At 39.2% G+C, this 134,766-nt stretch overlaps 2 protein-coding genes across 7 annotated transcripts, besides 4 other annotated features; one reads left to right on the forward strand and one right to left on the reverse strand.

Annotated features, from left to right (window-relative positions):
- Positions 5,244-58,717, forward strand: PDE6C (phosphodiesterase 6C). The gene is made up of 22 exons (NM_006204.4): positions 5,244-5,912; positions 13,339-13,491; positions 13,598-13,687; positions 14,639-14,779; positions 18,282-18,356; positions 19,347-19,411; positions 19,512-19,578; positions 21,965-22,012; positions 27,465-27,614; positions 28,204-28,347; positions 29,702-29,770; positions 32,777-32,923; positions 33,157-33,264; positions 33,627-33,736; positions 38,667-38,754; positions 48,467-48,567; positions 51,608-51,715; positions 51,811-51,874; positions 54,766-54,840; positions 55,267-55,350; positions 55,735-55,885; positions 58,067-58,717. The coding sequence occupies exons 1-22, from the start codon at positions 5,433-5,435 to the stop codon at positions 58,123-58,125; spliced, it is 2,577 nt and encodes an 858-aa protein (NP_006195.3). The 5' UTR covers positions 5,244-5,432; the 3' UTR covers positions 58,126-58,717.
- FRA10AC1 (FRA10A associated CGG repeat 1) lies at positions 60,590-95,666 on the reverse strand. 6 transcript variants are annotated; one of them, NM_001347715.2, is made up of 15 exons: positions 95,082-95,299; positions 94,426-94,502; positions 92,737-92,813; positions 91,008-91,103; positions 90,843-90,888; positions 87,568-87,644; positions 85,353-85,436; positions 84,716-84,800; positions 80,111-80,156; positions 77,953-78,066; positions 76,763-76,805; positions 74,187-74,305; positions 69,360-69,398; positions 63,477-63,555; positions 60,590-62,575 (listed from the first exon to the last, which is right to left on the reverse strand). In NM_001347715.2, exons 3-15 carry the CDS (start codon positions 92,811-92,813, stop codon positions 62,533-62,535), a joined length of 948 nt encoding a protein of 315 aa, NP_001334644.1. In that variant the 5' UTR covers positions 94,426-94,502; positions 95,082-95,299; the 3' UTR covers positions 60,590-62,532. The 6 variants fall into 6 exon arrangements, 5 of the variants coding, with proteins under 5 accessions (NP_001334644.1, NP_001334642.1, NP_001334643.1 ...); NM_001347713.2 differs by having other exon boundaries at positions 94,383-94,502; NM_001347714.2 differs by lacking the exons at positions 94,426-94,502; positions 95,082-95,299 and adding an exon at positions 95,356-95,666.
- Positions 95,230-95,253: a repeat instability region, noted in NCBI's record as "repeat instability region; expansion of the (CGG)n trinucleotide repeat (CCG relative to the plus strand of the reference genome) is associated with fragility at FRA10A". NCBI's record gives the evidence for it as "EXISTENCE:polymerase chain reaction evidence [ECO:0000082][PMID:15203205]".
- Positions 95,230-95,255: a tandem repeat, named in NCBI's record as "fragile site, folic acid type, rare, fra(10)(q23.3) or fra(10)(q24.2)".
- Positions 95,288-95,587: an enhancer, noted in NCBI's record as "active region_3786". NCBI's record gives its function as "activates an Ori minimal core promoter by ATAC-STARR-seq in GM12878 lymphoblastoid cells {active_cell/tissue: GM12878}" and the evidence as "EXISTENCE:reporter gene assay evidence [ECO:0000049][PMID:35858748]".
- Positions 107,192-107,344: a silencer, noted in NCBI's record as "fragment chr10:95474242-95474394 (GRCh37/hg19 assembly coordinates)". NCBI's record gives its function as "represses an EF-1alpha promoter that drives an FKBP-Casp9 reporter gene in an ReSE screen in K562 erythroleukemia cells {active_cell/tissue: K562}" and the evidence as "EXISTENCE:reporter gene assay evidence [ECO:0000049][PMID:32094911]".

Genomic DNA, 134,766 nt, shown 5'->3' on the forward strand with positions numbered 1-134,766 from the left:
AAATTGATTTTGTTTTTTTCAGTGCCTAGTAGCAGACAGCCAATAAGAGACACAAAGATCTTGCTAACACTGGCAAGAAGCTCTGCAAAGAACTATCCCAAGAGGAAGAGCTATGGAAATCACAGGACTTCATCAAGAACAAGAAAGAAAGAAAAGGCTATTGGTGTGTGTGCTAAAAGGAGGCTTCTAATATTACCCATTTAAAAATCTTTGATAAAATGTCATTTGTCTTAGTTCAGGTGGCTATAACAAAGTGTCATAGAAGGAGTGGCTCATAGTTCTGGAAGCTGGAGGTCTGAGGTCAGGGTGCCAGCATGGTCAGGTTCAGTGATGGCCATCTTCCTCTTCCAGGTCACAGACAGCCATCTTCTCCTGGTATCCTCACATGGAAGAAAGAGGGCTGGAGAGCTCTCTGGGGGCCCTTTAATAAGGGCACTAATACCACTTGTGAGGGTTCCATCCTCATGACCTAGTCACATCCTGAAGGCCATACCGTCTAATACCATCACATTAGAGGTTAGGATTTCAACAGATGAGTTTTAGGGGAATACAAACGTTCAGTCCATAACTTCGCTCAACACTCAAAGTAGTTAACAGTGACCCCTTCTCTTGTGTGCTTTTTCTAACTAATCAATTGCCTCGTCCTGTCAATTGTCATGACACATTTGCTGGATTGTGTCTCACATTTGTCCTTTTCTTTTTCATTCCCAAGCAACTTCACCCATAGACTGCAGAGATAACCTCAAAATCTTTGTTTATGAATGACTTAATTTCTTTATTACATAAAGTATATATGTTCATTGTAGATGCTTTACAAAAATCAGGTAAGCAAAAAAGAAGAAAAAAATTAATGTCTTGAATCCCACCACTTTGAAATAACTTTTTTTTTCTGAGATAGGTTCTTGTTCAGTCGCCCAGGTTGGAGTGCGGTGGTGCGATCACAGCTCCCTGCAGCCTCTACCTCCTGATCTCAAGCCATCCCCCCATCTCAGTCCCAGTCTCAGCTGAGACTACAGGCATGTGCCACCAAGCCCAGCTAATTTTTGTAATTTTTTGTAGGGCGGGGTTTCACCATGTTGCCTAGGCTGCTGTCAGACTCCTGAGTTCAAGTAATTTGCCTGTCTCGGCCTCCCAAAGTGCTGGGATTATAGGCATGAGCCACTGTGTCCTGCCTTGAAATAATTTCACTTAATATTTTGGTATATATACCTCTGTCTGTGCATATTAATGGAATTATGCTGCAATACTGTTTGTAATTAACTGCATATCATAAATATTTTTTCATGTCAATAGACTTTAACAATATTATTAGGTTGGTACAAAAGTAATTGCGGTTTTTGCCACTAAAAGTAATGGGGAAAATCGCTATTATTTTTGTACCAACCTAATAGCTGCGTAGCTTTCTATTTTACAGATCTAATACCATTTATTTACTCAACCTCCTACTATTAAGTGTCTAGGCTATTTCTGATCTTTTACTTTTATACCCACACTCATGGTAAGCACCCTTGCAACTATATTAATCACATACATTCTTAATTATTTCTCTAAGATGAATTCATAAAAGCAGAATTGTGGGGTCAAAGCCTATACACATTTTTAGGTTGTTTGATAATAAGCCAAATGCAATAAAGTATCTTAATCTGTATCCCAATGTCCAGTATTCTGTTTTCCTCCAACTTATCTTCCTCCTTAAGTTTGTAAAGAAGAACACTAATAATGTTGCCTCCCACTTCAAAAATTGTCCAGGATTCAAAATCCTCAGTCTAGGCTTTGAAGCCCTTCTAATCTGGGCCCGGCCCACCTTTTCAGGGTCACCTCTCACTGTCCTCCCTGTATTACCCTACACCCCATGCTATTGCTTCTGAACACTCTTGATTTCTACCCTGTCTTCAGCCACACTAGATATGATCCCTTTCGTGAACTCCGATAGCCATGTACATGTGCCTCACTTCCAGCATTAATTGTATTCTGTTCTATGTCTCATGGGCTTTTTACGCACTAGTCTTACCTCCCTTCCCACACCACAAGTGCTTGTAATGCTGGGACCACCCCCTGAGTCCCCGACAGTAGAAGTGTAACTGTCAGAATTGTCTTGGTGATGCTGCAGTAACAACAACCCTCAGGTCTCCGAGGCTGAAAACAAGACAAGTTTATTTCTCATCATGCTACATGTCCATCTCGGGTCATCCAGGGGCCTCTGTTACATGACATCCTCACTCTGGGATTCAGGGGCCCTTTCATCTGAAACTGATGTGGCAGCAGAGGGAACAGAGACCTGGAGAGCCTCCCGTTGGCAATTAATTGTTCCTGTCTGAAAGTGATATTTCTGCCCACAAACCATTTGTTAAAATCAGTCACATGGCTGTACCAGAGGGAGGAAGAGTAATCTTCCCATGTAACTGGGAGAAGGAAACAATCATATAATATAAGGGGAACTTGAAGTCTCTATCACAATAGCTAGAATGGTGCCTTGCTTGTAACAGACAATCAATAGACAAATGTTGAAAGAATGAACAAATGAGGCCAGGTGAAGTGGCTCACACCTGTAATCCCAGCACTTTGGGAGGCCAAGGAGGGCAGATTACCTAAAGAGTTCGAGACCAGCCTGGCCAACATGGTGAAACCTTGTCTCTACTAAAAATACAAAAAAATTAGCCAGGTATGGTGGCATGCACCTGTAATCCCAGCTACTCCGGAGGCTGAGGCAAGAGATTCGCTTGAACCCGGGAGGCGGAGGTTGCAGTAAGCCAAGATCGCGCCTGGGCAATAGAGGGAGACTCCATCTCAAAAAAACAAAAAAGAAAGAAAGAATGAACAAATGAATGAATCTCTAACTAGTTATAAAAACAAAAGAATGCTGACTATAATAGGATGTTTCTTTTTCAAATTAATATTCACTTTTATAAGATTATGAAAGATGGGCCGGGCACGGTGGCTCATACCTGTAATCCCAGCACTTTGGGAGGCCGAGGCGGGTGGATCACGAGGTCAGGAGATCAAGATCATCCTGGCTAACACAGTGAAACCCCGTCTCTACTAAAAATACAAAAAATTAGCCGGGCATGGTGGCAGGAGCCTGTAGTCCCAGCTACTCGGGAGGCTGAGGCAGGAGAATGGCATGAACCCAGGAGGCAGAGGTTGCAGTGAGCCGAGATCGCACCACTGCACTCTAGCCTGGGCAATAGAGCAAGACTCTGTCTCAAAAAAAAAAAAAAAAAGATTATGAAAGTTGAACATATATGGGCATTTTGTTTTTTCTTTTTCTATTAAGTATAAGTCTGTATATGAAATGCAAATATGTGTTTTTCCCTCTCTGTTTCAAGAGGGAAGGATGAAACCAGGAAATCGTGAGCACACCACATACTTACAGGAGAAGTAGGAACTGTACCATGAGTCACACAAAATAACTAGGTAAAAAAGAGTGTCCAAAATTGTTAGATAAGGAAGATGGTCCCATAGGAGGGGTGACTCAGTTGACTCAACTCTCTCCTGGGAAATACACTTCTGCATTATCCTATTTATAATAACAGGGTGTTATGAAGTAAATAGTCACCCAAAGAGGAACCTCCTGAGAGTAGAGTTGAGTGTGACATAGGACAGTCCAAGAAAATATGTGCACCTGACAAGGTGCTTTGAGGTAGCAGGTGAAGCTCAATCACAAGAAGTGGCATAACTCAACAAATGACTCTTTCTGTACCCCTGGGAAAACCATGTTTCCCACCAAGAATCTCTCAATTCATGACAGGGAATGTGCAACCTCAACGGATCTCTCTTTCTTTTGTGACTATTAAGATTACTATCTCTCAGGCTGACACAGGTGGATCACCTGAGGTTGGGAGTTCAAGACTAGCCTGGCCAACATGGTGAAACCCCATCTCTACCAAAAATACAAAAATTAGCTGGGCGTGGTGGCACCCACCTGTAGTCCCAGCTACTCGGGAGGCTGAGGCAGGAGAATCACTTGAACCTAGGAGACGGAGGTTGCAGTGAGCTGAGATCGCACCACTGCACTCCAGCCTGGCAATAGAGCGAGACTCAGTCTCAAAAAAAAAAAAAAAAAAAAAGAAAAAGATTACTATCTAGAGAGGTAAATCTTAGAGAACTCAATGAAACTCATAGGGTTTCTATTTTTGAAGCAAACTTAAATGTGGGTGTAACAATAATTTTTAGAGTCACTGTAACATGTGTGTGTTTTCCACTTAAGAGAATTTGTCATATTAGGTTTGTAGCTTTATTGAAGTGTTTAAAACACCTTGACTAAGTTTGAAACCAACATTTAAGTATCGAAGGCAATTGGTTCATGAATTAATAGTTTGAATTATTAGTTGCATAATAGTGTTTAAATATTTGAGGAAATGTGTTTAATAGATGTAAAAGCTTAGTAAAGTGAACATTAAACAAAACTAAGTAGTGGTAAGTGTTCTTTCTATGCCAGTAGCCCCTGAGACGTTAAGGATCCTAGCAACAGACAAGATATCTATCATCTAGTAGATTTAGTAGACTGTATGTTGTAGCAAAATCGCATGACCTCTGGCTATTACTATTGAAAACAAAATCCTAACTAAGATACTTAGCAGAAAAACCCAGCCAGCAACTATGTAGGTTACCTTTTGTAATTACAGTCTCTCGACAAGGGTTATTATTCAATTCATGACTTGATTAGGTTTGGATCATTGGCAAATATTTTGCTATGTTCACCTCTTTAGTAATAAGCTTGAGGTTTACTCCTTTAAAACACTTCTGAGGTCAAGCTTTCTGAAGTGACAGGGATTGAGAGGTGAAGGTTCTAGAGAAAGAGGAGGCCAAGCAACCTTGGTGATCAAAAGACTTTTAAGAAAAGGAAAGATTAATATTCACCTTTATGTTGCAGTGATGCAAACTGTTCCATATCTCCCAGATGTTCATTACAGTTGCTATATAAACAAAAAAAATCCAAGCACTTCCGAGGTCTAAATAGTTTTACTTCCTATAGCTATCATACAAGAACGATTCAAAGTGCCAATTGTTGCCAATGTCGTGTCATTCATGGATATGTCAGTGATTCTTCCTTGCTGTGGACAGCAGCCGACATTCAGTTATTTTTCTGGAATAGACACCTCAGCTTGCTACTTGCTGGGCTGATCTAAGATACTCTGAAGATTCGCTAGGGACTTATGAGCTACTAATGCTCAGGGATTTAGTGTCCTGAAGAACTCTTTAATCCTGTGCTTCCTGAATCCCACCCTAAGCCAGGGCCTTCTGTCACATCCCAAGAGTTACAGGCAGTTTGAAAGCTCTGCTTTCTGCTTGACCTTTGGAAGTCCTATGAGGGACCATTTACGGTTTCCTCAGTAATTTCCACCAGGATGAATTTCCTTCTCATCACTCTGCCTCAGGTAGTGCTCTGAAGGTCGTCCTTTCTGAACAAACGCAGCAAAGCAAGCCACACCATGGGTGAGATCAACCAAGTTGCCGTGGAGAAATACCTGGAGGAGAACCCTCAGTTTGCCAAGGAGTACTTTGACAGGAAGTTGCGGGTGGAGGTGCTGGGAGAAATCTTCAAGAACAGCCAGGTGCCAGTCCAGTCCAGCATGTCCTTCTCTGAGCTGACCCAGGTGGAGGAGTCAGCCCTGTGCTTGGAGCTGCTGTGGACCGTGCAGGAGGAGGGGGGCACCCCAGAGCAGGGGGTTCACAGGGCCCTGCAGAGGCTGGCCCACCTGCTCCAGGCTGACCGCTGCAGCATGTTCCTGTGCCGGTCCCGGAACGGCATACCTGAGGTGGCCTCTAGGTTGCTGGATGTCACCCCCACCTCCAAGTTTGAGGACAACCTGGTGGGCCCTGACAAAGAAGTTGTGTTTCCATTGGACATTGGGATAGTGGGTTGGGCTGCTCACACGAAGAAAACTCATAATGTCCCAGATGTGAAAAAGGTAGGTGGCCTTATGACAGTGGGGCAGAGGTCTTGGCAGGGTCAGGGAGGAACAAATGGGAAAGAGAGATAGTGCTATCCTTGTGGCATTAGTTTGGCAATAACCGGGGGAATGTGGGTGGCAGGGAAGAGGATCACCCAGGCCTAGTGTTGCCAAATTTAGCAAATGAAATTTCAAGTTGCCCAGTTGAACTTGAATTTCAGATAAACAATGAATTATTATTTTCTGAAGTATAAGTATGTCCCATGTAAAGTTTGGCATTTTATCAGGTGATCCTACCTGGCCCTGGTGCATTCCACACACCCTCCCTTACGCCTCCTCCAGTGCTCTGGGGGACTTTCCTTCTCAGCAACACCAGCAAAACAAACTACCCCACTAGGGAGATGGGCCAACGTGCCCAGATGCCAAGACTTGTGAACTGCTCCCCATGCCTCTCATTCACAGTCCTTCGAAAACATTCAGGTTTTTTGGATGGATTTGCTAGTAAATCAATTCTTTCATCTATCGACCAAATGTGCAAAGAGAAAAAATGATGCCATTTGAAAGTTCAGATGTTCAAATTTGGAATTCATTACATATGTGAATTTAGGTGATGGTTAAGTGCAATTGACCACTCCCACTGCTCCATAACCCAGATCTTTCAAGAATGAATTCCAATCAAGTAAGTGGGACATTTGGACCCTCTTGAAGACCAACAGCATACTGCACAAATACAAGGCATTGAGATGCCCCTTATAGAAATAGAAAAACTTTATTCTTACCATTAGAGTACATGTTCATTTTTAAACAATTATAAGATACAAATAAACCAGAGGAGGAAATGCTAATCACCCATCATCCCTCCCCTCAGCAATAATCAAGGGTACCAGCTTGGAGATTCTCCTGGCAGCTCCTTCTCTACACATGTGGTCCATTATTACAGTTTACCATTAACAAAAAGGGAAAAGTGGATTATGATGGAACAGAGTTGAATGGGAACAACTTGTGAAATGCTTTCTGTGCAGGGGTGTATAGGGCAGCTGGAGAGGCAGGAGGATAATCTCCTAAATGCCTCCTGAAGCTGATTATAGGGGGAGGGTCACACGGACCCAAGAGGTGTGGAAGTCATCAAACACGAGTGACTCTCTGCAAACAACCACAGAACACCGCTCAGGTGCAAGGGTTACCATGGGGCCTGGTAGGGCTTCAGTCCTGAATAATTCCTCCTTTCAGTAAGTTTAAGCTGGGTTAAGTTTGCTTTTGAGCCTGACTGCAGCTGCTTCAAGTGTCTAAATGGATGCTCATCCTTAGGGCAAAGTTCTCTAGACAACCAACTGGAAGGCAATGTCTGCACATCCTGAGGTTTTTCTCATGGGAATACGCTCCTTGAGGGTCCCCAACTGAGCCCATCCCTGCTAGCACATCAAACTTGAAAAAGTGACATTCAGCAATTTTTTGAAAGGCTTTTAAAGAAGAGATGGGTAAAATGATTTCTGCTGTTATACTTTGATTAGCCCAGTTCTCTGTGGTGAGAAGGAAATAAGAGCATGGAGCTGCTTGGAGGTGGTTTTGGTCTGCGGCTGTCCATGGTGAGCATCACGGCATGGACGGAGCACTTCATCTGGGAGTGGGGAGTCTCTCCTCTCTTCTCTGGAGGACTCCTGGCTGTTCTGGGTGGGACACAGAGAAATGTGTGTTGAAGACAGATACGGTTCTGTGCTCACGAGAAAGAGACCTCATTGGTTCTTCATTTCAACTGCTTCTTCACATTTTTTTCTCTCTAGAGTGGGGATTCCAACTCTGGCTGTACATTAAAACCATATTAAGCTGTGTGCAGTGGCTCACGCCTGTAATCCCAGCATTTTGGGAGGCCACGGCGGGTGGATGGCTTAAGCCCAGGAGTTCGAGACCAGGCTGGCCAACATGGGAAACCCCCGTCTCTACCAAAAATACAAAAATAAGCCAGGCATGGTGGTGTGTGCCTGGAGTCCCAGCTACTTGGAAGGTTGAGATGGGAGGATGGCCTGAGTCTGGGAGGCCAAGGCTGCAGTGAGCTGTGTTCACACACTGCACTCCAGCCTGGGTGACAGAATGAAACCCTGTCTCAAAAAATAAACACAATCCACAAAACCATATTGGTGGCTTTATTGTTACAGCGGACTCTCAAAGATTAGAATTCAGGCATTAGTATTTTTATTTTATTATTTATTTATTTTTGAGACAGTCTTGCTCCATCACCCAGGCTGGAGTGCGATGGCGCTATCTTGGCTCACTGCAACCTCTGCCTCCCGGGTTCAAGCAATTATCCTGCCTCAGCATCCTGAGTAGCTGGGACTACAGAGGTGCGCCACTATGCCTGGCTAATTTTTGTATTTTTAGTAGAAACGGGGTTTCACCATGTTGGCCAGGCTGGTACTGAACTCCTGACCTCAGGTGATCCACCTGTCTCGGACTTTCAAAGTGCTGGGATTACAGGCGTGAGCCACTGCGCCCGGCCCAGGCATTGGTATTTTTAAAAAGCTCCCCCAGCTACTTCTAATATGCAGCCAATGTTGAAAACCACTGGTCTCTTGGGTAAGCAGATACAGGAGGAGGAAGTGAATTTCAAATCAGCTGTGGAATATTAGAGATGGAAGGGGCTTATGAAGTCTTTAGCCCAACTCTGTCCTATGGAGGACAGGAAGTTGAGGCCATAGGAGTTGTATATCCCCCGGGTCCATGGTGTGTGTCTGTGGATGAGGAGGGTTGGAACGGAGGTGGCTGAGTATGTGTCCAGTGCTGTTTGCCTACCTTACACCCCTGCAGTTTCACTTGCTTTAGCCGCTGCAGTAAGATTTGCAACGGGAAAGGAAGTAGAAACCAATGTTTCAAATGAAATATCTGATTAATTCTTCCTCTTTTCATTGCACTTGACAATTTAAACAACATTCTCTGACAAGGGTCATATTTTTATTTCCAGCCTGTGTAGTAGGAATCGTTCAAAGTTAGGTAGACAGGAAGTGGCAGATCTGGGGCAATAACTCAGGTCTTGGAGGCCTCCCTCTTTCTACCATATCCCTGACCACACACAACTTTCCTCTGGCTAGCAGTGTGGGCGCAGGTGAGGGAAAGACTTCTCACACCTAGACAAAGGTACAGAACTACATACTCCCAACCTTGGAGGGTCCATGAAGGTAACAGGGAAGCCACTAGTATAGGGAGAGGGCTGTGGCATCAGACAGACCTGGGTGAAGATCCATGTCTGTGACGTAGTAACTGTGTGATGGAGTTTCTACCCCTAAGAAATGGAGATAAGCAAATGTACAGATTAAATGTATATAAAGGACCTGACTCATAGTAGATGCTCAATAAATGATAGCTGTGATAATATTGTCATTATGCCAGTAGGCGTTTAGGAGCTGGATATGGTTGGCCAAAAAATGGTCAATGATTATTGCCTGTTTTAAAACAAGTTGAAGGCAGGAAGACTTTTTTTTTTTTTTTTTTTTGAGACGGAGTCTCGCTCTGTCACAAGGCTGGAGTGCAATGGCTTGATCTCGGCTCACTGCAACCTCTGCCTCCCAAGTTAGAGCCATTCTCCTGCCTCAGCCTCCCCAGTAGCTGGGATTACAGGCATGCACCACCATGCCCAGCTAATTTTTGTATTTTTAGTAGAGACAGGGTTTCACCATGTTGGCCAGGCTCGTCTTGAACTTCTGACCTCGTGATCTGCCCACATAGGCCTCCCAAAGTGCTGAGAGGAAGACTTTTAAGAACAGGAAACTGAGAGATATCCTCTTTAAGTTGTTTTTTTCTCTATTCGGAAAGCTGTCCATAAACTATGGGTGATCCTGATTCTGACTGTGGTTTAAAAGTCCTCCTTCCTCTCTCTTCCTTTCCTCCTCTACTTCTGCTTTGGATCTCAGGGGTTAAGGGTGTTTAATCAGGATTTAGCAATACTGACATCTGATGAGGGATCAGGCCTCCTGTTGCTCTAAACAATGTTCTCCAGCTGCCTTCAAGGGCTTCTCTGAAGAACCATCAAGGGACACACGCAGGATTTATGCAAAGAAACTTCGCTAAGGATTTTTTGAGCTAGTGAAAATAAAACACAAAAACCCCTCCCCCATCCCCATCCTGTAACTTAATGGCTGGTTTATCTAGGGCTTTCAGATGCAATAATAAGCAAGTATCAAATTTTGAAACTTACAAGCCATTTTCTCAAAACAGTCCATTGAACTTAACATTTCCTTGTGTTTAGAATCTGGAATAAAATGGCATTAAGTTTGAAGCTGCAGAGTGAAATGTGTTTGCAAAGAAGTGCTGCCAGCTAAGCATGGTGGCTTACACCTGTAATCTCAGCACTTTGGGAAGCTGAGGTGGGCAGATCACCTGAGGTCAGGAGTTTGTGACCAGCCTGGCCAACACAGTGAAAACCTGTCCCTACTAAAAATACAAAAATTAGCCAGGTGTGGTGGCAGGTGTCTGTAATCCCAGCTACTTAGGAGGCTGAGGCAGGAGAATCACTTGAACCTGAAAGGTGAAGCCTGCAGTGATCAGAGATCACGCCATTGCACTCTAGCCTGGGCAACGAGAGCAAAACTCTGTCTCAAAAAAAAGAAAGAAAGAAGTCCTGGCTAACTTCACCCCATGGTGCACATTTCTGGTATTTCGATGATTCCTTTAGTGCCCAGGCTGTGTAAATGAAGGTGATGTGATCTGCATGGATAACAGGGTGGAAGGGAAACAATGGGAGCTGGCCTAGACAAGCAGTGGATTAAGAGAAAGAATCTAACAAAAACTGCAGACACTTTGGTCTGAGGGTGAAGATGCTATGGGGAACCAGAGAGAGGTAACAGATAAAATGGATAGAAAAGAAATGTGGTTCTTGGTGGCATGAGTGAGGGAGTGTGCTGGCCTTCTGGAGGAAGGGTGCTCCGCGGTATGGGAGGCCTACATCCAGCTATGGGCATCTGATTTCTTCAGTGATTTGAATTGGCTAGAAAAATTAAAACTAGAAGCAAAATGGTAATTGCAAAAGAACTACTTCTCATTCAGGAAAGCCTAGAAAAGTACTAAGTTTCTCTTCCTAGTACTTACTGAATACTATGTGCCAGACACTCTTTTTTTTTCTAAGTGCTCAGCCTATACTATGTTATTCTATCTTCACATCAGGAATTCTAGGCAGTAGATGGAAGCATTACCCCTATTTTCAGATTACAAAACGAGGACACAGAAGGTAAGTAACACGCCCAGGACCATACAGCTAGTACACTGGGGCCCAGTTTCAGCCAAGAAAGTCTGACTCCAATACCTTCCTTGCCTTTATGCAATGCTGATGCCTCAAGAGTTGGTTTGTGTGTTTCCACTTTGGGAAAGGTATAGAAGAGATCTGGAGTGAGGGGCTGCCTTTATCCCCTTTACATCACATATTTCCTCTGAGAGCGGTACCATTTCTGGTGATCCTCTGCAGGAGTGATTCCCCATTGGGTTGAGCCTAAGAATTACCTGGGCCACGTAAAAGTGCAGGTTCCACTGTAGGAGATTAGGATTCAGTGCATCTGCTGCATTAATCTGCAGGTGATTCTGAGGCATATCTCAGGACTGCTAATCTCATTTGAGCTCTGTGAGTTCTATTGGCCAACCAGCCCTTGTTCCCTGGTGGAAACTCTGGCCTGGAAATGACACACCCAGAAAATTCTCACATTTTTTTCTACGGGAAACCAGACAGAATCCAGTCTGCAAGGTTTGTGCTGCTTTTAGAAGCACTGCCAACACAGGGAAATGAAAATAATACAACTGTGGAAGGAATACCGCACTAATTTTGGCCAACGAGTCTCAGAGTTAAGGCTGAAGTTCAGTTCTAATTGAAGAAGTCCTAGGTTCAAAGGGAAGAATGTCATGACCCAAGGAAGGCTGGGTCTAAACCCACCGTGAGTGGCTATTCTCTGAAATGATAACTAATAAGATAATTGCCTTCCTTGACCTTTTTCTCAAGCCCTTCCATTTGTGCGCTTCTCCAGACTCATTACTCAGCCTCTGCTATGGCCAGTGGATTAGAATTATCTCTCGAATCTACTCTATGAGGTCTGAATCTGGGAAGATCCACTTTCCTCTCTCCCAGAGAAAGAAAAAAAAATAGGAATGGAAGACATAAGCCTGGTAGAACATTAAAAACCTGATAAGCATCTGATGCTGGCAAGAGGGTAGTCCTTGGTCCTTTCACACAGGGTCAGTGGAAGTTAGAATGTGAACCTTTCTTTTTCTTTTTCTTTTTTTTGAGATAGAGTTTTGCTCTTGTTGCCCAGGCTGGAGTACAATGGCGCGATCTTGGCTTACTGCAACCTCTGTCTCCCGGGTTCAAGCGACTCCCCTGCCTCAGCCTCCTGAGTAGCGGAGATTACAGGGGCGTGCCACCACGCTTGGCTAGTTTTTGTATTTTAGTAGAGACAGGGTTTCATCATGTTGGCCAGGCTGGTCTCGAACTCCTAACCTCAGGTGATCCGCCTGCCTTGGCCTCCCAAAGTGCTGGGATTACAGGCATGAACCACCCCGCCCAGCCTCAGAATGTGAACCTTTCATCAAAGTAATCTATGTAAAGAAAAACTGTATGTTCCTGTGGATCCAGCAAAAGGGATTTCCTTTTTTGGGAATCTGTCACATAAAAATAAAAGCAAGAAGGATTAGTGCAGTATTGTTGGTAGTGGGGAAAACTATACACAGGCAAAATCAGTAAAGGACAGTTGAGTGGATCATAAAGCACCCAGGGTGGAGTAGTGTGCACAAATCTAAGAGGTGAGTTCACATCCATATGCATTGGTCTTCAGGGAAGTCCCTAAGACATTGTTAAGTGATGAAACTATTATAAGCAATTAGAAAAGGAAATTTTAGAAAAAATAGAAAACTCTTTGTTCAAGCATGGAGAAAGGCATAGGAGACACACCAGCAGTTAGCACGGATTTCTTCTAGTAGGCTAGATTGGAAGGAACTGGGGGCAATGATAATTTTTGCTTTATGTTATGACATATGGGTTGATGATTTCAAGTGCATGTTTTCCCTTTGTAATGAGAGAGAAGCGCTCTATGAACTGTGTCTGTATTCCTAGCTGTGCTCTCCTTCCCTGCATGTACTTGCTGTCTATTGTAACCTTGTGCCTTCCCCTCTCTTCCTCTTAGCACCTCACTTTCCACTTGGCTGTCTGATCACCTCTTTTCTTCTGGCCCAACCTCAGCCTAACCTAAATAGGCCATAGCTCAGGTTGGCAGCGCTTATTCTGAAATGGGCAATTCCATTCTATGCAGTCATAGGATGGCAGGTGGAGTGGGATTGTTTACTGGGGACCACTGTACTGGAGCCCTGGTTATCTGTTGGTAGCATTTAAATGAGAGAGAATGATCTGTCATCATCCCTAGATCTACCACTCTATGATTTTGTGCCACTTTGACAAATATGTGACTGTCTCTTTCAGAACAGCCATTTTTCTGACTTCATGGACAAGCAAACTGGGTATGTCACTAAGAACCTGCTGGCAACCCCGATCGTGGTGGGCAAGGAGGTTCTTGCTGTGATCATGGCAGTTAACAAAGTAAATGCATCTGAATTTTCCAAACAGGATGAAGAGGTAATGCTAACCCTGGGCATCTGGTTGGAGGCTCAGGAAATTTATTTGTTGTATAACCAAAGAAAAGATGTCACAACCATAACTTGTTATTCTCTGCCGTCTGTAGGTCTTTTCCAAATACCTCAACTTTGTGTCTATCATCCTAAGGCTTCATCACACCAGCTACATGTACAATATTGAATCCCGAAGAAGCCAGGTAAAAGGAAGGCAGCATTAGTCATTCCATGCTGACCTATTCTGACAAAGCCGCCCAGAGACAACAAATTCAGACCCCTCCTATTCCTCCTGGGGGTGTAAGCCACGTGGAACAGATCCCCAAACTTCAGTCCCACGTGTCCTCTCATGATCTTCCCGCCACTCTCCCCACACACACTCCCCTGCACCCCAAGCTCTCCAATTGTGTACACAACTGGCTTGGCTTTCTTCAGTCTAGATCCCGAGTGGACTTGGCATTTCTGTCTATGAGATGGTGATGACAATAATGGTACCTACTTCAGATGGTTGTTGTGACTATTAGCGATTAGCTCTCAAATAAAGTTTGTAGAAATTCCTGGGTCATAGTAAACCTATTAATTTGAGGAGCATATTATTCCTAACTCCATGAGACAGAGGGATAAAGGGCACTATTAGTACCTAAGATACCTAGGTCTGGCCCACTCTCTGGACCTCAGTTTCCTCACCAGTACAATGCACGAGTAGAGGTTGAGAGGGAGGTCCCTTCCCGTTTGAACTCTCCAGGTAAGGTTACCTCTGACTATCTCAGGATGCATGGAAGGAGGTATGTGGCTCTCTCCACATCAGGGCCAGCAGGAGCCAGTGGGCCACCGATACTGGATTCTCCGTCCAGGGACCATCCCTGCATCCCATTTCAGGGCACTTCCCCTTTGGAGCCAAAACATCTAGACACAGGAACCAATCATAGCTTCTCTCTCTCCATAGACCCGCAGCCTTGCAAAAGTCTACTCATCATCTCACCTAGAGGATCTGAGTAGTTTGTTGGATGTACACATGTTCAAAATCAGAATTGCACTTTCCAATGATATGCATTTATTTTATTTGATGCACCTCATGTTTTCTTGTGGTGAATGCTCTATCTCTCCATAGCATACTTTATTCTAACTGTTTTCTTTTTGATACCTACTTTCAGATCCTTATGTGGTCAGCCAATAAAGTATTTGAAGAACTCACAGATGTTGAGCGACAGTTTCACAAAGCGCTCTACACGGTTAGATCATATCTGAACTGTGAACGATACTCCATTGGACTGCTGGACATGACCAAGGAGAAGGTTCTTATTATTCTACACATTTTGTCTCATCTCACATCGCCTATATAACACACACCACAGGAAATGTGATCCTTAAAAAACAGATACACTATGTAAATAATTAGTCATGATTGATGACAAGAACAGAGGTAAAAGTGTGTGTCTTGGAGCAAAAAAGATGTAGGCTTGAATCTTGGTTTTTCCACTTCCTAGTAATATGGGTTTTCAGCAAGTCTGTTTTTTTTTTACATTAATTAATAGACTATTTTTAGAGTAGTATTGACAGAAAAATTGATTATAAAGTACGGAGTTTCCTCTTCCCTCCCAATCTCCTCTCCCAGTTTCCCTGTTATTAATATCTTGCATTAGTGTGGTGTGATGAATCAATATTGATATATTATTATTAACTAAAGTCCATAGTTTACATGAGGGTTCATCCTTTGTGCAGTTCTCTGGGTTTTGACAAATGTGTAATGTCATATATCTGCTACTACAGTATCAGACAGACTACTTTCAGTGCCTCAAAGCCCTCTGTGCTTCACATATTCAACCTTTCCTCACCCCTTCCAAACTCCTGGTAGCCACAGGTTTTTTTTTTGTTTTTTTTTTTGTTGTTTTTTTTTTTTTGCTGTTTCTATAGTTTTTGCCTTTTCCAGAATGCCATATAGTTGGAATCATACAGTATGTAGCTTTTCAGACTGGCTTTTCACTTTGAAATATGCATTTAAGTTTCCTCCATGTCTTTTCATGACTCAATAGCTAATTTCTTTTTATCACTGAATAATATTCCACTGTATGGCAGGTTTGTGTATCCATTCACCTGTTGAAGGGTATCTTGGTTGCTTCTAATATTTAGTGATTGTGAATAAAGCTGCTATAACCATTGTAGGTAGGTTTATGTGTGTCTACATGTTTTCAACTCAATTGGGTAAATACCGAATAGGGCAATTGCTGGATTATACTGTAAGACAAATTGATCTTTGTAAGAAACTGGCAGACTGTCTTCCAAAGTGACTTTACTGTTTTGCATGTCTACCAGATGCACTTTCTCACCAGCAGTTGTTAATGTCAGTATTTTGGGTATTAGCAGTTGCTGATGTTAGTATTTGGGGTATCAGTTGTGGTATCTCATTGTTGTTTTAATTTTCAGTTCCCCAATGACATATGATGTTGAGCATCTTCTCATATGTTTACTTGCCATCTGTATATCTTCTTAGAGAGATAGCTGCTCAGATTTTTTGCCCACATTTTTTTATGTTGTTTTCTTATCATTCAATTGTAAGAGTTATTTGTATATTATGGGTCCAAGTCCTTTACCAAATATGTGATTTGCAAATACTTTCTCCCAGTCTGTGGCTTATCTTTTCATTCTCTTAACAGTGTCTGCTGCAGAGCAGAAGGTTTTAATTTTAATGAAGTCCAATTTTTCTATATTTTTTCTTTCATGGATTGTGCTTTTGGTGCTGTATCTATGAAGCCTCATCAAACCCAAGTTCACCTAGATCTTCTATGTCATCTCCTAGAATTTTTATACTTTTGTGTTTTACATTTAGGTGTATAATCCATTTTGAGTTATTTTTTGTGAAAGGTACAAGTTCTGTTTCTAGATTCACTTTTTTTACATGTAGATGTTCAGTTGTTCCAACAAAATTTGTTGAAAAGACTATCCTTTGTTCATTGCCTTTGCGCCTTTGTCCAAGTTAACTATATTTGTAAGGGTCTATTTCTGGGTTCTCTATTTTGTTTCATTGATTCATTTGTCCATTCTTTCACTAATACCACACTGTCTTGATTATTGCAGCTTCATGGCAAATCTTAAGTCAGGTAGTGTCAGCTTTTTGATTTTGTTCTTCTTGTCAGCAAGTCTTTTAACCTACCTGATTCTTGGCTTCTTCATCTGTAAAATGAGGACATCTCTCTTATCAATTGTGAGAATTAGAGATTTTATATATTTTTTTATATATATAAACACTATATGTACATAGTGTCTAGAATTTACACAGTAGGTGGATAATCAATATTATCTTTACCAACTTTAGGTTTTTGTATTCTAAAAAAATTTAATTAAAGTAGAAATATTGAAACATGTAATATTATTCACAATATAATGCCCTTGTGTCATCTTCTTTAATTCTGTTGCTACCCTTCTAGTTCAAAATAACTAACGATACCATATTATTTATATATTTTTTCTTTTGTTTTCTTTCCTTTTTTTGAGACTCTGTCTTGGTCTGTCACCAGGCTGGAGTGCAGTGGCATGATCTTGGCTCACTGCAACCTCAGCCTCCCAGGTTCAAGCGATTCTCATGCCTCAGTAGCTGGGATTATAGGCCTGTACCACCACGTCCACTGATTTTCGGTATTTTAGTAGAGACAGGATTTCGCCACGTTGGCCAGACTGGTCTCGAACTCCTGTCCTCAAGTGATCCGCTCGCCTTGGCCTCTCAAAGTGCTGGGATTACAGGCATGAGCCACCGCACCTGGCCTTATTTATATTTCTTCATATTCATGTGATTGGAAGTTATTTTTTCAGAGTAATTGTTCTAAGTGGATAAACATAGGATGAAGCACTAGGAGAGCTGGGTTCTGATCTTGGTTCTGGGACTTTGTAGCTGAGTATGTTGGTTAGGATTCTTTTGGCTATAAGAAACATCAGACACAGCTAAAAGCATCTCTAACAATATGATATTTATTCTCCTACTTAACAAGGTAGGGCAGCGCTAGTACTGGTTGATTCAGAGATCAGTGCAGTCATTAAAGTCCAGGTGCTTTCTCTTTCTTCCTGGCAAGGTCTCTGCTACCTGCAGCGTGCTGGTGAGGCCTCCTCTTATGGTGGAAAGATGGCTGTTGCAGCTCAAATCATTGGCACATAGGCATGACACAACTGGGAGGCATTTTCTCCAAATGTCACTCTCATCAGCTTTTATCTGAGGAATACCTTTTGCCAGTAGTCCCTCAGCAGACTTCTCCCCCTTCTTCAATGTCCAGATCTGGGCCACATACCTGCCCTTAAACTGATCTAGGCACCTCATGTAGACCACTCATGGGCTGTGGTCTGATGGAAAATTACCACCTGATACTCAAATCGCATCAGGTTATGCTAGCAAGGAAAAGACAGAGAATGAATGTTGGGTAAAGCAACCAACATTTTGCCACTCTGTGTGACCTTGGCCAAGCCTTTTACCAGATTTAGCTTAATTGTCTATGAAAGAATTGCTATACATTGAGTATTTTGAACTATGTGCCAGGGTAGATGTTACATATGTATTATTCATTTAATCCTCACAACAATTCTTTAGTACAAATTCTATTGTTATCCCTATTTTACAGATGTAAAAGGTTAAGTAACATGTTAACAGTCAAAAATTCCTAACCAGTATTGCTGGGAATTGTAGATCTTTCAGCACTAAAATTCCAGAATTACGTAGATTAACATAAAATATACAAACACATAAAATTCATATAAGATATGGTAGGTCATGGAACAGTGTGTTTAATGATACTTAAATCTGATTGCCTCCAGGAATTCTACGATGAATGGCCAATCAAGCTTGGAGAAGTAGAGCCTTATAAAGGTCCAAAGACACCTGATGGCAGGGTACGTGCAAATGTCTTCCTTGATGCCATCTGTGCATGGTGTCAGGTGCTAAAATTAAGAGGCCACAGTGCATAGAGCACTGGCCTGGGAAGACCTGGAGTAGTAGAAACAGCACTAGACAAGGAGTTTGAGGTTCTAGTCCCAGCTATGCCCCAAGCTAGAGCTGATTGGCCCCTGCCTTAACTCCTTGTTGAACCTCTCCGTTTCCTTTTCTATAAAGCCAGGGCTTGGTAGACCAGTGGTTCTCAACTGGAAGGGATGCATCAGAGCCACCTGCACAACATTTTAAAGAAGTACCTGGGCCCTTCTTCAGATATGTGGGATTAGAATCTCTAAGGAAGGGTTGGGTTAGGTTTACTTTCCCCCTTGACTGCAAGCTTCATGAAGGCAGAAACCCCTGTGTCCATAGCACACAGGAAAGAGAAGGGGATGGATTGTGTCCAGGCCTCAGATTCATCATCTGCCCCATGAAACAGAGAGAATAATTCTCTAGTCCCTTTCAGCTTTGGCAGTGAAACCTCCTGTTTCTGAGGCACCTGTTCAGATAAGTCACTGATGAAAGGAGGGTACGGGTCACTATATATAATGTAAAACTGACTACAGTTAAGAAATTACATGATTTGTTCTAGTGAAGTTATTAATGTCAGGTATTTCTGGACAACAAAAGGGATCACTTGAAAATAAAAACAGACTCTCTGATGATTTGGTAGCCAAAGATCCCCCCCACCCCAAAAGCTGTTTGGGGGCAATTCAACTTTTTAAAAACAAAATTTATTTTAGCCTGTGCATGTAGATAAACAGCCAATAATATTTCTGGTTTTATTATAAGTTTGTAGTCAGGATATAAGTAGTTTGATAATTTATGTTATAATATAATGTGGTTGGGAAATAAGGTTCTATTTGTAAGAGTTTTAAAGTACAAGTTCCCCAATGAAAAATGATTTCTTTGGGAAATAACATTATTCCCATAATATCCTCTTTCTTTCTTAGGAAGTCAACTTTTATAAAATCATTGATTACATTTTACATGGAAAAGAAGAGATCAAAGTGATTCCGTGAGTATTGGCAGGAAGTTGCTGCCGCAGTTGCCGTTGTATTTTTGCACATATTGCATTTCTCTATATTGCAATGATTTTTTTTCTTCTCTTCCCCAAGGACGCCTCCTGCAGACCACTGGACACTCATTAGTGGGTTGCCAACATATGTTGCTGAAAATGGATTTGTAAGTTATTGAACAAATTCAAATTTTAAATAATATTGCAAGAAACTCTTATTAGCTAAGAGATAGATACAATTGTGAAAGCAAGAATGCATCCAATAAAAGCTAGATGGGCCGGGCGCGGTGGCTCATGCCTGTAATCCCAGCACTTTGGGAGGCTGAGGCGGGCGAATCATCTGAGGTCAGGAGTTCGAGACCAGCCTGACCAACATGGTGAAACCCCGTCTCTACTAAAAATACAAAATTAGCTGGGCGTGGTGGCACATGCCTGTAATGCCAGCTACTTGGGAGGCTGAGGCAAAAGAATTGCTTGAACCCAGGAGGTGGAGATTGCAGTGAGCCAAGATCGCGCCATTGCACTCCAGCCTGGGCAACAAAGTGAAACTCCACAAAAAAAAAAAAAAAAAAAAAAAAGCTAGATGATCACTTCCTTTGGCATAGGACAAAGGAGAGAAGAATCTTGACAGTCAAATGTAGGTTAACTGGAGACTTCTGAACTCTACACAGAAATATTTAGTCAGCATGAGAAAGGTTCCTCCATCCCTCAATTTCTTATTCTGCAGCCACACACATTTCAGATATCCTTTGGAATCCAATGACTATGATTTAATGACTGGGTTTAATTCTATCTCAAGTACATCAGTCAATTTTTTAAAGCATAAATATGGGGGATGGGGTGGGGATGGTGTGGGATGTGGAACTTTTCAATATTGAGTTAAAAGCTTGGGCCTCTAAGGTCTTGACCCACCTGTAAATGTTCTTATAACATTTAGAACATAATGTTCTTCAAAGAAAGGACTAAAACAGATAATTGCTGATGAAAAGTTTAAAAAAGAATAGGCTGCTTTTTGCCTCTTCAAAAACACAGTTGAAGGGTGCTCAGCCCATCAAATGATGTAATTTATTCAAGTTAGATCATGAAATTAATGCATGGCATGAAAGATTCCTTAAATTCTTAGGCTATATATGCTTATAAAAACTTTGAAAGATTCTCGCATTTTCTGTGTAAGAGTACTACAAAAATAGTAGACATGGTTCATTCAATTATTCTCAGAAAGCACTTACCTTGGGGCCGAGAGGCAGGCAGAGTTTGGTGAGGTGGGGATTTAAGGAGGGAGCCCACTTAGATCTTGTTAGATTGTTAGTTTTTTAGGACTTTTGTGAGCAAGTTGTTAAACTGTTGGCAGCTTGAAATCTCCCATGGCAAGAGAATTGGGACCATGGAAATTGGCAACTGATACAAGCCAAGGATTTCCCCAATTCCCAGCCAGGAGAGCTGATTTCCCCAGCACCCATTCTGGAGCTCACAGTTCTAGTTCCATCCCATAGATTTAAACAAATCACTTAACCTCTTTAGGCTTCCATTTGTTCATTTTTTTTTTTTAAGTATGAACTTAATTGCTAAGATCCCTTCTGGCTTTAAAATGCTATGATAGCTGGGTGTGGTGGCTCACGCCTGTAATCGTAGCACTTTGGGAGGCCAAGGCAGGTGGATTGCCTGAGGTCAAGAGTTCGAGACCAGCCTGGCCAACATGGTGAAACCTTGTCTTTACTAAAAATACAAAAATTAGTTGGGCTTGGTGGTGGGTGCCTGTAATCCCAGCTACTTGGGAGGCTGAGGCAGGAGAATTGTTTGAACCCAGGAGGTGGAGGTTGCAGAGAGCTGAGATCGCGCCATTGCACTCCAGCCTGGGAAACAGAACAAAAACTCCATCTCATAAAATATAAAAAATAAAATCAAATAAAATGCTATGATTTTAATTATCTCTTGGAAAGACATGGTCTTTTATTAAGATCCATTTGTGATTATGACCCAAGGTACAGAAAACTTAAAATGACCCAAAGTTGAGTGATTTCTTGTCCTTATAGATGTGAGCAATAGTCTGTGAATTCCACTAAGTAAAGTGATATCTCTCACTGAATCCTTACTTTGGTGTAACTAAAAACTTATCTGGCTGTTTCCTCCTGCCTCTTAACCATCATCTTCTAACCCAAATCTCACTTTAGGAAGAAGAAGAAGAAGAAAAAAAGCAATCCTAGCTCTGCTGCTCATACTGGCTGTAGCAGAGCTAGAATTTCTCAGCTTTCTCCTCCCCTTGGCCTGAGCAGCCTGTTGCTTTGAATTTGAAGGGGATTCCCTGGAGTCTGGGGGAGTGGGAAGGGGCAGAGACGGTACCACATATCCTCCAGTGATTTAATTAGCAGCAGGGAAGCCATCTTGAATGAGTTGTTAGCAGCTGTGGCCTAGTTGAGGTCCATTTGCCCGCAAGCAGTCAAGAGCCGTGTAGAAAATCCTCACTCCCAATGCGTTCTTTCTTATTCTGCTTTGTGGATCAAGAGGGCTCCACTACACAATATTTCAGACCATTTGTCTCCTCTTGCCTTCCAGATCTGTAACATGATGAATGCCCCTGCGGATGAATACTTCACATTTCAGGTAACTGCACTCTGGGTCAGACCTCACCTCTTGGGGCTGGGGTAGAGGAGTGGATGCTCTCGCCTCTCCTCCACCCCCAGAGTCCGCCTGATGCTCAGGTGTGGCCACAGGCACACACGGGTCCATCTCCCACTCACCCTGGCTGGGCCAGCAAGTAGCAGATTCTTCAGTGAAGGAAGAAAAGAAGGTTAAGACAGAAGGCCAGGGAGGGGACCTGCCACTCCTCCATTTGCTCACACTCCTGGTCATTTACGGCAGTGGTCCCCAACCTTTTTGGCACCAGGGACCGGTTTTGTGGAAGACAATTTTTCCACAGAATGAGGGTGGGGTGGGAGATGGTTTTGGGATGAAACTTCCACCTCAGATCATCAGGCATTAGTTAGATTCTCATAAGGACGGCACAACCCAGATCTCTCACATGCGCAGTTCACAAGAGGGTTCACACTCCTATGAGAATCTGATGCTGCTGATGATCTGACAGGAGGTGGAGCTCAGACGGTAATGTGAGCAATGGGGAGTGACTGTAAATACAGATGAAGTTTCACCCGAGTACCCACTGCTCTCCTCCTGCTGTACAACCTGCTGGTTCCTAACAGGCCATGGGCCAGTACTGGTTTATAGTCCAGGGATTGGGGACCCCTGATCTAAGGGCTCAACAGTTCCTGACACAGCATTCATGCTCAATAAACGTTCTCTGCATGCATGAATGGCTGGCTACCTCCTACATCCTGAATCCTGCTCTCCTGGTGGTTTTCTCAGCAGCCCTTCCCTGCAGCTTATTGCAACTGTTCTCAGGAAAATCAACAATTCTGACTGAGTCTTCAGAGCTTCTCCTGCTGTTAGACTCGGTTGTATCCTTCCTTCTCCACTGTGCAGAGACCCACTGCCTGGGGAATCTGCCTCCACTCACCGCCAGATGCTCCCAGGAATCAGCTTCTGTATGTGCTACTCTACCTGACCCACTTCTCCCCATCAGGGCTTCCTGCTGGAACCTGGCTGCAGACCCGAGTTGATCCCTCCCCGCCCCCCGAGTTCATCCAGCCCACCAGAAGGGCCAGCCTGTCATCTTCACCACCCCCTCCCCAACTGTCACCCCCCACCTGTCATCTCTGCCACTCCCTTCTCTACCTGCCCATCCCTCCTCACCTGTCATCTCTGCCACCCACTCCCCACCTGTCACCTCCTCCCAACCTGACTGTTAGAGATAAACTGGCATTTGGCTCCACAGCCTCTTATTTTCTGCCTCTGGGCACTTGTTATTCTCTGTCCTGTATTTAAAAAAACATCCCCTTAGAGCCCTGATCTCAGTCACAAATAGAGACTGCCCTCCCCGGTGGGTACCGTTGGGGTCTGTTTTTCTGTCTCTCTCACATACAGAGCCCCATCTCTGCCTTTTAGGAAAAGCCAGCCTTCCCCAGGCTGCAGCGTGCCTCCTTAGCGGCAGAACCACACCACACCTTGGGGAAAGCTGTACACACTTGCTTCGTTACGTGCATCTGCCTGCTCCTCCCTTTGCCGATTGACATGGAAAACATGTAAACACCATATGGCTGCTCTAGCTCCTTCCTCCTTGCAATTGAAGCTTATTTGTGACCATGCTGTGCCCAGGCCTGACCCCTATATTTATGGCACGTGGATGTCAGAATAGGATGCATGTCAGCAAAAGGGCGACAATGATTTTCTAGAGTCTGAACCTTAAGCAGTCATTGTCTAAACAGGGAGTGGGAATGGAGCTGGCCCAGGAGAATGCAGGCTGCTCTGAAATGTGAGGCCCTTTGCTTTCTCTCATGCTCCACTGCAGCTACTGCTCTGATGTGCTCTCATGGCCTGGGCAGAGAGGAGGCCTGGGGCCTCCCCGGGGCCTTGGGGAGTCCCCAGTGTGGGATAAACCTCCAGGCCACAGGGATTTCCCAGTTCTCTGGGAAACATCATTGTGGTGCCCATGAAAATGTGCTTCTCAGATCTCCACCTGTGGGAAGTGTAGCCGTGCAATGGCTGCTGGCCTGAAATCCATGGTCACATCTGTGCTGAGGCCACACGCTCCACAGGCCACTCCCAATTGGTAACTAAGTGTGGCAGGGACAGTAAAGCAGGCCTGCTCCTGGAAGACAGCCAGATACCCTGCCAGGCAGCTTGGGCCCTAGGAATGCCTAACAGCTCTGCAAACAGTTTCAGAACAGCACGGTGGTCTAAGGGGCTCCCCTCAACCTTCCATCCTTCCGTTTCTCCTTTGCAAAGGGTCGGGACTGCATCTCTGTCTGATGTCTCTCTCAGCACCCCCAGCCTCCCTCCCCGCCGCTCTTCAACGGCATCACCTGTGCATCATTCCGCACAGCGGACTAGGACGGGTGACCGCCCTCCCCAAACCACCACCCTCCTTTTGTGCTCCGTCTTCTGATTCTGTCTCTCCCTGCTCAGGCCCCACCCTGATTCTTACGATTCCTTTTTGCACCTGAGAAGTTTGATAGACAAGCCAATGATATAAAAAGAACTGCCATCAGAGCAAACCTGCAAAGGCAGTGGTTCTCACACTATGTTTCTTGGGGGCATAATGGATTCATTTCCTATTGCTGCTGTCACGAATTGCCACTGAGTGGTTTAAAACCACACGAAATGTATTATCTCACAGTTCTGGAGGTCAGAATTCCAAAATGAGTCTTCTTGGGCTAAAATCACGGTGCTGGTGGGACTCTTGCTTTCTGGAGGCTCTGGGGATAATTCATCTCCTTGCCTTTTCCAGCTTCTCAGGGCCTCCCGCCTTCCTTGCCTGGTGACCCTTCCCCTGGCAGAGCCAGCAGCACCATCACTCTGACCTTGCTTTTGTCATCATAGCTCCTTCTCCCATTCTGATTCTAACCTCTCTTCTACTTTTAAGGATCCTTGTAATTACATTGGGTCCACCTGGAACATCCAGGCTAATTTCCCCATCTTAAGGCCAGCTAATTAGCAACCATCATTCTATCTGCAACCTTAGTTCCCCTGTGTTGTGTAAGATAACATATTCACAGGTTCCAGAGATTAGGATATAGACATCTTTGGGGGCCATTGTTCTGCCTGCCATAGGGTTCCTCGAAGTGGACTAAGGGGTCTTCCTTTAACGTCAATTAAAGTGGTCCTAATTCACAGGAGGAAAAGTGTATAGAATTTCCTCAGTTTTTTGTCCTACTAATTTTTCTTAAACCTTGGGTTCCTTCTGTAACTTGTCTGTCAGTAAGGTCTAACTAATGGCAAAGCACAAGAATATGAACTGGTAGCAAATGAATATTTCCTGAAACACTGAGAAGCAGTCAGCAAAGCTTATTTTGGAAGCTTTAACAAATACGCATGAAGTTCTTTCACACGCATGTGATATATTCTCTATTACTGATTTTGTCCTTGGTTCGTATGATGGTGTAAGTACATAAATATTTCTTATTGTTTTCCAAAGATGCAGGCTTTGCAAGCACTATGCACTGCATCTTTTTTCTAAAGCTTTGACCATCAGGAGACGGATGTTGAGGTTTGGTTCCTCTGCTTTTCATTGCATGTATAATGACTACATAGAGTAGTAACAAATTACTTAGATTGAGCACTTATTACATGCTCAGTCTAAATGTTAAATTGTGGTTCAGGCTATAAGTGCAGTTGGAATTCCAAAACAGAAAAGTTCTTTATGAGTTAGAAAAATTAGAAAGGCTTCATGGGAGAGCCAAGACTTAACAGGGGCCTGTAAGGATGACTAAGTAAGCCAAGGGAAGTCTTCAAGAACAAATAATGTGGTGTGTTGAGTGCTTGTCTATCTTTGCCTTAGCTACATACTGTGCAAATGCTACATCATGGTTCTCAAACTTCAGAGGGCATCAGAATTACCTGGGAAGCTTATTGAAGATGCATGCCCAGGCCAGGCATAGTGACTCACGCCTGTAATCCCAGCAGTTTGGGAGGCTGAGGCGGGCGGATCACTTGAGGTCAGGAGTTCAAGATCAGCCTGGCCAACATGGTAAAACCTCATCTTTACTAAAAATACAAAAATTAGCCAGGCTTGGTGGGGCATGCTTGTAATCCCAGCTACTCGTGAGGCTGAGGCAGGAGAATCACTTGAACCTGGGAGGCAGAGGTTGCAGTGAGCCAAGATTGTGCCGTTGTACTCCAGCCTGGGTGACACAGTGAGACCCTGTCTCAAAAAAAAAAAAAAATAAAAAAAAATAAACAAGCTAAAACAAATCTGTTACACATGGTCCTTGGACCACACTTTGAGAAACACTCCTAAACTTTTGTGCCTGCATCCCTCGACTAGACCCTAAGCATCTTGAGGGCAAGACCTGTGATTTATTCTTTGTACCTTCAGCAACTGCCCCAGTTCCTGGCATACCACAGAGGCTTGACAAATGTTTACTCAACTCAACACACCACAGAATGAAAGACTATCTTCATGGATCAGTCAGAAAAACAAAAACCACACTAGTATTTTAACGGGAGAATTTTATTTAAGGAATTAGCTAAACAGGTGTTAGAAGATAGAAAAAGTGTAAAGGGAACAGTGAGGTAACATAGTGGTAAGAAGCACTTCCCATCACTCAGGCTTGGGAAAGAAAGGGAAAAGGTTAGAATTGTCAGAAAACAGACACTTGGTTCTAGTTCACTCTATTGGATGTGCTAGAGTACATATAATGGCTGTATGGTCCTAGCCATGTTCTGACACAAAGTAGGAATTGCACATCTAACACCAAAAGATTACTCTTTCTTTTTTTTTTTTGAGATGGAATTTCACTCTGCTGCCCAGGCTGGAGTGCAGTGGCACGATCTTGGCTCACTGCAGCCTCTGCCTCCTGGGTTCAAGCAATTCTCCTGCCTCAGCCTCCCAAGTAGCTGGGATTACAGGTGCCCACCATCACGCCTGGCTAATTTTTGTATTTTTAGTAGAGATGGGGTTTCACCATGTTGACCAGGCTGGTCTCGAGCTCCTGACCTCAGGTGATCTGCCTCCCAAAGTGCTGGGATTACAGGCTCCAGCCACTGTGCCCAGCCTTTTTCTTTAAATTAAAAATAAACTAAGTGACAGGTGGTTGGGTGGTAGCTAGAAGGGAGGAGTACAGGACAGTCTTGTAGTGATGGAATAGTGTTGTATCTTGATTCTAATGGTGGTTGAAAAGCTACACAAGGGATAAATTTGCATAAAACTATATGTACACACACACATATATGTGCAAAAGTAACTGCATACAAATCTTGGTAAAATCCAAATCAGCTCTGGATCGTACAATGTCTGTTTTCTGGTTTCGATATTGTACTATAGTTACACAAGATGGTAGAAAATGTACTGTAGTTGTCTAACCATCATTACCATTGTGTGAAACTGGGTGAAGGGTACCTGAAATCTCTCTGTACATTTCTTTTGTAATATCCTGTGAATTTATGATTATTTCAAACTAAAAAGGCAAAAAAATAACTTGAGGTCCCTTCTCGTTTGTAGAAAGGACCTGTAGACGAAACTGGTTGGGTCATTAAGAATGTTTTGTCCCTGCCTATTGTCAACAAGAAAGAAGATATTGTGGGAGTGGCTACATTTTACAACAGGAAGGATGGAAAACCTTTCGATGAGCATGATGAATACATTACCGAGGCAAGTGCAATAATAAGATAATGGAAGTCAATGCAATTCACAAAATAAGAGAGGGCACGTAATTATTTGTTATTCTGGAATGATATTTTGAAGGGCCATTAAGACATGAGTCACACATAGCTGTAACCAATATGTTGTTATTTTGTCGTTTCTATTTCCTGACTTCTATAAACTGCAACATTTTCTACCAAAGTATAAAATTTTAGCTTAACCAAAATTTGTAATAATACTCGGAAAACAGGAAAGAGGATTTTCTTCTTCTTTCTCCCACTCCTCCTTCCTGTTCCCTCTCATTCTTATTCTTATTCTTACGCCCAGCCCCCTGCCTAATTTTTAGGTCCTGCTTGACTATACTGGTGTTGGTAACACCTCTCTCTTCTATTCATGGTGCATGGTACACTTTAAAAAGCAATAATTCAGCCAGTTTTATTGTCTGAAGCTGATTATTAGTATGTTTTTCTTAAATTAAAAGAAGGAATGGGGTGGTTGATGATGGAAGGGAGATGGATAGAAAAGCGTGCAGATTGTTGCCTCCAAACCAATTTTTCTTTCACTGAAGAGAATTAGAATCACCTTTTATCCATTTCAGACTCTCACACAATTTCTTGGATGGTCTCTTTTAAATACTGACACCTACGATAAGATGAATAAGCTAGAAAACAGAAAGGACATTGCTCAGGAAATGCTCATGAACCAAACCAAAGCCACTCCTGAAGAAATTAAGTCCATTTTGGTAAGTGGGAAATTCAGTCCTGTGGACATAAGATGTTACCTAACCACATATTCTAGAAGTCATCTAATTACCCAGGGGTCTGACAAATGCAAATGGTTTACTCCTGGGCTGAGAGAGAGAGACAGGGAAGGAGGGGTTGGAAGAAGACATGGATGGCCCAGTGTACAGAGACCCTTACTGGAAGTACAGCTGCTTGGCTGGAATAGCACTTTGTTCAAAACAGCCCTGGGGCTATGGGAGCTATAGCAAGAAAAAAATATATATATTTTAGGAAGGGAAATGTATCAGTCAGCTATTGTCATATAATGCTGCATAACAACAACCCTAACGCCTCAGTGTCATGCAGTAATGAACCTCTATCTCTCACTCACATTTGTGGGTTGACCAGGCTTTGATTGACAGTGGCTGGACTTGGCTCCAAGCTATGAATTTGGTTTGCTCTATGTGTCTCTCATCCTTCTTGGACCAGGAGCTACCTGATAGATGTCCTTCTCACAAAGATGACAGAAGTGCAAGAGAGCAAACCTAACTGTGCAGGCATACTTCAGGTTTTTGCTCACATCACATTCACCAAAATGCTCATTGGCCAAAGAAAGCCACATCACGAAGACCAACCTTATAGATGATGGGGGAGCAAGTGGATATTTGCTAACCATGTTCTAATCACCACAAAATGAAGGGAAAATATCATGTGCCCACCATCTCTATTTCTTTTATTTCCCTGGCTTTGTGTGTGTGTGTGTGTGTGTGTGTGTGTGTGTGTGTGTAGTTTTGCTGGAGTGGGTTGGTTTTGGTGAGCATGTTGGTTTTTGGTTTTGCCGAGTGGTTTGAGTGTAATTCAGTTTGATAGTTTGAGATGTTAAAGATGAGAAGATCTGGGGGTAATAAAAGGAACTGTGATAAGCTAATACAAAAATAAATGTAAGCCACTCATTTTTTCTTTCCTACATGCAAACAACCCACACCTCTTTAAAAAAACCAGCTACTGTAATCATTTTGGGGGAATTTTAAAAATCAAATATATTAGATTATTTCTTGAAAAAAGTCTTCATAATCAGGTGCTATAGGTCTTTGTATCCATGACAAAGAATGCATCTTTGCCATGGAACTCATTGTAGTATATTTTATTTATTTACTTATTTTTAGAGATGGGGTCTCACTCTCTCACCTAGGCTGGATTACAGTGGTGCCATCATAGCTCACTGCATCTTCCAACTCCTGGGCTCCAGGGATCTTCCCGCCTCTTCCTCCCACATATTTTAAATATATCTTAACTAAGATTGTAATAGTAGAGGAATCAGATGGAAATCTTCTCCTTTAGGAATTTCACACCTCAATTGCTTTTACATTTTAGAAATTTCAAGAGAAGTTAAATGTTGATGTAATTGACGACTGTGAAGAAAAACAACTTGTTGCAATTTTGGTAAGTGTTTTCTTTCTAACCTTAATGCCTGTTAAATAGAGGCATTATAAATCAATAATATATTAGGACATGCTTTCTTGTTTTTCAAGTAAATGTTGAGTTTTCTCTTTCCTGATATTTCTCAAGGCTAAAAAGAAAGAATTCTTCTAAAGATTGATCTTTTGATTCCCTGCTTTTCTTCATCTTTGTCGCCTCTGGTCCAATTCATACAGATAATTTACAATTGTAGGTAGCCTAGACTACTGCTTAGGGGACTTCAGGCACAGAATCTAGGGATATCAAGGCACAGTTTATTTTAATAGCTTTGGATGACACCATGGCCACCACAGAGAACATGACAGAGTTAGCGTGGAGCATGGATCTTTCTAGGCACTGGCACCGCCTGCCATTTCTAGCTTCTCTTCTGGAGTCTGAAGGCTCCATTCTTTCGTGTTGTTGCCAGTAGGCCATCCCTATTATTTTTCTTTGAAATTAACTTTCCCACTTCACTAATTCTGTCTTTTGTTGTGCCCGATCAACTGTTAAACTCGCTCAATAAGTTCGTAATTTCAGAGATTTTTTTCAGTTCTAGAAGGTACATTTAATTCTTTTGTTAAGATTCTAACTCTGTGTTAAAACTTTTCATCATTTGATCTATTTTGACTATTTTCCCCTGTATTTTCATAAATGTATTGATGTGTATTATTTTAAGGTACCCATCTTAATACCAGAATCACCTGTAGATCTGATTCTACTGTTTATTTTTACACCTGGGTTCTAGTCATTTGATCCTGTTTTAAAGCATGCCTTATGCTTTTAAAATAAAAAATCAGATATTGTAGATAAAAACGTGTAGGGGCTCTGAGTGATATTATCCTTCTGCAAAGAGCATTAGAGTTTCTTCTGGCAGGTGAGAGAATTGTTTTAGATTTCATTTGGAATGATCTTTTTTGGCTTTATTCCTACTATTAGGGTGGAGCCCTTGTTTCTAGAAAGTGGCTCCTCTGGAATCCATGAAATCCTGGGATATTTACGAAGACCCCAAGACCTTGAATTTCAGAGGATTGAATTCCTTCTGATTGAAATGGAAATATCACACTTAATTTCCTTACTAACTGCTATAACCTGTTTTCCACCATCTCTTTCCGATCTGTGATGTGAGCATTCTTTCTAAACTAAGACACATCGACTATCTCACCTTCTCCCTTTCCATCTTTTGTGGGCTCTGTCCTCCCACCCAGGGCCTTTGCTCTGCTACCATAAGACTGTTGGTCTTTGACCCTTTTTTGGGGCTTACTTCCCACCCCCGTGTTTTCATGTCATCTGAGGTTCCCTTTTCTCCCATTTTGCTTGGCTCCACCTTTGGCACCATCCTCTCAGCCTGGCCCAGAAGACCACCCTTTCTTCTCCCCACCTGCCCTCAACAATAGGCATCTTCTTGGAAAACAAAACTTTTATTGACATCCGTGTCACCAGAAATTCTCTAATTTCTTATTTAAAGGAAGAAGGATCTTATGTTGTAGAAGCAATAAAGTGGACAAAGAACCAGTAGACTTCCTAAAAAACCAGCCTATTTTGAATGTAAAATCTACTCAGGGCAAATCCCAAATCATTGTTGCATAAAATTGAGGAACGTAACAAATATTTCAGAGGAGTTCTCCAAAATTATCCTGGCATCATTTCCCAGCTACGTAATTATTTGTCCATCTTCACGTACCTGAGTCTCTCTCCAGGCCTGCACTTTCATGTTACCTCCAGGGAAGGCTCAGCTGATTTTCTGGGTGTAGCAACAGTTCTGTGCAAGAGTGTGAGGGGTCAGCCCAGGCTCAGGGGCTGGGGGAACCAGAAACCGTAATTTTGTTTTAAATAGCTATATACCATTCGGTGTTGAAATCTGTGTAAATAGAGCATGGCTGTCCCCTGAAAAACATTAAACTTACTAAGGGGAGTGACCTCCCTTTCCCTATGTTTGTGTCCTCCTCAGTGCACTAGTAAGGACATACTACACATTCAAATAAATACCCATTGAACTGAATCTCTCCTGCAGATCTGTCTGGTAGGCCCACATAGTTGTTGCTCATTTCTGCCTCTTAGCACTTTCTCACCCACATGGAATCGTCTCTCCGCTTCCTTCTGCCAGCTCAGCTGCATGCATGTCCCTCCAGCATCTCTCCTCCTTTAATTTCCCCACCTGTCCAAGGACATTCAGTTTCTCCCTCGGCATGGAGCACTGGCCATACTCTCTGATTATTCTAAGTGCTTACTTTTCACTCGTATATATTTTATAGCCACTTTAATAAGTTAAGTTCCTTAAGGGCAAGATACATATTTTTATTTCTCAAGTCGCACCAATGCCATGTGTCTACTTGGCTATTTTTTCACATAATCCGAAATCCTAACCAGATGTGAGTTAAATGAAATGTCTGCAAGTATACCTATGTACTGCAGGGCAATCATTGGTTTATCCATCCACTCATTCATTCAACAGGCATTTCCTGAGCACCTTCATGGGACAGGACCTGCAGATTTGGGATATGGCAGCAAATAAGCAGATGATCCCCACCCTCGGGGAGCTCACATTCTAGTGGGAAACTGTCACTGAGCACATAAAGAAAATTCAAGAGAATTGAATTAAGCAGTCGTTTACTGTTTACTGAATATTTCTTGAACAGAAAAAAAGTTGAGTATCAAAAATGAGTAAGGCTTTTGTAACTAAACATTTTATTTTGCATCATTGAAAGAAAAGAGCTACTGGAGTTGGATTTAGAATGGTAACCCATCACTTAGAAAGTCTTTAATATGGCCAAGTCTCAGTTTCATCACCTGTAAAATGGAGATAATCGTGTAGGCCTGCCGTTAGCATAATCTGTGCAAACTGCATCATCCAGTGCCTGGCACATGGTGGTTCAGTGAATCACACATTGTGTTCTTTTATTGTAATTTTGGTTTACACCCAATGTTGGCTATGGGAGTGGAAAGGGAAAACAGATGAATGTAATCTGAAACAACCCATCCTTATTTCAACAGAAAGAGGACTTGCCAGACCCACGCTCAGCAGAACTGTACGAATTCCGCTTCAGTGACTTCCCCCTTACAGAGCACGGATTGATTAAATGTGGAATACGACTGTTTTTTGAAATAAATGTGGTGGAGAAATTCAAAGTACCTGTAGAGGTCAGAGGGTATTTAATTTAAAATACTGTGTGATTCTGTGGCTCTGCTTCACTGATGTTTTCTGTGGTTCAAAAGATGGACTCAGTTTGAATTTTAAATTATTATTAACTTTCTAAATACATCAGCTTAACCCCTATCTACAAGACCAACACATCTTTTTAGATAAGATTGCCACAGACCTTCTAACCTTTAGAATTCTATTCCAAAGTCTGAATGGTGTCATCTTCTTTTAGGTTCTTACCAGATGGATGTACACTGTGAGGAAAGGGTACCGAGCTGTCACTTACCACAATTGGCGGCATGGGTTCAACGTGGGGCAGACCATGTTTACTTTGCTGATGGTAGGTACAGAGGGCTGTAAATCCTTGTAAACCTGCAGATTTCCCATTTGAGCATGATGAGAAATAGGTATGGTCCATCATTTTAGATCAGTAATTTAAAAATTCAGGGCACAAACCCCTCTCCGCTGCAGATGAGTCCCAGTATCCTTGAGCACCGGTGGGATGATCATTCAGACATTCACACACTTACCTTCTTAAAGGAAGGTTCAGTCTTCACCCACAGTACTACAATACTCACAACAAATAAAGTGAACTTGCTCCAGAAACCTAGTGGGCCTATTCTCTATTGCAGGCTGCACTTGGTATAGAGGTATATTAATTCAAATAAATTATAGATATGCATATATATGTTATTTTTTTAGACAGGAAGATTAAAGAAGTACTACACAGATCTCGAAGCCTTTGCCATGCTTGCTGCTGCTTTCTGCCATGATATTGACCACAGAGGCACCAATAATTTGTACCAGATGAAGTAAGTGAACACATGTCCAATGTTGACACGTATTGGTGGACATTGGAAAGTACTTAGGGTGAGAAAAACGCTTCTCCCTATTCCTTGGCCCAGTCAATGCCTCTTTGCCATGTTGGAAATTCCAGGGCTGGATTCTATTCCCTCCCAAGCTTCCGCCTTCACGATAACGTTGCTCTTTCTCCCTAGGTTCTTGCGTCCCCCTTTCCTTTCTGTTTTCATTTCCAGATGTGCCTCTGCCTTCTTCCTATAGGCCTTCAGGCTTTCTTCTCTCAACTTTGTTTAATCAGAGTATTGAATTCCTATATTAAAGTGCATGAATCTGGCTGGGCACAGTGGCTCGCACCTGAAATCCCAGCACTTTGGGAGAGTGAGGCGGGCGGATCAAGTGAGGTCAGTTCAAGACCAACCTGGCCAACATGGTGAAACCCTGTCTCTACTAAAAGTACAAAAATTAGTCGGATGTGGCACACCTGGGATTATAGGCACATGTCTATAGGAGGTAGACGTGTGCCTCTGAGGTAGGAGAAACACTTGAACCCAGGAGGCAGAGGTTGTAGTGAGCCAAGATTGCACTACTGCACTCCAGCTGGAGCGACAAAGAGAGACTCTGTCTCGAAAAAAATTAAAAATAAAAAACAAGTACATAAGGTACATGAATGTTAGGCTTACACTTGTACACTCCTATGGAGCACTCCCCAGCTCAGGCTAGAGAATACTACCCCTGGGCTCACTACCCTTCACCTCCCTGGTCTTTTTGCTTCTGCCAAACTCTCCTTCAGCTGGTCTTCCATCTTAACATCGATGCCATCTTTCTCTCTTGCCCCAAGAAAGGAAGTACAATAAGAAGGGTGCAAGCTCTGGGCTCAGGCAGATTTGGATTCACTGGGTCACAAATTATTTAAACTTTCTAAGCCTCAATTTCCTCATCTGGGAAGTAAGAATTATAGTAATGGTACCCAGCACATAAGGTTGTTGTAAAGATTAAATATGATCATGCATATAAAGCCCTCAACTCATGGTAGGATCTTGGCAGTTAATAAATATTAGGTATGATTGCTGGGTGCGGTGGCTCACGCCTATAATCCCAGCACTTTGGGAGGCTGAGGAGGGCAGATCACGAGGTCAGGAGTTGGACACCAGCCTTGCCAACATGGTGAAACCCCATCTTTACTAGAAATACAAAAATTAGCCGGACATTGTGGCGTGCACCTGCAGTCTCAGCTACTTGAGAGGGTGAGGCAGGATAATTGTTTGAACCCAGGAGGCAGAGGTTGAAGTGAGCTGAGGTCACGCCACTGCACTCCAGCCTGGGTGACAGAGCAAGACTCAGTCTCGGAAAATAAATAAATAAATAAACTTCAGGTATTATTATGGTTACTATTATTGTTGTGATGTCATTGGACTATTCATTCACCAGTATTGCTCATGGCCAGCCCAGTTCCTTGATAATGGGTTTTAAGATGGTCTATCTGCCTTAGCCACACTTCATTCTCATTTCTGACACATGAACTACCCCTCTCCAGAAGTAGTGAAGTGTTGTAGACAGACTGAATGGGCTTTGGAGTCTTGGGTTTGTGGGGACCAACTACTTCTTGGTTGGGGGATCTTGGACAAGTCATTTAATCTATTTGAGATTCAGTTTCTTAGCCATGAGATGTATAAAGTGTTGACCTCTCAAAGATTGTTGTGAGAATCCAGTGAAATTACATATGTGAAACCTACTTGAGAAAGTGCCTGCTAGGCAGGTTTCACATATATAATTTCATTGAGCGAAAAGCACTTTGTAAGCAGTGACTCCTCATCTTCAGCAATTCTACCTATTATTAGGCTTTGTCTTGAAAAGATGATCTCCATCCAGACTTGAGGCAAGAGACATCTTCATCTCAAAGGTTCCAGCCTACACTGGCCGCTCGCTCCTCCAGAATGCAAGTCCCCTGACAGTCACTGAAGTCCTCGTCCTCCTTCTTGATCAGTAGTATACTAGCCAATTCAGTTCCAGAGAAACAAATTGAGCATCTATTGTGTGCTAGTAAGGACTTGATACCTACTGCCTCATTTAACCTTCACAGCACAGTGAAGGGAGGTGCCATATAGGAGGTACTAGTATCCCCCACTTTAACTGATGAGCTCAAAAGATGAAGTTAAACCTTCCCTAGGTTATAGGAAGTAGCAGGATTGAAGTTGCCATCTTGCCTCCAGGTTTGCAGGAAAGATGCATGCAGCCACACCCTGCCCTCTGCATTGGCCTGGTTTTCTTTCATCATTCCTCCTCTGTAAACTCAACTGTATGGGCATGTGGTGATGGAAGGGCTTCCTGACTGCAGACTGTCAGTGTGTGTGAATGTCTGTGTGTGTATATAAATAATATATATATTTTTTGGAGACAGGGTCTTACCCTGTCACCCAGGGACTGCAGTGGCATGATCACAGCTCACTGCAGCCTTGACCTCTGGGGCCCAAGCAATCCTCTCACCTCAGCCTCCCAAGTAGCTGGGACTACAGGTGTATGCTACCATGCCTGGCTAACTTTTAAATTGTTTTTGTAGAGACAGGGCCTCCCTATGTTGCCCAGGCTGGTGTTGAACTCCTGGGCTCAAGCAATCCTCCTGCCTCAGCCTCCCAAGGTGCTGGGATTACAGGCCTGAGCTACTGTATGTGGCCAACTAATTCTTTTTTTTTTTTTTCACTAAATCATTTGTGAGTCAGCTGCAATACTAGATTTCATTCCTAAATATTGCAGCATATATTTATTAAGAATTAGGAGGACATTCACCTACATAAACACAATACAATGATCACCCTCAGTATTGGTACAATAATATTACCTAATATAAAGTGTTTTTTAAAAATTTTCCAATTACCACAATAATGTCCTTTATAGCTATTTTTTCCTTCTAATTCAAGATCTAATCAAGGAGCACACTTTGCATTTAGTTGTCAAATATCTTTAATCTCCTTTAATCTGGAGTAGTTGCTCAACCTTTTTGTGTGTTTCAGGATGTTGATGTTTTTGAAGAGTCTAGGCCAACTATTTTGCAGAATATCTTTCAATTTGGATTTAACCACTTGTTTCCTGATTAATAAATTCAGACTAAACATTTTTTTGGCAGGAATACTACATAGATGATGCTGTGTCCTTCTCAATGCATTGTGTCAAGAAGCCCATGATATCAATTTTATTTATGGGCGATGTCCAGAAGATCTCTTTATGTAAAGGAACATTTTCTCCTTTGCAATTAATAAGTAATACGTGAAACGTTAGTTTGAGATCAGATTAATATCTAGCTTCCCAATAACATTTTTTAACTAATGTTTTTAAACCTAAAGGAATTAAAGATACCACTCCTTTCTGACTAGAATTGAGCTTTTTCATTTTTAAAAATATACATTTTAAATTGCTACATAATAGATATACATACTTTTGGGGTACATGATATTTTGATACATTCATATGATGTGCAATAGTCAAATCAGGATAATTGAGATATCCATCACCTTGAACATTTATGATTTCTTTATGCTGGGAATATTCAAATTATTCTTTACTAGCTATTTTGAAATAACAATGGATTGTTGTTTGCTATAGTTACTCTGTTAATTTATTGAACAGTAGGTCTTATTTCTTCTACCTACCTGTATATTTGTACCCATTAATCAACCTGTCTTCATCCTTCCCACCTCCCTACCCTTCCTGGCCTCTGATAACCACCAAACTACTCTCTATCTTCAAATAAAGAAAATGTGGTGCGTGTATATATATATATATAGTATATATATAGTATGTATATAGTACTATATATATACTATATATAGTACATATATATAGTGTATATATATAGTACATATACAGTATATTTATATAGTATATATAGTATATATACACTATATCGATATAGTATATATATAATGGAATATTATTCAGCCACCAAAATAATGAAATCTTGTCATTTGCAGCAATATGGATGGAACTGGAGATTATTTTGTTAAGTGAAATAAGCCAGGCACAGAGAGTCAAATATCACATGTTCTCACTCATATATGGAGGCTTCAAAAGTGGATCTCAGAAGATAGAAAGCAGTTTGGTGGTTATAGAAACTGGGATTTACTCATTTTTTTAAAAATCTCTAATGCCAACACAGAGTAGTTGTTTAAATATGTGTTAAAATTATGATCGATTGTAATATTGATCAGATATGGCCTAATTATTCCCCAACTAAAGTATTTGCTTTCCCTGACCTGCCAGTAACCTGGCAATGACCTCTCCCAGCCTAAAGTTTTGTTCTCCATGAAATAAATAAAGCTTCTCTACTAAGGCTACCAGCCATGTTTTTTATTTCTTCTTTCTTTAAAATTATTTATTCTATATTTTCATGAGAGTCTTCACATAATCTCTAGACCTTTGACATCAGCCTCTTTTACCCTGAAGGCATTGAAGAAAAACAGGGTACAAAAGACTGGGGCCCCTACTTATATAAAGCTGTGATCTAATTGTTAATAAATGGGAAGGAACAGGGAGATACATTTATCTCACTGTCTTGGGGGAGGAGAGAAATGTTACCTTATAGTGCTTTTCATCTTGGTTCTATGCAGATAACCTATGGGCCTCCACATGTTTGCTATATGTTTTATAAGTCATAGTCCACCGCCATAAGCCCCAGGGAACTTAAAGAATTTAGATACAAGGAGCTGAACTCCTTAGTTTAAACAATTAAATCATTTATGCATTCAACAAATTAAGGTTTTTTTTTTCCAAAAGAGCATATTCTCATCTTCTAAATCTAGAAAATCTTTTCCAATATGTTATTTTTGACCACTTCACAGATAATTGAGTGAGGAGGGAGAAGAGAGACATTAAGAAAAATCCTGAATTGTATGAACCTATGTGTAATTTTTAAACAGCTAGAATCATGGCATGTTGTTTTCCTTCTAGATCCACGTCTCCATTAGCAAGACTTCATGGTTCTTCTATTTTGGAGAGGCACCACCTGGAGTACAGTAAGACTCTGTTGCAGGATGAGGTACGTAAACCTCTCTTTAGGACAGCTAAACACAAATTCTGGATCAAAGCACTAACCCACAGAAAATGCTTGGAAAAAGGGTGGCCTTGAGTTACAGCAGTTGATAGTGTATACCCTTGTTGAAGTCAATTGATAGAAATTGCTATATTGAACTAGTTTTTGAACAGCCAAGTTGGAAGTAGCTGAGACAGGTGAAGAGAGCCATGGAAAGTCACAGAATCTCTGTGGGTCTGTAGGGAAAGAAGAAAAAGCTTATGGTGGATGCAAAAGGGCTCCGTGCACCCCAAGCATATGTAAATGTAAAGAGGAAAGGAGGCTACATGGTCACTGATTTGCTTATTCATTCATGGGGCATATGCTTTAGAGCATGGTCTATGCCTTTAAGAAAGTCAAGCTTTCATAGTGGAGTGTATTCACACATTCTTGCATTGCTATAAAGAAATACCTGAGACTGGGTAATTATAAAGAAAATAGGTTTAATTCACTCCCGGTTCTGCAGGCTGTACAGGAAGCACGGCAGCATCAACCTCTGGGCAGGCCTCAAGGAGCCTACAATCATGGTGGAAGCTGAAGGGGGAGCGAGCACTTCATATGGCCAGAGCAGAAGGAAGAGAGATGCGGGGGAGGTACCACACACTTTTAAATAACCAGATCTCATGAGAATTCACTCAGTATCATGACCAAGGAGGATGGGGCTAAACCATTCATAAGAAACACTGCTCGCAAAATCCAATCACCTCCCACCAGGACCCACTTCCAACATTGGGGATTACAACTGAACATGGGGTTTGGGTGGAGACACAGATCCAAACTATATCATGGAGGTAGGCATGACGTAGCCACCATCAGAGAGGCACTGAGCCATGCTCTGAGAGTTCCAAAGGGAGAAACCACATTTGTGTGAAGACAGTGGCAGCGGAAAGGGGCAAAGAGGGTGGGATCAGAGATGGCTTTCTGCAGGAGCGGCTCAGCCCCTTGAATTCATTGTGAATTGCACATATTACGTACTACTAATCTTCCAGAGAGGGTAGTCATTCTTCTTCCCTTGATCAATTTTATTGAAGGGATATATGGGCCTGTGGAAAGTTGTGGATGTTGTCTAATTATACTTTCTTAAGAACGTTCCAAACCAAAAATGATTAAGGTGAGTCATTAGATTGAGGGGAGCACTGTTTTGTCGCAGGCAGTGAACTTGTTCAGAATCACATGCTTCATTAGGATACATGAGCCCTCTGGAGAGTGGGCTTTTCTCACTTTCAATAATAATCTTTTATTAAAAGCTCAGGGAGAATATACAGAAAGATATCCAAGTTTAGAGAGAATACTAAATTCTTCTAGGTAATGAAAATCCAAGATGGTCCTCATAAGCCAAGCAGGAAAATCTCATAAGGCAGAGCAACTGGGCAGAAAAATGGAAAAAGAAGAAAACTGCTTGCGTTGTTTTAACAGTCTGTGATTGACACAGCACCCAACACCATTGCCATCCCAGACCTGCTGTGGCATTTCTAATTCCGCTATGCTCTTGGCAAAGCACTAACCTCATATAAGTCCAGATGGTGGTTCTCAGACATGGGTACCTGGACCAACTCTTTCAGACTCATTAATTTAACAGGGCGGGGGCAGACAGGCTGTTAAGGCACAGATCCTGGGCCCCATTCTCCACTTACTGACCAGACTCTCTGGAGTTTGGGCCTGGGAATCTGTATTTTGAACCAGAACCCTTTTAATTCTGATATGCAGACAGAATCTCTCCCTGCAGCAGAATTCACAGCATAGGTAACACCTGTTCTATGAGAATTAAAAGAAGGAGCGGAACTGAAAATAACTCAGGAATGTAAGAGTAAATTGTTATTACCTAATTTGTTATAAGTCTTTATTTTGCTGGTTGAGACAATCTTTGGTTTCTGAGTAAGAATTTTCTGTAAATCCCACTGTTTATATGATACCACAGTGAGGTAGCATCAAATGTCATGTATCGCATAATCATACAGTCACCTACTAAAACAAAATACTGTTTTAAAACAGCTGCCAAATATCTACATGCTTAACACTGGAAGGCTCCTAGTTTCTTAAATGTTTTTCCTTCTGGGATTTGGCAGTTTAGAGTTACAGTTTTCCATCTGAATTTTTTTTAATGTTATTTACTTTGCAGTCTGAACTGGCTTTGATGGCTATATAAAGACTTATTATTCTTTCTAAAAAGGAATATTGCATCTCAGTAATCTATACCATCTTTTCAAGGACCTCTCTGTAATACCATTCAACCTGCTAATTGCAGACTTTTAAAGCCTTGTCAATAGAGTCGCTAGGCAATGCAGTCACACAGAGCCTGTTTATGAGCAGTCAAATTGGACACACACACAAAAAGATTGTTACCTATCAGATATTCTTTTTACATTTTGGGGAGACAATGTAGTTCTTGTATTTTTTTCATTCTCTAAAGAAAATACACACATTAAAAATTTTAATTTTTTTAAATAAGGGAAATCCTTGGGATTTATCCAGTAATTTCAGCATCTGTGGGCATTACTCAGACATTTTGTTTTGCATATTATAAGGCTTTGAACGGCAATGTCCTTCTATCCTAGCAGAGATGGATTCACTGCTTTGAGGAATAGAACTGCCTGTACTCTAAACCAGACAGAAATCAATGCTTTAACCCAAATGAATGAGTGGAAAACTTGTTAGCCAAATTTGCACAAGTATAAATTTTAATACTAGAATATACTGTAGAAATGACAAAACATATTGCTCAGCATAAATAACAAAATCTTGTTATTATTCAGAACATCTCTTTCCAAAGCGTATGATAATTTTATTTATGCTTTTTCATATCAACCGCATCAGCCTGCCCCATTTTACACATAGAAATGTGAAGGAGAAATCAAATACCTTGTGTACTGGCACTAGCAAGGCAAGAACATGTTGGCAATATTCTCTTGCGGGCGTCATAGGCACCATGCTGAAGACTAGAACGGCCTGTACTTTCCCTGGCCTCAGCTAGCTCGAGAGCCACGATCTGAATGAATTAAAGCCATTTCTACCTGTTTGGGGTGTGCTATGCAGAATTCATAGTTCTATCGCCATTTTAATAGTCAGGGAAAATAAAAAAGATTCTTTCCGTGAGCAAATGAAAGCAGCTGAGCAAGTCAGGGCCCGTGGCCAGAGGCTGGGAAGTAGGTCTCCTTTCTTGTCTAGTGCACCTGTCTCCACAAAATGTCTTCAACACAATGCTCGAAAACAAATGGAATATTACATATTTATACATGTATTCAATGTTCATTAATAGTTGCAAAAGTTACATAAGCCCACTATAAAAATTCAAACGATAGGAAAACATCAAAGACAAATATTTCTTAAATTGCTTCAAATCCTACCATCCAGAAACCGATATTTCATTAACGTCTAATGAACCTCATTGCAGTCACCCTGTGGATATACACAGGAAGCATGGAGAGAAAGGACTCCATGTGTTCCCACTACCCAAGCTATTTTTTTAAGCCAGAGTTGGTTTTTAATCAACTTCATTGAAGTATATATACAATAAACTGCATCTCTTATTTTATTTTATTTTTGAGACGGAGTCTCATCCTGTTGCCCAGGCTGGAGTACAGTGGCGTGATCTCAACTCACTGCAACCTCCGCCTCCTGGGTTCAAGAGATTCTCACACCTCAGCCTCCCAAGTAGCTAGGATTATAGGCATGCACCACCACTCCCGGTTAATTTTTGTATTTTTAGTAGAGGCAGGGTTTCACCATGTTGGCCAGGCTGGTCTCGAACCCCCAACCTCAGGTGATCCACCCACCTTGGCCTCCCAAAGTGCTGGGATTACAGGTGTGAGCCACCATGCCTAGCCTAAACTGCATCTCTAGAGTGCCCAATTCCATGAGTTTTGACTATTTTATATACCTGGGAAACCAGCACCACAATCAAGATGCAGAACACTTCTATCATCCAAGTAATTGCTCATATCATGACCCTTCACAGCACATCCCACTGTCCACTCCCAGCCCTAGGCGGCAACCTTTGAAATGTTTTCAGTTGCTATGGATTAGTTTACATTTTCTAGATTTTATATAAGTGCAATCACACAATTAGCACAATAATAGAATAATCATGCAATCAATCACACTCTTTTGCATTGGTTTCTTTCACGCAAAATAATAATTTTTAGATTACTCATGTTGTGTATATCCATGATTCATTCCTTTTTTTAGAGATGGGGTCTTGCTCTGTTGCCAAGACTGGAGTGCTGTGGCACTGTTATAGCTGTCTGCAGCCTCAACCTCCTGGGCTCAAGCAAACCTCCTACCTCTGCCTCCCAAGTAGCTGGGACTACAGACATGAGTCTCTATACCTGGCTAATGTTTTGTATTTTTTGTAGAAATGCATTCTTGCTGTGTTGCTTAGGCTGGTCTTGAACTCCTGAGCTGAAGCAATCCTCTCTCCTTGGCTTTCCAAAGCACTGGGATTACAGGTGTGAGTCACTGTGCCCAGTCAATTCATTTTTTTTCATTGCTAAGTAGAATCCCTTTATCTTAAATAAAAGGTATTGCATTTGACTTTATTTGAATTTAACAGAAGAAATGTTTTTGAAATGGAAAGAATTGCAGAACTTCACATGATGGTGTCCTTATCACAAGAAATGTTAGCTCTTAAAGAGCCCTCTAAAATGAATAACAAATGACTATGAAAAATTATGAAAAGTTGTAGCTGAGCATTTAGATGTTTGACATTTTTAAGCTATATGTGTTAACTTTACAGTATCTACTAACTCCCTTCTATGAAATATGAAGGAATTGGTATACTTTTTCCCACATGTCTGTTTTATATGATATATTTTTTTACCATTATCAATATTTATAAAATTACATTTTGCTCTGTAATTTCCACTATTGTTTATTTTAATTCAACTTTTAATTGAGTCCAGTACTTATTGACTCTACATTTTCATATAAATTTTATAATTGATTTGTCAATTTACAAACACACATACACAAACTTGTTGGTATTTTGGTTGGAATTCTACTCGCTCTATGGATTATTTTATGTTCTTGTGGTCATTATATGCATAGGTTTTGCACTTGTTCCCCTCTGAAAATTACTCATCCCTGAGTGGAGCCAACTATCTGCCTAGTACCATGGAAGAAGGGCAGGAATGAGCTGGGGAAATCCTCAGCTTCCAATTTGTTGACTCAAACATTCTCTCACCAATTCTAAGGAGCACACCTGTATTAGTCTGTTTTCACACTGCTGTAAAGCTACTACCTGAGACTGGGTAATTATAAAGAAAAGAGGTTTAATTGACTCACAGTTCTGCACTGCTGGGGAGGCCTCAGGAAACTTACAATCATGGCTGAAGGAGAAGGGGAAGCAAGGCATGTCTTACATGGTGGCAGGCAAGAGTGTGTGAGAAAGAGTGAGGAAGTGGCACACTTAAAACCATCAACTCTTGTGAGAACTCCCTCACTATCATGAGAACAGCGTGGGAGAACTGCCCCCATGATTGAATCACCTCCTTCCAGGTTCCTCCCTCAACACCTGGGGATTACAATTCGAGATGAGATTTGGGTGGGGACACAGAGCCATATCAACACCTCTTTGATTTTGTTTTCCGGAAGTTGGTAAAGCTCACACTGAGCAAAGCCCATGAAGCTCCAGGCCTTCTATTTGGGATCTGGCCATTGCTGTCTGCCTTCCCTCCTTCACTTCTTGTTACCTATGACAATGTCTTTGGTCTAGGAGATTGAATATCAGAAGTCAATACAAATGTACATCAGCATAACTTCTCCATCAACTCCTCTTTTGCTGTTGTTTTGTGTTGTCAAAGTAGGTCTTGAAAGGAATTCCTTGCTTCTCCTGTGCGCTGGGCACATCTTGAGACCTCTTGCTCTAATTAAAGAATCACTGAGTCTGTGTTTACTTACTAAACAAACAAAAAACCCAACTTGTGTGCAAGTGTGTGTGTGCATGTGTGTGTGTGTGTGCCTGTGTGTGTGTATGTCCCACTTTGTTCCAAAGAGGATTTGATGGAGCTTCGAAGAATACATACAACACTAAAGAAAAAGAAAATGAGGACTAATGGAAAAATAAGAAAAACGAGGTGAGCATAGTAAAGGCCATACATACCCAAAATGTATATCAGAGATGGGCCACAAATTTGGCCAAAACGTTTATCAGACACAGGCCACAAATTTGGCCAAGTGCTTTCTAGCAACTAATACAAAAACTGGAATGGGATCTTTTATATGAATCTATATCCACAACTTAATAAGTCAATTAGAAGCTCTTCTTTCAAGAACCTCAGGTGTGAAAGGGAGAACAGAGAAAATCTAAAAGAATGTAGAATTAAGAAAGAGTTTTTCAATTAGGAGGCTTGTACATGTTTTTAGATAAAAATGAAAATGAGTGAGAAGAAAAAGGTATGAATGAAATGCAGATATGTAGTGCTATATGCAAAAGAAGCAGTACTGAAATGGTGACTATAAACCCTTTTTCTTCATTATATCAATTTTTAAAAATCCAGTATTGACTCATTTTGAAAAGTAAGATAGTTTTTGATAATCTATCAACTTTAATACAGTTGTTTTATTATTTTGGATTGGAAAAAGGTATAAGAGTAAACAGTATTTGTCACATATGTTTCTATATATTTCTTTATATATAGCGTTTTCTTTCACGTCTATTAAATAGCAACAAGTGTCCAGGTTTACATTAAGCAATATGCACTAAAACAATTGGTGCATAATAAATTTGATGTATTTGATTTGTTGTAGATTATATACTCTGCACAATCTGACACTTGGTAGAGACGAGGAAGTCTCTGTCCCAAGGAATTATTTCTCTGAATTCAGCAGTCTGATTTGCTTCTTTAAATGACTTAATGTGCTATAAATATTAACTTGTCTAAAAGTTTAAGGCATTTTCACACATTCCTCCCCTCCCCCTGCTTTTTTTCCTAGTATAGCAATCAAGGTTGGCTTCAAATATTATTAATTTGCCAAGTATGTATCTGAGTCACATAATAAACATCACTTTGGGAACATAGCAATGTTCATCAGTGAACAAATAAAGGCAGTGATTCCCTGATGTCAGTATGCCACTGGATCACCCCAAGTCCAAAAGGAAGGCCACCATTGTTCCAAAATCAGGGGCAGGTTAAGTGGGATCAAAATGACTCCACTTACTTTTCCCCTCCCTGGTAATCCAGACCAGGTTGAAAATAACCTGTATCCAGATTTGATTCAGAGATTCTGGACTGATATGTACAATAGACTTCTGTGAAATGTCCCAAGTAAGAAATTGATTCGGGGTCCAGGCACGGTGGCTCATGCCTGTAATCCCAGCACTTTGGGAGGCCGAGATGGGCGGATCCCTTGAGGTCAGGAGTTTGAGACTAGCCTGGCTAACATGGTGAAAACCCATCTCTACTAAAAAATACAAAAATTAGCTGGGCATGGTGGTGGGTGCCTGTAATCCCAGCTATTTGGGAGGCTGAGGCAGGAGAATCGCTTGAACCCAGGAGGCAGAGGCTGAAGTGAGCTGAGATTGTGCCACTGCACTCCAGCCTGGGCAACAGAGTGAGACTCCATCTCAAAAAAAAACAAAAACAAAAACAAAAACAAAAACAAAAAAAAACATTGATTTTGATCCAGATAATCTCTCTTTTGTTTTTGTAATTTAGACTGGTCAACACCCATTGCTTCATTCTAGCTATTTTAAAAGTTTAACTATAGTTGCTATGATGAACTCATTATGTTGACAAAACAAATCACAATTTTCCCTTCTATTACTTATATATGCTTTGTAAAACACCACTTTTCTTGTCCTAGAAAATGTTATAAAAAGATGACTTAAGGGAAGATTTATATAAGGCATAGTGTAGTGTCTAAAACTTGAGTTCTTGTCCAATTATTGCTTTCTAATATTTCAATCTTCTGAAATGACTGAGCCATATTTGGTCTTAGGTTTGCAATTCTATTTCTACCAGGAGCTAGCCTCATAACTTTACGTAATAATAATAATGATACAACAATAAATTTTAACAGCGATTTACAGTTTTAAAATGCATTCACAGTTGTCATTTCATTTGATTCAGCATTCCACAGATATTAATTGAGCATAGACTAAGTGCTAGGCAGTTAGGCAGGGCAGCTGTTATTATGCCCATATGAGAAAACAAATACAGATGTTAAGTGAAGTCTCTAGGATTATACCACTGCCAAAGTGGGGAAGCCAGGAAATGAACCTGGGTTCCCTCTTGAGAGGTAATGTAGTGTGGTGCAGAGATTAGGAGCACAGACTCTGGAACCATGCTGCACTGGCTTAGACACCAGTTCTGCCACATTCTAGCTGTTTAACCTCGGGCAAGTTACTTCACCTCTCTGTGCTGGGGTCTGTTGTGAAGAGATTAAGAATATTCACAAAGCACTTAGAGCCTGGTAGGTAGTAAGAACTAAGTAAGTGTTTACTGTTATTATTTGGTGTTCAGGACAGTATTGTTTTTGGCATTATGCTACTTCTCTCTTTATATAGTTTGATAGACTATCTCCTCTTTCTTTCCAGTGGAGTTTTTCTGTATTTTGTAACTGTCAAATTCATTTGGCAAAATCACTATCTATCTGTCATTTGGCCTGTATGACTAAAATGGTCTATTTGGAATAACTGGGCTTTAAGAAACCACCCCCAGCTTATATACTCATTTTCTTTCTTTCTTTCTTTCTTTCTTTCTTTCTTTCTTTCTTTCTTTCTTTCTTTCTTTCTTTTTTTTTTTTTTTGAAACAGGGTCTCTCTCTGTCACCCAAGCTGGAGTGCAATGGCACAGTCTCAGTTCACTGCAACCTCCAGTCCCCAGCGTTAAGCAATCCTACCACCTTGGCCTCCTGAGTAGGTGGGACCCCAGGCACATACCACCACACCCAGCTATTTTTGTATTTCCATATTTTTAGTAGAGACAGGAGTCTCACCATGTTGCCCAGGCTGGTCTTGAACTCCTGAGCTCAAGCCATCTACCCACCTCCGCCTCCCAAAGTGCTACAAGCATGAGCCACCATGCTCGGCCTATATTCTCATTTTCTAGAATGCTAAGAAATGAAGCTGATCCTTATGTGAAGAGATGTAGTGAGAAACTCTTTGAAGAAAGGTCTAGTTAAGTCTTGGTAAAATAGAATTGCATGAAAACATTTTCAGGATAATGTGGAAGGATTTCATTATTTTTTCCTACATATACACGAATATGAGTGTAATTTGCAATTTCTGAAAGACCAGTGGTTTCTATGATCACTCTAAAATTACCTGGTAGATAAAGTAACATGTCTGACAGTTGGACTTCTCCCAGAAATTCTTTATTAAAGCTTCTCAATTAATACAAGCACATTTTTAATCTATTGTTATTTATTTTAATGGTCCTAGAAGAAAACATTTATTTACTCCAAAAAGTTAAACACTGATTACATGAATATTGGCTAACAGTATCTATTTTTATAGTTTAAATTAAATTATCTTACTTAAAGTATAGTAGAGGGGTTTGCTTAGTCCATGAGATAAAAACTAAAAGCAAGCCAAAAAAAAAAAAAAAAAAGGAAGGAAAACAAAAAAAAAACAAACAAAAAAGTGTTGAAAGACTTTTAGATTTTCTTCTTGTTAAGCATAGTTTCATTTGTTCAGAGGCAAATTATTGATAGCATTTTATTGTGAATTTTCATCTTACAGAGTTTAAACATCTTCCAGAACCTAAATAAGCGGCAGTTTGAAACAGTTATTCATTTGTTCGAGGTCGCAATAATAGCAACTGACCTGGCTTTATATTTCAAGTAAGTACATAACTCTGCACAGTGGAATGCCCTATACTCTGTGTGGTTTTACCTTCCATAAATTATCTGTTGCATTAATGTTAAAAGGCATTTATTCACACACATACACACACACAGACACACACACACACATACACACAAAATTTGCTCTCCTTTTGGATTACCAAGTAGAGTATCTTCAAGACAGATGCCTGCCAGTAAATTTACTAGACCTCTGGGAACATATTTTAAAAACATAAGCTCCTAATATTAAGTAGGTTGCTCTCCGAACAGGTTTGAATTGCAGAATGTGCAGCCAAGTTTGTGCCTTGTCAAAAGAGTGAAGCCAAGAGACCTCTCAAGGTGGCTTTTTGTCCAGGTGAATTCTCTATGGTCCAGAATCTGGCATTTTAATGTTTCAGCCTCAGAAATTTAATTCTGTCAAAGTCTGGGAGCTGAACAATTTTGATGGCATTGACACACATTAACCAAACTTACAAAACTGAGTCATACGTAACAGAGAGCCAGCCTATTTACAACAGTAATATTGCCAAGGAGACCAGATACTCCCAGTATCTCCACATTTTCTCATAAGTGAACTATAAAGTTGCTTGATGAAAATGGGTTAGAACAAGATGAACTAGTTATAGGATGGAAATATTCAGTGGCTTGGGCATTGTCAAATTATGCCTTTCTGATCCTTCACTAAATATTTATTTATTATTTATTATTATTATTATATGTATTATTATACAGGTCTCACTCTGTCACCTGGGCTGGAGTGCAGTGGCACAACCTCGGGTCACTGCAATCTCGGCCTCCAAGGTTCAAGCGATTCTCCTGCCTCAGCCTCCTGAGTAGCTGGGACTTCAGTCTCCCACCACCACATCTGGCTAATTTTTATATTTTTAGTAGAGATGGGTTTCACCATGTTGGCCAGGCTGGTCTTGAACTCCCGACCTCAACTGATCTGCCCACCTGGCCCTCCCAAAGTGCTGGGATTACAGGTGTGAGCCGTTGCACTGGGCCTGAATATTTAATTATTAAATAGTTCAATGTGAAGACAAATACTAAGAATAATAAAATGGATATCCAAATATCTATAGCCTAAATTTAACAAATGCGAAATTTTGCCATATTTGCCTCAGATTTTGCTTTATAAGGAGAAAAAAACTAGTGATGCAATTGAGGTATTCCACCCCTACTCCACTATGAAAAATCCCTTCCCTTCTTCCACAAAGATATCACCGTCTGACGTTGATGTGTATTCATAATTTCCATCCATGTTTTTATATGGTATTGTTGTGTGTTGTTTTTTTTGTTTGGTTTCTTGGTTTTTTTGCGACGGAGTCTCACTCTGTCACCAGGCTGGAGTGCAGTGGCGCAATCTCGGCTCACTGTAATCTCTGCCTCCTGGGTTCAAGTGATTCTTCTGCCTCAGCCTCCAGAGTAGCTAGGACTACAGGCACACGTCACCACGCCTGGCTAATTTTTTTTTTTTTTTTTTTTTTTTTTTTGTATTTTAGTAGAGATGGGGTTTCACCATGTTGGCCAGGATGGTCTCTCTATCTCCTGACCTCGTGATCCACCCACCTTGGCCTCCCAAAATGCTGGGATTAGAGGCGTGAGCCACCTCGCCCAACCTGTTGTGTGTTTTCAAATTGTCCATAGGTGGTATCATACTGTCTGTACATACCTTTCTGCAACTTGCTTTATTCATGCAACATTGTGTTTCAAAGATTTATCATTGATAATAAATGGAGCTCCAATGCATCCATTTTAACTGAATAGAGTATTCAACTGTTGAATATTCATAATTAATTTACCCAGTCTTCTATTCATAGACATTTCAATTGTTTCTAATTTTTCATCATTGCCTACAATGCTACCTTGTATGTCCCTGTATATATATATGAGAGTTTCTCTAAGAAATGTAAAAGTGACAATGCTGTAGGATTTGCATGTCTTCAATTTCATGCTACATTACAAAACTGCACTCCTGAGAAGTTGTGCCAGTTAGCACTCCCACACACAGTGTGCAAGAGTTCCAGCTGAGTGAGGTGGCTCATGCCTGTAATCTCAGCACTTTGGGAGGCCAAGGCAGGAGGATCACTTGAGGCCAGGAATTTGAGACCAGCCTGGGCAACATAGCAAGACTGTCTCTACAAAAAAATTAAAAAATTAGCCAGGCATGCTGGAGCATGCCTGTAGTCCCACCTACTCGGTAGGCTGAAGTGGGAGGATCCCTTAAGCCTAGGAGTTCAAGGTTCCAGTGAGCTAGGATCAAGCTATTTCACTCCAGCCTGAGTGGTAGAGCAAGATTCTGTCTCAAAAAAAAAAAAAAAAAAAAAAAGAAAAAGAAAAAGAAAAGAAAGAAAGAAAGAAAGAAAAAGAAAAATACCACATCTGAAGTACTCTTGAACTCAGCAAATTGAAATTTTATTTTGCTAATATAATGAGTGTGAGATAATATCTTATTGTTCAAATTTGTAGTTTCTTGATTAGTAGTGAGACCAGCTGGACATCCGTGTGTTTTGGGTTCCAACTTTTTGTTGGCTATATGTGTTGTGATATCTTATCATAGTTTGGGGCCTTTATTTTTAGGTTATGGTCTCTTTTCTCATATGTAATTTTGTATTTACTTTCATTTTTAAAGAGACAGGGTCTTGCTTTGTTGCCCAGGCTGGTTTAAAACTCCCGGCTTCAAGCAATCCTCCCACCTTAGTCTCCCAAAGTGCTGGGATTATAGATGTGAGCCACTGCACCCGGCCTTATATGTAACTTTTTCGTTGTAATGTATTCCAAGTTACCTGTTTTGTTTTGTTTTTCCCTCTCTCTCTCTCTCTCTCTCTGTATGGTTTGTGCTTTTTCTGCCTTAAACCCTTTCTGAGCCAAAGTTATACCACCATTCTCTGCTCTCGTATTTTCTGGCCCTGTAGACTTTGCTATGTGGACATCACAATGCAAAGTGGGAACGTGAAATCTGAAAAGCATGTATTTAAGATATTTTTTCTCTCTTTTCATAAGCTAAAATTGTTGCTCACAGCTGTATCTTTTCTAGGAAGAGGACCATGTTTCAAAAAATTGTTGATGCCTGTGAACAAATGCAAACGGAAGAAGAAGCCATCAAATATGTAACTGTTGATCCAACCAAGAAAGAGATTATCATGTAGGTAGTTGAAATTGTATTTCTCTCTTGTTTTTTGTAAAAATAACTTATTTTGTACTTATTTCTATTTTAAAATTTTTTGTTTTCTTCCTAAGGGCAATGATGATGACGGCATGTGACTTGTCTGCTATTACCAAGCCCTGGGAGGTGCAAAGTCAGGTGAGTCCAGTTAAGTTTTCTTTTCTGTCACACTGTCAGGTACTGCCTAGGTCCCATGTAAATGTCCACCTAAAGATCTCAGGCAACCTCAGAATTCTGAAAAATTACAAATATTAGTGAGACAGTAGGCAATTTGATTAGGCCCTAGAATAAAGCAAATAGAAGGAACTTTGGAAGGAGAATTCTTTCTTGAAAGAATTCTTTAACATTGAAACACTGTAAATAATTTATATAAAATTATCCAAGAAATGTCTGAGTTTTTAAATAGAGGAGTGTATTAGCCTGTTCTCATGCTGCTGCTAATAAAGACATACCCGAGACTGGGTAATTTATAAAGGAAAGAGGTTTAATGAACTCACAGTTCCACATGGCTGGGGAGGCCTCACAATCATGGTGGAAGATGAAGGAAGAGCAAAGGGATGTCTTATGTGGTGGCAGGCAAGAGAGAGCGTGTGCAGGGGAACTCCCCTTTATAAAACCATCAGATCTTGTGAGACTTACTTAATATCACTAGAACAGCACGGGAAAGATTTGTCCCCATGATCCAATTACCTCCCACTGGGTCACTCCCATGAATTGGGAATTATGGGAACTACAATTCAAGATGAGATTTGTGTGGGGACATAGCCAAACTATATCAATGAGGTAAGTCAGAACAAGATCAGGATGCATCGTTAGTGTTTTCCTCTATCAAGGGTGTTTTTGCTCCTATAGTCTCTTCTTCAATGTGCTGTGAATTATAAGAAGGCACTGACTGTGAGATGATGTCTAAGGTTGCCTTCCACTGAAGTTCTTCCCCCACCTTGGGGAGGCACTAGTCTACCACTTGCTTTCTTACTAATTGGATGAAAAAACCTTCCTTTTTCCTCCAGTAATTTCTAGGGAAACCCCTAAGCAGAAGAGAGCCCAGAATTAAATGGGTTTAACTATAAAAGTGGGTTGTATCTTTTTAAAAAGATAGAATAATTAGAACTCAGTGTAGGGGAGAAAAAATATCTATTTCTCACCCATCCTAGCTTCATGACTGAGGCCCCTATAACAAAAGACAGATTAACAAGAGAAAAGCGTACACGTTTATTTGTTTTACATGTAATACAGGAGCCTTCGTGAGGAAACAAAGACCCTAAGAAACAGTTAAACTTGTATGTTTTATGCTAGGTTGGATGAATTAGATAGTCATGGAGAAATAGAATTCAACAAAGAGGGTATGATCTAATCGTGAGGCAGCTTAGCAAGGCCGATTTGTTCAGATTCTTCTTGGCATCTTTGTGTCTCTGGCTCCTTTCCTCCAGGAATAGGGAGGGCACCTCTTGAATGAAGGTCTTATGATCTGCTTCAGGGGAAGGTCAGAAAATCCTTACCTGGTTTTATGACCTACTTCAGGGGAGAAGGTCGGGGGAAGGTGAGACTGATCTTCCTGCTGCTTTAGTTTCCTCAAATTCCGTCACCTTAAAATATTTGGGGGCAGGGTGTCCTGAACTCCGTCACCATCAAGTCCAAAACCAAATGCTTCCTCTCCTTCCACCTCGACATGCCTGCTCTTCTTCCTCTGTTCTTTATCGATGAGGTCACCCAAGCTAGAAACCTGGGGTCCTGCTTGAGCTTATCTCCCTCATTTCAAAATCATTTATATCAGCCTCGCTAGTACCTCAGTTCTGACTTTTATCAGAACTATGGTAGCAGCCTCCTAATAGATGCTCACATCAACTCCACAAGTCATCCTCTGACTTGCTGCCAGGATGTCTCTACACAGAGCTCAACTCAGCCATTCTACTCCTTAAAAGGCTCATACTCCCCATTGCCAGAGGTTTCCAACTTCTTTCCCAAAGAAGTAAAGTCTATTTTCTCCCAACAAAACTTGCCCAAAGATCACTTTATAAAAGAGAAAAAAGCAAAGCTACTTTAGCTTTCATCTCTCTTGGTCTCCACCTTCTTGGGCCCTAGAGCACTTCAGGGGAACCCTAGACTCCAAGAGTAAACAGCACTGGCCTAGAGAATCAAATTCAAGCTTCCTGGCAAAATTTACATGGCCTGTCACTGCCTGTCCTCAACTCACACTCCCAGCATCAATTCCCATCACCTTCTCCCATGTCATTGCTTCACACTCTAAGCCTGCACTCACAGAAGCTTTGTACGTTCCATTTTATCTCGGCAAATATTCTTCCCCTCCTCTTTTCCTGGAAAATTACTCTTGTTCTTCACAATACAACATAAATGCCACCTCCTTCCTTCATGAAACTTATCTTTACTCCCTTCTCCCTGACCCATAGCACTTACACTATTATTGTTACAGCACTTACCACACTGTATACATGACTGTCTTCGCTAGACTCTGAACATTTTAAAGAAAAAGATCACCCCTTATTCCTCTTGGCAAGCCTGGCTCATGCCAATGTAAAGGCAGCTAGCAGGTGTTCAATGAACTTGATAAATGTTTTTTTTTAGTGATATAAATTAATGCTGGAATATCCTCACACTGTAATTAGGTAAAGCTACATACTAATGGGTGTATGTCACATGTGCATTCACAGACATATGCTAGATGCTAACAGATAGACAGGACAAAGAACAACCGGCGAAGTGTTAGAACTTGAAGCATAATATTTAATCCTCCTATTTCTCCTTTTCGTTGGTGAGAAGTGGTGGCAATCGTAAATGGGAGATAGATACTCCTAGAATAAGCCTAGAACACTGAAGTAGGAAGAAAAAGCTCCCCTTTCGCATTTCAATATAATCTGTAAATGACCTCTTTTTAAAAGTTAAGAGCATACGGTTTGATAGCACCTCAAACATTGACTGTAAACTCGATCCTTAAATGTCACTTGTACTAATAAAATGCAAGTTCTCTATTCATAAGTGGATTTAGTGAACCAAGCCTTTCTCATTTGCAGGTAGCACTTATGGTTGCAAATGAATTTTGGGAACAAGGAGATCTGGAGAGAACAGTGTTGCAGCAACAACCCATTGTAAGACCTTGACATAAAAATGTATTACTTATTAAAAGTTATCAGGACAGGCCGGGCGCGGTGGCTCACACCTGTAATCCCAGCACTTTGGGAGGCTGAGGTGGGCAGATCACGAGGTCAAAAGATCGAGACCATCCTGACCAACATGGTGTAACCCCGTTTCTACTAAAAATACAAAAATTAGCTGGTCATGGTGGTGCATGCCTGTAGTCCCAGCCACTCGGGAGGCTGAGACAGGAGAATCACTTAAACTCAGAAGGCGAAGGCTGCAGTGAGCCGAGATTGTGGCACTGCACCCAGACTGGAGACAGAGTGAGACTCTGCCTCAAAAAAAAAAAAAAAAAAAAAAAAGTTATCAGGACAAATCAGTCTGTTTTGTTCATACATCTTAGAAACCTGTCTTAAAGGATTTATTTCTCTTTCTAGCCTATGATGGACAGAAACAAAAGAGATGAATTACCTAAACTTCAAGTTGGATTTATTGATTTTGTTTGTACTTTTGTATATAAGGTAAGTAAGCAAATTATTTGAATTAAATACATAAACATTTGGATGAGAAATTTTCTTTCAAACTGTCACCAAAATTTAGAAGTCACCCATACGGAAAGCCATTGGGGTATCACTGTTTCTCCAAAGCAGTTTGAGGTTTTACCCTAATCTCATTCAGGGCTGGAATAAAAGGAGGGAACTCAGATGTGAGCGAACTGAACACTTCCTTAGGCAGGCAGTAAAGACAGCACGTGTCTCTTTCCCAAACTTCATAGGCCCGTGGTTAAACTTATCCTAGCAGCTCTGAGTGCTGTAACAATTCCTTACAGCTCACTCTCTGCATATGAAAGATCCTGAAAATTAACTGTATGATTTATGTAGTTTCTGACCTAAAATTCCTTTTAGGAGTTCTCACGGTTTCACAAAGAAATCACACCTATGCTGAGTGGTCTTCAGAATAACAGAGTAGAATGGAAATCACTAGCTGATGAGTATGATGCAAAGATGAAGGTCATTGAAGAGGAGGCAAAAAAGCAAGAAGGAGGAGCCGAAAAAGGTTAGATGGGCTCTGTTTTTGCTCCCTGTAATGTAGCCAGAAGCTAGGCTGAGCTTAATGGCATGTGACAAAGCCATAAAGAGTCACCACAAACAGAAAACCTGCTTTACTGGTGCAGACTGATCATTTTAACAGGCCGATTAGTGGTTTTCAGGTCCCCCTGGCCCTGCCACAGACAACATCTTATGTATAACTCCAGATCGAATTGACCGGTCCAGTTGAAGTAGAGGTTGGAGCTAGGCTTCTTCATCTTGCTAGAAGGTGGCTCCTCTGCAGAACACTGGGTGCTTAGGGATAATATGTAAACTACAGAATCTGGGGGATTAGAGTTAGGTGAGAAAAAAGTTTTTGTCCCAACATTATGCATTAGCTGTGAGACCTTGGGCAGCTTGCTTAACCTCGCTGAGTTTAATATTCTTCTCCATGTAATGAGGTGGTTTTACAGATCTTCAGCTTAAGGAAGCCCTACATGTAGAGTAAGGCTGAAATTGCCGGTCTCCCAAATGTCTCATTGGGAGATGTTTTTCTGGCATGAGATTCCTGTGCCATTTTTTTTCTGGCATGAAATTTCTATTCCTAAAGTCACTTTGTCAAGTTTAATGTTGTTTTTGGATTCTTAAAATGCTTAGGATTAACTATTAGTTCATCAGATGGCCCAAACATCATTTTGAAAGTGGAATGCTAATTTCTGTCTTGAAAGTTTATCACTCTGAAGGTTTTGTAAGCAATTGTTATTGCTTAACAAAGAAATCATCTCTATGTGGAAAGGCCCTGACATGTTCCTTTTAGGTGGCTCTATTGCATTTAGTGAAATTTTAAATAATTCATAGGAGAAAATATTTTTCTTAACAAAGTTAAGGATGTCCTTCAGAATAAAAGCAGGAGTTTTTGACTCCTTGATATCCATTCACTTATGTATTTATCAGATGTCTTCTCTGTATAAAGCCCGGTGTTAGGCAGGCCCTGGGGAAAGATGGGATCCTTTATCTTGAACAATTTACCATTTGGTGGGGGAACTAAACATTGTGAACCAATGCACAATTAACGATCTCGAAGAAGGCACTAGTGTGCACATGGGCCATGGAGAAGGCTTTCCTGAAGAATGCTTACGCTAACCACAGAAAGCAGGCATTGGGGAGGAAGAGTAAGAAAATATGTACAAAGGCTTGGAGTAGGAATAAGCTTGGTGCAATTGAAAAATTTTTAAGCTGATATAGCTGGAGTCTAGAGAGTAAAGAGTGCGAAGTACATATGAAGCTGGTAGTGCAGGTAGCTGCCAGATACTGTATTGCCTTGAAGGTGGGCTAAAAATGTTCATGGGTCATTTGAGAGATTTAAGGTAAGATATGATTTGCATTTCAAAACAATAAGTGATTTTTACCAAGCAAGTGAAAAGTGAGGGTATTTCTTAGTACTATTAGATTTAACCTTTATCTCAACTTTATTATGAAGAGATGATCAGGTCCTTTAAGTGACATTGGATATGGATCTGTATTTTATTTGCACAAAAATTTACTTCTGAGTTTTTTTGCTACTACATAGAGAATTCTTTGTGGACTAAGATCATTATTTTCTATCACCAGGCATGGAGCTTTGTGCATCAAGCTCAGATTTCCAGACTGCATTGTCTCAGTGAGAAACTAAGATGTTAACTGGCCAACCATTGATCAGATTCTGTTTTTTATTTATTTAATTTATTTTTTTGAGACGGAGTCTCACTCACTCTGTCGCCCAGGCTGGAGTGCAATGGCATGATCTCAGTTCATTGCAACCTGTGCCTCCCAGATTCAAGCGATTCTCCCACCTCAGCCTCCTGAGTAGCTGGGATTACAGGCACATGCCACCACACTCAGCTAATTTTTATATTTTTAGTAGAGACAGGGTTTCACCATATTGACCAGGCTGGTCTTGCACTCCTAATCTCAAGGGATCCACCCGCCTCAGCCTCCCAAAGTGCTGGGATTACAGGCAGGAGCCACTGCACCTAACCCAGATTTTATTTTTTGAATGGACCAACTCTGAATATTAATTCAAGTTTTTACATGGTCAAACCCACAGTACTTGCTAGGTTAAAATGACTAATTAGTCTACAAAGTTGACACTACTATCATGGGAATGTTAGAATAAAAACACTGTATATCCACTAACTCCTAATAATATTGCTTTCCTTGATTTTACTAGCTGCTGAAGATTCAGGAGGTGGTGATGACAAAAAGTCCAAAACATGTTTAATGTTGTAATATTATCTAACTGGTCTAAACTTCAAATATCATTTTACCTTTGAAGAAAACCAGAAAACATTCAAAAGAACTTCAACAAATCATCACGTAACAGGATCTTCAGAAAAACTACCCTGTGACTATGAAGAAAATATATATTGCTAGCCCAAAAATCCCAGGGGCAAAATAAAGTTCAACAAAAGTGCAAAATATGACAAAAATAGGTACATTTTTGGTGCCAATTTATTTTAAATTAAAAAATATGCAATCCTGAAACTAGTCACAAATTCTTTTTTAAAACATTAATTGTATTTATTTGCTAAGGCTGCTATAACAAAGTACCACAGACTGGGTGCTTAACCAATAGAAATGTATTTTCTCAAAGTCCTGGGGGCTGGAAGTTCAAGATCAAGGAGTTGGCAGGGTTGGTTTCTTGGGAGGCCTCTCAACTTGGTTTGCAGATGGCCATCTTCTCCCTGTGTCTTCACATGGTCTTCCCTCTGTGTGTCTGTGTCCTAATCTCCTTTTCTTATAAGGACTCCAGTAGGACTGGATTAGGGCCTACCCATGTGACCTCATTTTAGTCTTAATTACCTCGTTAATGGCCTTATCTCCAAATACAGTCACATTCTGAGGTACTGGGGATTGGGGCTTAAATATATGAAATGGGTGAGGGGTGGGGGAGACACAATTCACCCATAACATTCGTAACTGTGATTCATACCTCAAGCCACTCCCCGAACTAAAATCTCTCAACATCTTAATAAAAGAGTAAACGCAGTATAGAATGTATAGTGTTGTAAATATGATATAGAAAATAATGATGTCATTTTATTCAACGTCATTCCATCTGAAATGCTTATCTCTTTTCTCTACTTTTACCCTTGATAATAGAATGATGAAGACCAAACTATTTTTTGGCAATATTTATTAAAACTATGCCTTTGACCTACACTCCTCCTTCAAAGTTTGAAATCAATTATTTTGGGTGTAACTAAGAATATTTTTTACAGTTCAGAACTATTCTTTTCATTAAAAAGATTATCAATGCACAAGATTCTAACTGGATAATCATAATGCAAGTTAAAGCAGCTAATGAATATTATGCGTTAAGAAGCATGTGATTGGATTATGCAAGAACCTTATCAAAAATAGTACAGAAAAACTTCAACCAAGATGACTTTCTAAAAATGATTAATAGACCTACCAGGCATTCTAAATATTAAATTGTTAAGACAAACTAAGGGCAATCAACTACTTCGACTGCATGGTATATGTCTGTCTGGATATTCGAGAAATTTAAGATTTCTTCTTTTACTTATCTATAATCATAGATAAAATTAGAAAATAGAATAATATAGTTATGCCATATATTTTATCATAGAATTTTTTTGTCACAAGCTATCTACAGTCTAAAGAATTGAACATCAATGAACCTATATATTTTGTAATAGACAAGATAATGTTCAATTTTGAGCAGCCAAGAAATGAATCGCCATTTATTTTTATAAGTTAGGTACTTAGAATTGTCAGACTGCTTCTCTCACATTAGAATGTAAAATTTATGAGGAAAGATTTTGTCTATTTTGTCTGTTTTGTTCACAGCTCTATCTCGGCACCTAGAGCAGTGCCTGGCACAAGGTAGGCACTCAGTAATATGAATGAATACTATGTGAATAAATGTTACAACAAACAGATATAAATAAGGTATGACAGTAAGTCATATGTACACTCAAATGAGTATTGTTTATTAAAGTAATCAACTTAGCTAAGTGATGCATGCTCCCTTATTTCCATTGCTTAAAATAATTTTGAAATTCCACTTCCAGAAGCACTATTATTTTAAAAACCACGTAAGAAACGTTATTCCTTTAGCCCTATGTAATTTTAGACCCCAAAACATCAGTCAGCTCAAACAACTTCCCCTCCTTAGTCACCAGAAATTGTATTGAGGGTAGAGATGTCCACCACTGAAGGTCTGCCAAATACATGAACTCTGCATAAGAGCAAGTATAAGAAGGCCTAACTTCAACACCCCCAGACCAGTGGTCTGCTGACCACCACTGACCGCACTATAGCAAAGTTTGAGATAGGTGTGTAGGAGAATTACTTTTTAAACTCATCATATTAGAGGCCTTTTCAAGACTCCTTAAAAACATAACTCCCATTATCTGTCACTGTGTATGCATGGATTAAGTATTGTGATTTTATATAAATTTATAAATGAGCCTGATGTCATAAATCTACTTGAAATACCAAATACACTGATCTATTTTTAAAGGGTCTTTAGATATTCTTCCTAGTTAAATTCCTAATTTTAATTTTGCAGGAATTTTACTTTCTGACAACCACTAAACAATGGACATATTTTTACCATAAGAATGTTTAACTGCATATATTCTACTACTAATATCAGTCTTGCGGCTGGACATTTCAAACACTTTTTCACCGGAAATACAGATTCATTTTTACACACTACAAGTAGTGAGGTGAAAAAAAACAATTTATTCAAGAAGTGAGGGGACTATCAAACAATGTTAAACACTGATAAACCCAACACTGATTTACTTTTCTGAAACAGGTTCAGAAATGATTGCATAATTACTTCCTAGATGGTTCCTTTACAGCCATGCCCAGCTCAGTGCCTCACATATAATAGAAGCCTGATAAATATTTGTGGAATTAATGAATAACTGTTTAATAAAAGGAAAATCTCTGATAATAACCATTTTAAAATGATACCAAATTACTCATTTTGCAGTTTATTGCCAATCATTCCGTGTTTAAATGTTATTTAAAATAGTATATCTTCAATAAAATACTTGCTTATGTTCAGTTCATTTTCTATATGTCCTTTCTCTTATTCATCAAGTCAAGCATCTTCTCCTATATCTATCCATCTATTTGCTCTTTATAAAAGCAGATCTTTGCTAGTTTTCAGAAATCAATAAATCCTTTTGAAAATCTGATTTTTGAAAATTTGAAATTTATGGACTTTTCCTCCAAAAAACATACACAGAAGTTTGCACAGATTCTAAAAAGGCTTGGATCTCCTGAAGCACCTCCATAGACCCTTGCGACTAGGACCTTATGTTAAGAAGTTACATTTTATATTTCTGCATAGAAGTTCTATTAGTCCATTTTCACACTGCTGATAAAGACATACCAGAGACTGGGGAAGAAAAAGAGGTTTAATTGGACTTACAGTTCCACATGGCTGGGAAAGCCTCAGAATCATGGTGGGAGGCAAAAGGCACTTCTTACATGGCAGCAGCAAAAGAAAATGAGAAGGATGCAAAAGCAGAAGCCCCTGATAAAACCATCAGATCTTGTGAGACTTATTCACTACCACAAGAACAATATGGGGGAAACCGCCCCCTTGATTCAAATTATCTCTCACTGGATCCCTCCTATAAAATGTGGGAATTATGGGAGTACACATTCAAGATGAGATTTGGGTGGGGACACAGAGCCAAACCATATCAGAGGTATATTCATATTTGCATGAGTATATCTGAGGCAAGATACATGCACATAGTATTATTCAGTTAAATTATCTTACTGCATAATCTCTGCCGGGGAGGCAATTTTTGTGAACACATGAACTGTTTTAGACTACTGGGACCTCACTGGCTCCCTGTGGTAATAATTTACTTAATAGTAAATTATCCACAGGCTAGGAAGTCAAATTTGATTATAACAAACTCTCTTAAGTGGTAGAGGTTAAGAAGGAAGCAAGAGACAGGCAAGCAAAAAACCTCAAAAAGCAGCTGGAAATAGGTGGTAATGGGAGAGCAGGTACTTAAAAGAAGGGTGCCAGTTTATCAATGGGAAAGAAAGAAGTTAAAGACATACATAATATACTTTAATCCTAGTAATTTAAAATAATTGGCAGAGCATGGTGGCTCACACCTGTAATCCCAGCACTCTGGGAGGCCAGGGTGGGAGGAATGCATAAGGCCAGGAGTTTGAATACCAGCCTGGGCAACACAGGAGGACTCCGTTTCCACAAAAGAAAAAAATGAAAAACAAACAAATCCAGTATTGGTGGCTCTAAAAAAGAGAAAAAGAAGAAATAATAAAATAAAATAATGAAGGCAAGAGAAGATACATAATGAAGGCAGTGAAAAAAAACCTACAAAATGTAGGAACAATGGAATCTGTCCAGCTCTATCCTCTAGGAGCTACAAATAAAACAGAATTGTAGATAAGCAATTGAAAAGATATTTAAAGGACAGGAAAGTCTTTAATTGAACTAATGAACTTCCAAAGCCTCTGACATTCTGAGAGAACCTGGATTTTTATTTCCAAAGACAAACCACACAAGCTGTAACTTGCAGATAAAAACTTATATGGAATTTCAAATTGCATGAAGTTTAAAACTTCATGAAGTTTCACATTAAGGAGCGGAGGCTTCTCTCTCTCGTCTCATAGAAACAAATCCTGAAAATACTCATCAAATTCTTCTTCCCTATTTAAAAAAAAAAGCATACTTAAGATCAATAGAGTAAAAAAATTACTACATGATACATTATATGAGATTAATAAAAATAAAATACTTTAAGTCAACATATTGGCTGATTCTGCTATATATCAATATATTGCCATGATTCAGCCATCAAATAATTCTTAGTTTCTAGAATAATCATAACTATACCCAGATTGATTAAAATAAAAATATTTCATATGGTGGCACCTCTCCCTAAATGTATTACCTAAAATTTTGCTTTGAAATACTTGTGAAATGTCATTGCTTCTCTTTACTTTGTGGGCTTACTTTATAACTTCTCTGTTCATTCTCATTTTAAATTATAGTCTGCTCAAGAAGTGAATAAAAAAGAAACTATTTTTAAGGAAAAATGTAAGCCTAAGTTATATTGGGGAATAACTAAGGGGAATTGGGTAAATCTCCTTAGGCTGTAGTTTTTTTACTACACTGAGCATAGTAAATATATTATGTATTTGTAACAGTAAATATTATTATTTTACTTTTTAAAAGACCAGTGGGATAGCAGTATAGAAGTGTACTTCCCATGCAAGGGATTCCCTTGCATAGGTTTATGATAATCACAGTATGATGGAATAGGCTTCTCTGGAAGCTTAGGAAACAGCCATCTCTGAAGAAATCCAAGCAAGGACCAGAGGTTCATCTGTTAAAGTGAACTGATGAAAGATTTATTTACCAGGAGGAAGCTGGATGTGTTGGCTGCTTATGACAATGGCTGGGAATAAGCTCTAATCTTACCAGGCTAGGCAGTCCTTGGCATTAAATAGATCACCATGATGTTGTATTTTTCCATTAATAAAGCTGTGGTTATAGCTTCCTAAACTGATTGAAAAGGTACATATTCTCTATTAATATCAGCACTTACTGTGATTTTTCATCTGTCTCTGGTAGTGGACCCTTCCAAAGTTCAGATTCTGAAGCACTTTCTTCCTCATCAGAGTTTCCTGTTCATTTAAAAAAGATGATTTTTAAAAACCTATTATACTTAAAGCACATTTTGAATTATTCGCCAATACAATTAACTTTTTATTTAACTCAGCTTCAACTTTTATGACTCTCTAGAAATTTAATTCACTCTCACAGGTACAATAAATTCTTTTAAAACATATATAAATAAGCCAAGGGTTACCAAAGAATCTCAGCAAAAAGGCCAAGGATTTTAAGTCTCATCGAAACTTCTCTAAGTTACACTGAGTTAAAGTAGCAATTCCAATATTAACTCTTGTAAGTCAATTATCTCTTGCAATATAGTTGTCTCTGATCTAGTTTCTTCTTTTTCTTGGTTACACAGAAGACACGCAAGTTAAGATTTACATTTGTAGAGAACATGTTTACATTAGGATTAGTACCTTAAGAACTGAGCTAGTATGTAAGACCAGCTAGTTAAATTATTTTAAAAAAAATTGTCAGACATTTTAAAAAACCAATGCTGATTACATAATGAGAAGAAGCCTGTTTCAGGGAAGAAACTGGCATTCTCACACATTGCTGGGAGTGAAAATTCTGTAAACCTTTTTCTGGAGAAAAATCTGGCAATATAGATCAGTTTAAAACGCATACCCTTTGACCAGCAATGCTGCTTTTAGGAATTTGATTACTTACATACATAAATAAGCACCTCTGATACATATGTACAAAGATGCACACTGTGTAACAACAACAACAAAAAACCTAATTCCCCACCAATTAGGGATTAAGGACTGGTTAAATAAATACTATACAGCTGTTTAAAAACATTAGCATATCTGTATGTACTGCAATAGAAAAATGTCCATTCTATATCAAATTTTTAAAAAGTTACAAAAAGTATGCATAGTATAATAGATATGTTAAAAACATATGCACATTATATACATACATGTAATTTTATGTACGTATTGTAAGTTTGCAAAAGCCAACCAAATTTAACTGATTATATTACCTGTGGGCCTGGAATACTTTTACTTTCTATTTTAAACATTTTCAAATTGTTTGTATTTTAAACAATGAGCATGAATTACCTTCAAAATCAGTAAAAACAATAAAGACATTTTATTAAAGATGACAAAATAGATATGTTTCAAATAAATCACCTGTATTAGTCAACTAAAAATTTAAAAATACTGCAAAATTATCAGACAATAACACTATAACTCACAAAGTAGTTACATTAGCAGACAACTCCTCTCCAATAATGATTATTAGTCTAAAAAAGAAATGGCACAAATGTGGCCTGTCAATACAGAATGTCCTTTAGTTAAACACAACATAAAAATAAAACAGCATTGATTTGTTACGGTAGTTCTAGCCTTTTACCTGTTGGACTCTGATCCCTGAATCAACATGTGTGTCTGAACTTTGCTCCTAACTGAATCTATTCTGACACCAATTCTAGCAAAAATGGCAAAAGTGGGGGAGGGCATTTTGTATTCTAATGATCTACATACAAATGATAAAATTTTAATCTTGAAAACAAGATTCCTGACTCAATGACAGCCATCACTGGAATGGCCAGTGTCCCAAATTGATAATGTGAGGGAAAAAAAGAATTAAAATCTTCTCTTATTTTTATGAAAACTCATTAATATGAGATAAAGAAAGCAGAGAAAAATTAATTAGGCCTAGCAAGGTTATTACTATTGTATTACTCTGCTAATGTTAATGATGCCAGAGAACGAAACCTACAAGGCCTTTAGAAGTGGACAGCTGTTATCTTGTTCCCTTCCAAGAGTACTTCCCACATGCCAGCTTTCTTACACCAGTTTTCTGATACCAGTCAATTTTACTAAAAAATCAAGTCAGTTTAGAGTAACATTATAAACTAACTGTCTTAAAAAATACCCACTAAAAAAGTGGCCAGATATCCCTAGAGAATCAAGTCTACAAGACTGGACTAAATGACCTTTAAGGTCCCTTATAACCCTATGAATCTATAGTATCCTGGTTCCCTGAGGGTTGGCAGTCACTACAAATCATTGCTATCATAACTGTTACAACCTGCCAGGGGCGGGAGGAGTGTTACTAAGGAAATAACAATTGGAAGAACAGGCAACACAAAAGAATGCATCACTGTCAAATCTATTCAGTGATTATTGGTAAGTAGGGATCAGAATTTAAGTCACTGACTTTCTGAGTTGAAAGGGGAACCTGGAGGTCATTTAATCCAACACTTATCCAATGAATGAACTTTCACTGCAACACCTCCAATAAGTGCCAATCCAGTCCATGCTGGAACACTCGCTACTCCAGAGGCAGCCCATTTCTCCATTCCTTTTGTCAGACAGTTCTAAGGGACAAGTTTTTCCTTAAATTAAGGCAAAAATCTGTTTTTGGGCAGTTCTGCCAACCCAGAGTCATAAAAAATAAGTCTCCTACATAGTAGCAGCCTTGCAAATATCCATACAGTAATTTCCATGTCTACTTCCTCACCTCTTCCCTCCCATCCTTTCACTCTTCTCCCAGGTAAACATCTGCAGTTCCTCCAACATTCTTCCTACAATATAATTTCAAGTTTTCTCCATACCTCAGTTTTTTTCTTCTTGACCTGCTTCAAGTTTTCAATGTTCCCTTTAGAGTGTGGTGCCTAAAATTATATACAATTTTTCCTACATGTTTTGAATAATGAAAGTAGGTCTATCATCTTGGTTTTTGTGGATATTATATGGTAACTAATAACTTGCACCACTGAAGAAATGGCAAATGTCTCCAATAATCATGGTAACAAATGGACAGGTCAGATTTTTATAGACTTAACTTTTGATTTCATCAATTCTAGAGAACAAACACAGGATTTATATGTCTGTATTTTTCTTTTCTCTGATAACAATGATAGCTACAGGTTATCAAGGACTTACTTTGCGTCAGGCACATACTTTACATGTATGTTTTCTCATTTGATTCTGATAATAATCCAACGAAGTAGGTCTCTTTATACCCATTTTATAGACAGAAGTGAAACATAGATCAAATCATTTAATGTGGATCTGTACAATGCATATGCCAAAACTGAGGTATAAAGAATAGACATACAGTTGATTTCACTGATGAACAGTTATTGATTGATGATACAGGTAAAGGGCATAGACTTTGGAATTATAAACTTATGTTTAATCCCAGCTTTGCCATTAACTATTTGACCTTGGGCACTTTACTTCAATTCTTTGGTTCTTGGGCGATCTCATGTGCAAGGTGACTAAAGATAACAATACTTGAAATTTGTTAAGAGGGCAGCAAATCATCAAGTTGTATACTTTAAATATATATATTTTTAAAAATTGAGTTTCTTCATTCATTTAAAGACATTCTCTAGGTCTTGATTTTTCTCATCTACAAAACGAGGATATTATATGCACATTATTAAGATTAAATGAGGTAACATATCTAAAGCACTTGTTACTGTCCCAACAGAAATTGAGTTTTTCTCCATGGATTTGGTTTTAATAATCCAGGTGTCAAATGGGTTAAGAAGGTAACTGAGTATTGTCCAAATGGAAATAAAGAGCAAAATGTGAGGTCTGAAATTGCCAAGACCATGTAATACAGATGACTGACCACCTGAGAGGATATCTGGGGTTGGCATACCATAACAATGTATATGTTTCATGCTTGCTATGGTAAATAGCGTACCGGCTGCCAAACAGCAGGTCAGCTTGAAGTGGATAGTTTGTTTTTTCAAGATCAAATTAGCTAGGGGTTTCTCAGATTGGATATAGTCTTCACAGTATTCACCCTGCTTCTACTAGTAAAAATTTGACTTAGCTGAGGAGAGGTAAAAGAGCATTAAGGGCTATTTCTAGGAAGCAGGGAAGGATTCAAAGGGCAGGGGGTGAAAGACAGTGGGAAGGAGAAGGCAGGCAGAAGAAATAAAAGAATAATATAAATCAGTGATTCAAGAATTTGCCCCAAAAGACTTTTTAAGGATAAAAAATTAGAACTGAAAAAGGGGAATTTTTTCTATATTGCATAAGCATTCACACCTCTCACTGTTGGAAATGGATGAAAACTAAAATACACTCTCCCACTTTAGCCTGTGTACACCTTTGTTGAAGTATGTATCTATGATTTCATCCTGAGATAACATTGGTCCACTGGTCTTATACTTGAATGTATTTTCGAAACTGTCACTACATTTTACCTAATTTAGGAAAGGACCTCCTGATAAATTAGAATTTACGTGGAGAGAAAGAGTCAGTGCTTTAAGACACTTCAAATATGTTGAAAACAAAGTTCGTACAAGCAAAATAATTATAAGGAATATACTATATTCCTAAGAGAGGAATACCTCCATCAACATCTCCCTCTCTGCTAAATTTTTAAACAACAAATATCTTAACATTTCTATTTTTCTCAGTGCAAAATTTCTGATCATTGAATATTTAAAATTTCTTGTTAAGAATTATACTAAATGCAAATAATGTTTATATTTGAGTTTTGAAATTTAGAATAATCATCAAACTTTTTTCCCTGAGTTTGCCACAATAAATATTATTTTAAAGTCATAAAAAATTTTTTCTTAATTCTTAGGTTTATAAATAACCAAGTGACCAGGCGTGGTGGCTCACGCCTGTAATCCCAGCACTTTGGGAGGCCGAGGCAGGCAGATCACAAGGTCAGGAGTTCAAGACCAGCCTGGCCAACATGGTGAAACCCCATCTCTACTAAATACACAAAAATTAGCTGGGCATAGTGATGGGTGTCTGCAGTCCCGGCGACTTGGGAGGCTGAGGCAGGAGAATCACTTGAACCTGGGAAGCAGGGGCTGCAGTCAGCTGAGATCGCGCCACTGCACTCCAACCTGGGTGAAAGAGCATGACTCCATCTCCAAAAAAATAAAATAAAATAACTAAGTAAGCCTAGAAATCTCAAGTTTCTAAATTTCTATGAGATAAGTCCAGAGAGTATAAAATGAATTAGATATGCTATTGAACTACACCTTATTATTAGGCCTTGAGCCTACTACAAGTCTTTAAAAAATTCAACATTATATTACTGTTTAGATTCAAAGCTACTGTTTGTTATGACACAAATGGATGTACCCTTTTATAAACCCATAGAAGACTCTTCTCTCAAAACTGCCAGCAAAAAGCTGAACACTCCAGGAGTTCTCATTATTATCTTATGGGTACAATTAATCTTTCTATTGCTGGTTTCACTCTTAGGTTTGGTTGTTAGGAAGAACACTGACAAATCTGTGATCTATCTCTGCAATTATGCAGGACTTTTTGGAATACATTTGTGTGTATAAATTTCACCTGTAGTTTTACATTGCTATTCTACCTTATTTTTCCATTATTCTGACTTTTTTAACCTTAAAAAAACTTATTGTGTATGTTTTTATAAGTCATTGTGAATACTTTTTGGAATATTGCAGGGAAAAAATAATAAAATTTGCAGCAAATACTCAACGAAATCCAATCTGTTTTGATCCAAACTAGTGAAAACCATAGGCCTAATTTAAATCCATTTCAACCTCATCCCTTTATCTTTCTTCCTTCACATTTTATAACATGAAATTGAAAGATATATCCATTGTATTTACTGGAAAAATTTTTAATGCTCTCTATACTTAAAATAAGAAACTTCTTAATGCCCTTAATTGGGGAATAAATCCTATACACTTTTGGCCTTTTTTCTACAGTTTTTCTCATGTACAAAAATAATTAACAAAAACAAAAAATAATTCACATCACAGCAAGATACGATTCATGGGAAATCTAAATTGCAAATACCTCAAATGCATATTTTTATTAAATAAACACTTGTTACTTACTAAGTAGAGAATCTTCAGATTTCTTTGAAGATGAATGTCCTGAAAAGGAAACATCATTGATTTATTAACTATCATCTTGTAATAGTGCAATCATTGTAGCTATAACCAGAATTCTTAGCAATATTCTAGTTTGCTTATAGTCTTACAGATAAGCACTTCACTGTTTTCTAATCTTTCATGTTCCTTAGTCTTATCTCCCTCATTAAAATGTTACGTTCTTTTAGGCAGAGATCATATCTTATGTGCTCATATGGTCTGTAATAGCCAGCACAAAACAAAAAATAATGAATACCTGCAAAAAAAATCTCATATTGCTAAAAAGAAAACCTCACAGATAATTAGCTGCAATATAAGCAATAATTTATTATCTATAGAGATGTTCAACATTTGAAAGCAGTTTACAAATAAATACTTGCTTTTTACAGTATCTTTTCTAAAGTCATATATGCAGGTAAGTATTAGTTCTCAGAAACTGATAAGAACACAACACAATTATGTCATAAAACAAAAATTCTCAGCTCTACAATGGTCATCCAGTGAGAGAAAGAGAGAGAGAAAGGCACTGAAGATCGGTCAGTGTAATTTAAAAAAAAAATCACCACGATACAGAGCTTCCTGCAATAAGACCTCAGGGAAAATATTTCTGAAGGATGATAAAGTAAAAAAGGGCAGGTGACAGATGGACAGTAACAATTCCTCCAATGTTCCTGGATAGGAGGCCTCGTAACCCAAAGTTTTTGGCCCCTTTAGACCAGATGAAGAGTATAAGAACTACAGGGTAAGGAAACAGGAAATGTATTCTTTCCTGTCATCCTCTAATGAGGAACATGATACCTGCTTCCCAATATCCAAAGGTCCATAGGTAAAAAAGACGTTAGGCTTAATTTGGAGGCCCAAGAACATAATTAGAACCAAAGGGAGGAAGCTGTAGATTTTGGCTGAATGTTAAGAGAAACGTGCTAGCAAATACAACTACCTGAAAATGTAAAGCTTTATTTTTGATAGTAGTGGGTTCCTTTTCCCTGGAAATGTTGAACCAATGCAGAACAATCACATAATATACAACAGTGCCTCTCTCAAACTTTAGTGCATATGATTCGCCCTGGGAACTTGTTAGTAGATCTGGAAGGGTCTGAGATTGTGAGTTGCTAACAAGTTCCTAAATGCTGCCCAGAGGACTTTACTTTGAAAAGCAAAATTAAAGAATATCCTTTCAGTCATGATTCCAGGACTGATCTCTGAAGTTCCTTTCAACTTTCAGAAAATGTGGTTGAATTCACTGATTCACTCACCTACACTTATTGAATGCCTCCTATGGGAGCAAGCACTATTAGGAATTAGAGATAACGAAGTAAACATGTCACACAGTCCCTTCCCTTACAGAAAATAAACAATTTATTCCAAGGATACTATGTATTTCTAAAGGAGAAGTGACAGGTATTATTGGAATATGTAAGAGGAACATAATCTTATTTGGAGAAGTGAGGAGAAGGGTGTCAGGAAGGGCCTTTCCAAGGAATTGAGCTAAGCAGAAACCTGAAGGATGACGTAGCTTTTGGGAAAGGGGTGATGGTGAGACAGATAAGATTCTGAACATTTTGCCAAGACAGTCTACCTAAATATCTTGTTCTCCTCATACCTGCCAAAGCAGACTGGTCCTTAAAGTCAGCTACTGATCTTTCTTATTTTTTCTCTCTATCCATTCATTCAGCTATCTAGTTCATCCATCTATTACTTATTTAACATTTTCTAAGACGGTAACCTAAAGCTATGAGAGTTGATGGGATTACACTGGGAGTACAGAGAGAAACTAGAGAAATCTAGGTAAGAGCCCCGAGGAACTCTAACAGCTAAATGTAAGACTGAGAAGGAACTTCAGTTAAAAGCAGCTAAGGAGGTCGGGTGTGATGACTCATGCTGGTAATCCCAGCACTTTGGGGGGCCAAGGTGAGAGAATTGCTTGAGGCCAGGAGTTTGAGACCAGTCTGGGAAACAGCAAGACCCTGTCTCTGCAACAACAACAACAACAAAATTAGCTGAGTATGGTAGTGCAGGCCTGTAGTCCCAGTTACCTGGGAGGCTGAGAAAGGAGGATCACATGGGCCTCCGAGGTTAAGCCTGCTGCAGTGAGCCAAGATCATGCCACTGTATTCCAGCACTCCAGCCTGGGGCCTGGGTGACAGAACAAGACCCTGTCTTACAAAAAAAAAAAAGCATTAGCTAAAGAGAGGCCAGAAAGATAGAAATAAAATTAAAGGAAGTTGTCAACAGTCCAAACGCAGCTGAGATGTTAAGCGTTTATTAATTACTCTTCAAGTCTGGTCCAAATTAAGGTGGTCTGGCAAGAAAGAATCAAATCAATGATAAAGCTAATTCTAGATGATCCCAGATAAGATATTAAAGAGTTCCACATGGTTTTCCTAAAAGTTTGCTAAAATTTTGTTATTTTCTGTTATATACCATAGAAGTTGGGGGTAAAAAAGCTATATTTCTAGAGACTTTGCTTTCAAAGGCATTCTAAATAGAGAATACATAAGAAAGAGATGTCTCAATTCCACCTTGCTTTGGTCTTCTATCCCTGAAGAATCTTCAAAGTCCTTTACTGATTATTATTTATGCTGAACATGAGCTAGTGGGGTGCTGGGGATATAGCAATGAACAAAGCAGGCAGAATCTCTGCCTCTTTGGCTTTTACATCGTCATATGTGTAATAATGGAAAGTGTCAGGAGCCATGACAGCATTACAAATGAGAGTCCTAATTTAGATTCAAGGTGGGGGATGAAATCAGGAAAGGATCCTTGGAAATGACATTTAAGAGCTTAGACCTGAAGGATGAGCTGGGATAGAACTGAGAGTTTTAGGAAGAGAAGACACAGCATCCATGTAACCCCTAAAATTGAAAGAGGCTTGACATTTTCCAGAAACTGAAAGGCTACATGGGGGGAGTGTGAACGTGAGGTACAGAGTGGTAAGAAACAAGCCTTGTATAGTACACAAGTTCTGGATCACAGAGAACCTTTTAGCTTTGTCCAGGATTTTGCTTATCAGCCTAAAAACAACAGGAAATCACTGATTTATGGAGAATGGATTAAGAGGAGGGAAGGTGGGATGGCAAGACAGAGGCGGAACCCGTAAGGAGAATATAACAGTAGCCTATAAGAGAAAATATAGTGGTTTGTAGTAGGGTGGAGAGAACTTGAGAAATATATACTCTGGGGGTAAAATTCACAGGACTTGGTGACAAATTAAACATAAATAATAAGGGGAAAGAAAGTATCAAGGATAATCCCCAGATTTCTGATATTAGTTTTTAGGTCAACATAGGTGTCATCTACTGACAGAACACTAAGGGAAAAATGTCTATAAGGAAGATCATGTGCATATGTACGCATAATACGAAGGGTCCAACCTTAGCCCTGAACCTGAGCATTCATCTACCTGATCTACTTTGATTGTACTGAGTAACATTTTATAAAGTAGAGACTAGTTCTTTCATTTGGAATACGCAGTGATTAACATGGTATCACAGTTGTGATAAGAATGAACATATAATACAATGAGGGCAACAAATTTCTTAAGTGACATATTAAATGTTTTACTAGCATATAAGGATAAATAAGTTTTTAAAACTCAAAACATATTTTTAACATTTATTGGTTAAAATTTACCTTAGAGTGGAAAATAATTAAGATAGAGACAAAAAAGGCATTCTGCTACAAATGCCATCTCTCAATAAGCAATAAAATAACAATATCTTCCTCTCACCATCTATCAATTTTACGAAGTCTAAAGGTTGGTGACACCATATACTTGAAGCTATGGGAGTAGACAGTATCACAAGGGCACACAGATTTAAACTCTGCTACATAATGAATATATTACCATGTGCAAGAAGAAGTAAATGCTTCTAAGCATGCAACATAGCTAATGATCTTCATAGCTGGAGCAAGAGAGCCCTCTCCTGTCCAAATATTATATTAACATTGGCTTGAATCTAATTCAATTACCTATCTAGATTAGTCTGATTCACTATAAATTACAGCCGATTGACTCTACTTTATTATGGGCTAAAAAAAGCAACTAGAAGTAACCTTCATAATAGCTAATATGTGCCAAGTACTATGCAAACTGCTTAATGAATTATCTCGTTTCAACTTCTGAACAATTCTAAAAGGAATCAAGACCATTTTACACATGAAGAAATTGAGTCTTAGCGAGCTTAAGGACTGCTAAAGAAAAAGCAGGCAGTTCTAAGTATAGGTGCACAGCACCATGCTAGGCTCTGAGAACACAGATATATGACAATCTTTCTCATTTCTAGAAACTCATAAACTAGTAAAAAAAGTCACACAGGCCATTATAAATAAAATCAGTGTTACAATTTTATATTGATTTATAGATTATAGACTGTTTAAAGGCACTGATCAAAGTCCCTTTCACATTCTTATTTGAGTTTCCACAATAAGCTTGACCAGTATGAAGGCCAGGTATGCACCTCACCCCTATACACATAAGAAAAATAAAGCAGTTCAGTGACTGATGCAAAGTAACAAGTCTGTAGGTGACAAAGCCAGGAATTAGAAAACTGTTGGCAATATTATACTATCTGCCAAAAATGAACTAAAATTAACCCTTAATTAATTTAGAGGAGTTCTTAAAACTCCTGTAAGTCACTTTAAGTTCATATCTAAATTCTCAGCCAGTTTCCTCTCAACTACCATAAAATGAAATTCTCAATGCATTCACCAATTAGATGAATGAAATATGGCAGATTATATTTCATGCTCACAAATGTGAGTAGATGCCTTATCTTAATTTCCTTTTACCTTTATCTTTTTTCTTGGAGGCCTCTTCTGCAGAAGATAATCTGGATTTTTTATGTGATGACTCTTCACAGTCTTTTTTGGTTTTATCTTTTCTTTTTTTTGACTTGATTTCTTTTCTCCTTTGTGTTAAACAATATAAAATTAAAGTTAACTTTTCCAACTGACCTTTTCAAAAATAACCATCATATGAACAAAAAACCAAAATCAGTTAAAATACTTATTTTTTAAATGTGATTTATATAATAAGGAACGTTAAGTGAGACTGTAAATATTTTATGCTTGTATATTAATTAAAATCATTCTATAAGATAATGAAGTCTTAACACTGACACAAATAATTACTTTCTATAAGTTCTGTATACGACCATAGTAAATACAAATTATAATTGTATTTGTTTCTTTCTTTCTATATTCTATCACTTAGCCATTTAAAACTAAATTACAAAAAAAAGCCTCATTTCCCTTCACATAATCCATATCCACCTACATGTTAAAAAAACACAAAGAAGAAGAAACTGCTGAACAGCTCTAAGCCACCAGTAAATAGAAATTTCTACTCTTAAGAATAAAGGAATATAGTAGAAGCATAATGGAATGAAAATGGAAAGGGCTTATTGTTAATTCATATATCAACATCAGGCCACTTATAATTTATACTCTTATTGTTGCAGCTTTATCTCTTCTAGAGCAGGTTTACAAGGTTGGCAAACAATTAATTAATTTTAATAGGTTAAGAAAAGAAATACTAAATGGGAAAAAGTGATAATGCTGAAATTGGGACTGGCAAGGAGAATAGAGACAAAGGAAAAGATTACTTTCAAAAAACTTGTTCAGTAGATTTTCCAAGTTAAAGTACATCTACTAAATGCTATAATAGTATTTAATGCATTAACCACTTTTGCATATTTTGTAAGAATCATTTCCATTTTGAAATGAAGCTCAAAAGTCAAGGTCAAAACAAATCCCTGCTTTCTTTCAGTATCACTGATGGGAAGGGGAAATAAAGGTTTAGGCTATTCCAGTAATCCAAAAAAGTTCTGGCCAAGTGTGGAGGCTTATGCCTATCATCCCAGCACCTTGGGCGGCTGAGGCAGGAGGACTGCTTGAGTCCAGGAGTTTGAGACCAGCCTGGGCAACATAGGGAAACACCATCTCTACAAAAACTTTAAAAAAAAATTATCCAGGTTTGGTGATGTACTCCTGTAGTCTCAGCTATTCTGGAGGCTGAGGTGTGAGGATCACTTGAGCCCAGGAGGCTGAGGCTGCAATGAGCCATGATCACACCACTGTGCTTCAGCCTAGGCAACAGAGTGAGACCTTGTCTCAAAAAAATAAAGAATAATGAAAATAATAAAAATAATCCTGCTAATTTTAAGAATTAAAAATATTATTTAACATTTATTTTTAACAGCTAAAATACTATATAGGCACATTTATAACAAAGCTGTTATTTTTTGACAACCCATGTGATTAAAAAAAAGAAAGCTATTTTAAAATTAATATGCTTATGTATACATTTTATAAAGTTGCAAAAGCTGAACTTTTAACTGTTATCCAGCGCATAAAACCTGACCATCACAAAGGCAAGTTGCGAAGAATCAGTGTGAACATCTTTAATGCCAGGTACTGTGGCAAGCACTTTACATGCACTTTCATTTATTCCCCACAATAGCCTGAGTAGCCTCATTTTTACAGGTGATAAAATTAAGCCTTACAGAGGTTAAGCAGTTTGCCCAAGAAGAAGCCTAGTAAGCGGAGAAGCTGAGATTAAAAACTGAGGTCTGATTTCAAACCCCATAACTGCAGGACACTGGTATTCCCACACATTCAATGTGGCAGATACATTAAAGCTCATTCAATAAAAGCCTGATTTTAACTTTTTTTTTTTTTGAGACAGAGTTTTGCTCTGTTGCTAGGCTGGAATGCAGTGGCTCAATCTTGGCTCACTGCAACCTCTGCCTCCCAGGTTCAAGCAATTCTCCTGCCTCAGCCTCCCCAGTAGCTGGGATTACAGGCACCTGCCACCACGCCCAGTTAATTTCTGTATTTTCAGTAGAGACAGGGTTTTACCATGTTGGCCAGGCTGGTCTCGAACTTCTGACCTCAAGTGATCCACCCAAACTGGCCTCCCCAAGTGCTAGGATTACAGGCATGAGCCACCGCGCCTGTTCTTGATTTTAACATTTAAAATGAGTATAGAGGTGTCTAATCCTTTGTAAGAATGGCAAACTCCAGCTAAAACACTGTCTAAATGAGACACAAGAACTGCTTTATGAAGTCTGCTTTACAACATAATTTCTAATATTAAAGTGTCAGAACATTGGCTCCAAACTAAAAATTCTAACATCCATCTACCACCTCACATAGGCCTTTACATTTAAAACTGCTTGGCAAGAATAGGGCATAGCGGACTTCTAAACCCCTCGTTTATGTAGCCATACGACAATGCCACATTTTCTACATGATCAACCAATTCAACCATCAACCACCTAAGTCTACATTTAGATACTTAGTGCAGGTAAATGACTATATCCTGGATTACTAAACATTAAGAATGGCATTTTAAAAGACATTACCTGTGATGGAAATTTAATTTAATGGAACATTCTTGGCATAACCCTAAAAAGAAAAGACACCACTGAATGGCTGATTTTGAATAACCACACTGCTAATCTACTTTTAATATCATAAATTCGCACTTTCTTTATATTCCATTACTATAAGAGGGTAAACAAACAATCCAAAGAAAACAATCTGACCTTCATCACCTCAAAAATGCAAATATATACACACATACATATAATAAAAATATTAGCTTGAGGAATTGAAAATAACACTATTTTAGAAAAATGTGTTGTCAATTTGTTCCAAAAACAAACTGTGTTCCACAGGCACATTAACATGTGTCTCACATCAAAGATATCTAATAATAATGTGAGTATAGTCATTTCCTCTGAAGTGCTCTAAGAACTTTCAAATGCAAAGGAGCTTTTCAAATAGTTCCATAATTGTGGTCTCTTTTTTTTTTTTTTTTTGCCTTAATCTCAGTTCACACTGGCTGACTTTTCCTCTTGAGCACTTCCAGAAGGAACTCAGAAATCAGTCTGTATTGACATGCATACGTAGCATGTGGGGACATTCTTGACTTTTATTAGGTATGAGCAGAAAACTCTGAAGGCACATTTACTTAGGACCCAGAGAAGGCTAGAGGAACAGCTGACACATGAAGACTAACTTAAAAAATAAATAAAAGAATGACAGACTCTAAAACATGCATCCTAAGGGAAACTGCTGTATTCTGGAGTATTTATTCCCTATGGTTTTAAGACTGAGGTCAAGAACAATTATGCCTTCCTAAAGTTTTTCTTTATTAATACTGTGAAACAGAGTGAATTTGTTTATTATCTGTGCTACAACGATATCACTGAGTAATCAGCTAATGTGAGATTACACTGCCTTTTCTGATACTGTGCCTCTTAGCTATGTAATGTGGTGGCATTCTCAAGTTAATGGGGACGGAGCCCCACTCTACAAATTACCAGTTTACATTTGACATTAGAATTCTTTTTACTGAAACACCACTGTAATGCTAAAAATGTAAAAAACTGAGGCTGAAAAGTTCTTTGAGACTTTGGGAAGCTCCAAGAAAAAAGAGCACTTCCAGAAAGATATGTTAAAAATTGCATTTGAATTTTAAAGTCTATATATTTTTAAATTAAAGACAAACTTGGAAGAATCAATCATATACCCCCTAAAATCAACTTACTTAATTTAACAAGTGCATTTCTCTTCTCACCATGCTCAATATAACCAAAATTAACTTCCCAACTCTTTAAGCCTTCTTTTTTATCACAATATTTATTTCCACAGAAAAATTGACCTGCAGAAAGGAAAGGAATATTAGCTATGGTAGTTGGTGATAATATTTATCTATATGATCTAGTATTACCCCTAAAATGTACTTCTAAAATATGCAAATTAACCATAGTCAGCCTTTAAAAACTGACCAGAGTAATATGTTCAACCAACTTGTATACAAGTATCAAATCAAAGTACTGTTACCAAAAAAAATCAGTCACAGAATTCTTGCTTGATAGACTGTATTTAGATAGACATTTTAGCGACTCCCTATTAGGGAATCTTACACTTTGGAAAGACAGTATTAAAGAATGGACATATTTCTCAGAAAGTTGGTTTAAGGAAAAACAAATAAAAAAACAAAAACAAAAAAAACAACATACTCACAAATACCCCCCCCAAAAAAAAACGCACTTTCCAAAGTACACACACTTATAGCTGGGTGAAACCTTTCAATATTTAATGGTAATAATAGTTAATAGTTTTAAGTATTAGCATAATGACATTTATTTTAAATACTAGCATAGATGGCCTTGAAAACACATTTAAAAATTCTAGCACTTTGAGGTGAAGTACAATACGCAGTCAAACCTGATACTCTAAATTTTAGAATAACTTGACACTATTATTAACATCACACACATTACCATGTCCACAATATATTAAAACCTCCAAAAAAAGACTAACTGATAACCTGAGAGAAAAAAAGAGAAACAACTCAACAGTAATTTACTTTGGCAAAAAGACAAGATCAAACTCTTATTAATTTATATCACAATAATTTGCACTAACAGAAGCAAATCTGTAACCAGCAAATCTTTTTCATAAAAATTAAGAAATTATCAAAATGAATTTAGAAAATTATATCCTAAAAAGACTTATTTCTAAATCAGCCTTTTAAACTCATTCCAAATGAATATTTTATTAAATCTATATGTTTAGTAGGTAAGGCTTTGTTGTTAAAACAGCAACAAAATTATAACTTTATAAAAGAAATCACATAAATCACATTAGCAGCTTTCTTTCCCTTTCCTAACTAGTCTTTTATTCAGTTATATGAATTTAGAGACTACCCATCAATTTTTTTAAAAGGTAGCATTATAAACTCACCTGAAAATCTCATTCAATAAAAGTACATCTTAAAATTGTGATAGACATTTCAGGATTTCTCATTATTTTAGATAAAAACATAAACTAAAATATAACCCTAAGAAAAGTTAAAATAGCTTTAAATTTATTCTTTTTCCTTAATGTTGTTTTATGGCATATGCAATTTCACACCTAACATAGCCAACTTATGGAAGATATATATGAGCCACGATAGCATAAATATTTAATCATTTAAAAATGTAATCTTTCCATTTAAAAGGTTTTTTAAAGTAAGTTTAAAATTATTTCCTTAGTGCTACTATATAGTTTTCAGTACTTTAACACTTAAAATGCAATTACTCAGTAAGGAGCTAATTTTATAGCAAGAGACAGTATGGAGATACACAATTTCCAGGAAAAATTTAATGAATAGATTTACAATAATGCATAGAAAAAGCATTTACTGATTGCCTACCAAATGTCTGGTCTTTTGCTATTAGACTAAGTATTTGGGCTCAATATAAGGGACTTCCAAAAATGAGTACTAGCCTGCCCCAAAATTCTATTGGGATTAAAGTGATATTTAACTTCTACTTTTGAAATGTGGATTTGGCTGAAAAACAGTAACACCAATTCATTATTCCAAAAATTAATAAAGAAAGGAAAAAAATAAACCTTTCTTTTTTGTTGAAAGTTGTCTTGCTATGAAATCTTTAATTTGTAAAATATTTTCTACATACTTAGAAATATGCAGAACATTCAACTGAATGTTCTAAAGGCAAAAGTATAAAGGTAATAATCATTAAAGCATTATATTCAGACCTTTGCTAATAATGTATCATGAATACACCTTCTCTAATTTTACTTTTGTAGCTAATAATTTCTTGTATATGTTAGGAATGATCTTAATGACTCCAATTCAGTAACTTAACAAAATAAGTTTATCCTATTAAAAAGTAAAAATTTTAAAGAATTACCTTTTCCTGAAATTACTTCTTTTTCTACTCGCCACCTAAATCCAAACTGATAATAAAAAAATTACATTTATGCCAATGTAAATTTAAATTATACAGAAATCTAAACATGGAGCCAACAATGACATTCACCAACCTAAAAAATAAATGTAATTCCCATCATGACAGATTTTTCTCTTCTTATAGGATTTGAAGAAAATACATTGAACAATCACCAATTTATCTGTTAAGAACAATCTACTTTAAGATAGCTTAAAAGTTATAGGTGCCAGGCCACAAGATACCTAAGTTAACAAATAATATATCCTGTTCTGTAAGACTGACAAGAAAAAAAGAGGTTATGGTATAGTAAAGAGGTAGTATATTCTAGTACAAAAAAGTACAGCCTTTGGAGTCAGATTATTTACATTTGCATTTTAGCTCTACCACTTAACAGTTGTATAGTACTGGGCAAATTAATCTCTTTTTTGCCTCAGCTTCCTCATATATGTAAAGTAGAAATATGAGTACCTACTTCCTTGGTACTCACAGAGGTTTAAAGAGGTTTAAATGAGATAATACATATGAAACACTTAGAATAGTAACTAGTATACTCCAACAATCATGCTTCTTGGTATTTACTCAAATGAGCTGAAAACTAATGTCCACATGAAAACCTAAATATAGATGTTTACAGCAACTTTATTTCTAATTGCTGAAACTTGGAAGCAACCAAGATGTTCTTCATTAAGTGAATGGATAAACAACTGTGGTACATCCAGACAATTAATATTATTCAGTGGTAAGAAGAAATATCAAACCATGAAGACATGGAGAAACTTAAGTACATATTACAAAGTGAAAAAACCCAATCTGAAAAGACTACATATATATGATTTCAACTGTATGATATTCCAGAAAAGGCAAAACTATGGAGGAAGTAGCAAGATCAGTAGTTGCCAGGGATTAGGAAGGAGGGTGGGATGAACAGGTGGAGCACAGAGGATTTTTAGGGCAGTGCAAGTATTCTCTATGGTACTATAATGGTAGACACACGTCATTACACATTTGTCAAAGCAGTTGAATGTACAATACCAAGAGTGAACCCTAATGTAAGCTATGGACTTCAAATAATGATGTATCAACGTAGGTTCACTGATTGTAACAAATGTACCCCTCTGGTGTGGGATGCTGACAGTAGGGGATGTTATGCATGTATGAGAGCAGGGGGTATATGGGAATTCTGTGCTTTCTGCTCAATTTTGTTGTAAACCTAAAAATGCTCTAAAAATTAAAAGCAAACAAAAAATACACTTGGGAAGATTACTTGAACCTGGGAGGTGGAGGCTGCAGTGAGCCATGATCATGCCACTGCATTCCATCCACCCTGGGCAACTGAACAAGAGCCTGTCTCAAAACAAACAAACAAAAACTACAACAACAAAAAATAACAACAAATAAAAAACCACTCCAGTCTAGAAACATGCATACCTGTACCCAACTCAAGAAGCTCTTGTCACTCATTAGGTCTTAACCTTGGGAAAGTTACTTAACTTCTCTACTTCCTCTTCATGTATAAAAATGGAAATAGTAACAACCTTAAGTTCACCGGATTGTTATAGTAAGACAGAGGATTCATATAAAGTGTTCAATGCCTTGCTAACTTCAGTTTGTTGTGGGGTTTTTTTTTTTTTTTTTTCAGCCTTCCGAATAGCTAGGACTTCAGGCATGTGCTACCCTGCCTGGCTAATTTTATTTTTTATAGAGACAAGGTCTCACTATATTGCCTAGGCTGGTTTTGAACTCCTGGCCTCAAGCTATCCTCCCACCTCAGCCTCCCAAAGTACTGGGATTACAGGCAAGAGCCACCGTGCCTGGCAATTTCAATTATTTTTTTTAAAAAATCATTAATCTATTACTTGAATTTGGCAATTTTGTATTTTAAATGCAAATAAAGGCTCAAAATATTTCAAAATACTCTGATTAAAACCCAACAAAAATAAAATCCTCCAAATCTAGGGGAAAAAATAAAATTTCAGGATAACTCTGTTTAATTCTATTTTTCAGCCTATATATGTATGTGGAGATTGCTTGCCATCCAACATATGTTAGGATGTCTACTGAAGCACAGCCAAGTGTAACAGCAATAGTTTCCAAACTTTCTTCTTCATTCATTAATCTATTCAACAGACAACTTATTAAGCAACTACCTATTGGGCTTGGCATTCCACTGAGGATAAAAAGTGATTATTAAAATAGTGTGTCACCAAGATTATAATCTTATGAGGAAATAATAAATGTAACAAAACAAATTACATTATATCCTACTAGTTAAAGACTGTATATTATTTCCTGACATAAATGTCCTAGTTTGGATTAAAGCTGAAGTTATTCAGGATTTGGTGCTGAGCCTCCTTTTCTTCTCACTCTGCACTCATCACAATGAGGTCACGTACGCAAGCAGTAAACAAGAAGGATTCTGACTTTATGACCATCGACTTGAACTTTTATGTATAAGAAAAATAAACTTTCCAGCTCATTTAAGCCAGTGGTTTTTTTCGGGGAGTCTTCTCTGTCCTTGCAGCTGGACCTAATCCTAACTGATACATTGATCCAACTAAAAAGGGGAAATGCAATAAAGAAAGGAATAGGAGTAAGAGGCAAAGGTGGAAATTCACTAAAAATGCTCTAAAAGTATCTACTATATATATTAGGAGCTGGTTTTAATTAACTGAATAATACATTGTCTTTGTATAAATAAAGAGAAGAGAAAATGCATCCTAGTGAGGGAACCAAAGGCATTACTCTTTCTCCAACACCTCAAACATGGTATGCCAAAACCAAACTCATTATCTTCCCCCCACAAAAAAAATCCTCCTCCAAATTCTGTATTTTTCTCAGCATCCATGGTCAGAATCTGCGAGTCATATCGGATTTCTTGCTGCATTTACTCTCATGTACAATCACTCATCATGTTCTAGCAGGAAAATACACATTTTTTCAAGATTATTTTCTTTAAAGTACGATTTCTAGTGGTATCCATTTTTGAAAAATTGAGAACTCAAATATTTAATTTTTATTTATGTATATTTTCTCCCCTCAACTAGACTAGCTTTTTCTGAAAAGTAGTCACCATGTATTAACCCACAGTACCTAGTCCAGTTTCAATAGATACTGACAACAACAACAAAATACTGAAGAATTATGATGGTATTAGGAGGTGGGGAAAAATAAATGAAAAAAAGAAAAAAAACAACAACTTAAGAACAATCCATGAATAAGCCAGGGCTGAAAAATCTCCTTTGTTACATGCTCCTAGAAAGACATAATTTTCACACTTGATTTACAATACAGTAACTTTAAGTAACTCCAATTACTGTGGTGCTTTTTGAACCAGATGTGGTACAGAGAAGACAGCTGTGAACCAGAGTCCATAACTAGTTCATAAGAAACAGCAGTTCTGGGGATAAATTAAGTGCACGGGTTTATAAATAGGGTATACAAAATGAACATTATTACTATTTTCTATAAGAAACTGTGAAGCAACACACATATTAAAGGCACTACTGAAAAAATTATTAAATCAACCCTGGTTCTAATGAGATCAAATGATTTAAATGACAAATAAATCTTCATGATAGATAAATACAAGATAGCTTTTTAAATAGGTTTTTTTCTTAATACAAATATACAGTATCTATAACACATATTTATGCAACATTCCCTCCTCTCACATTTCTAACTGAGATCTGCTCCTGGGTCACCTTTTCCAGCTATAATTTGATGTTTGAGATAGAAATAAAAGTAACTTTCTATTTTTTAGAGTCTCACTGTCACCCACACTGAAATGCAGTGGCACGATCATAGCTCACTGCAGCCTCAAACTCCTGGACTCAAGCAACCTTCTAACCTCAGCCTCCCAAGTAGCTAGAACTATAGGCATGCACCACTGCACCTGGCTAATTTTTTTTAGTTTTTGTGGAGACAAAGTCTCACTATATTGCCCAGGCTGGTCTTGAACTCCTGGCCTCAAGCAATCTTCCTGCCTCAGCCTCCCAAAGTGCTGAGATTACAGGCATGAGCCATCACGCCCAACCAAAAATAAAAATATTAACTAAAGTAAGATGTAAAGTGGGAAAGGAAATCTGTCATTACTAATTAGCACTGATTGAAATGTTAATTTTACTAGAATAGACATTTATGTAATAGAAGATGTGCATCTGGATCTCTATAAATGGTAATCAATTTTTAAAATCTATCAGTTTCAAACATCATCTGTGAAATAAGACATTATTCTGTAGAGTTAAGTCATTCATTACAATCACTAGAGGCTCTAGACTAGAGTCAGGATGAAACAGGATCCAATACCCACTTGCGTTTAATTTTAGACTTTTCATGCCTCAGCTCACAAACAAAAAAAAGCATCCTTGTCCTTCATAAATTTCCATAGGCCTTTTGTAAACTCCACAGCTGCAGAGGTTAAATGGTCCAAATGACACATCATAAACGCAGGACAACTGAGTCTAGAATTAGCATCTTTAAAAGAATAATGTGGGGCATGACAGTATAATAAAAGTTAATATTTTACTTGAATAAGAACCTCTTTCCATAAATATGTGGAAAGCATACCTTATTTTCTTTATATTTACTGAGATCTGCTATGCAGTATTCCTTAAATAATTTATCATAGTATTTCTTAGCAAGTCTCTTCTCCCTAGACCCATGAAAATATAAATATTATACATTTAGAAACTCAACCATGGTTTGCTACTTTCAAGTGATGTCAAAGAATACATACTACATAAATATTAATGTTTTAAGAGAACTATTACTTACATGTGCATGGAATATCTGGATATTAACTATTAAAAGTGGTTCACTCAGGGAGGGAAATTGGAGAACTGACAGTCACAAATAAGAAGGAGAATCACTCTTCACTGTTTACCCTTTGTAATGTTTGGATTTAAAAAAACATTTTCAGGTATGACTTTTTTCTAAAACAGCAGCATATAATAACATATTACAAGATAACACACAATACTGTAAAAAAGAATGTTATTTTTTTGAAGACTAAGTCAAACAATGAGAAGTCAGTTAAAACTGCCAAAAATTACCAAAAGAACCAAATAATCCTAGGCTTGATTTTATGTCCTTGATTCAGAACTGTTCTATGAAGGGGCTGAACACCTTGACTAAAAAACCACTCAGAAAACAGGAGAAACAGGACTAAAGCATTTGATGCATTACGCCTCTGATGGCTAATTACCAAGTCATGTCCATTTCGTCCTCCTCATTCCATAGGAATCTATGATTTTCTCGTATAACATCCAAGTCTGTCTTGTCATTTTCCCTGGAAAACAGAACTTTTTCAATTTAATACAAAAACAAAAGTAGTCAAATTTAGGTTAAATAGCTCTGTGAGTTTTGGAAAATTTTATTAAAAATATAATACATGAAGATAGTTTTTTGGTGAGTATAAATTTGTTCACATATTTATAAAAATATTTCAGTATTTTCAAAAGGCACTTATAAAAATACTACTACAGAAGCAAGTTAAATGGATAAGGAATCTGTCTGTAGCATTGGTTTCAATTATACAAATGGTGCTAAGTTACCAAAGCTAGAATGAGAAACCTGACTAAACACTAAATGAATAAAGTGAATGAAAATAAGTTTCATTCTAACCAACCACTCTGCTGAGATTTAATTTTAAAAAATATGAAAAGTTTTCCGTATCTCATTTTACTAGTTTCCTAGGTAGAAGACTGAGTAAAGGAGGAAGAAAGCCAAAGGGATTGACCTTTCAAAATAAAATGCTAACAGTCTGGGGGTAAAAAAAAAAAGGAAAAAAAAAAGTGATTGTTGGGAGATATAGGATAAATTGATAGGTGAGATAAATTGGGGGTAAATGAGGTGGTACTAAATTTTCTCAGAGTCCTACCAACTCAGAAAATTGTTAGAGGGAAAAAAAAAACCTCACATAAAACTAAGAAGTTCTAAGACACACACACACTATAGCAGCACAATTCGCAATTGCAAAGCTATGGAACTGACCAAAGTGCCCATCAACCAATGAGTGGATAAAGAAAATGTGGTGTGTGTGTATATATATATATATATATATATATACACCATATATATATATATACACCATATATATATATATATACACACATACATACACCATATATATATACACACCATATATATATACACACCATATATATACACACCATATATATATACACACCATATATATACACACCATATATATATACCATATATATATACACCATATATATATATATATACCATATATATATACACACACCATTTATATATACCATGGAATACTACTCAGCCATAGAAAGGAATGAAATGATGTCTTTTTGCAGCAACTTGGATGGAGCTGGAGGCCATTATTCTAAGTGAAGTAACTCAGGAATGGAAAATCAAATATCATATGTTCTCATTTATATGTGGGAGCTAAGCTATGAGGATGCAAAGGCAAAAGACTGATATAATGGACTTTAGGGACTCAATGTGGGGGAAGGCCAGAAGGGAGGTGAGGGATAAAAGACTACATTTTAGGTATAGCATACAGTGCTTGGGTGATGGGTGCACTAAAATCTCAGAAATCACCACTAAAGAACTTATCCAGGCAACCAAAAACCACCTGTACCTCAAAAACTATTGAAATAAAAATAAAAATTTAAAAAAACAAAAACAAAACAAAACAAAAAACAAGTTCTGATAGAAGAGCCTTAAACATGGGAAGGACTTTGATGTGCAAGAAATGCTAGACTGAGAGTTCTTGTTTACCTATCTTTTAAAAAGCAATCCCAAACATCAAGGTATAAAAATTTCCTTATTTCAAAGATCTTTGCCAAGAAGACACATGAGTATTCTTCAGATATTCTTTTATCACCAGGGTTGTGCCCGGCTCAGCAGGTAAAGAGTCTACCTGAGGCCTGTCCAAAAAAATGGGATTCATGAAGAGCTACTCAGGAGCTGTGGATGGTATCTCTACCTTATAATATAAAAAAGAAACTGGGGCCAGGTGCAGTGGCTCACGCCTGTAATCCCAGCAGTTTGGGAGGCCAAGACAGGTGGATCACAAGGTCACGAGTTCAAGACCAGCCTGGCCAAGATGGTGAAACCCCGTCTCTACTAAAAATACAAAAATTAGCCAGGCATGGTGGCAGGAGCCTGTAATCCCAGCTACTCGGGAGCCTGAGGTAGGAGAATCGCTTGAACCACAGCGGCACAGGTTGCAGTGAGCCGAGATCAAGCCACTGTTCTCCAGCCTGGGCGACAGAGTGAGACTCCATCTTAAAAAAAAAAAAAAAAAAAAAAAAAAAAAAAGGCACACCGGAATAGAAAGCAGGGAAGAATGACAGAATCAGAAGGCACAGTAGCTGTGGGTCTTTAAAGTTTCCCATAACCCACATTCCCTTCTATGTAAACTTCCTGATACTTACCCCAAACGCTTGAAGTCTTCTTTTTTGCCACCATAGTATAAAATATAGTCATTTACGAACTTTGTATGTCTTTGATACTGAAATGCAAAAAATTAAGGATTTTATTCTCTTAGGAGCTGTTTGGTGTCATAATATATTGCTGATTGGTGGTAAAAAAAAGCACAATATGAGTCTATTTAGCTTTTTAAAAATATTCACACACTATACATGCTTACACATTCAGAAAATCTAGAAGGGTATATATTAAATTGTTGAAAGTGAAGATTGTAAAGTACAGGCTTTCTTTTGACTATTTTTCAAGCATATACTACTCTTGTGATAAAAATATACCTCCATCTGGGGAGAAATAGAGCTTCTTATTCTATTGCTGAACTGCATATAGCCTCCTACCACCACTCATTCTAATAATCACAATATGAAAAATTTAAAAATTATAGTTTCTAAAAGTAGAGAATTTATCTTTCATTATCATAAAATATAATTTATCTATTTTAGTAATGATAAAGCCTCTAAATAGAAGATGCAACTTTTATAATTATATTTATAATTTATAATTAAATCCCAACATTAAACTTTCAAAAAAGCAAATATAAAAAATCAATTTTTATAGTCTTTTAAATTCAAAGAATAAAATGCCATGTTTTTTCAAAGCATTGTAACAAAATATATGAGCATTTTACTTTTTGTTTTAAAAAGCTCAACAGCACTCTCTCTAGAGCCAAACATGCACATAATAGCTAACCTCACCTTCTACAATATTCTCTGTGACTATTAAACATGTATAGTGATTTAACTGATCATAATGTGTACTAACAGACAATTTAATCAGATTATGGTATTTCCATATTGTAACAAACCAGTTAATATTTCAGGAAAAAAAAAAAAGAGAGAGACAGAAAAACCAAATACCTGGAGATCTGGATTCTAGCTCTTGATCTACCACTAACTGGTCACATGACCATGGCAAGTCATGTAACCTATTAGAGCTGGGGTCAGCAAACATTTTCTGCAAACGGCCAGATGGTAAATATTTCAGGCTTTGCAAGCCATATGGTCTCTGTTGCAAATGCTCAGTTCTGCCATTTTAGCATGAAAGCAGCCAAAGACAACATATAAATGAAGCATGGCTGTATTCCAATATAATTTTATGTACAAGAACAGGTGGTGGGTGTAACTTTTGCTTCCGGGAAGATGGAGTAGGCAAAGATGTACTTCTCCCTATTCCTCATACTAATAACAACTAAAATCCTTATACATTATATATCAAACATAAAAAGACTCTAAAAGGTGGAAGGAAGAAGGCGCCCCGCTAGGGACCTCCTGAAGACCTATGGTATGACATGATAGCGAGTTCCCTAGGTTTTCTTTTTGTCTCATGTATCCTAGAATTGGAGGTAAAGAAGGTGACAACCCGGAAACACCAACAGGCACGGACTAAAAAATCGTCAACAAAAGCTGTTCTCTCTAACCAAATGACCAAGAGTCAGCCTAGCAAGACAACTTTGAGACAATAACTACTCTACTCTTGTCAAACAACCCAGAGAAAACTGTGGTTCCCAGTCAGAATCGCAATTATTAAAAAGTCAGGAAACAACAGATGCTAGCAAGGCTGTGGAGAAATACGAACACTTTTACACTGTTGGTGGGAATGTAAAATGGTTCAACCATTATTGAAGACAATGTGGCAATTCCTCAAGGACCTAGAACCAGAAATAACATCTGATCCAGCAATCCCATTACTGGGTATATACCAAAAGGAATATAAATCATTCTATTATAAAGATACATGCACATGTATGTTTATTGCAGCACTATTCACAATAGCAAAGACATGGAACCAATCCAAATGTCCATCAATGATAGACCAGATAAAGAAAATGTGGTACATATACACCATGGAATACTATGCAACCACAAAAAGGAATGAGATCATGTCCTTTGCAGGGACATGGATGAAGCTGGAAGCCACCATCCTCAGCAAACTAACACAGGAACAGAAAACCAAACACCACATGTTGTCACCCATAAATGGGAGCTGAACAATGAGAACACATGGACACAGGGAGGGGAACATCACACACTGGAGCCGGTGGGCGGGGAAGGGTGAGGGTGATGGGTTGATAGGTGCAGCAAACCACCATGGTACATGTATACCCTATGTAACAATCCTGCACGTTCTGCACATGTATCCCAGAATTTAAAGTAATAAAATAAAATAAAGAAAAATAAAATAAAATAAATCCTCACACACAAAACAAAAAACAAACAAACAAAAAAAACTGTGGCTCCAACTCCTCCTATGCCAGAAAAAAGAGTACCCATACTTTCACTCTCACCAGGCTATAACTAGGTGCCCCCAATGCAGTAGGTGTCAGAGAAGGCAGAGCAAATGTTTAAATGCTAAAGGAACAAATGGCAGATGAGATCCATGGAAAAGCTAGCTATTGGGTTAGGAGATAAGAAGAATAAATCAATTAGTGACACAATGGTACTTCTATAACTTAAAAGAAAAATATTGGAATAGCACAGTGAAACAGATGATTACAGGTAGGGGGCGTATCAAATTGACACTGTCTCCTTCTCCCAATTCTGATCACAGCAATAAATACCCAAAAATACTTCAGTTTTTGCTTGGTATCTCTTAAATTCTCCAATATTCTCAACAGCAGTATGGATGGCCAGCGTAGCAGTTAGTGTCATCAGCCAGTCTTATTAAAAAACTGAGTTGACAAATGGCTATAACCAGGAAGCAGGGTTTATCTTAAAGATAGCTTTAAGTCATGCCTAAAAATTAAAGCCATGGCAGGCCTGAGGACAGTCCACAGGCAGGCCTCATTTTATTTTTATTTTTTCCTTAGATCCAGGGACAGACTGGATAGACCTAATTTTAAATACAAGTTTTATAGAGACCTTAAATAGCAAAGAACCAGGTAGGAAGAGAATAAATTAAAATGAGACTAAAGATAAGTATAGGAAAAGGAAATGTTGAAAGCTTGAAAAAACAATTTGGAAAATATATTTGCAGATTCATGTACTTTATAAACCTATTTATAGAGTACTAGTAATATGTTTTATTATTTTTGTCTCTAAATCTTTCCTATATATTAGTAAAAGAGAATTGTACCCAAAAGTATAAATGGCAAAATCCTACATCACTAAATACTTATCTTTAAAAATAAAAAAGCCTATTTGACTTCACAAGATTTTATAAAACAAAAAAGCAGATTTTAAAATATTCTACTAGTTATAAAAATCTGGAAATAAAAAAAGGATACAGCATCCATAGCTATGAGATGAAACCTTCTATTTCTTGCTTCTTCCCTGTTAAAACAAATTTTTTTAAGAAAATTCAAAATGTTTATATTCAAATTAACATAATCAAATCCCCTAATCCGAAGCAACTTAAACCAAGAAATAGAATTGACACTGAAATACCATACCTATCCAGCAATTCTGCTGCAACTTGTTTATGGGCCACCTTTCCATGTTTTTCTTTCTGAAATGGTTTTTGGAGCAGTAAGTCATCTTCAACTGTCCTGATATATTAAGAAGAAAATAAGAGTTCACTTTTTTCAAAGGTTATTTTCTAATTCTTTATATTTTCATAACTGGAATATACTTTAAAGAATGTAAGTCTTAACTTTAAGAAGACTCACTGATCTTTAATGAGATATTTTACATTTCCTTAAATAGCTTAATTAATACCTTAACATTATTTTAATACCTATAACACGGGGAAGATGAAACTAACAAAAGCATGGACTCTAGTGTCATATCACCTAGCTTCCTGATTCAAATCCTAATTCTGTCAATTACTACCTTAATCTTAATAAGATTCAATTATTTATCTCTTTGTTTCTTCATTTCTCTATCTGTAACATAGTGATAAGGAAGTTTTTGGTAATTAATGATACACAAAAAGCAAGGCTGATTATAGAGAACACAAACCACAGATCCAGCTCGCCCAACCCATGGGCCTCATGTGGCCCAGGATGGCTTTGAATGTGGCCCAACACAAATTTGTAAACTTTCTTAAAACATTAAGACACTTTTTCACATTTTTTTAAACCTCATTGGCTATCATTAGTGTATTTTACGCAGGCCCAGCACTGCTTCAGGCCAACAATGTGAACCAACAGATTCACAATTGTGTGTGCTCCACTGTAGTACGTGGCCCAAGACAATTCTTCTTCCGATGTGGCCCAGGAAAGCCAAAAGACTGGACACCCTGCCATAGACTGTCAGCCCTAGTTATAGTGATGAATATAATCCTGGAGCAGAGTATCCAACTAGATTTGCTCAAATTCTATTCTTACAAAGTAGTATTTTTGAATGAAAAATCTAGAAAATGTAAAGCATCAAAAATGTAATTTATTATAATTAGTACTATCCTTTATTGCAGAGACTGAGTATCCTATAAAAATGTTCAGAACCTGTTAGTATGCCTAATATATTGCTCTCAGTGTGAAATAATAAGCCAATTTCTATACATTTGCTTAAAAAAATCAGTCAACAGCCGTGTAAGTTTGGTTAGTATACATCAGTCAACCACTCCTGAGTCAAAGTATAAAACTGAGTTTCTATGCACTGAAAGCTAAGAACAATGCTCCTACGCACAGCAGCTCCACCAAGACGTATCCTGCTTATAACGCACAGGCTTTATGTGCTAAGAGTTTTTGTCTCTTGCAATTCAAAAAAACCTTCCTTGAGTTTCTTCCCGTGACCTTAGTCTGCTCATTCACGTATGCGTAAGAACTGTGCTGCATTATACTTTCATCCTCCATATTAACTTCACTTTGAAGGCAAGTAATGGCAAGAGACCACCATTCAAGCCCCTTCTGAGCTACAACATTTACAAATAAACAGTCCTTGACAGTTGAATGAAAAATATATGTAATGAAAAGGTTTCACTGATTTCTGAAAAGATTCCAGAAATCTGAAACTCTTCTTTCCCTTTCAATAAACCCCTTTGCAGAATTAATTTTTATTTTTCCCACAATTGTTCTCCAATTTTTAATCAATGTATTAGCTTAATGAACAAAAATTCATTCACTAGAGCAATTGTCTTCACATGTAAACAGAATTCAAAAATTTCACTCTTGTTTATTTATACTTCATATTAATCTAGAAAGGATGTGAAAAATAGATCAATAAAAAAAAATTACTTACCTTTTTTTCCTTTTGCTGGATTCTCCACAGCGTTCATCATCACTAAAATCAGAATCATAGCCTCCATGACCATGCATCTGTAAAGGAGTACAAAGTCAGCTATTTAGAATCTATGTTGCCAATTGTCCAGGAAACAATAATTCAAAAATAAGTTATCTTAAACAGCCACAATAGTTTTAAAGGATCATTGTGGGCAGATTCCTATTCACAGGCCATCTAGCCATCTAAAACTTTCATTCGCTTTTAAATAAGAGACATACCTTTCAGGAAATGCATCAACATTTTTCACCCTTAATTATCATTAGGTGAACAAAGAAGGCTACTCTTTGATCTTTTCACTGAAAAACCAGGCCTAAAAGCTGCAGTGACTGCTTACAAGGTTTAGCAATCCTTCACTTTTGATTCAGAGTAGTAATAATCACTGTGTGTTTATCACCAACTTTGTTCTAGACATTGTGTTAAATACTTTACAAACAACACTTCTAATTCTGCAAGTTAGAAAGTTATCTTCATTTAGGAATGAAGTAATCAAAGTTAAGTAAATCTATTTACAAATCCAGTAAGTGGCTAATCTGCTGTACTTGATTCCTGCGCCCACAATTTCAATTACTCCAAATTTCCTCTCTGGAATATGATTTACTATATTCCAGGAGAATTACAGTATTTGTGAACAGTACATCATCAATTGATGAAAATTTTCCTGTAATCTTTTTCAATATATGTAGAGATTTCCATTTTCTTTTGAGTTTCTTTAAGGTAAACCACCTTGCCCTTTGGATTAGTCAGCTTTCTCTTGTTTCATTTTATTTATCCAGTTATTTTTGGAGAGTCTCGCTCTATTGCTCAGGCTGGAGTGCTGTGGCGCCTTGATGGCTCACATCCTCAACCTCCTGGGCTCAATCAATCCTCCCACCTCAGCCTCTCCAAGTAGCTGAGACTACAGGAGTGCATAATCACACCTGGCAAACTTAAAAAAATTTTTTTTTTGTAGATAAGGGGTTTCGCCATGTTGCCCACGCCGGTCTCAAACTCCTGGGCTTGAGCAATCCGTCCACCTCAGCATCCCAAAATGCTGGGACTTCATTTTAGAACTGAAATTCTTAGAAATGCTGGAAGACCTCAGTTGCCACTCAATTGTATTGGAAGAAGCTCCTAGTTCCAGCTTTGCACTGAATTTGGAACACACACTAAGAAGGAAGGATGGACTATTTGATGTCATACATAACTAATTTACATGGCTGGAAGGAACAGTCCAGGTTAAATGATATATCAAATTGTTAAAACTAATATAACGACAGCAAGTGCAGCTGGAAAAAGAGGAAAGAACTCTCTAAACTTCATTGCATTGGATCTAGGGTAAACGACATGTTTCTAGTCCTGGCTACCTTGAATAAGTCATTTCATCTCCCTGGACTTCATCTATTAAATAAGATAGCTACATGAAATAATCTTTAAGTTGTTTAAATCTTTAAATAACCTTTAAAGTCTGTAATTCCATTTTCAAACATAGGTGTGTGGGTATATACCTCTCTTCTCTGCCCCACTAAAATCCTAGATAGGAAGATGCTAGTTAAGGTTGGAGATGAAGGTTTGAAAGCCCGAGTTCCAACTCTACCCTCCCTTACATCTGTTATTGCCTTACACACCTGGATTTTACACCCTTTTTTAGGTCAACTCCAGCTGTCTTACCACATCTGTTCAAGCCATATTGTCCTCTCACTCTTTGTCCTATGTCCTCACGTTCTTTACATCTTGATGGGGGACAGCTGTAGTGTGTTTAGAGATATATTCTAGGATCAGCCTACTAGATTTCACTGCTTGGCTCTGCACTTTCCATTTGTCTTTCTTTGGGCCTGTTCCTTAACCTCTCCAAGCCTCAGTGTCCTCATTTATAAAAAGAGGCTAGTAAGATGGCTGACCTCATACGAATGGAGATTAAAAGAGTTGCCTCATCTAAAGGGTTTTAACGGTGTCTTGTACAGTGAAACCCAGTAAATGTTACATCATCATCATCATCTTTTCCCTCGCCCCAGGACACGACTTCCTATTCTTGCTCCCACTCTCCCATTTCTTTATTCGCTGGCCGCTCCATCCGACCCATACCTATCTTAACTCACTGGTTGAACTAAAAAGCTCTCACTCACTTCAGGCCTACGAATCAACTGACAAGAGCGGGGAGAAACTCAAAAACGGAGATGCCAGGTGTCTCCAGAATCTGTCATCCAAAAAAAAAAAAACCAAACCAAAACAAAAAAAAACCCGACGATCAGCTAGTACTATATGAAAAACAAGTTTTGAGGTCCTTCTCCCTGATGCCAAATATACCCACAGCCCTCCTCACACACCCTTTCCCTTCCTCCCTGTGTGCCAAGTTCGCCCCCGGAGTCGTCGTTTCCTTCTTTCCCGGCAGCTGCAGCGACGACCCACGGCCTGAGAGAGCCGCTGCAGCACAGGTCCCGTGCGCCCTGCCGCACAGCCTCGCCACAACCACCACCGCCGCCGCCGCCGCCGCCGCCGCCCGCAACCCGCCTCTCCCTACGGGTCCCGACTGGGCACCACTTCCGGTCCGACACGGCCACGTGTTACATCTAAATGGCACCGTCCCCCGAGTGCGCCGACCTTGTGCTACAGCCAGAACAGCTCCGGGAAACAAGGGCAGCGGGAGAAACGGCCCGGAAAGGGACGAAGAGGCTTCCAGCTTTCGCCAAGTCGCGGCTCCCAGTTTTTCCCTGGGCCTCCTTCCTTTCCCCTCTAGGGAATCCGGCATCTAGTACCGCTGGCACTGCTTGCTGCTTAGCCCACGCCTCTCATTTGAAAATATATTTTGTTTTACCGTGCCTATCACCTGCCGTCCTCTCTCTAGTAACCTTAGTAACGCCTCCTCGGAGGATCCTCTCAGAGCAGCTCATCAGCGCTTCAGATCAGCCTCTCCCTCCTTCCCCCAGTAAAACAGTTCTCATAATTAGAACAAAAATATCTCTCCATCGTTTCGCCACCCACACAATAGATACCATTCCAAAAGCAGTGCTGATGGCAGAAGAGCTCATCGAATTTGTGAGGAAAGAAAGAATAGGAGGAGAGATTTCTCAGGGTTGAGGATTCTCTGCCGACAAGCGACCTGGCACATGCGAAAAGGGATCCAAAATAGAATCTTAAAAAGAAGAAGAAAAAAGGCAGGAAAAGTTGGATTATTTTAAGCGCCACTAGGTTCTTCCTGTGCTTTGCGTTTTCTACATCACGACGCCCCACTCTTTCCACTCTAGTTGTTTGGTTCATGTCTTGTCTCTCGCTGGCATTAGCAGCTATTCATTTTTTGCTTCCTCCTCAGTACCCAAAACGGTGCCTTGGAAATCACAAGTGCTAATTAAATATTTGTTGAATTGAACTGGCACGCTTCTGGCGTTTACAGTGGGCCCTTTTTAGAGAAAACCTTGGCACTTAATGCACAGTCATTTTACATCTTTTGCCCTAAACAGTAGATAACGATATCCTTATCAGTTCAAGTCTCTAACCCTGACAATAAATTATAGATACATTCTGCTTTATCCATTGCACTGAATGTGATCTTAAAAGGCTATAAGATAAATTAAATTATTGTAAATTAACTTATTCCAAAATGCAATCAGATTATACTTCAATAAAAACTTTTACTAAAAAAAGTGAAAGCAATAGGAAGCCTTACAATTTGACGTTATAGTATATGGAATTATTTTGTCAAGCAGTTTCTTTTTTGGTAAATATATTAAATATATAATTATTTTATTGTTAATAAAACTAAACAGACCTATACCTCATATCCAATTTCCTTTCTATCCATATTTGACATTTATTAGCATTTTTCTACCATCCCTAGCATCTTCTTGTTTGTTGCTTCATTTTACTCTTCCAACAACCCTGTGCTGCTGTGTTATTAGCCTCATTTTACACATAAGGAAGAGAGGCACAGAACCTAAAGCCACAAACCTGGTGAGGGTCGAGAACTGGGTAGTACTTGTGTCTGTCTCTCTATAAGACCCAGTTTCTCTCTCTCTCTTTCTCTCTTTTCTCTCTCTCTCTCTGTCTCTCTCTCCCCCACTTCATGGATTGTGTGGGAAGTAGCTTCTGGTTCCAACATTTCTAAGAATTTCAGATCTGTTGCTACCAGTCCATTCAGGCAAAGATTTCCATTTTTTACTTTGAGACAGCAGTTACTGAAAAAGAGTAAATAGAAAATATATATTAGGCATAGATTGCATGATCTGAACTAGAAATAATACAGGATAGAAAACCCACCTGCTTAGGAAATCTCAAGTTAACAATTATAGCTCAACAACAATAAAAAACACAAACATTTATTCAGTGCCTACTCTGGGCAGGACACTGCCCTAGACATCAGGGTTACAGGTATGTAACAGCAACTCCTTATCCTTGAAGGTTGACTAGTAAGACAGACAATGTGTGGAATAACTACAACAATATATTCTATCATATACCAAGTGTCTAGTACATGCATGAACCTGTTGTTCCTAATTTATAAAATATGTTATTTCAATGGATATGAAAATTTAAATGTGCACCAATGCTATGTAACTCAAAGCAACAAAATACTATATTAAGTATGTGGTCAGGATGAGGGAAGTTGGGTGATGATGGTGGTGATAATACCAAGTAATAATTCTGATATAAACTATGACTGTGCATTCTTTTTTATTCAAGACCGAGTCTCACTCTGTCACCCAGGCTGGAGTGTAGTGGCGTGATCTCAGCTCACTCCAACCCCTGCCTCCTGGGTTCGAGCAATTCTCCTGTCTCAGCCTCCCGAGTAGCTGGGACTAGAGGCGCACACTACGCCCGGCTAATTTTTGTATTTTTTTACTAGAGATGGGGTTTCACCATGTTGGTCAGGCTGGTCTCGAACTCCTGACCTCAGGTGATCCACCCACCTTGGTCTCCCAAAGTGCTGGACTTACAGGCGTAAGCCACCGCGCCCAACAAATGTGCATTCTTTCTTTTCTTTTCTTTTTTTTTTTTTTGAGACAGGGTCTCACTTCATCACCCAGGCTGAAGTATAGTGGTGCCATCTCAGCTCAACCTCCACCTCCCGGGTTCAAGCCATTCTCCTGCTTCAGCCTTCCCAGTAGCTGGGACTACAGGTGTGAGCCACCATGCCTGGCTAATTTTTGTATTTTTAGTAGAGGCAGGGTTTCACCATGTTGGCCAGGCTGGTCTCGAACTCCTGACCTCAAGTGATCCCGCCTTGGCCTCCTAAAGTGCTGGGATTACAGGGGTGAGCCACTGCGCCTGGCTGAATATGCATTCTTCTAATACTGTGTGTCTTTGAGAAGATTGCATTTTCCATGTTCTTTTTATAATATGATGCTGACACTTCTCTAACATAAGCTAATACCTATGGCCACAGCTTTGAATCTGGGCATGTCAGTGACTATAGCAGAAGTAATGCTAAGACACTTCTGATGCTAAGTTGCAAAAGGTGTTAGAGCTTCTGCCTGGGTTTGTCACTCTACTTCTTTAGCTGACATGGAGTGGAGCAGAGATGAAGTAACTTCACTGAGCCTCACCCAGATTGCAGACTAATAATCAGAATAAGTATAATTGTTTCAAGCCACTAAGACTTTGAGGTTGTTTGTTATATACCGATAAATATCCAGAACCATCTGCTGTCTCACTTAACCTCCATAACATTTGATGTTATGGAGCCACGCTGGGCTTTCTTTGTTTCTTCAACATGCATGCCTCTTCAAATTTACCATTTCCTCTACCCGGAATGGTCTTAAACCCTTTCTGTTTGCCTCCCTAACTCCTCTTTATCCTTCAAAACTCAACTTAGGTGAAGGAAAGGCCTTTCATGAGCATCTCTCCCACAGACTAGATAGGATTACTGATAATATGCACATTACTTTCCATTGCACTTAGCTACATACGTAGTAATAATTTAGCCCTGTTTCCCTCACTGAGATGCAAGCTCCACAATGGCAGGAAGCATACCTCTCTTTTTCAGTGTGGAATCCCCAGTGCTCAGCACAGTGCCAGACACATGATAGTTGCTCAGAATATTTATTGAACAAATGAAGTGGGTACTATTATTATCCCTATTTTACAATAAGAAAACAGATTTTTTTAAAAAAATTATATAACACTTCCAGAGTCATGAGTAAGCAAATGGGGCACAAATATAAGTGACTTCAAAGCTCACACCATATATATGTGTGTGTGTGTGTGATATGGTTTGGCTCTGTGTCCCCAGCCAAATCTTATGTTGAATTGTAATCCCCAATGTTAGAGGTGGGGCCTAATGGGAGGTGATTGGATCATGGGGGTGGTTTCTAATGGTTTACCACCATCTCCCTAGTGCTGTCTTGTGATAGAATTTTCAAGAAATCTGGTTGTTTAAAAGTGTGTAACACCTCCCTCTTTGCTCTCTTTCTCCTACTCCTGCCATGTAAGACATGTCTGCTTCCTCTTCACCTTCCACTACGATTGTAAATTTCCTGAAGCCTCCCCAGCCGTGCTTCTTGTGCAGCCTGTAGAACTGCGAGTGAATTAAACCTCTTTTCTTTACAAATTACCCAGTCCCAGGTAGTTCTTTATAGCAATGTGAGTACTAATACTAAATATATACATATATATATACACACACACATATATGTATATATAGAGAGAGATAAGTAGAGAGAGAGTGTTATCTCTCTGTTGCCCAGGCTAGAGTGCAGTGGCACAGTCATGGCTCACTGCAGCCTCAACTCCCAGGCTCAAGCAATCTTCCCACCTCAGCCTGCTTAGTAGCTGGTCCATAGGCTGCTGCCACCACACCTGGCTATTTGAAAAAAGATTTTTGTAGATACAGGGTCTCACTATGTTTCTCAGGCTGGTCTCACACTACTGAGCTCAAGCTATACTCCCACCTCGGCCTTCCAAAGTGCTGGGATTACAGGTGTGAGCCACAGCACCTAGCCCAAAGCTCACGCTATTGACCACCATACATATTGCCTTTCAATAAGGCCCATGGTGGTTTGTGATACTTAAAAGAATTAGAAACTTTTTTTATGGAGGAAAGGTACCACATACATTGAGACAGAGGGATTAGTAAGAGGCAGGAAAGGCTTTGTAGAGGAAGTGGGACTTAAGCTATGACTTAAAGGTAGCTCTTGAGAGGAGAGGAGAGGAGAGGAGAGGAGAGGAGAGGAGGGGGCAGTCAAGGCAAGGGAGTTTCGGTAAAGGATTAGAGGTGGAAATATCCACAGGTTATTTAGAGGAATTTGAGTAGCTCACTTGAGCTGGAGAAGAATTTTTGAAAAGGATTAGTGAAAGAAAGATCAGAAAGAGAGATTAGAGCTAGATTTGGGGCATTCTTAAATGCTAGGGTGCAGAGATTAGTTTAGAGCTAGGGAAGTATTGTACATAATACAGTGGTGGTTTGGACTGGTAGATATCTGAAATCAAATTTATATATAAATCCTGGCTCTGCCATTTACCAGCTATGTGGCGTTGAGCATCACTTAATGTTCTTCAAATTTTCATCGTCTTCTGTAAAATGGGAATAATGACAGTAACTACTTCACAGTATTCTTGTGAGAATCAATTAAACGTTGCATTTAAAGTGTTTAGGCTACTGCCTGGCACATGGTAAGACTTAAATGTTCACTAAATGTTCACTTAAATGTTCACTATTGTTTTAAAGAGGAGGCAATATAGATAGAGTACAGGAAGTGGTGGGAATGGAAATGGAAAATTTCATTTAAGAGTGAGTTGAAGAAATAAGTGGTAAAAGATATGAGTCATTGGGCATAGGGCACAAAGGATACAGAAGTGAAAGGTACCTCCAAAGCTGAAGACACTGAAATAACATAGGTGCCCCTGATGGAAATGGAGGGGGTGACTAAAAAATGACATTGTCTTGGGGAAATGATAAGTTGGCTTCAAATGGGGATTTGGCACTACAACAAAACACACAAACAATTAAAATACCTCTTCCAAGCAAAAGTGTGATGCTTGCAGACATCGTTTTTAGCATACTCTACCTCTTCATTCTTCACCTGTTCATCTTTTTATAGGTCCTCACTCTTGTCCGTCACTTCTCCCCCATCAACCCCCAAAATGTTATCGTTCCTTTCCCCCTCAAAGGCTGCTCTGCGAAACAGTAAAGAACCATACTTTAAAGTCAACTAGACCTGCATTCTGCTATGTACTAGCTAGGAGAACTTGGGCAACTTGTTTGATTTTCACATCTATAAACGGGGATAATAATAGTTCCTATCTCACAGAGGGTTGATGAAATTTGAAATGAAATGATACAGTTGAAATGCTTAGCATAATGTGATGCCTAGTTCATAGTAAGTATGTAATAAATCCTACTTGAGAAAATAATTAGAAAAGTTTAACAATTAACTGCTTCTCAAATACAGTCCAGAAACAGACCTATATATATAATATAGTCCTATGATTAATGGTATAGGGTTAAGTATAGTCTTTTCAATAAATAGACCCAAGTCAATTGAATAATACAGTAAAAAATATTGATTTCTACCTCACACTGTATACAAAAGTCAATTTCAAAGAAAATGTAGGAAAATATCTTCATGATATGATAACTTCCTTAGGGCAAGAAAAATTTTCTTAAATAGGACACACAGGGAGCTAACCATAATGAAAACACAATAAAGAACTTCTGTTCACTTAAAATACTTTATTGAGAAAATGAAAAGTTAAGACATAGGGTGGGAGAAAATATCTACAATATGTATATCCAACAAATTATCAGAATATATACAAATCTTCAAAAATCATTATGTAAAAGACAGCCCAAGAGGCGCGTTTGCTCATGCCTGTAATTCCAGCACTTTGGGAGGCCAAGGTGGGTGGATCATTTGAGGTCAGGAGTTCCATGAGACCACCCTGGCCAACATGGTGAAACGCTGTCTCTACTAAAAAATACAAAAATCAGCCAGGCATTGTGGCACACACCTGTAATCCCAGCTACCTGGGAGACTGAGGCCCGAGAAACACTTGAACATGGTAGGTGGAGGTTGCAGTGAGCCAAGATTGCACCACTGCACTCCAGCCTGGGTGACAGAGTGAGACTCGGTCTCAAAGAAAAAAAAAAAACTATTACATAAAAGACATAAACCTAATAGAAAAATTCTCAAAAGACTTGACCAGAAAATACACAGACGAAAGATAGCCAAATGGCCAATGCACATAAAACAAAGCACGCATCTTTACTAGTTATCAGATAAATATCAAGTAAGCACACCACTACCACTACACACCCATCAGAATGGCTAAATGGAAAATACAAATCTGGTGTTGGAGAAGATGTGGCATGACTGTGACTCTTATATGCTGGTGATGGGAGTGTAAATTGGTACAGCTACCTTGGAAAAGATGTTTGATAGTACCTTGTACCTACTAATGCTGATCGTGCCTATCCTAGGTTTCATCAATTCCACTCCTCAATGTATTTCCAACAGAGAAGTGTATATGTATTCACTGAAAGACCTGAACAAGAATGTTCATAAGAGCTCTATTTGCATATAAAAATCCAGAAACAACCCAAATGTCCATCAGCATTAGAATAGTTAAGTAAAAGGTGGTTTATTTGCACAGTGGAATACTATGCAGCAATAAAAATCAACAAACTACAACTACGTGCAACAGCATGGATGAATCTCATGAGTATTGAGCTGAGCAAAAGAAGCATTACATATGAAAAAGAGTACATACAACAAATCCCATTTATATAAAAGACAAAACCAAATAAACAAAATGACAACTATGTGAGGTAATGTATATATTAGTTAGCTAGATTTAGTCATTCCACATTGTATATGTACTTCAAAACAAGATGTTGTACAAGGTAAATACTTATAATTGTATATGCCAATTCAAACAAACAAACAAAAGTAATCTATCTTGTTCCAAGTTAGGATAGTGGTTTCCCTGATGAGGGAGGGGAAGGGACTACAAAGGGATACAAGGAAGAAGGGGTGGCTTCTGAGGACATGGCAAAGTTCTGTTTCTGGTCCTGGTATTGGTTACATGAGTGGTTCATTCACAACCATAATTTGTGCACTTTTATGTATGAGTGTTATAGTCAATAAAAAGTTTACATTAAAAAACTTAATTGCTCCTAGGGGTTTTTAAAACTTTGGTAAATGGAAGTTTTGGTGATTTAAGCAACTTCAGGCGTGAAAGAACAGATTAGGAAGTGGATAGGTGGAATTTTCTGGGGCCTTGGAAATTATGCCACAGAAGTGCTTACATACTCAAAGACAAATTTCCTGTAGGCATTGAGACAGAGGCCTGCGGGAGCTCTGTAAATGCTGAGAAAGACTCTAGTCAGCATCCAAAGGACTGAAAGTTCCCGGGCCTTGAACACTTGGCAAGGTCAGCCTGCACTTTCTGTATATTTATAAGCTCAGATCTGGAAGAAGGTAGCTCCACACCTGCATGGTAAAGCTCGGTCCTTGAATAGAGACACAGCCCAATAGTGATCTGCAAGCTGGCCAAAGGTCAAGCCCTTGCTTGTGGAAATGGCTGGAGCAGGCTGCCAGAGAGGTTGCACTGCACAAATTCTGTGCCTGGAATGGACATTGGGAAGCAAAAGTGGAGAGACAGCAGTATACCAATTAGCCAAATGAATTGATTGTCATTTTTGGCCTGCTCCCAGGAGATGAGAACAGAGACAGGATGTCTGGTAAACCCCTCTCTGAGACAGTTGTGGATAAGGAGCCTTGTGATTAAGAGATAGGGAGACACTTACCGGGTCAGATGAGATGAGAGGCAGAAACCAGGAATGCTAAACATCACCGGGAAACTGATGCTGTTATTTTCTGTCATATAATATCTGCAGGTATGACGGTTTCATGCTTCACTTAGGAAAATGCAAAGTGGGGAGACCTACTGTAATAATCAAGGTTGAAGAGTGCTGTGTCTCTAGATCATTCCTCAAGGCCTCGCTGGGCCTGGGGCTATAATCATGGGAAAGACATCATTCCCATCTTCAAGACTCACCTCTAGGTAGGACACAGACACAGAAACAAGTAATTACAATACAATGGGGTGGGCAGTAATAGGAACAGGCTCAGAAAGCTATGGGGACACTAGGGAGGAGCCCCTAATCCTAAGAGAGAGCAGGAAAAGGCTTCAGAGACAGGACTTTACACTTGTGTTCACAATGCTGAAACCACAGTTTAACTCTGGGCTCCAAATTGTGCTGCCTTTGCGTCCAAAGGAGAGGGAGATATAGGACTTCCTTTCAGGCCTCCCACACTCACCAGTGATGCCCCACAGCCCCTCTCTCTATATAAGGTATAAGCAAGCTCCAAGTAGGAGTTGACCATATCACATGATTTCACAGTTTATGAACACCAAGTTGACCATGCAGACAGTGTGCTGGGATGATCAAGTAAAATGTACAGTGAAGTAGGTCATGTGTTTAAGGATACATGTCATGATTATTATGTAGTCAGGCAATTCGAAATAAACAGTAAGTAATTTTTCTAAATGATGCCTTGATTAACAAATTATCCGAAACTAAAATCTCTTTGGCTAGTTGTCCTAGTACTGAAAGTGACAATTGGTGGTAGGAAATAGAAATACTTAAACACCCACAGAAAATATAAAAGACTGAATAGATTCACGGAACAGTGGTGATTAGAAGATGGAATTTGTACTCCTCCTCACTTAGGCTGTATAAAAGTAACAGCACTCAAATACTTGTATTCATAAATAGAACTTTTTAAATAACAAATTTTATTGTCAGAACTTTTGTTGAACAGTGTAGGAGCATACAATAGAAACACAGGCCAGAACTGCTGGAGCAATCTACTTTTCAGGAGAAGTTAGAAATTTGGATTTTTAGATTTAGAAATTTGGATTTTTAGATTCAATATCCTGATTTTTTATATAGGCATCTAATTCAAGTTTAAAAATCAAAGCAAAACACCCTGTGGAAAAAACACTTCTGTGAGCTGAATTCAGCCCATAGGTTGCAAATTTCCAAGGCGATGATTCATTTCCCTCAGGACTGTGCCTTTAGCGATGGTGGTTTGGAAGCAGAGGTTATGACGCTGTCTCAGATGCATCTCTTGGGGGTTAGACAGGCTGCAGGTAAGCCAGGCATGGAGGCATGTGGACACCTTCAAGGGAAAAGTCAAAAGTCTTAAGCTCCCAGGAAAAGAGCCTTGAGACCCAGACCACAGCAAGGGGCAGTTCTTAAGTTCCTGGGCAGGAATATCAGTGCTGGTTGAGAAGATGAAGGTGTCACCCAGACTGGAGGGATGGAATTCACATCCCAGAGCACGTTGACAATATTGAATTTCACTGAAGCCCTTTGCTCCTGGAAGACAGTGATGGGTAAAGTAAACCCCTCCCATCCCCCCACACCAACCTTTTTTTGCACGTTCTAGAAAACAGCTTACTGCAAAAAACTGAGGTAGGAGGTGGGACTCAACTCTGGAGGTGGTGCTTGGACACTGGACCATATTGAGGACTAGCTAAAAGAGGGACAGAGCAGAAGCACCTCTCCGTAAGGCACGCCCACCTGTGTGCCATGTCAGTTTACCATTGCCATGGCAACACCCTGAAGTTACAGCCCCTTTCAGTTACAACTTGATGACCTGGAAACTACCACCCTTTTCCTAAAAATGTCTGCATAATCTGCCCCTTAATTTGCATGTAATTAAAAGTGGGTATAAATATGACTGCAGACTCGCCTTTGAGCTGCTACTCTGGGCACACTGCCATTGGTACCTCTGCTGCTGCTGCCAATGCTGGAACCTGCTGTGTCAATAAAAGTTGCTGTCTAAAACCACCAGCTTACCCTTGAATTCTTTCCTGGGTGCAGCCAAGAACCCTCCCCTGCTAAGCCCCAATTTTGGGACTCATCTGCTCTGCATCAGAACGACTCTTTCTCATATGACTTAGATAAGATGCACAGATGCCCTGTGTTTAACCTATGGCAAAATTAGATACAGACCGAACAAATTCTCATTCCTTACCTGATAAATGATGAGCTGAACTGCTTGTCCCCACTGAGCAATTGAACAAAATGCTTGTTAACCAAACTTTGATTCAATTTCTCTCCTTCCCCTAAGCCCCTGCACTTTGGCCCACCCCCACTCCCAGCCTGAGCCAGCACACAGCCCATCCTGAGAACAGGCTGGCCTCAGAGTAAGACATTGTATGGCCTACTATCCCATCAGGCCACCCTTTCATTCCCTTTTCCCACACCCTGTTGTTTTTAGCCTTGGTTACTTTTCTCTGTTCAAGAGACAGTCCCTTTCTTAAGGTCTCAGTATTTTCCCCATTGCAATAGTACACTTCCCCTACTGCAATAGTCCCTTTCTCTCCTGTAGTAATCTTTTTAAATAAAAGGTTGTCCTCACTAAGTGCAGATTTGCTTTTTACTTGGCAGTGTTCTTATGCATCCTATCCTACTTAGCAAAATTTCTGACAATAAGCATGCTGTCGGCCAGACGTGGTGGCTCGCACCTGTAATCCCAGCGCTTTGGGAGGCCAAGGTGGGCGGATCACAAGGTCAGGAGTTTGAGACCAGCCTGACCAACATAGTGAAATCCCGTCTCTACTAAAAATACAAAACTTAGCCAGGCATGGTGGCATGCGCCTGTAATCCCAGCTACTCAGGAGGCTGAGGCAGGAGAACCACTTGAACCTGGGAGGTGGAGGTTACAGTGAGTTGAGATCACACCATTGCACTCCAGCCTGGGTGACAGAGGGAGACTCCGTCTCAAATAATAATAATAATAATAATAATGAAGAAGAAGAAGAAGAAGCATGCTGTCGTGCTGCTGCTGTTGAAAACATTCTGTGTATGACCAGAACCATTATGTATAGGGTGCTGCCCTCTCACATGGCAAAAATTAAGTAGCAGCTGAATTGACCCCAGGTTACTGGACAGGGAGTGGCTAGAGGGCAAGAGTAAGGCCAGTAGTCCCTCTCGGCCTCCATGTCCCCACACTCAGTTCTCTTCTTCAGAGACTGCCTTCTCAGGCCCCTGCTGTTCTGTGGGGCTGGGATTGGTTGTTCTTTTCTATCTTATGCTATCAGCCATTTCCATGGCTCAAAGGACCATCTGCATGCCAATGTGTCCCAGTTTATATTAATACCTCCAGCCCAGACGTCTTTACTGAGCTCCAGACTCCCATAGTCACCTCCTCACTTAACATCTCCTCATGGCTGTCTCCAACTTAATATGACAAAAACTGAACTCTTACCTTCTGCTCCAAACTAACCCCACTTCTGAGACAGAGCAGAGGCCCCTCTTAGGCGCCTGCCATCAGTTGGAACTGATGCCCCAACTCAGTCACCTCTACCTTTTCCATGGTCACACAACTAGTAACTGAGCTGAAATGTGAACTAGGCTGCAAGACTAGGCCCCAAACCCCAGCGTAGAGATAAAGGAAAAATTTTGAATCCCTTCAAGGCAGATTCCAGGCACCTTTCAACCAGCAATTAGAGAAGTAAATGAATCACCCACAAAGCAAGAAGGTAATAATAACTTAAACAATAGTCATCCAGGCCAGGCGCGGTGGCTCACGCCTGTAATCCCAGCATTTGGGAGGCCGAGGCGGGCAGATCACGAGGTCAAGACATCGAGACTCTCCTGGCCAACATGGTGAAACCCCGTCTCTACTAAAAATACAAAAATTAGCTGGGCGTGGTAGTGGGGGCCTATAGTCCCAGCTACTTGGGAGGCTAAGGCAGGAGAATCACTTGAACCCGGGAGATGGAGGCTGCAGTGAGGCAAGATCCTGCCACTGCACTCTAGCCTGGCAACAGAGCAAGACTCTGTCTCAAAAAAAAAAAAAAAGCCATCCAAGTAAGCCAGACTCACAAAATGTTTCATTCCCTATAGAAACTAAAGATAGCACCTTGAATTGTTTTTCAGAAACCTGGAGCCCCATCAGATAGAAAATGCTGACTCCCCTCCTGTAGATCTTGGATAAGGGGAAACTGAGGACTATACTCTGACTGCCATTCTTTGTTCTAATTTTCATCCTCAGGGGCCTGAAGAGCATCACACCTACAGGCCAAAACTTAACATTCCTTTCTGCTGGCCCCAAGGTTTTAGGTAAAGCCTTGCTTTTTTTTTTTTACCAGTTGCAAATCAAGGAATCTCTGAATCCACCTATGACCTGTAAGCTCTTGCTTGAAGATATCACACTTTTGGGTCCAAATGAATGTCTAACCTCCAGGTATGTATGATTTTGCCCATAACTTCTACTTTCCTGAAATGTACCCTTGCCTGTAAAAAGCCTTGCTTGTAAGTCATCTGGGAGCTCAGGTCTTAACCATTAGCTGTCCACTTCTCCTTGCTTGGTGTGCTGCAATAAATGTCTTTTTTTTCTTGCTGCAAATCTCATTGTCAGTGTTTGGCTTTGCTGCCCTGGCCGAGTGGACCCAATTTTGGTTGGTAACACTTCCTCTGCCAGTCTCTCGTCATCACAATCCACCCTGGTGCTCAAGCCAGAAACCTAGAAATTCCCTTTGTCTCCTCCCTTTCAGTCACTGATGCCCCAACTTAGTCAATTCTACCTTATTCACGTCACACAGCTTGTAAGTGAGCTGAATGTGAACTACGCCACAAGACTTTCAGATCCTCAATCATGTTGCCATCGAGAGCATATTCTGGCCATGGTTTCTCTCTACATTAAAAGATGGTTTTTAAAATTGTGGTTAAATATATATATACATATGTAACATAAAATTTATCATTTAAATAACTTGTAAATGGACAATTCGGTGGCATTAATTATTTTCACAATGTTGTGTTACTATCACCACTATCTATATCCAAAGTTTTTCATCATCCACCCCAAAAATCTCTGGACCCATTAAATTATAACTCCTCATTCTACCTTCCACCAGTCCTGGTAACCTATATTCTACTTCCTGTCTCAATGAATTTGCCTATTTTAGGTACTTCACATAAGTGGAATCATACAGTATTTGTCCTTCTGTGCGTAGCTTATCTCACTAAGCATATGTTTTCAAAGTCCATACATGTTGCACTGTATATCAACGCTTTATTCCTTATAATGGCAGAATATATTCCACTACATGTATATACTACATTTTTTTTTCTGAGACAAAATCTCACTCTTTTGCCCAGGCTGGAGTGCAGTGGCATGATCGTGGCTCACTGCAGCCTTGAGCTCCTGGGCTCAAGCGATCCTCCCACCTCAGTCTTCTCAGTAGCTGGGACTACAGGCACATACCACTGCACCTGGCTAATTAAAAAAAGTTTTTTTTTTGGTGGAGACACGGTCTCCCTGTGTTGCCCGGGCTGGTCTTGAACTCCTGGCCTCAAGCGATCCTCTCACCTCAGCCTCCCAAAGTGCTGGGATTACCAGCATGAGCCACGGTGCCTGGCCTGTATATACTACATTTTGTTTATCCAATTCATCTGTTGACTAACATTGGTGTATTAGTCTGTTCTCACATTGCTATAAAGAAATACCTGAGACTGAGTAATTTATAAAGAAAAAAAGTTTAATTGGCTGACAGTTTCACAGGCTGTACAGGAAGCATGATGCTGACCATCTGCTTGGCTTCTAGGGAGGCCTCAGGAAACTTACAATCATGGTGAAAGGCAAAGCAGGAGCAAGGTGTCTCACATGGTGGGAGCAGGAGGAAGTAGGGGGGCACTGCACACTTTTAAACAATCAGATATCATGACAACAGCACTGGGGGATGGTACTAAACCATTAGAAACTGCCCATGAGCCAATTACCTCCCACCAGGCCCCACCTCCAGCAGTGGGGGTTACATTTCCAACGTGAGATTTGGGTGGGGAAACAGATCCAAACTACATCACTTGTGTTGTTTCTACCTTTTGGCTATTGTGAATAATGCTTATATAAACATTGGTGTACAACTTATCTGTTCAAGTCTCTGCTTTCTTTTGCATAGATACCTAGGAGTAGCATTGCTGAGTCATGTGGGAGTTTTAGATTTAACCTTTTGAGAAACCACCAGACTCCTTTCCACAGCAGCAGCACCATTTTACATTCTCACATTTTCTACATCCTTACTAACACCTATTATTTTCCTTTTAAAAATTATTATTGTAGCTATATTAGTAGTTGTGAAGTGGTATCTCACTGTAGTTTTGATTTGCATTTCCCCAACAACTAATGAGAGTCTTTTCATGTGCTCATTGGCCATTTGTATATCCTCTTCAGAGAAATGAGTATTCAAGTCCTTTGCCCATATTTGAATTGGGTTCTTTGCTTTGTTGTTGAGTTTTAGTTCTTTATTGTCTTAGTCTGTTCCTTCTATAACAAGGTACCACAGACTAGGTAATTTATAAGTAATAGAAATTTATTTCTCACAATTCTGAAGGTTGTGAAGTTCAAAATCAAGGGGCCAGCAGAGTCAGTGTCTGATAAGGACTTGCTCTTTGCTTCCAAAGTGACACCTTGCTGCATCCTCAAGTGACAGAAGAGCAGAAGCAGAAGGAAGCTCTCTGAAGCCTCCTTTATAGAGCGTTATCCCATTCATGAGGGCAGGGATCTCATGCGCTAGTCATCTGCCAGAGGCCCCACCTTTTAATGTTGTAACTTTGTTCACTAAGTTTCAACATAGGAATTTTGGAGAGACACACATACATTCAAACTATAGCATTCCACCACTAGCCCACCAAAATGCATGTCCTTTTCACATACAAAATACATTCATTTCATCCCAATAGCCCCAAAAGTCTTAACTCATTCTAGCATCACCTCAAAAGTCAGAAGTCTCACCTAAAAATCATCTAAATCAGATATGGGTAAGACTCAAGGTACAATTCATCCTGAGGCAAATCCCCCTCCAGCAAACAAGTTACTTGTTTTCAAAATATTATGGTGGGACAGGCATAGGATAGACACTCCCATTCCAAAAGAGAAAAAGAAGAAAGAGGAAAGGGGTTAACAGGAGAATCACTTGAACCCGGGAAGCAGAGGTTGCAGTGAACCAAGACTGTGTCACTGCACTCCAGCCTGGGTGACAGAGTGAAGGAAGTGGGGAAAAGGAGAAAGAGACAAGAAGAGAGAGAAAACAATAATTAAACTATCTCTTAGAAAAATGAGGGTACTCAGTTAGAGACCCATCTTCTGATACCATTACCTTGGTGATTAGGATTCAATGTATGAATTTTGGAGGGCCACACACATTTAAATCATAACATTTACATATTGTAGATATATATATTCTAGATATAATTTGCAAATATTTTCTCCCATTCTGTAAGTTGTTTTTTTTACTTTCTTGATAATATCCTTTGATGCACAAAACTTCTTGATTTTGATACAGTCCAATTAAAAAAATAATTTATTTTTTTTTGAGACTAGGTTTCACTCTGTTACCCAGCCTGGAGTGCGGTGGCATGATCACGGATGACTGCAGCCTCTAGCTCCTGGGCTCAAGCGATCCTCCCACCTCAACCTCCTGAGTAGCTGGGATTACAGGCGTGAGCCACTGCACATAGGTAATTTTTTATTTTTTGTAAAGATGGGGTCTCCCTAGTTTGTCCAGGCTGGCCTTGAACTTCCAGGCTCAAGCGGCCTCTCAGGATGCTGGAATTACAGGTGTGAGCCACCACACCCAGCCAAAAACAATTTTTTAAAAACTGTGACTTGTGTATAAATATAAAATTAACCTGGGTCAGAAATTTTATTTTACTAATTAATGAGGGAACCAGTATGAAGTTACAACCAGTTCAAAGGAAAATTCAAGCACACACGTATATAGGCAATCAGGAAAGTGAAAATGGATGTACGAATAGATGCAAAGCTGGTCAATATCCACAGGGCAATTATCAATTGCACCTCCACTAGAAAAAAATTCATTTGCATCTCCATGGGCAAGAATTATTTGTATTACTGTCAGTTTTCTAAAATGTGCAAAGTTGTAAAATAGCTCAAAGACATAAAAATGTAAACTCAACAGAGTTCCAGACAGGACACCCAGTAATCTTTTTGCCTACTTCAAAGTCTTCCCTAACTTTTCTTGATGCCACCTCCCTGCACTCCCCACTTCATCCCAACAGTGGGGTGAACACAATGCTCTCTGATTGCCTCAAGTCTTTCAGCACCAGGATAGCTACTAGGGGAGTTGAGTTAAGCTCAAGAACTATTTCTTAAGCGCCTGGTGGTGGAGGTGTAACTCTCCAGCCATTCCTACTACAAATTCTCAGTATATGCTATGAACTAGCATTGTGCTATGAGCACAGAGGGAACACGCAGACATGGTCTCTGCCCTCTTTAGCCTTACTCTACAAATGGAGACAGGAAGAACTAGTAAATAAAATAATTATAAACAATGATCAATGAAATGAAGGAAAACTACCAAACGCAGAGAATCACCAAGAAGGGCCCCCATAAGCATGGTGATCAGGACTGGCTGCTTGGAAGAGAGAACATTTAAGCTGATACTTGAAAGAGGAAGAGGTCAGCCACGCCGAGCGTAGGGTGGCAGGAAGCCAGCAGAGCCACCAGCTCTCCAGTCTGTCCTCACCTTCTGCGCCTCTAGGGACAGGTCTGCAGCAACCCAGTTATGGCTTGCTCCTGCTCAGGGCGTTGGGATGTGCAGGAGGCAAGAGAGGCCAAGTTCTGCCCTCCCAGCACTGTTATTCTCTGCTCTTGGCTCTAAACTTCAAAACATTTCAAGGGGAAGAAAGGGTCCCCTTCCAAACCTGCTCACCTTCCTCCTTCCTCTTCAGTCCTGATTTCCCTCTAAATTCCCACTATCTGCTAAATGAAGCCTGAAAACTCTTCAATACAGGAACAACAGTTGAACCCACAAAGAGAGATAAAAGGCTTTAAAAATGCAAATGACTGGGAGAGTTAACACATTAGAATGAGAGCGTAAAATGATCAGCTCTTTTGCTGAACTGATTTGATTAGAAAACTGCAAGGCACAGAGATCTTATGAGCAAGAGGAAAGACCAAGGGCACAGTGGGGTGATGGGGCACCAGGATCAATGTCACCTGTCTCACAGTTTTGTCCAGGGCCTGGGCTGTAGCTCTTCACCGTTCCAAAATTATTTCATGCTGCTCCATGGCGTTTGCCAGGAGGTTGGCACTAGAAGGACAAGGTTGGGGACCATCTGCCTGAGTTGGAGCACAGCAAGAGGATGGGCTTCAGGGGACAGACAGCAGAGGGAGGAGCAGGCAGAGCACAGACTCTGGGGGGCAGTGATATGGGCAGGAGAGAGAGAGCGAATGAGATGGAGAACAACAGAATCAGAGAGCCCAAGGGACAAAAAATAAATAAAATAAAAGCTATATCATAGCAACGGAGGGAAGTCTTTAAGGAGAGGAAGTGGCCAATTATGTCAATACAGTGGGACCATTCCTCAAAACGTGTGTGGTTCTGGGATCACACATATCAGAATCATTAGGGGGACTATTAATAATTCAGATTCCTAGGTTCTGGGCACACCTGGGTCAGCGTCTCTGGCACTGGAGCTTGGAATTGGCAGTTTAATAGGTGCTTAGGGAGTCTGTGCTTATTCTGGAAGTGTTTAAACACAAGGGATGTGGAAGCAGAGCTGAGTCCAATCCTGGCTCCTTCACTTGGTCTGTTGGGCAAATTATTTCACATCTCTGAACCTAGTTTTTTCCATCTCTAAAATAATATCTACCTCATAAGATTGACATAAGAATAATCTTCACATGAGATACTTCTGTTTCTATCTATATAATGTTTAGCACAATTCCTGGAACACAATTGGAAGTCAATTAATATTGACTGCTATTATTACATAATAAGGAAAGGCCGTTGATTTTGGGAAGAAGGGGGTCATTTTTAACTTTCCAGATAATTTCAATAGAGCATCCTTGGGAAATTTCTGGAAATTAAAAAGGAAATACGTGGGTAAGACGCTGAAGCAGCAGGCGAAGGTCACAAGTTCAAGTTCAGAAAAACCCACAGCAGGAGGAAAGATTTTTGGGTTAGTGGTTAGAGTTGGGTAATGTTGGAAAGTGAAAGGTTAATTGAGACAGCAGTGATAAGAGAGTCCTTGAAGGATGGAGTAAGGGAGGGTTTCAAGGTGCAGGTATTGAAGCCACTGAAAGGAAACAGGTTAGGAGTGATAGCTTGGTCCCAGTGAAGATGGGAAAGAGGTTCAGAGGACAGGTCATGGGGTGGAGTCAGAGAATCTAAACCGTTTCCCCTGAGATCAGATGAAAGAATTAGAGCAGTTGTTCACCAAGTTTGGTCCTTGCGTGGGCATCACCATGGAATCGGTTAGAAATGAATATTTCTGGCCTGCACCCCAGACACAATGCATCAGAAACTCTGGAGGAGAGTCCAGCAAAAAGGGCTTGTTTTAACAAGCCCTTCAGGTGTTTCTGATGCACCTAAACTTTGAGAACTACTAAATCAGGAAATAGTTGTAGAGGCAGGATCTTTGAGACAAAATTATGTAGTGCCCTAGGCAAGGCCATCTGCTGAATGTTAGGGTAGCAGGGGAGCCTGAGGCTGGGGACACCGGCTGTAAAGGAGTGCCTAAGAATTAGCTAGGGACACAAGGAGGATCGCCAAACTACAGCATGACATAAAAAATAAGAAAGTTATATCTAACGATAACATCTGAGTCTCAACTAGAAAAATAATTCTAAAGGCTATATATAGTGGGATATTTATAATAATGAAAGACTGAACACTTTAATGTCCAACATTAGGTGAAAAGTTAATACAATACCAAGAATTCAACTCTAAGTGATCTCCTGGAACTGCTGGCCAAACATGGCCATCTTGGTATCACATTTCCCAGGAGTGCCCAGACATGGGACAATGAGAGAAAGTATCTATGATATAATGTTGAATGAAAAAAATAGCCTATAATAGAATGCATGTATATGATGAAAATCATGTTGTAAAAAAAAGTACTCTTAGAACCAGGCACAGTGGCTTATACCTGTAATCTTAGCACTTTGGGAGGCCGAAGGAGGTAGATCATTCGAGTCCAGGTGTTGTGTTTCTTTTTTTTGTTTTAGTTTTTGTTTTTTTTTTGAGACGGAGTTTCTTTCTTGTTGCCCAGGCTGGAGAGCAATGGCGCAGTCTTGGCTCACTGCAACCTCTGCCTCCCAGGTTCAAGTGATTGTGCTGCCTCAGCCTCCCAAGTAACTGGGATTACAGGCGCCCACCACCACACCCAGCTATTTTTTTTTTTTTTGTATTTTTAGTACGGACGGGTTTCCACCGTGTTGGACAGGCTGGCCTCGAACTCCTGACCTCAGGTGATCCACCTGCCTCGGCCTCTCAAAGAGCTGGGATTACAGGAGTGAGCCATCGTGCTCAGCCGAGCCCAGGAGTTTGAGACCAGCCTGGGCAACATGGCAAAACCTCATCTCTAGAAAAAATACAAAAATTAGCCAGGCATGGTGGTGGGCGCCTGTAGTCCCAGCAACTCAGGATGCTGCGGTGGGAGGATCACCTGAGCCCAGGAGGTTGAAACTGCAGTGAGCCATGAACTCCAGCCTGGGTGACAGAGTGAGACCCTGTCTCAAAAAATAAAAAATAAAATAAAAATAAAATAAATACTCTTGGGGGAACAATTGGAGCTTTAAAATAAATCAATAGATTGGCAAAGGTCACTGGGGCCAACAATATGGCTTTTGAAGTTACCATCATGGGAGTTGATAGCCATGGGGTAAATGTAAGGGACTCCAGGTTGCTGGGCAATGACTCAGCCAGAACAAATAGGATGGAAGCAGCTAGGTTTGTTCAGAGCCCCTGAGGCCATTGACTTGTCTGGAGCCTTGGAGAAGAACAGGAAGTAGCCTTGGAAACCTATGGGGACCACATTTTTAAAATCAAAACTTGGGACCCAAGGTCTGCCAAGTTTCTGGTAGGTGCTAATAGGACCACAGGCCAGCTTATTTGAGTCTGGGCACTCCTGGGAAATGTGATACCAAGATGGCCATGTTTGACCAGCAGTTCCAGGAGATCACTTAGAGTTGGAGAACTCAATTCCAAGTCATTTTACAGAAGAGGAAAATGAAGGCAAGGGAAGTTCAAGTTCAACAACTTGCCCAAAATCATACAGCTTTAAAGCTGCAAAGGCCAAAACTAAAGCTCAGTCTCCTATTTTTAATACCATGCTTCCTGGATGAAGGACCTCGAACCCTGGGCTAAAGATTTGAGATGAGCAAGTCAAAACCACAGTAAGTTACCACCTCACACATATTAAAATGGTTATTATCAAAAAGACAAGAGATAGCAAGTGTTAGAAAAAGTGTAGAGAAAAGGGAACCTTCACACACTGCTGATGGGAATGTAAATTTGTATAACCATTATGGAAAGCAGTATGGAGATTCCTCAAAAACTTAAAAATAGAACTACCATATGATCCACCAATTCCTCTTTTGGGTATATACCCAAAGGAAATGAAATTAGCACCTCATAGTGCTAAATCTGCACTCCCATGTTCACTGCAGCATTATTCACAAAATAGCCAAGATATGGAAACAACCTAACTGTCCATCAGTGGATGAACGGATAAAGAAAGTGTGGTACAATTCTTGTGTATACAATGAAGTATTATTCAACCTTAAAAAAAAAAGGAGATATCCCCATTTGTGACACTTATAAACCTACAGACACTACGCTCAGTGAAATAAGCCAGACACAGAAAGAAAAATATGGCATGATCTCACTTGTATGTAGGATATTTAAAAAGTCCAATACATAGAAATAGAGAGTAGAACGGTCGTTACTAGGGGCAGAGATTGGGAGAAAATGGAGACATGTAGGTCAAAGGGTATAAACTTGCTGTTAGGTAGGAGGAATAAGTCTAGAGATCTAAAGGACTGCATGAGGACTAGAGTTTAATAATATTGTTTTGTATGCTAAAAATTTGTTAATATAGATTTTAGAAGCTTCTGCCACAAATACACACAAAAAGGTAACCATGCAAGGTGGTGGATGTGTAAATTTGCCTGACTGCAGTAATCATTTCACTAGCTCTATGTATATCAAAACACCATGTTGTATACTTTAAATATATGTAATCATAATAAATAAATAAGTAAATAAACAAAAGAGATGAGTTGTACCAGGTAACAAGGACTCATAATAAATCACTGCCTAGGGAAGCACCATGGTGAAGGGAGTGTTTGAGGAAGGACAATGATGTGTAAACTGGACAGGAACAGTCTGAAGACTGGATATTGTTAGAGCATCAGCAGCAGCCTATGGACATGTGGTTAATTAGAGCCTGGACCAGGTTGCTGGCTGTGAAATTAGACAGGAAAGAACCACAGAGAAAAATGACATTCCTCACTGTCACATCACACTCTCTCCCATTTCCTTTTCAGGTTCTTTAGAACTTCTTTCATTTACCTTAAAGGCTTATTTGCAGACACAGCTCAGCACAAACTCTAACTAGCCTGTAAATCATATATATATATATTTTGGCTAGGCCATGCTTCTACATTCTTAAAAGCCAATGCTACAGTGGGAATGAAAAGGAATCAGACCCAGTATAAATTGTGAATGGCTCTGAACTTAAGGCTTTCTACAAATGATGAAGTATTTAAATAGGAAGTTAAGAAAACCGAGAGGCCCAAGAGTGTCTCATCCAGTAGTACCATTCTTTCTTCCCTACACCTCCTGGCACCTTGGATACTCCCTCAAGCCTTCAGTTTCCTTTGCTCCCTATGGGAAAGCCACTGGATTCATTCAGGACAAGATGCGAGGCATCACACTCAGACTATGAAGACTGAAAGGAAACTTGGAGTAACCCAGCCTAAGCACTCAGGAACCCAGAAACACAAATGGCTGAAGGTGAAAACAAGACTGTAACCCACATTTCCCAATGCCCTCTGGGAGCACGATTTTTCTCCTTTCCTTTTCCTGAAATGCAATCTGAAACAAAATTCTAAAATAAAAATATTTTTTTCTGCTCAAAACTGTGCACATGCGTATTCTCTCTCTCTCTCTCTCTCTAGAATAGAGTCAATAGGAGATAAAACCTTCAGAATTCAAATGTCACCTTAAATACAGTGATTAAATAGCATTCTCTAAGCAGAATTACTTTAAAAGGGAGAAAGATGAAACATTTTTATTTTCTTTATGTTAGATCTGCCATCAAAAGTAATTGATAGACGTGTGCTGTTTTTTTTTTAGCATATCATTGTTACTTCCCTCAAAACTGTTATGTTACTGCTTGTACTCATTTTATTCTCCTTTCAGGACTAAATCTGCTGAAAGAAAAAGACTACATCTTGTTTATCTTTGCATTCCTCATGGGTCCTTGTATTGTTTTTTGCACATTGTTCTATATAAGGTTTTGGCACAGCGCTTACTCTTCTTAAAAATTGGTGGAATAACAGGGCATGAAATGACTTTCATCCAATATTTTTGCAACTTTTACCTTCACTACTTAAAAGAAAAAAGTCAAATAGCAAAATGAATATGCCATGTCAATTGGAGAATTTAACAATCTGTGTTTTAAAAGAAAACAGCTTAGGAAGCTCTGGTCTCAGACATGCTATTCTGAAATCAAAATCACATAGATGAGGCTGAAGAGTTGAATCGTCTTCTGAATCAAATTAAAAATTCAACCCATAGTAATTTTGGCAGAATGAAAACGTCAAATTGCATTTCAGCCAATTTCTCTTCCTTTTCTATAGTCGATGAGTTGTTTTGGGGCACAAGAAAAAATTTCAAGGATTGTGTTTATTTACAATATTTTCAGGAAAAAAAATGCCTGCTTGCTTTCCTGTAAAAGTGAGAGGAGCAGAGAAGCTTCCTAGACTGTTCTCAGATGCTTCAGCTAAAAAGTAAAATAACAGTGCCAATAATTGAAAATAAGGAGAAAAATTATGCCAAACACTTGGCACCAGCTGCAGCAATTAAGTAAGCACCTGCTTTATGCTTCATCTGCCACCATCCCCTCCCTCTTCATTTAGGCTGGTTTCTGGTTTTTTTGAGAATATATGCACCTCAGTGTACAAGCTCGCAGAGCTGTCTTTTTCCTTCTTTTTATTTCATTCCTTTCCCTTTGGCTATCATTAACTCAGGCATGACAGGAAGATCCAGACAAGGACAAGGTAGTAAAGACACCAATATTTCTAAAATCTAGGGCTTTAGAGAATGTTGGGGCAGATGTAACCATAGTAATCACTGGTATGAGAGCACTGATGTCCTTACTAAACAGCAGGTCACACCATCCCAAGGAGACCTTGCAAATGAAGATGCAGATTAGATGTCTGGAAGCAAGATTTTTATTAGCTTAGTCCTGAACCTTAGCTATGCAACAAAAGCCAGCTCTGCAGAGATTTAGGCTCTCAAAGAGACACCATCAAGGAGTTCGAGACTGTTAGGAGCATAGGGCTTAGCATGAGCATCAAATAAGGTATAAAAGAGGTGCTTTGAAAAGTTGAAAGAATTATGCAAATGTAAGGCAGGTATTAATATTAAAGATGTTTATCATAACCCATCTAAGAGAAACAAAATCATAAGTGTATTCATCCACTGGAAATGAATTTGCACTTTTTGGAATCCTGGGCTACCATTTCCTCTTTTCCCTTTTATCCTGTCTATAAAAGCTGGCTAATGATGCACCTACCTCAGAGGCAACTGTGAGGCTTAAATGAGATTATGTGCATGAAGCACCTTGCTCCATGCCTTGTATAGAAAAGATACTTAATAAATGTGAATTGCATTTCAAGGGGAAAATCAAGTACATTATCCTGAGAATTCTTCATACTTGCAGTTCATCAATAGATGCTTCACATTAAATTACATGTTTCCAGGAGAGAAAAATGGAGTGGTCACCCTCAACAGTACACAATCAGTGGAGCTGGCTGCTTCTCACATGGAGAAAACAGATGTGAAACAAAGGCATCCATCCTTCAATTTGTAGGTGTCAAAGTAGCAATTCCCCTCTTCTCATACTGGTAACTACTGCTTTGTTCTTCTGCAGAAAACATTTTAAAGCTGCTTTTGAATTCCCTCTATCATAGCCAGATACCAGCAAAAGAGAGACTCTGAAAACAGAGCAAGAGCTTCTAGGTACAGACCAGAAGCTCCTTGAGGTTAGGGACCATTCTACCTGGTTCCCTGCCACACTCCAGCACTTTCAAGAGTGCCCAGCAGATGACAAGCCCTTAGTATGCACTTACTGAATCATTTCAGTACATCAGAAATTTGAGGAAGTAAATGAGACACAAAATTAAAGGTGCTTTATTTCATCAATTTGATTGGCATGTCCTGCTTCATCTACCTTTGGTGCAAAATAATGTCTCATTTGTTTTAGTGCTTGATGTGGTTTGGATGTGTCCCCACCAAAATCTCATCTTGAATTGTAGCTCCCAAAATTTCCAGGTGTTGTGGAAGGGACCCTGTGGGAGACAATTAAATCATGGGGGCGATTTCCCCCATACTGTTCTCATGGTAGTGAATAAGTGCCACAAGATCTGACGGTTTTGTAAGGGGAAACCCCTTTCACTTGGCTCTCATTCTGTGTCTTGCCTGCTGCCATGTAAGACGTGCCTTTTGCCTTCCACCATGATTGTGAGGGCTCCCTAGACATGTGGAACTATGAGTCCATTAAACCTCTTTTTCTTTATAAATTACCCAGTCTCGGGTATGTCTTTATCAGTAGCGTGAAAACAGACTAATATGGTGCTCAAACCATAATAACTGAAGTTCATCTTATTGATCAGGGGAACCTATCCTACTCCTATAGGGTACTTTTCCCATGAAGTACCCTGATAGAAGTACCAGGAGCAGATAGTCCAAAGTGATTAACTTATTCATTGTTAATTAGTTAATATTACCTCATAGAAGAAACCAGAAAGTCTGGTGAGTCCACCAAAGGGCTCTGTTGTCTGCTGTTTGTGTTGCTTTACATCAGTGCAAAAACCATAAAGTTCAGTTATCTAGAATGAGACCCTATTTGTTTTAATATTACTACAGTATCAAGACAGATAACTATTGACAGTCCTAAAAGATTCTTAGAGATTTTTAGGTGATAAATGGTCTCTCTCTCTCTCTGTGTGTGTGTGTCTATCTCTGTCTCTCCCTCCCTCTCTCTTTTTCTCTCTTGCTCCAGGACTGTGCCCACCCTTGGAACAACTGCACTAATCAGGTCTGAGCTTCTGATGTCACAGCACCTGTGGGGTGCCGACCTTCCAGTTTACACACACAGAGCCACTTTGTGCCTAAGGTACATCTATAGTGCCTAGGTGGCTGGATCAACAGATGCAGCATCCACACCCTGAAATTTTCCTAGAACCCTTTTCTTGACTCCACTCTCCGCTGGAGAACCTAGAAACCCTTAGCTTTAGTTTAAGGTGGTAACATTTGAGGAGTTTGGGAAGGGGAAGAGATGAGCATACTAGGAAAGCAAACAGTGTGACCAAAGGCAGAGTAGCAGGAAACTCAGGGTCAGCCACAAGAAACCTTCACTTGTCTGGACACAGAATCCATGCAGGGTGGGGAGCTGGGAGACGTAGAAAGGCAGGGCTATTTACAGATTTTATATTGAGGGCCAAGTGGTGTACAGAGGAGTCAAGATTTAAAGCGGCAATCATTCTTTCCTCACAACGTGTACAAAATGCTTTGAAAGTTCCCCTTTCTACCACATTTTAGACTTGGTGCAGAGAACTAGAACCCACTGTCACCACTTCAGTGTTCTGCAGAGTGGCGGTGGCCCTAGGGTGCCCTACTGAGCTACAGTGGCACATAGGAGTAGACAGTCTTCCAAATCATTAGGGCAGCATCTCCCAGGCTGGCCTATTGCATAACAAGGAAGAATTCTATGATAGGAACAAGCTGAAAGTGTTATAGGAGTGATATGGTTTTGATCTGTGTCCCCACCAAATCTCATGTCATATTGTAATCCCCATTGTTGGAGGTGGTGCCTGATGGGAGGTGATTGGATCATGGTGGCAGAATTCTCATGAATGGGTTAGCAGCATCTCCTCGGTCCTGTTCTTGTGATAGCAGGTGAGTGAGTTATCATGAGATCTGGTTGTTTAAAAGCATGTAGCACCTCTCTCTTCTCTTTCTTGGTCCTGTTCCTGCCATGTTAGAAGCCTGCTCCCACTTTGCATTCTGCCATGAGTAAAAGCTCCATGAGGCCTTCCCTGAAGCAGATGCTGCCATGCTTCTTGTATAGCCTTCAGAACTGTGAGCCAATTTAACCTCTTTTCTTTATAAATTACCCAGTGTCAGGTTTTTCTTTATAGCAGTGTGAGAAATGACTAATACAAGGGGGCCTTGAAAATACACTCAAGATAGTCTATGACAATCAGAGAACTGATAGTGATCATATCATGAGAATTGACTTCCCAAAATCCTATCTATGTTGATTGATAAGGAGTATGTTCATTCACTGATCTGGCCAAGGAGAATGTGACTGGCCACGATTGGCTTAGACTGATCTTGTCATTGGATTTCAACCCTGGCCATAAAATAGAACCACCTGAGTAGCTAAAGAAAATTGCCGACATCTAGGTCCACACCAGTGATTCTAGACTCATTGGGGCTGAGGGAACAATGAGTACAAAGGCCGGGAGTCAAGAGAACATGGTGAGTTTATGTGGATATTGATAGTTCTACATGGCCTGAACACAGCGTAGGGAAATAAATTCATCACCTTAGGCCTCAGGTGACACACTGGGACTACCACTGCTCTGTGAGACAAGGAAGTGGTGGGATAAGATCTAATGCTTTGCACCTAAGTCTAAAATGTGGTAGGTTCCCCTGTAGCCATATCAAAGTAGGTGCTGTTAAACAAGGGAATCTTAAATAAATCTTTGAGAGAGTCTGCAGTGGTTAAGGGTGCATGCTTGCGTGCAGCAAAAGATGAGCTCAGTTCTATCATCTAACACCTGGGGAGCAAGCCAGGGGACCAGACCTGAACCTTTGCGGGGAATCAAGTACTTAAAGAGGTATCACCTTTAGATTACCTTGTCCTCACCCTGTTCCCACTATTGTCTTTCCATCGTAGTGTTGAAAACTATAATGTCTACATATTTCACTGTAATGTCCACAAATTCAAAAAAAAAATGCCCAGGTTTGTAGAACGTGCTCCGTAAATGTGACAGTTTCTGCTCTACTTGCAAAGCTCAATAACTTGTAGTCAGGTTCTTGGGCTCTTCCAAGAACTTACCATGCCAAAAACCTATCCTGATTCTACCATTTACTTGCTATGTGCTATTGGGCAAGTTGCTTTACCTGTCTAAAACTCAGCTTCATCTGTAATATGGGGGTAATGATAAGTACTTAGGTCAGAGACTATGTGTTCCTCACACTTTCTTTTTCCTCCTGGTCATAGTCGTTGTGCACTTTTCCCAACCTTTCTTGCAGCTAGGCAGGCCATGTGATTGCATTCTATCCAATGGAATGTTGGCAGGAGTGATGCATGCTATATCCAGGCCTAGATCTTAAGAACCCTCCCATGGGGTCCCTGCCATGTGAACTTGCTCCCTCTACCCTCATCTGCCAGTGAGATGCAGAAGATCCAGTGAAGAACTTCAAGGTCCTGGGGAGGGTGAGTTTATTCAGGAAGGAACCTGAATCCCTCCCCCGCCTTCTGCCCATACTGTGCCATGGGTAAAAATCAGCCTTTAAAATATCAAGCCACTGAGATTTGAGGGTGTTTGTTATGGCTGTTAGCCTCACCTGACTAATTCAGCAATTCTGAGAATCAAACGAGAACATTTATTTATAATCACGGTGTCAGGCACAGAGTAAATATTTAGTAAGTAACAGCTATTTATCATCATATGATGTCAGCCCTGCTTTAGGTATGTAGACTTTTCCCTTCCCATATCTTCAAATGCTATTTCTTCCCTTTGATCCAGTGACCAAGACAACTCTGGATGTCCAGTGCTGCTTTATCTTTAAGCCTAATCACAACATTAATGCATTGCTTCTCTCTGGACCTTGCTTTTCTAGTAACGTTTCCTCGCAAAAATATGGAGGGTAGAGGGGATGTTTCTATCGAGATGATAATGGTTCTGAAATGAGTCAGAAGCATGAGGCATTTCAACTGGCATCATTCATCACAGCTCCATTTTTGCTTCCCCTGCCTTTCTGTATGAAGTCTACAGAGCTGAGAGTTAAATTAGTTTGAGAGCTGCCTCGGATGAGCAGCACAATCTGCTCCACTGTAGCGAACATTTCATAAAAACTGTTCCTGCCGAATTTTCATGAAACTTCCAAATTTTAATTAGAAACTGGAGAACCAGATGGGTGGCAAAAGGAATTTAAGGTAACAAGGGAGTAAGTGCTCTTACACTAAGGTAAAAATCAATAACCGTGTGACCAAGTGGGCACTTAATTGGCATGATTTGGAAAGTTCTAGCGGTTCTCCCTGTGGCCCTCAAACATCTCCATTACATGACAACAATGCCTAAAATTGTTAATAAAAACCCTTCACAATCACATGTTATTTTACAGTTGAGCCTTGAACAATGCAGGGGTTGGGGTGCTAACCCCTTGCAGAGTCAAAAATCTGTGCATAACTTTTTGTCTTCCCAAAAACTCAATTACTAATAGCCTACTGTTGACCAGAAGACTTATCAATGACATAGTTGATTAGCACATATTTTGTATATTTTCTATATATTGTATTCTTACAATAAAGTGAGCTAGAGAAAAAATGCTATTAAAGAAATCATCAGGAAGAGAAAGTATATTTACTACTCATTAAACGGAAGTAGATTATCATAAAGATCTTCACCCTCATCATCTTCATGTTGAGTAGGCTTAGGAGGAAGAGGAAGAAGAGGGGTTGGTCTTGCTGTCTCATGGGTGGCAGAGGCAGAAAAGATGGAGAAGGTGGAAGAGAAGGTGGAATAACCAGGTACACTCAGTGTAACTTTACAGCAATACATTATAATTTCTATTTGATTTTTGCTTTTTCATTTCTCTAAAAATTTTCTATATGGTACTGATCCTTCTTTCACCATTTGATTTAGTTTCAGTGTCTATATCTTAGTAGGGTCCATGTTAGAAAAAAAGTCAAAAGCAGTCATGAATGATCAGAACCACTCTGCTAGATTGTCTAATGTCAATTTGCTTTCTGGAACTGCTTTCCATACATCGTCTTCATCACCTGGCACTGGTTTGAAATCACTCATCTCCATCAAGTTGTCTTCTGCTGTCTTTGGTGAGGTGTTTGTTAGCTCTTAAATTTCTCCAGGATCATCTTGAAAACCTTCAACTTCCCTCCATTTTTTTTTTTTTTTTTTTTTTGCCATATCCACAATCTCATCTGCACTGAAAACTTGTTCAGGTAGATATTCTTTCTCCTCAATGATTTTTTTTTTTTTTTTTGAGATAGAGTCTTTCTGTGTCACCCAGGCTAGAGTGCCATGGCACGAGTTGGCTCACTGCAACCTCCGCCTCCTGGTTCGAGTGATTTTTTTGCCTCATCTTCTCAAGTAGCTGGGATTACAGGCACACACCACCATGCCTGGCTAATTTTTTTGTGTGTGCGTATTTTCAGTACAGTTGGGGTTTCACCATGTTGGGCAGGCTGGTCTCGAATTCCTGGCCTCATGTGATCTGCCTACATTGGCCTCCCAAAGTGCTGGAATTATAGGTGTGAGCCACTGCACTTAGCCCTCAATGATTTTCTTAACAGTGTCCAGGAATTTATCTGCTGCCTCTTGGTTGGTAAGGGCTGCTTATTCTCTTATATTGACATTTTTAAAGGCAAATCTCTTTCTAAAATTATCAAACCATACTTCGCTGGCATTAAATGCTCCAGCTTTAGTTCCTTCACCTTCCTTATGCTTTGTTATGTAAGGACTTTGTTTTTTCACTAATCATATTAGAGTCTATGGGTATGCCTTTCTTATAGCAGTCCTGCATCCACGTAAAAGCTGTATTTTCAATACAAGATTAAAGGGTATTTCAGCTTTTGATTCCAAAATGGTAATGTAGAAACAAGCTTGCTTCACTCTCCCCAACAGAAAACCAAAAACAAATATACAGCTCTGAGATCATAACCAGAAATATCCCAGAGCCAAAATATCAACATGAGAGAGTTTCTGGGGCCACAGCGAAGTTAAAAAAATAAAAATAAATAAACTTTAAGCAGATGGTAATATACTCAGACTTCCACATCTGCAGTACCCCTCCTTCCATTCTTCCCAGCACAAAACAGAAAGATATCCCCCTCAAAAAAGTGAAATTGAGGTGGACAACCAGTTTCTCCAACATTTTGGTTTCCCTGTCAGGAGACCTCTCCTTGCCTTAACCTATGGGAAGCATCATGAGCACCTGAAGGGAGAAATATTCCCGAGAACAGGCAGAGACAAAGAGGGGAGTTAAGACTGCCATTTACAGCCCTGGAAACTATGCTGTTTCACTCAGCCAAAGGAGGCACCAAAACAGAGCAGCTTTTCTGCATTGCCACATTGTAGGGGATTCATCCTACAAGTCCCCTGGGCACAAACCTCTAGACAGCCTTCCCAAATTACCAGTGCATCCCCTTTGGGACCTCCCCTATTTGGAAAGGACAGTGCTATAATCGTTTACTGGAGCCAAAGTGAACCTGGGCTTAAGGCACCACCTAGAGCCAAAAAGGAGGCTGTGACCTAGCAGTAAAGAAACTTCAAGCAAACATATCCAATAAAAACCAAAACAAGCCAGACAGAGGAGAAATACATAACCGATCTTCCAATGCAAAGACATAGATGTAGGTCCACAAGAAACAACAGCAAACAGAAACATGAACTCTCCAAATAGACAAAGCAAAGAAACCAGTAACTGACCCTAATGAGATGGTGATATGTGAGCTATCTGATGAATTCAAAATAGCAGTTTTAAGGAAATTCAGTGATCTCCAAGATGACACAGAAAGGCAATTCAGAAATTTATCAGAGGATTTTAACAAAGATATTGAAATAATTTTTTAAAAACAGAAATCTTGGAACTGAGAAATACATTTGTCATACTGAAAAATTCATTAGAGGCTTTCAACAGCAGAATAGATCAAGTCGAGGAAACACTCGGTGAACTTGAATACAGGCTATTTGAAAACACACAGACAAAGGAGAAAAAAGAATGAAAAGCAATGATTGCCTACAAGATACAGAAAACTACCTCAAAAGGCCAAATCTAAGAATTATTGGTGATGAAGGGGAAGTTGAACAATAGCAAAGGTTAGAAAGCTTATTCAAAGAAATAATAACAGAAACTTTCCAAACTTGAGAAAGACATAAATATTCAGATACAGGAAGCTCAGGGAATACAGAACAGGTTTGACCCAGATAAAACTACCCCAAGGCACATAATAATCAAACTCTCAAATGTCAAGGACAACAGAAAATTCTAAAAGCAGCAAAAGAAAAGCAAATAACATATAAAGGAGCTCCAGTTTGTCTGGCAACAGACTTCTCAGTGAAAACCATACAGGCCAAGAGGGAGTGAAACGACATTTTCAAAGTGCTAAAAGAAAAAAAAACTGCTATCCAAGAGTACCGTATTCAGCAAAGTTATTCTTCAAATATGAAAAAGAGAGGGAAAAAAAGAGTTTTTGTTTGGGATGATGAAAAAGTTCTAAAAATAAATAATAACATTTTTGCAACATTGTTCATGCATATGATGCCACTGAAGTGAATAGTTAATAATTGTTAAAATTAGAATTTTATATTATGAATATTATACCACAAAAAAACTAACAAAATAAAAAACGAATGAAGGAGAGATAAAGACCTTTCTAGACAAACGAAAGCTGAGAAAATTCACTACCACCAGACCTGTCTCTTAAAAAATGCTAAAGGGAGTTTTTCAATCTGAAAAAAAAGTTAACATGCAGAAACAACAACATTCGAAGGTATAAAACCCGCTGGTAAAATTAAATACATGGACAAACCCAGAATACTCTAATACTGTAATTGTGGTGTGCAATCTACTCATAACTGTAGTACGAAGCCCCAAAGACAAATCTATATAAAAAAGCTACTGCAACCTGTTAAGAGATAGGTAATATAAAAATGTGTAAATGAGATAACTAAAAGTCAAATGTGGAAGGGATGGAGTTAAAGCATAGTTTTTTTCATTTTTTTGTTTCTATTCTTTATGATCCAAGATAAGTTATGATCTCTTTAAAATAACTTTTTATATCTATATTTCTTGTAAGCCTCATGGTAACCACAATGCAAAAACCTGTAATAGATTCACTAAAAATAAAAAGCAACAAATTAAAACATACTACCAGAGAAAATCTCTTAACCACAAAGGAAGACAGTAAGAAAAGAAGCAAGGAGTTACAAAACAATCAGAAAATAAGCAACGAAATGACAATAGTAAGTCCTTGCTTATCAATAATAACACTGAATATAAATGGTCTCAATTCTCCAATTAAAAGGCATAGAACAGCAGAGTAGATTTTTTTTTAAAAAAGACCTAAATATGTACTGCCTACAAGAACCCACTTCACCTATAAAGACATATATAGACAGAATGGGAAGGGGTAAAAAAAGATGCTCCATGCAACTGGAAACCAAAAGAAGACCAGGAGGAGGTATACTTAGATAAAATAGACTACAAATCAAAGACTGTAAAAAGGGACAAAGAAGGTCACTATATAATTATAAAGGGGTCAATCCAGCAAGAGGATATAACAATTACAAATATATATGCAACCCAACGCTGGAGCTCCCAAGTATATAAAGCAAACATTAATAGATCTCAAGGGAGAGACAGACTGAAATACAATAGTAACAAGGGACTTTAATACTTCACTCTCAGTAATGAATGGATCTTCCAGACAGAAAACTAACAAAGAAATAGCAGAGTTAAACTACACACAAGACCTAATAGGTCTAACTGACATTCACAGAATATGTTACCTACCTGCTGTGGAATACACATTCTTTTCATTAGCACACAGAACATTCTTAAGAATAGACCATATCTTAGGCCATAAAACAAGTCTGAACAAATGCAAAAAAGTAGAAATCATATCAAGTATCTTTTCTGACCACAATGGAATAAAACCAGAAATCAACAATAAGAGGAAACTCATTCAGGAGCATGTTGTTTAATTTCTATGTGTTTGTATAGTTTCTGAATTAAATTATGGCCAATGGATCAATGAAGAAATTAAGAAGGAAATTTAAACACTTCTTGAAACAAATGAAAATGGAAATACAACATGCCAAAATCTATGGGATATGGAAAAAGCAGTACTAAAGGGAAAGCTTATAACAACAAACATTTATATTTTAAAAAGTAGACGTCCAATAAATAACTTAATGATGCGGCTCAAGGAACCAGAAAAGCAAGAATAAACCAAACCCAAGATTAGTAGCAGGAAAGAAATAATAAATATCAGAACAGAAATAAATGACATTGAGACTAAAAACAGTACAGAAGATCAATGAAACAAAAAGTTGGGTTTTTTTGAAAAGACAAACAAAATCAATAAACCTTTGGCTAGACTAAAAAAAAAAGAGAGAGAGAAGACCAGATTAAATGACATTAGAAACAAAAAAAGAGACATAACCACTAGGACCACAGAAATACAATGAATCATTATGTAACATTATGAACAACTATACACCAAGAAATTGGAAAACCTAGAAGAAATGGTTAAAATCCTGAACACATACAACCTACCAAGATTAAACCATGAAAATAATAGAAAACTCAGTAAACCAATAATGTGTAACAAGACTGAAGCTGTAATAAAATGTCTCCCATAAAAGAAAAGCCCAGGACTTGATGGTTTTACTGCTGAATTCTACCAAACATTTAGAAAAGAACTAATACCAATTTTACTCAAACTCTTCCAAAAAAATTGAAGATAAGGAAATACTTCTAAACTTATTCTACAAAGCCACCATTACCCTGATACTAAAACCAGACAAGGATACAACAACAAAAAAAAAACTACAGGCCAATATCACTGATGAACATAGGTGCAAAAATTCTCAACAAAATAGTAGCAAACTGAATTTGACAACACATTAAAAAGATCATTCATTATGATCAAGTGGGATTCATCCCAGGGATGGAAGGATGGTTCAACATATGCAAATCCATAAACGGGATACATCACATTAACAGAAGCAAAAACTAAAACCATATGATTATTTAAATAGATGCCAAAAAAAGCATTCAATGAAATTCACCATCCCTTTATGATAAAAGTCCTCATCAAATTAGCTATAGAAAAAACATACCTCAAAATAATAAAGACCATATATGACAAACCCACGGCCAACATCATACTGAACAGGGAAAAATTGAAGGCCTTTACTCTAAGATTTGGAACAAGACAATATAATACTGGAAGTCCCGGCCAGAGCAGTTAGGTAAGTGAAAGAAATAAAGGGCATCCAAATTGGAAAGAAAGAAGCCGAATTACCCCTGTTTACAGATGGTATAATCTTGTTCTTAGAAAAATCAAAAGAATCCACAAAGAGACTATTAGAACTCATAAATGAATTAGGTAAAGTTGCATGATAGAAAATTAACATATAAAAATTAGTAGCATTTATATAGACCAACAGCAAACAATCTGAAAAAAAATAAACAAGAAAGCAATGCCATTTACAATAGCTACTAAGAATATAAAGTAATTAGGACTCAATTTAACCAAAGTGAAAGACCTATATAAGAAAAACTATAAGATACTGATGAAAGAAATGGAAGAGAATACAAAACGAATGGAAAGATATTTTATGCCTATGAATTGGAAGAATTAATATTGTCTAAATGACGATGCTGCCCAAAGCAATTTATAGATTCAATGCAATCCCTATCAAGATACCAATGACATTCTTCACAGAAATATTTAAAACACCTAAAATTTATATGGAATCCCAAAAACACCTCGAATAGTCAAAGCAATCCTGAGCAAAAAGAACAAAATTGGGGGCATCACACTCTTTGACTTCAAAATTTACTACAAAGATGGGGGCATCACACTATCTGACTTCAAAATTTACTACAACCAAATCAGCATGGTACTGGCATAAAAGCAAACACACAGACCAATGGAACACAATAAAAAACCAAGATACAAATCCACACATTTACAGCCAACACAATTTCAACAAAGATGCCAAGAACATGTAATGGGGAAAGGACATTCTCTTCAATAATTGGTGCAGGGAAAACTAGATATCCACATGTAGAAGAAAGCAAGTAGACCCCTATTCTCACCACACACAAAAATCATATTGAAATGGATTAAAGACTTACGTCTAAGAAATTATGAAACTACTAGAAGTAAACATTGGGGAACCACTCCAGGACATTGGTCTGGGCAAAGATTTTTTTGTGTAAGACCTCAAAAGCACAGGCAAGCAAAGGAAAAATAGACAAATGGGATTACATCAAGCTAAAAGGTTTCTGCTCAGCAAAGGAAACAATCAACAAAATGAAGACACAACCCACAGAATGAGAGAAAGTATTTGCAAACTACCCATCTGACAAGGAATTAACAACCAGAAGACATAAGGAGCTCAAACAACTCAATACCAAACAAACAAACAAACAAACAAAAACAAAAGGCAAACCCACAAGTAATCAGATATTAAAATGGCAAAAGATCTGAGTAAATATTTTTCAAAAGAAGACATACAAATGGCAAACAAGTATATGAAAAATGCTCAATATAATTAATCATCAGAGAAATGCAAATCAAAACCAGAATGAGATATCATCTCACCTCAGTTAAAATGGCTTTTATCAAAAATACAGGCAATAACAGATGCTGGCAAGGATGTGGAGAAAAGGGAACTCTCATACACTGTTTGGTGGGAATGTGAATTAGTATAGCTACTATGGCAAACAGTAGGGAAGTTCTTCAGAACACTAAAAATAGAACTTCCACATGATCCAGCAATTCCACTACTGGGTAGATATCCAAAATAAAGGAAATTAATATATATAAGGAATATCTGCACTCCCATGTTTATTGTAGCACTGTTTACAATAGCCAGAATATGGAATCAACCTAAGTGCCCATCAATGAATGAATGGATAAAGAAAATGTGGTATATATACTGCACTGGAATATTATTCAACCATAAAAAAGAATGAAATCCTGTCATTTGCAGCAACATGGATAGAACTGGAAGACATTATGTTAAGTGAAATAAGCCAATCATAGGATGACAAATATCACATGTTCTCACTCAAATGTGGGAACTAAAAAAAGTAGATCTCATGAAGATAGGAAGTAGATTGGTGGATACTAGAGGCCAGGAAGGGTAAGAGTCAGGGGGATGAAGAAAAGTGGAAAAATGGGTACAAACATATGGTTTGATAGAAGAAATAGTGTTAGATATATCAGTAGGGAGCCATAGTTTAGAATGACATCTTGAACATTTAAAAATAGATGAATTCAAACAGCTCTAGTATAACAAAAAAAGACAAATATTTAATGTATTGGATATCGCAAGTACACCAATGTGATCTTTACAAAATAAATCAATGTATTAAATTATCACATACACCCTAGAACTATGTGCATCTATTATGCATCAATATAAAAAAATTTTGCAAAAATTGCAAGGTTGTTGTGCCTGCTGGTGTTGCTGCAGCGATAGCTTCATGAATTTCCATTTTTTCTTTTACAATGGTCTTTACACTGAATTCATTTATCTTGAAATGGTGGGCAAGCACAGCGGCAGATCTCAATCTGCTACATAACGAGCAATTCACCTTTCTTTTTTTAAAATAGCGTCATGACTTTTTCTCTGCTTCCTGGGAGTACTTCCAGCATCACTAGTGGAACTTTGTATGGGTCCTATGGTGTTATTCAAGGTTGATAGCACTGTACTAAACATGATGAAAAAATGCGCACGAATCTCAGGAAATCATTTTTACTGCGATATGCAATTTACTAGAGAAGCGAACGGCTCACATGGAGATGATAGTGTCACACGGTGTTTTAAGTGAATACTCCCAACATTCGGGCTCACTGCAATAGCAGCAGAAGTTGGCTACAAGACTATTACAGTAGCATAGTATTACTACGGTTCATTTTATGCAATTATGACTTAATACCACATCTTTATGTTTTTGGGTGTTGTTTGTTTGTTTTGAAACAGGGTCTCGTTCTGTCGCCTAGGGTGGAATGCAGTGGTGCGATCATGGCTCACTGTAGCCTTGAACTCCTGGGTTCAAGCAATCCTCCTGTCTCAGCCTCCCAAGCAGCTAGGACCACAGGCATGTGCCACCATGCTTGGCTGCATTTCTGTTGACTGCAAATGGCACCATGTATGGTCCATAAGTGTTTGTGTAAGATTTGATAAATTTTAACTTTGTATAATAGATTTGTGTATGTTTTGCACTAGTATATGATAAAATAGATTCATATCTACATATATTTTATGCATTCATAAGCTCATCACACTATAATACCTGCCCCCTCATGGACTCTTATGACTTTGTGGCTCTGCCAATAATTATTTAAACCCTTTTCAAGTTTTGGCCCTATTCTACCTTGATAATTCCCTTCGTTCTGATGATTGTACTCTAGGAACAATAGCTCCCACCCAAATCACTGTCTGGAGTATAACTTCCAATTCAGAATTCCATTCCAGAAGATAAAGGGTCCTAGGACTTATTGTGGCCAGAGTTGTGGAAACTATCACAACTGTCACTATTTGGGGAGGTTTTACTTACCGTGAAATCACACTACAAGAACTTACCATCTCCTTTTAAATAATCTTAGAAAAAACTGGCACAAGTCTATCAGCACTAGAAAAGTCTTTATACTCACTAGCAGAAATGGTTTTTGATAATAGATGAGTTCTTGATTACCTCCACCTGAACAAGGAGGAGTCTGTGCTGTCATCAACAAAATCTGTTGTCTGGAGAAGTGGAAACTAATGTCCCAGTAAATTTTCAAACAAGCCAAATGGTTATACACACTTTCCCAAAGTAACCAAGACTGGGCTTCTCCCATTCCTTGGACCTTTTTTCCTTGTCATTTTTCTTTTAATATTTGCTCCCTGCATTTTTAATGCTCTCATTAAGTTTGTATCTTCCAGAATACAACGATTCCACCTACAGATGACTATGCAGTCTCAATACTGGCCTGCAACAGCAACTTCCATTTATACGGGGCCTCTTGATAGAATCCAGTCCCCACCCCTCGTGACTGAGTTTTTCATGACCCTTCATTTCCTTTATGACACAGAGCAAAAAAGAGAAAAACGCAACTTATCCCCTCAAAGCCCCCTTTCAGGAGGAAGTAGCCAGACAGACTCATCACCCCTCTTCACTGGACCATTTTCCCTTTCTTGAGACCCCAGGAGGCAGCAGGTAGACATGAACATGGGGGAATATAAATATAAAGGGTCAAAGATATGACCAAGATATTTGTCAGGGAGCAAATGAGGAGAGGAAAATCACCTGGTGACCATCGAGCAGTCTCCAGAGACAAAAACTCCTTATCTGAGGAATTTAGAAGTAATTAAACTTCCCTAGTATCTAAAGTCAGCATCTAGATCTCTTTCAAAAATGTCATAACTAGAATTTCTATACACCTCCAGAATGCATGCATGTCAAAACTCATTGTGCAACCCTTGCTGACAGTAAGGCACCAAAATGTCTACAGATGTAATCATGTATCATGACCTACCTGGCTAATATGGTCAAAATTACCCTTAAGCTCCCGCCTTAAGGTCCATAAATGCTCCTAAGGAAAATCCACCACTGTGTGCTCAGTCCTCTCTCACTGAGGTGCCCCGCTGCACCCTTTTGCAGCATTCTTTCTTTCTAAAACTTTCCTTTTTCAAATCTATACTGTTTTTGGTAAATTCTTCTTACCAACCCACACACTGACCACTTCCCAATACAGGGGCTCTGACACTGCCTGGCAAATGTGTTCAAACAACAAGGAAAGCAAAGGAAGTAGACTGAACATGTGTATTAGTCTGCTCAGGTCGCCATAACGAAATATCACAGACTGGGTGGCATAAACAACAGAAATATATTTTCTCACTGTTCTGGAGACTGGAAGTCCAGGATCAACGTGTTGGCAGGGTTGGTTTTTCCTGAGGTCTCTTGCAGACAGTCACTCTCTGT

This window comes from Homo sapiens, chromosome 10 (genome assembly GCF_000001405.40).
Source record: "Homo sapiens chromosome 10, GRCh38.p14 Primary Assembly".
Classification (NCBI taxonomy): domain Eukaryota; kingdom Metazoa; phylum Chordata; class Mammalia; order Primates; family Hominidae; genus Homo; species Homo sapiens.

Bases quoted from the DNA above. Each gene is read 5' to 3' on its own strand.
- PDE6C (NM_006204.4), top strand. From the start codon at position 5,433: ATGGGTGAGATCAACCAAGTTGCCGTGGAGAAATACCTGGAGGAGAAC. The intron at 18,357-19,346 runs GTACGTGCAAAT...TTTCTTTCTTAG, and splicing joins CAAAGACACCTGATGGCAGG to GAAGTCAACTTTTATAAAAT. The intron at 38,755-48,466 runs GTACGTAAACCT...TTCATCTTACAG, and splicing joins AGACTCTGTTGCAGGATGAG to AGTTTAAACATCTTCCAGAA.
- FRA10AC1 (NM_001347714.2), bottom strand. From the start codon at position 92,813: ATGCATGGTCATGGAGGCTATGATTCTGATTTTAGTGATGATGAACGC. The intron at 80,157-84,715 runs GTATGCTTTCCA...TTTTATTATCAG, and splicing joins GTAAATATAAAGAAAATAAG to TTTGGATTTAGGTGGCGAGT. The intron at 63,556-69,359 runs GTAAGTAACAAG...TTAAATGAACAG, and splicing joins ATCTGAAGATTCTCTACTTA to GAAACTCTGATGAGGAAGAA.